The sequence below is a fragment of the Hydra viridissima genome, unplaced genomic scaffold (assembly GCF_058129835.1).
Source record: "Hydra viridissima isolate aposymbiotic clone 2 unplaced genomic scaffold, HvirCarnegie_v1 scaffold_7, whole genome shotgun sequence".
Lineage (NCBI taxonomy): Eukaryota > Metazoa > Cnidaria > Hydrozoa > Anthoathecata > Hydridae > Hydra > Hydra viridissima.
This window is the reverse complement of record NW_028324306.1, coordinates 7,428,702-7,572,880: the sequence shown is the minus strand read 5'-3', so window position 1 is coordinate 7,572,880 and position 144,179 is coordinate 7,428,702. Positions and strand designations below refer to the sequence as shown.

Below are 144,179 nucleotides of genomic sequence, written 5' to 3'. Positions count from 1 at the left end.
TTTCATATGGAATAAGCTTTTTGAAACCAAGTTTCAATTTTAACGATTTTGCAATTAGAAGGACCTGTAGTTTTAACCCACCAAAGTGCTTTTTGGGAAAGCTCTTGACACTCTTTGTGTTTCATCGGAATTAAAAATAAAGGCTTAAAATGTCACTAAGTTCAATATTTTTAAGGTCTCATAAAACGTTCTTACTGTTCGAGATTGAATTATGCTGAACTTTCCCTCTAACAAATTCTTACTTCAGTTTGGTTCTTGAAACATGTGCTTTCAAGGCGCGCATATCTTAAGCTTAAGCTTGCATAAACAGTTTGATAAGGCCAACCATACATAAGATTATACCAATCAGTATTCAAATACTGATGGATTACTATTAGAAGTTTAATCAGTTAATATGAAAAATCATTTGGTAATTGTTGGCCATCAATTTATTAATGACATGAGTTGCTTCCCGCTTTTTACAGATTTTTACAAACATAAGATCTTTAAGATTTTTACAAACATAAGATCTTTAAGGCAGTTGATTGCACGCTCTACACACATATTTATTCTAGAATTTTCCAGTCTCGATGTAAGAACTATGTTTCTTAAAGATCTTATGGTTAAAACCTTTTTACAGAGTTTTTTCTTTGCATAAAAGCTATGGCACAACATCTAATAATCATCTACACTGTGGATTTGTCGATTAAACAATGGTTAATCAACAAATCGATTGTCAATTAATGGCAAATTGACAAATCCACAGTGTAGATGATTATTAGATGTTGTGCCATAGCATAACATCTCTTCTCCCTGGTTTAAGGTAAAATGCAAAAAGAGTTAGTACTGCTTTGGAATTTAACCTTGCACTACTTAAGTTGTATACTTTCTGATACATCACTTTAGGAAATCTTCTAGTTTATTTAAAAAAGTGGTGAACTTGAGTTTAGTGAAAAAAAATGTCAATATCATCACGCAATCCTATTACTGGTTTTAATTTAAGGTTTGTTGAAAATTTAGGCTGGTCTCGTTTTCATAAAAACTTTCATTTATGAGCAGATCCAGGTTTTGTGTTTTTATTCAAGCTGATGTTTAGGGTTGGGGCTAATCGTTTCTTTCATTTCATGGTCTTTTGTTTGATAGGTTGGTTTAGAATCTTTTAATGTAAAGCACCAATTAACTGTGGTAATAAATATTATCGTATCTAACAACAATTTTTTTTAAGTTTATTTTACCTTTATTAATGGAAACCTTCCGTAGTTATAGAAAAAAAGCAACAAATAACTTTGCGCACAATGTTTCAAAAATATTCTCTGGATACTAAGGAAATGTAAGGGAAGGGGGGAAGGGGATTGTTTGGCCATTTACCCTCTATGTGGGCGCCAATAGCCTCAGATGTTGTTAGTGAACTATGTTTAACCATAAATAACTTATAAAGCATCAAATGTCGTCTGCGAATATCTTCAAACACTTTTAAACATTTTATAAAACTTTTTATTAAGCGATGAAATTAAGCGCTTAAATTAAGTGGCATATGAAACGGTAAACAAAACTGGTAACACATTGTTTGAGCAGTATACAAATAGTAATGATATTTAACAATATAAATACTAGTAAGATGATGAAAAATGAATAGAAAAAACCTCACAGTTAAAAGCCACTAAGTTTATGTTGACTAAAAGCACAAGCAGCTTTATACAATCCTGTTTTTTAATGAAGCGAAATATTGTCAATTCAAACAAAGACAACTGGTGGTGTGTGTTATGTAATTTGCTTTATCCAGAAATGATCTAACTATATTGATTGTATAAAATCAAATCACCAACCAAGTAATAATATAACACAGTGTTTGAAGCGTTGTGACGAAATAAAAAAGTATACTAATATAAAACCAAACAGAAATTGCGAAAGAGACGGAAACCGATGTAAAATAAACGCTTAGTTAACATGAGTAAAAGATTTCCCAATTTTATGTATTTTCAAAACAAAAAATTTATGTATATACTCAAATTATATATGTATTTGATAAAAAGGTTTGCGGCGTTTACTGCTTTCTACATCTCACATTGCTGTGTCTGCTGTATCAAAATATGTTATAAAATAGCGTATAGATAATAATTTACTTTCAAACAAACGAATTACCTTATCATTTGGACACTAGTGTTCAGATAACACTCTTTCGAGTCATTTTATGGAAGCAGAAATAAAACATAATCACACGTCCCTAGCTCTATAAATCAAGCCATACCCTTATGCACCTAATAAAATATGTCTACGCCCGAAACGCTGAAACAAAACAGTGAAATAGTTAAGATTGTGTGCTAATGATATCCACGCTATTGAGGATTATTAACATAACTGTAGAAAGCACATATAGGCTATTAGACCGGTGTTCGTTTGCAAATACTAGCATGTTATTTGGATACTCCTATGTTCAAATCACATTTAGTGTGTTTGTTAATTGGACACTGTCCAAATTAAAATCATGTATAGGTATCCAAATTACATGCAATTTTGTAAGTTACTAAACAAGACTATTATCAATTTAGCTAAAATTTCTTGCACATTATCGTTCACTATTAAAGCTAAGGGTTATTACTGAAAAAATCCATCTTGATATGCGATGCAATAAAAAACATGGTATGAGCAAAACGTTTAAACAAATAAATAGGAGTTTGAAACCTTTTAATAAACTTGAAATGCACAAAACATTTTGTATGAAGGTAGAGGTTCTTGCTTCGTGTTCTTCACCATGTTTTTGCTTTTCTTATAAATTTGTAAATCTAGGCTGTCAGTAAAAAGTTAGTAAAAAGTTAGTAAAAAGTTACTGTAACTTGAAAGACTCTGATATTCTTGATTTTTGGGCTGGAATATTTGTTTGGTAGGAAGTTTATACACCAAAAGTATAAAGTGGATTCAATCACCGGTAAATCAACGTTTACGCTTTGCTTTCAATCTCGATATGGATTTTCATTCAACTAAAAATTAATCATTTTTCAAACTTAAATGTATTTTTTTTTTTTTTTTTGGTGTGCAAGTTATCAAATTAAAGAGCTTCTGTTGAACTTTAGAAGAATTTTAGGCTTGTCAAGAAGCCATTATAGGTTCATTTCGGTAACCAGCAATGATATATAAATATGGGCAATTCCACGCAAGTGACGGTCGTAACATTTGACGCTTTTTTAGCCATTAAAAATTAACCAAGAATGGTATTTACATGAAAATTTCCAGAAATGTTAAATACTATTATATAATTTAGTATGCAAAAGTTAAATCATTCAAGTGTTCAACTTATTTGATAAATCAACTTAACGTAGCGTGACGGTCGTAACGCTTACTTTTTGACAAATCTAAACAAATAAACTTTGTCAATCTTTATGCAGCCATCTACTCAGTGAAAGAAAAAATCCTTTGCTGTGTTCTTTAACTACACATTGAACTTACTATATGGTGAGTTTCATAGATTTTGCTTGAAGTTTTCCGAGAATTTTATTAAGTTTTTTGCCGTGACGGTCGTAACTGTGACGGTCGTAACGAAAAAGCCAAAAATGAAAAACAACAAATAACGCAATGAATGACATAGTAAAAGCTGAATGATTATAAAAACCAATTAAATTATGTTAAAAAATATGAATTTTATAACATTATCAAGGTTATCCATGATGTTTCTTCAATACTGGGATCGTTTTATTTGGAGTAGGCAACAAACGCTTAATGCTATTTATGCTCCCTGTTTTTTTTTGTTTTATTAACTCTATTTAAATACAACTCAATATCTAGGAGTATGTACTTTCTTATGCCTCGCAAATGTTTTAAGGAGCCGGGAATCCAATATAGGAAAAAATATCTTAGAATAGTAAATTTTTTTACTAATATATAAGTTTTAAAATTGTTCCGCAACCCCATCACAAAATATAAGAGAATTTTGAAACCAAAAACTTTCTACTTTTTACTTGCCAGAAATGCATTTTGGTAATATTTGTAACGACTTTCACTCAGTGGCGGATCAAGGGGGGCTAGGGGGGGCTATAGCCCCGGGCCTCACAATTTTAGGGGCCCCGATTCAAAGTAAATAATTTTTTATTAACTCTGAAAATTAAATCTTTTATTAACTTAAAAGAGCCAAAGTTAAATTTACTAAACTGTCTGAAAACAAAAGCACAAAAATAAAATAACTGTCAACAAAAACGCTGCATTATATATTTTTTTCCGGTCTTTGACAACGAAGGAGCGCAACTACTTCTACAAAAAAAAACTTAGCTCGTTTATTGAAAAAGACTATTCGGATAAGAACAAAAGAAAGGTAATTAAAAAATTGAGCAACGGAGAAAACCAAGTTGATTCTTTAAGCGTATCCGACAAGTTTCGAGTGAATACATTTTTTGTCATTATTGACAAACCTGTGACACAATTAACTATAAGAAGTGATGGTTACAACCACGTAAATAAGTTATTTGGATTTCTATCGAAGCTGTTAACTATTAGTACCATGGAATTGCAAGTTAGCGCGAAAAAAATTGTAGACGTGTACTCAAATGATTTAGAAGATAGTTTCATATTTGAAATAGAACAATTTGTAACATTATTAAAGTTGCAGCCTACAGGGTTTTTTTTCGCATAAAAAAGATAAATCTGAGACTGAAAACACATTGATTCCTCTGCATGTTTTAAATGGATTGTTGAAACCGATATTATTGATGTATTTTCAAATGTTTATATAGCATATCGCTTGTTTCTAACTATTCCCATAACAAATTGCGAGGCTGAGAGATCATTCTCTACTCCTAAAAGAGTTAAGAACATGCACCGATCAACAATGGTCCATAGTCGTTTAAGTAATATAGCAAGATGAACTATTGAGTCAAAATTATTAGAAACTTTGGATTTCAGCGATGTGATTGCAGATTTTGCGGGGAAGAAAAGCAGAAAAAAATCACTCAACTTAGTTCAATAAAATAAATATAAAATTTGTACATAAATAAATATCCGTGATAGCGTTTTTAAGAAAGTCTTAGTTTTACACATTTTTGTCGTTGTTAGTGGAACGGGGCCTCCTACTTTTAAATAGCCCCGGGCCCCGAAAAGTCTTAATCCGCCACTGCTTTCACTTCTTCTATTTTATCAGTTATTAAGGCCCAGCTTAGATTAATATCGTCTGTGTTGATAAAATCTAACATACGTTTTGCACCCATTTGATGCTAAGAGAAAGTCTTTAGCGTTTAAGACGACCACTTCACGAGATTTTACGCTGTTCCAAACAAATCGCTTTAATGACCCTCCTACTCCATCAACTACTCCTTTATCGTGAGAGGTAGCAAAAAAGTTCCATTCTATACTTTGAAAATGATATATCACAGTGCAATGTTGTATGAATTTGGCCATCTACGTATTTTTGAATTGAGTGCATGGACCACCCAGTGAGCACAAGAACGTTTTGCAAACGTTTTTTAAAGGTCCCGTGAAACGTTTTTTAATGGTTTTTTGAACGTTCATATGAAACGGTGGCCGGACGTTTTCCTAAAAACGTTTTTTGAACGTTTTCTAAGGGTCTCACAAAAACGTTTTTTAATGGTTTTTTGAACGTTCATATTAAACGGTGACCGGACGTTTTCCTAAAAACGTTTTTTGAACGTTTTTTAAGGGTCTCACGAAAACGTTTTTTTGATGGGTTTTTATTGTGTAAATGAAACGTTTTAATCTTTTCAAGAATTATCCTAAATGGATTTATTTAAGTATAAGTTATTTCAGTAAATAACTGATGTTATGCAGAAAAAAAATCTTTTACAAACGAAAATTTAGGAGCAACAGCCTTGATCCCGATAATTTAATAAATTTCTTAAAGTTGAATTTTCTGTTTATTTATAATATAAGCATACAAAAAAAGCATACATTTATAAATAAGCCTACAAAAACGTAATAAAATAATTGTTACACTGTTCTGTCAAGAGCTCTCTTGACAGAACAGTGTAACAATTATATAACTTCTGTTATTATTTGATCAAACTATCTCTTTCACAAATCAACTTCTATGACTGTGGCGAGATGCAGAACGCATCGGAGTGTGGTGCCAGTTAACAGTTTCTTTACTATACTCGATTTTAAAAAGCTGTATTAAGACTCTACAATGATATCTTTCTTTGTAGGTAGTCATTTTTAAATACTTAAAATGAAATCTTAAAAAAAAATTACATGCAATATATATATATATATTTATATATATAAATATATATACACACACACACACATATATCACTTACAAATTTACCAAAAAGTTATAGCTCTGGGACAAACAGATTATTTGGGACATTTTTGTGTGCACATAAAATTTTTGTCTCTTTAAGTAAATTTTTTTGTAAAAAAAACAGTCGTGGTAAAGAACTTGTAAAATAATAAACTAATTGAGAAAAAAATTACAATTAAAACGTTTATTAACGTGTTTAAACATAAATCTTGCTCAAGCGACCATTAATTGTTTACTAAACATTTGCAAAACATTCTCGTGCCCACTGAGTAAAAACATTTTGTATCTATAAGTTAAATAACTTATGTTATCCAAAAAAAAAGTCCTTAACAAAAAGAAACTTAGGTGTAACACTAAGACTTTTAAAGTTTATTTATTTTGTATTCATTTATAATGTGAACATAAAAATACTAAATAAACTATTTGTTATTCTATTCGATCTGGAGCTCTTTTCAAATGGTCACCTATTAACTTATCAACCAAAACAGATTTTGTTGAATGTGACACTAATGTTTCTAAAATATAAAATAAATTTATGCATTTTAAAGCACATACAAAAGCGGTTTCATAAACACACACTTCCACAAGAAAAAAAATTTTATATCAATATTTAAAAATTACCAATAATAGCTTTATACAATAATGTTTTTCTAAATGATCTTTTGCCATGTCTCCCTGCTTTGTTAAATAGCGATTGAACACTTTTAGACATAGTTTCATCTAAAACTTTATTAACTGAGGCTGAAATCGAACTACCACCTATTTGTTTAAGTTGACGGACCTACAAAAGTTATAGAATATCATTATCAATATCACTACTATTTTTTTAATTGACAAAAAAAATTATAAAATTAACAATACCATTCAATTAGATTTATTTAGAAAAGCACCATATATTATATATATTATTATATACAAAAACCATACCAACAAATGAAACTTTTCTTTATCATTTAAAAATGTTTCTCTTTCATCAAACTCTCTTATATCATTTGATTTACAAATATAAAATAAGGTTTCTTCAGGCTCAGTTCTTCTTCCCAGCTTTTCCATTGAACATAAAGATTTTTGTATTTCAGATTTTAAACTTTCTAACTCCATAAATATTGCATATTGAAAACCTAATATAAATAAGTTAGAACTAATTTAATAAAAATTTTATATAAACTCAATAGAATCATAGTTTCAATACAAGGTTCAATAAATATTAACATACGCCTTTCATCCATTGCTTTAAAGCTAGCTGGTGGTTCATCATAAAAAAAAGTACCACCAATCCCTCTTGGAATGGTTTTTTGAACTGGTTCCAAAAACAAATCATGTTGACAAACAGAGGACAAACTAGATTGACTTTTATTGATTTGATATGATTTTGAATTCAAAGCGTTCTCTTCTTGATATTTCTGAGTAGATACTATCTTAGGATGTTTTCTAGGAGATTTACAAAATGATGTTGAAGAAAATAATGGCGATTCAGCAACCTTTTCAACTGTAATGTCAGGACTACTTTCTCTAACCCAAAGACGATTGCAATATGTTTCACTATTGCATTCTAAAATTGATATTAAAAAATGAATACACAAGACTGTGATAATAGCTGATCGTTATGAAACTTTATTATTACGTTTATAAAATTCTTGTCATTAAAGTTAATTGATGTAAGTTATGAGTCAAGTCATACGCTATTTTTGTAGTTGTCGTATTTACATTTTATGACTTGACTAATAACTTAGTCAAGTCATACGCTATTTTTGTACATAATTACGCCCTCAAGAATTTTTTGTTTCTGTATAAAAGTTGTAAAAGAATTGAATAAAAAACAGTAGAAGATAAAAGTAAACAAAGTTGTTGTATTTACAAAGACTGTATTATTTTAATAAGGTACTTGCAATAAAGTACCTAAATAAAGAAAACTGACAAAACTAATTTTAAAAAAACATTTTAAAGTTTAAAAGCATGTGTGTTAAATTTACAAAATACCTGCTTCTTGAAAATCAGAATTTGAAGACTCAGAGTCAAACTTCATGCAAATATCACACATCTCCTTTGTTCCCTTGTCAAGATTTATTTTTAACAATATATATTCTCCCCACCCTTTATCAGGTGAAACCCAATTACTAATATAGTAGTTTATTTGTTTTTTGTCTTTCGGAGGCCAATATACAATACTTTTGAGTTCATCTACCCAATGCACAGGTACAGTCATTTTCTTTTGTTTTTCATCTTCAATGATAGTCACTACAGAATAAAGTCTTTTTATTGGGCTAAAATCAAAAACAAAAAAATGAAAAAATGATCCATAGATTTTCTGATGTCAACATATAAGATTGTTTATTATTACAGTTAATATAAATAAACAGACTTTATATAATAAAATATAAAAAAAATTTATAAGCAACATTTATAATGAAGAATTTATTTTAAAACTGTTCTCTCATCAAACTTACCTTGTATTGGGTTGTGATCGCTTCCTTTGGGCTGTTCTTGCTTCTTTAATATTCATAATTGAGAGCAGCTCCTTAACTTTCGAAGTAAATTGTGAAAGATTCATATATATATATATATATCTGTGTGTGTGTGTGTGTGTGTGTGTGTGTGTGTGTGTGTGTGTGTGTGTGTGTGTGTGTGTGTGTGTGTGTGTGTGTGTGTGTGTGTGGGGGGGGGCCACCAAAGATATAAGAAAATACTTATATGGCTATAGTAAAGAGTAAAAAAAGTAAAAGCAATTATACTAATAATAATACTAATAATAATAATACTAATAAAAATAATAATAATGATAATACTAATAATAATAATACTAATAAAAATAATAATAATAATACTAATACTACTACTACTACTACTACTACTACTAATAATAATAATAATAATAATAATAATAATGATAATAATAATAATAATAATAATAATAATAATAATAATAATAATGATAATAATAATAATAATAATAACAATACTACTACTACTAATAATAATATATATGTATATATAAAATATATACATATATATATAAATTCCTTTAGTTAACTAACACAACTCTAGTGTATAGCATGTATTGAACATTAAAAGTAGATATAGATAATTACAAAGTTTAGCTTAGCATATGTTGTGCAACAGTTTACTAATAACAAAGCCATCTTTTATTGGTAAACAAACACATTTGTTAACCAAAGTATCTTTATGTTTAACTCTGACAACATGTCGAACATTACTTCTTAAGAAATATACATCTATATCCTTTGAGTTTAAAAAGTGTGTAAAATAATTATCCATACAATCTTTTCTATAATAGAAGCACGAGTATTGATCATTCCCTAAATTAACTTTTATGAAAACCACACCATGTTTGGTTAAGAAGCAACCATCTTTTAAGTTGGTATTAATTTTGGTTTTTTTTTGCTCAAACCTATTAAAAATATTGATTTCATCAAGCCTTTTACATATTTGTGATATAGGATTATGTTTAGATCGAACTAATCTTTTAATCTGCTGTAAGAAATTTTCAAACGGAAAAGCAGATAAACTGTCAAGCGGAGCATTGTAAAACGCAACATCATCACATATATGCAGAAGACTATGTATGTTATAAACACAAAATAGTTGACCAAATATTTCGGTTGAGTTTATAACAAAGTATTTAATCAACCGACGAGCATTCTCTAAATTTGATTTTTGAAACTCAGCATTACTATCACATAAAATCCGTATTGATATTGATTAACTTAAAAAATGTTTATATGTATGCAAATCAATGATGTCTTTTAACACTATCATGCCGTAATATAGTAAAAAAGAACGTAATTCTGTTGCTTTCCATCTATCTAAATCAGAGAGAGACCTAGGCTGTCTAGCAAAATCACTGGGCAATTTTCCATTTAGCTGCAATAAACTGTTTGAAATTTGGTCTAACATGTTTAAAGAAATTTTTCCATGATTAGTTCCTTTAATCCCACCCTTAAAAAAATATAGAATTCTCCGAGTAGCTCCTAAACAAACAAGGTGCATATAGTCCAAAGTAAACATGTTTATAAAATCAAGGGAATTTATTTCACTGAATATAGACTTTTCATGTTGGTAACATCTTCCATTGTGATCTCTGTTAGCATAAGTATAATCAAGAAATTCAATATTTGTACGCAAATCTACATTTACTTCTATATGAGAAAAAACAATTCGATTTAATATACATCTTCCAACAATAGTACATCGTTCACAAGAATGATAACCGGTATGATTAACTATACCTTTTAATAAGGAGCGAGCAGGGGCATCACAAATAAAAGCATAAATTTGAACCATGTAACTTTTGTCATTAACTACAAATGGAGAGATTGTTAGTATTTTTAATTCATCTGAAAAATCTTTTAAAAATAAATGTGGCGGAAGCCATATTGAATACTGGCAAAACATCGTAAATCAGCGATGAAGCTCTGCATTAGTTTTACAAGAAATTATAAACATTAAATAATAGGTCTGACCTGTTTAGATTTATTTATTAAAAATGGCACAATATAATCTTGTTAGTATAGTTAATGTTGCGCTTTTGTAGAAGAAGTTGATTATAATTACTTAATCTGGATGTTATTTTTATAATAGTAAACTTAAAGTAGTTGATGTTACTTTAAAGTTATAGTTATAAAAATAAGTTAATTACCTTGAAAAGAAGCTATTATTTATGATATGCTTTGAAAAAACTGGACATAGCCTGGATTAAGGAGGTATTTAGTAAATACTCTATTACCAGTATACAATAAATTAACTATTAACAACAGTATTCCCATACTATTATATATATTATATCATATATATACACACACACACACACACACACACACACACACACACACACACACACACACACACACACACACACACACACACACACACACACACAAATATATTTATATATATACACAGAACCCGGTTTTGGAGATATTTAAAAAAAAATTATTATATGTTAAAATATAAAATTTTAACATATAATAAATTTTTTTTCATAAAAATAGAATATATTAGAAAACGAAACTATTTGCATTATCTCCAAAACAATTTTACTCCCTTTTTAAATTTAACAAATATTTATATGCCTTTAAATAAAATTATTTTATTAAACTGCTGACGTAAGCCAATTTTATTTTTATGGAGAATATCTTTAGTATACTGTTTTCCATAACGAAATAGACAAATTGAGAGATATTTATTAACTATCTTTTTCAAAAGTTGAGAGGAGTGCATATCTTCAGTTAAAATCTCGTGATCTAAATCATGCTCATTTAGTTCCGGAAACAACTTTTCACATGCAAGCTCTTGATTAATTTTATAAACCATTAAGGGTTTCAAGTTTTTTCGTGAAGAAGTGGTTAACATTGTTGAATTCAGGCCTATAATAAAAACTCTGAAAATTTGCTCACATTTTTCAATAATTTTAATGACACTAATAGATGGTATATTTAATCCACCAAGATTTTTTAAATTTATAAAAGATAACCACGATGATTTGTAAAATACTGTGTAGTCATGATCACAAACAAAATTATCTGGTTTGTTAAGTGCTTCAGCACATATGCAACAAGTTATTTTCTTTTTAAGATTTCTAACAATGTAACCAGCTATATAACCAAGTATTGCTTCTTTGTATATTGATGTCGAAATCTCTTCTAGGCTATTTGATAAATTTTCAATTATATTTTTATCTTCATCTTTTAATTCTGTTTCTATGATTGGAGATCTGGTTTTACTCCATTTCAATGAAAATATTGAACCAGCTGAATTTTTTTCAAAAGTGAGACAATTTGCATGCTTTTTGATGCTCGCCTTTAATTGAATAATATTTGGATTATTATTAAAACCATTTTTTCCTCTAATACAAGCAAACAGCAATTCCAGGTGATCTTGAGACATTTTGTAGGTCAACACATATTTGAATGAATTTTCTGATCTTGATAGTAAATTATTAGACAAATCTCGGATGCTTGTTGCAGAGACAATGAAACCAACAACAAAGGTTTTTCTTCTATGATTAAGAATTTTAGTCCCATATTTATCAGTTAGGTTAGCGAGATATTTAACTGACTTTTCAATAACATTAAACCAATGGATTTTGTCATTAAGAAATAAGGGTTTTTTTAAATCTTTGCCAAATGGACTTCTTGAATTAAGTAAATCAAAAAGTTGATTAATTGGTCTTATAAAATCTAATGTTCCTTGAGCATCATGAAAAGAGGGATGGCCAGATAGCATTAGAATTTCAATAGCATCTGCTACAGAATTACTAAGTGTTTGGACAGCTATTTTTACATTCATTTTCTGTCTATGAAAATTAATATGGCTGTTGCCTAACTTATTGGCAAACTTTAATCCAATGTCCTCTTGCAAATTTTGCAGAACAGTGATGTGCTCCCACTTTACAAATCTTTTTTGACTATCAATAAATAAACCAAGATCACATAATGCTTTTCGTGCAAGTTTTAGCATATGGCAAGGATCAGGAATAAAATAAATAACTTTATCATAAGATTCAATTATAAAATAATTTTTCATATTTTCAACTTTATCAAATGAACAACCAAGACTTTTCATTGCACTAAAATTAGAAAAAACACCATCACAAGTTACGCTGTGAACATCTATACCATGTTGAATACACAAATTAATTGCTTTAGTTAGAAGACAAACCAAGTTTGTTGTTGAAATCTTTTCACATAGAACATAACCGATAGGACATTTCCAATGACCTCTAAGTCCAACAAGCATAAAGACAAGAGCCTCAGTAGCTATAATATTTGGATCAAAAGCAGATATATTGTTTCCATAATCTGAAAAGCCTTCATAGTTACCATTACTTGGATTATAAACAAGACCTGATTTAATATGCATAGAATCAAAGATTAATGCACAATCTTTATATGTATTATCTTTAATCCTTTTTGTTGTATGTAAGAAAAAACATCTTTAAAAACCCAGGTGAACAGTCGATAGATGAAGACCAATTTGATAAAGAACTTATACAAGGCAAAGCAAACAATGATCTGACAAAAGTATAGGCATGAGGTGAATAGAAATGAAGTGTCAAAGCAAATTTCTTCACTTCTTCTGAATATCTGTGACCTCTAGGATCATTGCATTTATTCACTAGTTCAGATTTAAATAAATCACAAACAAGACCAGAAAAACTATTATCAAGAAATTGAGCTGTATCAGCAGATATAAGCTTATCATTCTCAAGTTTTTTAATAATTTCAGCCATTGTATTGATTTTCAATTCTTTTCTTCTTAGTTTTTGCTTAAGAGTCTTAATTTTTCTTTTAAGCTTTACTTTAGATGGAGAGTCAACTTTATTATTTAGATTATCAATAGTAAAATCAACACTAGTTAAAATATGATTTTGAGAAGAAGATGGCAACGAAAGAGATATCTTTTTTTGATTGTATGTCTTGGTTACATTCCTGGAAACATGTTTTCTTTTGATTGGCATTTTACAATGCATTTTCGCCGGGAAATCAAATATAGATGGTACAACATTAGCCTTTAAACGAGGTTTAAATAGATGGTAATGTTGTACCATCTATATTTGATTTCCCGAGCACGTTTTGTTGCCACAACCCATTTTTGACAGAGCTCGCTATTTTTTAAAGGGAATTTAGGAAAAGATATCGCAACACCTTTAGTAAATCGGTTGACACAACCATAAGCAGAGCAAGATATAACCATTTCTTTAGTAAAAAAAAGTAAAATGAGATGTTTTTTAAAAATATTATGAAATCTTTTTTGCGTTTTTTGCCAGTATTCAATATGGCTTCCAATAAACAAATTTGCCTCACAACCGCGGCTCGAGTTAGATATCTTTGTAATATATATCATTGGTAACCAGTTATTAAATCATATTTTATTTCTAACTTAACACTCAGAAGAAATCCCGTTCATTTGGATGGATGAAAATACACAAATATTAAAGTGAAAAGTTTAAAACAAAAAGTCAGAAGTAAAAAAGTTTTCAAAGTTAAGATTTTTTAGTCAGTGATTAAACGTGAGAATATTAAACGTGATAATATTAAACGTGATAATATTAAACGTGATAATATTAAACGTGATAGTATTAAACGTGAGAATATTAAACGTTAGAATATTAAACGTGATAATATTAAACGTGATAATATTAAACGTGAGAATATTAAACATGATAATATTAAACGTGATAATATTAAACGTGAGAATATTAAACGTGAGAATATTAAACGTGAGAATATTAAACGTGAGAATATTAAACGTGAGAATATTAAACGTGAGAATATTAAACGTGAGAATATTAAACATGATAATATTAAACGTGAGAATACTAAACGTGAGAATATTAAACGTGAGAATATTAAACGTCAGAATATTAAACGTCAGAATATTAAACGTGAGAATATTAAACGTGAGAATATTAAACGTTAGAATATTAAACGTGAGAATATTAAACGTGAGAATATTAAACGTGATAATATTAAACGTGAGAATATTAAACGTGATAATATTAAACGTGAGAATATTAAAAGTGATAATATTAAACGTGATAATATTTTGCAAGGAAGAGCAAAATTTTATGTAAAAATCAAAAAACTTTATGTTAAAAACAAGTTTTCGTTGAATTATTTTGTATTAGACAAACATTTAGATAAACAAAAATCATTTCATTATTACACGAGGTTTTTCAAAGTTTTCTCATAACATTTTTGTCGCACCGGTGTTCAAAATCGATTTAAAAAACGGTAAAAACGGTAATGCTCATAACTTTTCAACGGAATCAGAGAGTTCGGACGAATGGGAGGCTTATTCAAAAATGTATATATTTCATATCGTTAAATGTGAATCATAAAAAAATAATTTAACTTGACGATAATTTTAACTTGAATTTTTTAAAAATTAAAATTACGCTATCATTCTTAGGTTTTTTTCATCGTCACAATTCAAAATGGTCTTCTAGTTATAAGGAAATATATACTTGTAAAGCAGCTTGATTTTTAAGTTTCAATTTATTTATTAGTGATGATCGTCGAAAAGAGGAAATTGATTTAAAGGAGAAAGAAGCAGATTTAAAAGGATTTAAAAGTTCTCTAGCTGCATTGGGATTTCTCAAATATAACACCTTCCCCCCCCCCCCCCTCCGATATTGATTCAGCTGTTTGTTTCCAGTCTCCTGAACTTCCTCAGTTGGGAAATTTTTCAACACTTAAAAAGCTTGCGTAAATTTCAAAGGAATCTGTAAATTGATTATAGCTACTTTTCGAGAACTCAGTTTTTATCGAATCATCTTTCATGGCAGTTGCTAAATTTTCTGCTTTAAATCCTGAAAAAAATATCATCATTAAAACACGAATTTTTGATAAAGCTGAACCACGCAAGGTAAATCATGGACAGTTTAACTCCGGGGGTTAGCTGACAATGATTAAACTCCGTGAGTTAGCCGACAATGATTGGATCAATTTGTGCGACTTTAAACTCCTATAAATTTTAAGGGTGTAATTGATATAAGCAGCCCCTTTTTTTTTTTTTTTTTTTTTTATTGAAGATTGTGAAAGATTGTGGTTTAAAATTAAGTAAACGCATAAGAATAATTTATTTTGACCAACTTAAAATACTCTGAACTCAATATGAAAAATTAAAAATTCACGCGAAAACTCTTAGATTCAGTTATTATTTAAAGACCTGGTTTTTATGACTTAGTTGCTATTTAATTATTTCCGCTTCAATAAGCATTGGAAATAACTGAAATATTTGATGTTGTTTTTTCATAAAACTACAAAAAATTTAAAACTTGAACTTCTAATAAAACTTTTTTCATAAAATTTTAAATGGCAATAACTTCAATTATAGAGCTTGATAGTATTTACAATAACTAAAATTGGCTAAAGATTTATAAACAGTACTACCCATTGTTATGTAATAGATTCGCTCTGGAACAGGTTTAGAAGCGAAAGATTTACGGCACGGTAAAGTAAATCATACTTTGATTTTCGTGAATCCAGCTACAAGGCATGTCTGTTCGAAGACAGAGATGATAATGCCTCCCTGCTGTAATGTAACATTATGGCGAAAAGCCAGTTTTTTTGGGAGGCTGAGACTGTCTCCGTCCGCCTCCCAAGTATTTTTTGGCTACAAAATTTCTTCTGGGGTCTGTTTTAAATGGCGGCCGCTACCAAAATGTTTTGCTGGCCATCCCCAATAGGAATGCGGAAAACGCCTCCTAAATGGCGGTGAACAACAAACTGGAGGTGGAACTCATGCCTTCCGTCACCAACTATTAAAAAACGCAGGATTTAATATTTGATTCTTCAAAACATTTTTACACATAAATCTCTATTATATCTATTATATTCTTCGGTTAATTGAAATTCAAAACATTTATTTTAAGATTTTCCTAAGATGGGGTTTTTCACACTAAAATCTAGACGAATACAAACTTCAAACTACAAACTTTCTCTAGAAAAGGCAAAAATTCCGCCTCTAGTTCGGCGGATACCGCCATTTGGGAAGCGGAAGCTACTTTGGCCTCCGATTTTTCTTGCCTCAAAAATTTTTTCTAGCGGCGGCTGCTAGTGGTCAACAATTAGCGGTGGCCTCCAAACTATACCTTCTCCAAAAAAAGATTGTAACGGCAGTCGCTAATTGGGAGGTGGAAGCCACTAAATGCAGAATCTAAAACATTCAGCCGCCAAAATGTTTTTGGGTGGCGGCTATCAATGGCTGTGGAAGGTAAGTGAAAAAGAAAATTTTTTCGTTGTTTATCAACTCTAATCAAAGCAATATGGGAACAAAGTAAATAAAAATTCAAAACTGTATTTGGGCCCACAAACCATTACAATTATTAGATTGTTAGAGTTCATGTAGTTTTTAAGAACACGGTTTTTAAGAACAAGTTACAAAATTGTTGCTAACAGCAAAAAGATTTTAAATTTCGATGCTTTTAAATGTAATACATGTTAAAAAAAAAAATTGTTATTTTTGTTAAATTTGTTAATAGATTTAAAGAAAATTATGGAAAAACAATCAACTTCATATGGTTTTTTTTTCCACTTGTTTTAATTGTCTTAAATCTCTAAATTGACAACCGTTTTCGACGTTTGAAATTTAAATAGTTGTAAAAACCACGTTCAACTCATAAAAAATGACTTCACTTTTAAAATTAATTTTGTTGAAAAAATGAAGAATAAATTTTTAATTTTTTCAGATTGAATTTAGAGTACTTGAGTTAGTCAAAAATTGTTTTTTTATACTTTTTCCTAATTTTAAACGAGATCTTTCAAAATCTACAAAAAAAAAAAAAAAAAAAAAGGTTGGCGTGGGGGGTTGCTAAAATAAAATAGTTTCATTTAAAGTTAAAACATTTTCTTTTTAATTCTCTTGGTTTCGTGCGGTTCTCTTAAGAGTAAGTTACTTTATATTAATAATTCATTTAATTAACTACGTACCTAATTATGTCGCGTGATTTTCGGTCTTCAGGTTAACTATCAAGAAAACTTAAGAAAACCGCAATAAATTTTACTCCTTTTACAGCAATCTTTTTTTTTCTTTTGGTATCGAACACTATGTTGGCGTAACTTGATTTTTTCGTTCTTTTGAAAATCTTTCTTTTGAACAAGTTACCGTGGTGTGACCTAACAAAGTCCCTGTGCTTTAAGAAAGCCCTTATTTAATAAATAACAAATTTCGTATATAAATATTTAGAGAAAAAAATTTAGTTATTTTAACTAACTAGATATCTAGTAAATTAATTAAGTTATTTTCCCCAAATGTTTATATTGTATAAACAAAATTTGTCATTTCTTAAATTAGAACTTTCTTAAAGCAGAGGACTTTGTTAGGTCACACCACGAAATCGTTGTTTTGTAAAAGTTCTGGTTGAAAATAGTACAAAGGTACTTCATGCAGATCGGTTTTCCAAAGTTCTTTTTAAAAATGACGAGAAAATTGCTGAATTTTATTATTAATAATTTGAGAAGAGTTAAAACTCAGCAAAAGTATTTTTCAAAAGTGCTTTTCGTGCTCGTGAAACATTTTCTTGCAAAATTCAACCGGTTTCATAATAAAAACCGGTTTCATAATAAAAACAGCACAATTAAAACAAAATAGTAATAAAACCCTAATAACAGTAAAAACACAAATACAGTTAAAACAAAAACAATACCCCGTAGTAGAAAAACTGGTTTATAAAGATCCAATAAATTATTTTAAAAGATCAAATTAATTTGTTTATTTTTGGTTCAAGTCAAAAACCAATAGATATATCTCTTATATAATGAATCTAAGGTTTATTATATATCGTTGCTATTGTTGCTATAGTTGCTATTGTTGCCACAGCAATTAATTTTGTCGCAGTTGTTTTTATTGTTGTTAGTAACGTCGCAGTTGTTGTTTTTGTTAGAATCACCATTCTAATTTTTTAGGTTAATATAATAAATGTTATATAGTTAATACTTTAAAAAAAGAGGACCTTTATTCGAATGCATTTTTTTGTGGTAAAATATTTCATTATGTGAAGATATTCACTTTTAATTCTTTTTCTTTTTTATTTTTCTTTTCGTATCATTTTTCTGAAGCACATTTTGAACATTTTTGCTGACGTAAAATTGACTTAAGTATTTTGTGACTTTCTGGTCGGTTTTTTTTCTTTATTATTATTATTATTATCATCATTATTATTATCATTATTATTATTATTATTATTATTATTATTATTATTATTATTATTATTATTATTATTATTATTATTATTATTATTATCATTATTATTAGTATTATTATTATTATTAGTATTAGTATTGTTTTTCGAAAGAATAAGTTTTATATTATATTAGTAAAAAGGTTATTATAATATTTGTAAAAAGGTTATTATAGTATCAAATATTTATAATATTGAGAATAATTAAAAAACTACCGAGGGTATTACTCACTTTAATGCATAAAAGAGAGGAAGTTTAACGGACAAATTTGGTGGAGGGAAATTTTTAAATTGCTATTTAACTAAAATATTACAGAGTTTTTCTACAAAGTTATGAAAGTTGGTACTTTATACTTCATCAATTGCTCTTCACGTAATTAAACGATATTTCGATATTCTCGAATTTTTAATTAAAATCTCATCTCGCTCCCCATTAATTGTCTGGGAACTGCAGCCAATTGTTTTCTAATTGTCTTTCAAGTACAACCCAAAGATTTTAAATCAAGTTTAAATCTGGATTTACAGCTGGTTTTTCCATTGTAATAATAGTCTTATTAAAAAGTAAAGTCAGATCAAATTGATTCTTCTCTAAGATTAACTAATACAGATTCTCCGAGAGATTTGTGCAGTTTTCTGATTTTGAGCAATTTAAATTGAGCTAACAAATTAGACTCAAAAACTACTCGAAACCACCGAACCATGATGGTCCACCAAAGTTCCTTCTCACTTGACTTTTAGGATTCATTCGGAAATCATCCCAATAAAAATTGCGGACCATTGAGAGACAAAAAAAATTCTTCAATCATTGATTATTTTACTGACTTCTGATTTCTCGGTAAAAGTACTCTTTCGAAAAATAGTAATTGAATAATCTACTTTAGTTTTTTCGCTCGTTTTTCACATGCTGTACTTCCATAAAAATTTGTGACCTTTCAAAAGCCAAAAAAAATCACATATCTCCTACTGGACAAATTACTATTCTTTTTCAGCTACAAAGGATTTTCAACCAGATTTTTGATGGTTCCATACTTTTCTTTTAATCTTAAAAAATAATCACTTGAGCCTTCGATCAATTTTTTTTTTGGAGTTTTAGTAATAATCTAGGAATGTCCATGCAATTTTCATGTTTGGATTTTAGGGAAACCTTCCTATGTCGAAGATAAAATTGAAAGATCAAAAAAGGTGAGAGGATACAGACTTACTCTATCATCGTATAATTAACATTTACTTTTGAAGTTTAACCACGTGGGTTTATAATTATTTCCGACTGATTTGCACAACAACTCAATTAAAATATTTTTTTATTCAATAAAACGCAGCCTTAGTAATTGTTTGCATATTACCTTGTGACGTTTAAATCTGTTTAAATACATCGATAGATAACTATTGTGTATAGTTAAAAAGAAATGATAAAATATTAGGGTGGTTTTAAGGATATTCCAGCACTGTAGGACTGTGGCAAAATAATTTAAAATCTTATTTGTAGTCTTAAAGATTATTTTTGCAAAAATTTTGAGAAGAAAAAAAGCTATTGAGATGCTCTTCAACTACTTAAGTGGTGTAATGTGGTAAAAAAAACGAGTTGTTGATAAAGCTAAGGAAACTGAACGCTTGAGGAACTGATCTCCGTATTTTGCATACTTGATTGAATCATCGAGTTTTTTAAAGGTCAACTTTTGTTATGTTGGCACCGTGGTGAGAATTGAAGTGTTTAAATGATAATATTAATGATAAGATCCTTTTAAACATTTTTATTATTGGAAGCTATTTCAAGTCCTTAGAGACATAATCTTTTAAAACGGCTTGTGAAGAACTACAAATCATCAAGTCGCCATATTTTTTAAAGTCCAAATCCGCAACTATCTGTCTTATTTTATTCAATAATATCTTTCTATTTAAACTTTTAAAAGACTTCTTGCAGATTTTTTTTGCTGAATAAAAGTTTTGTGTTTGTGCTATCCAATAAGTTTACTAAAAAAAATTATGTTCATAAGAAGATAACAGTTTGTCGACATTAAAGATCAATCAATACCTTCGCTTCCTCCTAAATTAATAATTTATTGCACTTGATTGTGACTGATTATCTTTAATTTATATCTTCTGTGATGCTTCAATTCATATATATCTTCTGCAATGTTTTTCGTTAAATTTTCTGAATCGTTCAATAAAATCCGTGGGATGAAAATTAGTTTTTACGATTGATCTTTTCGTTTACTTTATTTTTTTGTTTTGATTTTTTTTTTTCTAATGAGAAAAGACTTTTGTTTTATTGTCTAGAGTTAATGTTTTTAATTGAAACAGAAAATTGAATAAAAACGTAGAAGAATCACACTTCTGCTTTTTATATATGATACTTGTGCTATTTAAAGCGCTGTTAGATAAAACAAAGCTACGTGCAATAAAAGCATAACTTTCAAAAGATGTTTTTGTTTTGTTTTTTGTTGTTGCTGTTTTTTAACTTTGTTCACTTTTGACGATTCATACACACCTCGCAAATTTTAATGGACAAGAATGTGAAAGCTATTTCATTTAAACAAAGCTACTATACCAAAATTTTGTTAACTATACATATTGTCTTTTTTTATAAACCATGTACATTCAGTTTTAACTGTCTTTAGTTATTGTAAATTCATAATGAAGATGTCATACTGATTTACATCAATAGATATAGTTTTTAAATATATTTACAAATTAGAAAAGATTCTTGAATGAAATAAATAGCAATATGAAAAAAGAGACATATTCTTATTATCAGAAATACTTTGTGAATTAACAATTTTGAGTTTGATTGACTTATTTGTTTTATATATCTTCCTTCCTGAAATCATTTGACCCAATTTTTAAAAATGTTCTTTGATTTGTTCTATTATAAATTTCTTCCTTCCTCTCTTTCATACTGAGCACCATTCGAGCGCTTAAGTTTTTGATTGTATCCAACAGTATTTATTTGATATTTCAGTTCTTATTTGATATTTCGGACATTTTTAAAAAATATTAATCGGAAGGTGATTTTTCAAGATCGCATTTGAAAAATCGCAAATAATTTAAGACCACATATTTCCTTATTTTTCTTGTTTTAAAAGGAGCTGAGTGAGCAGTCAAATAACAGTTTATCTCGGGGTGATTCCCAGTCATTAATAGAAATTGGTCTGTAAATCGATGTATCCCTTCACCTGGAGCGAAAAAATTTTGAAACATTCTGAATGTACTTTGTTGATCAAATAAAAAGGAATTCGTTTAACGAATTCAAAAGTTTAAATTATTTAAAGTGCATTAAATTTTAACTATAAATCTTGGCACAACAAGTTGTATTTTCAAGAGCTTAGTTTCAAGGTTTTTCACGATCCTAATTGCGATGTTATTTAGTTTAATAATTCATGCAATAATAAAGGATTTCACTTAGTATAGCTTCACGTTTTTGTTTGGAGCTTTCAATATATTTTTTTTTTGCTTTTACATGCAAACTTCTGCTTTTGAAGTTTGTGGTATTGTATGTAGTGAATTTTTAATTTCAGTGGAGAATTTCATGCACTTCAAGGAGGATCAAAATGATAAAGAATGAAAATATTTAACTAGCTATATAAAAAAAAGATATAGCTGTATATTCTCTACTAAAACTGTGTTCTATTATTTTTGTGCATCTATATACGGTATATGTATTCATATCATTTATTTATTTACTGTGTGTATGTATGTGTGTATATATATATGTGGATTATCTTTGTATCTGTTAATGGATTAAAATTTATAATAGATTTTTAAAGCTGACATTTACAATTATTTATTATGTTTAGTTAAAGAATTTAATTAAAATTGTGTACTCATTACAAATGTGAATAATGAGTTTAATGAAGTATTTGAGTTTGCTGATGTTGCTTAATAATGTTGAGACCAAAAAAACTGCAACTTATGAAGAAGGATTTCTGGATATTTACAACATTCCCAAAGAAAAATGGAACAAAAGTGATATTGTTTTTGCATTAAATTTACCATTCCAACTCTGTGAAACATGTAAAAACTTACATTCAGGTAGTGGCTACAATACAGCAAAATACTATGCTGCCGCTGCTGCTGTTGCAGTTGAAGACATAAATAATAGCCCATTGTACTTACCTAACCATAAACTTCGATATGTTTGGGATTTTAATGAAACAGACACTCACTGCTATGAACCTGATGCTATAAAAATACAGTTTAAACAGATTACTATTGGTGTTCATGGATTTATTGGTTTTGCATGTAATTGTATGACTGTTGCAAAAAATGCTGCTGCAATGAATTTACCTCTAATATCAATGGTTAAGTGTTTTTTGTAGGTAGATATGCACATACATACATACATACATACATACATACATACATACATACATACATACATACATACATACATACATACATACATACATACATACATACATACATACATACATACATACATACATACATACATACATACATATATACATACATATATACATACATATATCATTTTAATCAAAATACGTTTTAGGTTTAAAAACAATATTTTACTCTCCTGAATAAATTAAATCAAGATAATGATAATCAAAATAATGCCATAACAGCGCCATTATTCTAATTGAAGTTAACAAGAAAAATTCATAAACAAAATTGTTCTGGGGAAGGGGATTTGTAATAATCCTAATTAAAGTATAAGTATATAAAAATAAATCTCCATATAATCTCCATTTCTTTTACTTTAATGCGTTTATGTTTCTTTTTTTAAAACAATAATCACGCTGATATGCACAATAGATTTTTTTCTTAAATTTTAATTTATTTTATATTCTAAAAAAATCTTTTATTGAAATCACTTTTGTGAATTGTTCTATTGAATAATTAATATATATAATTTGAACACCTTTCAGGAAATGAAATTGATATTTAAAAAAATGAGTTTCTATTAAAAAAGTTTTTTTATATACACAAAAGAATTATGAATAGTCATTGGTTAAAAAGATATTTTAGATGAATTTCTGTTCAACTCTAATTTGTATTAAATTTTAAAAGATTGTTTAAATACTTTAGTTGAAAATTTAAGCTTTGATATTAGTTTCCTTTAACATAAGCTTATTTGGTATTCATGTAAATGAAAATGTTCAATAAGCTAAATAGTATCTTGTTATTATTAAATAGTACCTTAATTTGATTTTTTGGAATTATTTTTTTATTCATCTCATGTTATTTTTTCAATTTAATTTTTTTATTGAATAAAGTATCAAATTTATGTGTAAAAAGTCAGTGCTAAATTGAAAAGGAAAAAAAAATCATATGTAATAAATTAGTATGAAATTAAATAGAAAAACCAAATAATGAATTTATGAATTTATTATATTAAGTATTTACTGTTAATAATAGTAATATAATCTTTTATTTACTGATTGTATTTTAGAGATGTGCTGAACCCAGTTTATCTGAGAAAAATGATTATCCTACATTTGCTCGCACTTCATCTCTAAATCTAGATTCTGTTTTAATGGTGGAGGCGCTATTAAAAAAGTTTAACTGGAAAAAAATTGCTGTAATTTATGAGAAAAATACTTTATGGGAACCATTGTTTAAGGAATTACAGCGTATAAGTAAATCAAATGGCAAGTTTTCTATTGAGCATGAGTCAAGTTACACAAAAGAAGACGCTTATGAAAAAGAAAAAGAGAGTATTGACCACATAATTCTACCATTTCTTAAAGTCTTGCCTAAAAAAGCAAGAAGTAAGAATGATGTTTTCATTTTGGGTTAAAAATATTTACCAGGGTAATGGATAATTTTAGAGTTAACCTGGGTTGCCCAAGTAACTTTTCAATTATTTATACACAAAATTTTAACATTAAACTTAAGGTATTAAATAAGCTGTGGGTTGTGAGTTTAGTCTTTTATGATCTATAACAAGTTTTTAACAGGTTGTAGTAATTTGGACTTTTTTCTTTAAATTACATGTTCCTAATCTATTTTTTATAAAATTTATGCAATAAAATCAAATCATCAAGGGTATAATCATCTATTCTCTGTCTTATATTTCTGGAAAAAATCCCATGTTGGATTGATTGTTAGTAGAGCCTTGAAAAGTTTTTCAGGGCTTCTTCCAAGTAACTTTAGATAAGTTTTATATCCTATCTCATACTTGGGGTTAGCTAGATCCATTAAAATAAATGAAGCAATTTTTTTTGACAGAAACTTTTTCTTTTTCAAAGTTTGGTCTGCCGCAAGTGAATCTTCTAGTTGAATTTTTTTTTCTTTCCATCAATATTCAACATTTCAATTGGAGCAAGAGCATTACATAGTTCTTTGATGTTCTCCAGTTCCTTATCAGAAACCTCAAAGTTTCACTCAAGCTCAGTCATTGCTATTTTAAAATCATTAAAACATTTAAGAGGCTATTCCATTGAGTTTTACAATCCAAAAGCAGGTTTTTTTCCTTCCCAAAGGAAAGCATGTTTTGAGGTTTAAGATTGTCATTATTCTTGACAAGGGACATCATGAATCCTTTGATGATTTTAGCTTAAATTACAATTCAGGAAGCAGTTACAAAAATTTAGCTAAAATTAAATTTTTACAATTTTAGAAGTTTTATAACAAAGGAATCAGTTGTAATTTTCATTTTTGTAATTTTCACTTTTTTTTTTTTTTTTTTTTTTTTTTTTTTTCTGTTAGCAAGTTTTCATTTTTCACAATAAATCTCTCAAAAAAAAAAAATCTCTCAAAAATCCTTGTTTGTTTATGTTATTTTCATACTAACAATATTAAAGAATTTAATTTACATGAGTAAGTTTTACCAAAATTTAAATTACCCGAAATTCCCAGATAGCAGTTGAGAAAATTACCCCAAGTTCCTTAATTAAAAAGTAATGAATTACCTGAATAAGAATAACTAAGTAAGAATGGTTTGAAAATATCTGCAGCTGCCTTATTATTGTTAATAAATATTGTTGTAAGAAAACCTTTGTTAGGTTTTTGAATAATTAGAGGACATTTTTTGAATGATAATTTTTGTGTTTGTTTTTAGTCGTAATTTTAATGATTGACAAAGGATATATTCGCTCATTTTTATTATCTGCTTTCACTGAGAACCTGATCAATGGAAAGTATGTTTTCATAGCTGTTCATCCCTTCGTTGGCTCAGAGACATTATTTCAATCTCACTCTTTTTCCTCTGTTCATGCTTGGTTTCTGCCTTGGAAAGGCGTAGAAACGAAACATTTGTTTGATCCAAAAATATTAAAAACTTTGATGATAGCTTATCAATCAGTACTTATTCTGCAACCTGAGGTGCCATTTTTTTTTACCTGTTTCTAGTTTTGTAGTTGTCTATTTTAATTTTGTAAGGTTTGTTAGGTTATATTATACTATTTTTTATTTTATTTCTTTTTTTTATTTCTTTTTATTTCCAGCAGAAGTAACAATTAATTATTACTATGAAGTTAAACAACACTGCGTATAATTTAAAATATAATTTAAAATTCAAGTTAATAAAAATTTGTTTAGTGGTAGTTCCATAAACTTAAATGCCTTTTTTATATAATCATACTAAGTAAAATATAAAAATAAATTAAATGAGTAAAAATTGAACTAAGAACACAAATGCCAATTTAAAATGTTATATTAAAATAGCATAAACAAAATGCAGTTGTTAAATTGTATCTATTTTGCTGTAGTAAAAAGAAAAAAGATTTTTGATGAAGTTATTGATTGAAACAATAAGAGGAATTGGTTATGAAGTTATTGATTGAAACAATAAGAGGAATTGGTTATGAAGTTATTGATTGAAACAATAAGAGGAATTGGTTATGAAGTTATTGATTGAAACAATAAGAGGAATTGGTTATGAAGTTATTGATTGAAACAATAAGAGGAATTGGTTATGAAGTTATTGATAATCTTAAAGTTTTTTTTGTTTAGATTCCTTTAGTGAATCAAGAGGGCCATGAAAAATTTAAAAAGTTTCAAGAACGAGTTGTCATAGCAATGAAGAAACCTCCATTCTATATCAATTCAACAGATGCAACAAATGAAAATTTAGTATACAATTTTAAAATTTGTTTTAGATTGAATAAACACTACCAAAAATCTAAAGTGTAAATTTGGTTTTAGCGTAGCATTTTTTAGGGATTGATTTCATTTAATTTCAGACTTCTAAACCTCCAGAAGAAGCTCAGAGATTGTATGATGCTGTAAAACTCTATGCTTTTGGTCTTACTAAAGCTATTGAAAACAATGAAGGAACACGAAATGGAGTTGCTATCATTAATCATCTTAAAGGAAAAACATTTCACAGTAAATGTTTTTTATTTTTAATTTGTTTTTAAAAATTTTAATTGGTTTATAAATATTTTAACTTGTTTACAAAAATTGTGAGTTATATTAATACTATAGGTGTGACTGGTTCAAGATTTGTAGTAAATTCAAATGCTGATACTCAAGTGTATTTTAATGTTCTGCAGTTTCAGTACACTGATTTTGAGGCAATGATTCCCAAAGATGAAGGGAATAAAAAAGAAAAAGATGATATGTTAAGTATGTTTTTTTACATAGCTTACCCGTTAGTTTTTTTATTTGGTGGTGTTTTAGTCTGGAAGAGAAAAATAATGGCATAAAAGTGCTATTTAAGGGAGTTTTGATACAGAAAGAAAATATTTAAAGAACACTTCACTTATTGCTGAGTTTAAATCATAGGATGTTTGTGATACTAAGATTTGTATCTTTTTTTAAGATTTGTATTCATTTATTCTGCCGATAAAATTGTTTTTAGTTGATCAAGCTTTTGTCATAGCTTTTTTGTGTGTAACAAATGGATATTGATCTTTAAATATAATACATCTTAAGGGTCACTACAAAAACTTTTGCAAAAATATTAAAAACAAGGCAAATCTTTAGAAATAGCCACTGTAACAAAATAAAACTTTAAGTATTTGAGAAAAAATGAATTCAGTATTCTTAAATAAAGAAAAAAAATTTTGTGGCTATCATTTGAAGTGTTATAATTTGTAAAATATACATATTTTAACACTTCAAATGATAGCCACATTTTTTTCTTCAGATACTGTACTCTTGAACTGCACATGGGAATAAGAAATGTTTTAATCTCTAAAAGCTTGAAATCATGCGAATGAGAATTATGCTAATAGGGAAAGCAATATTTTTAATTATGTTTTTTATATTGTATTGTTTAAAAAGTATAACTTTAATTATAATATTTCTTCTGCTGGTTTCATCATTGAAATCATTTCTTCAAGTATACATTAGTGGTATTGGTTGGTAATGTAATTTAATAATAGTAAAATATAATAAATTAGTAATATTAAAATATTAAAATATTAATAATATAAAAAAATATTGGAATGGGAAGAACAGGGAATAGGAATAGAAATTAGTATAAAAAAGGAAAAAAACTTAACATTACAACTATTATGAAAATTGGAAACACTGATCCGGAAAGAGAATAGGACAAAAAGTATTATTCTTGTTCAGCTCTATTATATTTACCTTGTTTGTACAGATATTTATATTTATCTTGTTTGTACAGATGTTTATGCATCTTGTTTAATTAACTTTTCAGTAAAATAGAGAAAAAAATTAAGTAAGATGACAGTTAGAAATTTGGCGATTTGAATTTTTTAAATGGAAAATCTCAGCTCTAATTGTTAGTGATTTTTCCTGGGAAAAATTTTATTCCAATTTCCGGGAATCCCATGAAATTATTTCCGGGATCCCGGAAATTTATTTACATTTTTGTTTGTTTTTACATACATGGAAACAATTTTTTTGTCAAAAGAGATGACAAAAGTTATTAGAGATGACAAAAGTTATTAGAGATGACAAAAGTTATTAGAGATGACAAAAAAGATGAAAAGATGAAAATGATTCAAAAGATAAAATTGTTATTTCATCAGTTATCTCTGGTAAATGCTTTAATTGAAAGAATATGTCAAAGAAGAAAAAAAGATCTTGTTGGTTTACTAAGATTTTTAGATAATCCACAATCTTTAAAAAGTGGTATGGATGATGACTTATTTAGCATACCATCTAAAGCAGTGATGATAAATTTAGTGATTGAAATAGCTGGTCACCTTTTTCCCATAATTGAAAATATAGCAAAAGAAGAAGATAGCTTATAGAAAACAATATTGTTATTAATATAAATCAATTATCTGAATCTATGGCTGCCAGATAAGAAAAATTTGTTAAAAAAAAAAAAGATGTTTTTGAAGTCAAATGCAATAAATCAACTATGCATCAAGAATTCAATCTGTTTGAAGTTACTAATAAAAGATCGCATAACTTAGATATGCTTTATAATGCGCTATTAACAATTCGTCTTTCCAGTGTAGAGTCTGAAAGGGTGTTTAGTTCAACTTGATTTTTTTTTCCAGCTATAGAACTAGATTGACAGACAGCCATCTCTATGCACTGGTTTTTCTCAGAAGTCACTTTAAAATCTTAAACAGTTACAAAAAATAATTGGAAAAATAGAAAAGTGTAGTTAGCTATTTATATTTTCCCTGATGAAGATTTTCCCAGGATCCCAGAAACAATGTAAATAATTCCCGCTATCCTGGGAATGGAAAAAGTCCGGGAAATCGCAATCCCTACTAATTGTATAAATTTAGCAACTAATGTTATATGACTGACTTCTAGTTATAGTAATAAATTTTTATTTCTAGCTAGTAACATTTATGATACAACTTTTAGAATGGCATCCAAAAACAATTTACTCAATTTATGCTAATTGCAGCAATCGTATTTGCTCTTCATTTACTTTGGAGAGAAATCCATCGAATCCAGAACCCAAGTGGATTAGTGGTTATGTACCAAAAGATGAACCTGAATGTGGTTTCCACAATGAAAAATGTCCAACAAATGATACAAAAAGTAGGTAGATTTCTTATTCTGGTAGTAATCAAAGTCATGATCATCATGATCATCAACATCAACATAATAATAATAATAATACTAATAATAATACTAATAATAATACTAATAATAATACTAATAGAAATAATAATAATAATAATAATAATAATAATAATAATAATAATAATAATAATAATAATAATAATAATAATAATAATAATAATAATAATAATAATAATAATAATAATAATAATAATAATAATAATAATAATAATAATAATAATAATAATAATGATAATAATAATAATAATAATAATAATGATATTAATAATAATAATAATAATAATAATAATAATAATAATAATAATAGTAATAATAATAATAATAATAATAATAATAATAATAATAATAATAATAATAATAATAATAATAATAATAATAATAATAATAATAATAATAATAATAATAATAATCATGATAATGGTGGTAATAATTATAATAATGATAATTTATTAGGTAGTACCCTGCTTGGCGTTGCTGTTTCGTTAACAGTATTAAGTGTGATCTTTTTGGTGGTGCCTATCTTTGTTTTCAGGTAATTATTATAAATGTTATTTACTATATTTAAATTTAGTTGTTAAAATATGATTTTCTTAAATTGTATATATTAGAAGGGTTTTATTTGAACATTTTCTTCCTTGGAGCAAATTGTTTTATTAAATGTTTTAAAATGGTGTCAACAGCAAAAAGAAATATCTACTAAAACTTTATTTATAAAAAAAAAACTCTTTTCATTGCCTCAAATTTTATTTTCTTTAGGCACATTCAGCTAAAAAAAAAGATATACAGCAAGCTTTGGAAAATAGGTCCTGAAGAATTATTCTTTCATGATTGGAGAGCTGCTTCTTACTCTTCTCTCGGAACTCTGGTGAGAATAATTTATTATCTTTCTAACACAAACTATTTTTATCACCATTTTTTCAAAAAATTGTGCTTTGTGGTATTTTTTACATACTCTAACTTTGTTTTTGGTGCTTTTTGGGACTTGCATTTATTTTTGAAGCTAACATTAACTTCATTGTCAGTAAAAATTTATATATCTTAAAAGAATTGTGTTATAAACATAATTTTTTGAAGATATATTACTTTTACTGACAATTTTAAATATTGCATATCAAAATGTTGCCTAGCTTGTTTTTAAAAACAAGATATGCATTTTTTTTAACCTTTATTTTAATGTCAAAACATCATAAAATTAACAACTTCAATCAATAAATAACACAAACAAACAACAAATTTAATAAACAACAACAAATAGCAAATAACACAAGAATTAAAAACCTCATTTTGTCTGATGATGGTCAATTGAATAAGATAATCTCAAGTTTAATATAACAACCAAATGTATGTGGCATTCCCCCTCCCCTCCCCCCATCCTAAAGATTTTCATCAACATTAATGTGTATTTTGTTTTTAATCAACTAGCAATTTTTGTTATGAAAAATAATTTCATGCATTAAATATGCAAATTACTTTCAATTTTGACATAATGATTTCAGAAACTACTTGCATAGTGTAAGAACTAATGAATATTGTTGGTAATTTTTACTCTTTTTTTTTTTAATCATAATTGGCTTAAATTGTATTAAGTATTTTCATTTTATCAGCTGATTTTTTTTTAGTATTTTCATTTAGTTTGCTTTTTTTTTAGATCTTCTAAATTTTTTTTTATGAAATTTACCTTTAGCTTTTTTACTTTTATCTTTTTTTCTTTTAAACTTTTTTTTTTCTTGAAAAATTTTGTTTGTTGATAATCTTACCTCTATCACATCATTACCACGTAACTATATCTCATGAATTATCATAACTCATAAATACCCATTTCTGGAATGTTTGCCCTCTGCAATCGTATATTAGTCCTATAACTATTTATTATAAATCGGAAATATAGACTTTTTATCACTCATCTAAACAAATTGTAACTTTTATTGATTATGTTATCTTTTTGTACGGTATATTTCAATATTTCTTAGACAAATCATGAGTTAGAAGCACCAAATCATTTTACTCCCTGCGCCTTTTACAAAGGAAGTTTAGTTGCTGTGAAAAAAATTGAGAAAAAAAATGTTGAGTTAAATAAAGTTGTTCTAATGGAGTTACAGCAAGTAAAAATTGTTTTTAAACATATATTTAAATGGTTTTTTTTTTAAATATAACTTTAAAAAGTAATAGTGCAAACACTAAATTTTTAATAAATTTTCCTAGATTCGTGATATCCGTCATAATAATCTGAATCAGTTCATAGGTGCATGTGTAACATCAGACAATATATTTATTGTAACACAGTATACTTCAAAAGGAAGTTTGCAGGTGAATCTTTCTTAAAAATAAAAAAAAAGCATATGCTGAATAAAACACATTTCTGGAATGAAATTTTGTTTTGCAAATTTTTTATTTACTCTTGATACATTTTCATGGTTTGATTTTTATGTGCTTTAGAAATATTTATGTGCTTTAGAAATATTTATGTGCTTTAGAAATAAAATTTGACAATAGAAAAGTTAATTAAATATAATTATTTGATCTAATCAGCAGAAATAACAAAAAAAACAACACATTTTTAAGGATGTTCTTGAAAATCATGAAATCAAATTGGATACTCTATTTATTTTATCACTTATCAATGATATTATCAAGGTAAATGTTTTGTTTTTGTTTTGTGATAAATTTGATTTTAGTAGACCTGACTTCATATTAGGAACAAATTCATATTTGTCTATTATAGGGTATGTGCTATCTGCACTCTTCAGATATCAAATCTCATGGCAATTTAAAATCCTCAAACTGTGTCATTGATAGTCGATGGGTACTCAAGATAACTGATTTTGGTTTAAATGCATTCCGTGGAATCCATGGAAACACATTATCTTCTGAACCAGCCAGTAGTGAGTGTCAATTTCATTTGCGTCATGTCATCCATAAAACTATAAAAAGATGTATAGCTTTTATGTAAATATGAATACTGTTTTGATCAATAGGACCAATTCATGCAAATTTTGTTTTCTAAAAATGAATGTCACACAAGGCCATACCAGCCAAAACTTGCATATAAATATTTATTATTGACAAAATCTTATTTGTAATTAATTTGTTAAAAGGTTAATTACTTTTATTAAGTATGAGACTTATTTTTAAAGGTTTGCTTTGGAAAGCTCCTGAACTTCTTTGTTCAAATGTCCCATCGACCTCTCGTGGAACACAAAAAGGAGATGTGTATAGCTTTGGCATTATTCTGCAAGAATGTCATACAAGAGAAGGAGCTTGGGGAGATTTTGCAGGGGATCCTAGGAGTATGTGTTTCTGTTTAATAGCCAGTAAAAACTCTGTCAAGAAAAAGTTTTACGATTTTACATAGAATATCACTTTCTGTGTTTTCATGTAGCAGTGAGAACAATCATGCAGCTCTACTATGATTTAGTTCCATTATATAAATACACTCTAGATTACCATTTTTATGTTAGTAACTTTCTAGTGTCACCAGCAATATTCTACTGTAAGAAGTTATATGTGTAATTTATGTTTTTAAATTTCAAAAGTCCTTAAAAATTTAAAAGAATTTCAACTACAAGCACTTTTTTTTAGTTATTATTGAAACAGTTATGCAGCGAAGAAAACCTCCTTTTCGTCCACTTGTTCAAAATCTACTGGATGGGGCAGAGGGGCTTCGTGATGTCATGAAAAGATGTTGGAGTGAAGTGCCAGAAGAAAGGCCAAATTTTACAGATCTGCGAAGGGAGGTTGAAACAATGATGAAGAATAATGGGTTGTAAGTTTAATGGATTTGACTCTATTGTATTTTAAAAGTCACTGTTTTAATAAAATGAGGGAGATCATAGAATAGTGAAATGAAGTTTTTTTTTTTTTTTTGCTTTGTAAACTTACCAAGTTTTAAAAATTTTTTTTTAATTTTTAGAAAAACCAATATTTTTGATAATATGATCTACATGATGGGTAAATATTCAGATGGATTAGAGGAGCTAGTAGAAGAACGAACAGAGAGCTTGCGAGAAGAGAAGCAGAAAGTTGAAGCTCTGTTAGAACGCATGTTGCCTAGAAGTGTAGCTCTACAATTAATGAAAGGAAAAGAAGTGGAAGCAGAGGCTTTTGAAAATGTTACAATTTACTTTAGTGATATAGTAGGTTTTACCAAACTATGTTCCTCTATAACACCAATGGAAGTTGTTGCACTTTTAAACAGTTTGTATACAATGTTTGATCAAGTTACAAAAGCTTATGATGTTTATAAGGTGAGCTACTAATAATCATTTTATTTTTAATTGCAACCTGATTAAATTATATTTTAGTTACTAAGTTTATTTTTTATATGTTAGGTTGAGACAATTGGGGATGCTTACATGGTTGTAAGTGGCTTACCCATTCGGAATGGTAACCATCATGTAAAAGAGATAGCACTATTTGCTCTCAATATACTTGAAAAAGTAAAAACATTTAAAATTCAACCAAGTCAAGAACCTTTACTAGTGAGAATAGGAATTCATACAGGTAAAAACATTTAATGCTACTTGTCTTTTTATTTAGCACAAGTTTGATGAGCATTTTCAGTACACTGTTGAGTATCTTTAGGTCCGGTAGTTGCTGGTGTTGTAGGAACATCAATGCCTCGATACTGTTTGTTTGGTAATACTGTAAATATGGCTTCCAGAATGGAAAGTACTGGAGAAGGTAAAGATCTAAAATATCAGTACTTGGTTACTAATTCATCTCTTAAGATCATAATGTGAAATGGTGTTGTAATTTTAGAATGTTGCAAGGGCAAAATTCAATTATCTTTTTACTTGATATTTCTTTCTTCAGCACTACGTATTCATATCAGTAGTCATACAAATGAGTTTCTTTCTTCGACTGGAGAGTTTGATACTAGGCCAAGAGGTCTTACTGAAGTAAAGGTGAGTTCAATTAATGCCTTTTTTTTTCTTTCCAAATTCCAAACAATTTGCAAATATTCTTAAAAATTTATAAGATGTTAAAATGATCTTATTATTTAAATCCCTTTCAACTTTATTAGTTTTGTTTCTCAGGGTAAAATTATTAATTTTGTTTCTTAGGGCAAAGGGCAAGTTGAAACTTATTGGTTAATCGGTGTAAATGAAGTCATAAATAGTAATCGAAATTCTTTTAAAAGGGGAAATACGGAAAATGTATATATTCAATCAGACGAAAGAACTTTTCACAAACTTTTAAGGGAATCACCTAAATTTCGTCACAGAGTTCACCTGACGCCGGAATATTTACCAAGAACTCCGTCATTTTCGAGTAAATCTAGAAAAAATAACTCGGATAAACGTGCAAGTTATTCCGTTGAACTAGGTAATATATCCCCAGAACAAGTGAACTTAATTAGACCTCGTGTCTCTACATTTCACTCTCCTTTACATAGCTCTGTAACAAATAGTCCTGTGATTAATAACAGCTTGCCTACCAGTCCTACATACATCTTTTGAAAACCTGGTGATGCGCATGTTAACATCAATTAAGCTTAACCGATCGATTGTAAACACGTGTATTTAAGTGAATGAAAATGTTGGAAACAGCGACGGTGTTTTAAAAAATTGTCATTAATATTTAAATTTTTTGGTGTACAAAGGTATAATCCCAAAGTGAAAAATGTGCCACAGATGGAAAAGATGCCACAGATGATGTTTTAAAAACAAAGCAGAGTCATTTGTTTTATTATTATAGGATTCAGAATAGATTTAAAAATCACTGAATGTGTTTTTATAGTTTGCAATCATTCACTTTTTAATTTTAAACTTGTACACAAACACGTTTTTTAAACATTTTATTGTAAATATACAAATGTAATATAAGCATTAATATTTTTCGCAAGCTTTACATATGAATATATATATGTATATATATATATATATATATATATATATATATATATATATATATATATATATATATATATATATATATATATATATATATATATATGTGTGTGTGTGTGTGTGTGTGTGTGTGTGATTGTGTGTGTATATATATTGTTTGTATGTATGTATGTATGTATGTATGTATGTATGTATGTATGTATGTATGTATGTATGTATGTATGTATGTATTTTTTATATATTTATATATATGTATGTATACATATATATTTATTTGTGTGTGTGCGTTTTTGTGGATCTCTCTCAATTATGTGTTCTTTATAGAAACTATTAACTCAGAGTGTATAACAAATAATGTAAATAGATATAGAATCCTTGTCAAAAAAAAGTTTTAACAGAAAAAGTATTCTACTTCGTGCAAATGTTATATTTATGTTTAATAGATCTTAAAACTGATTAAGCTCAAGAGCAAATATTATCGTCAGAGTGTAACTTCAACAACAAGATTGGTAAAAAAGCAGTCATGCTTAAACTTCATAATATTTTTCCATCATTAACTAAAATCCTTAATCAGTTTTAAAGATCAGGCTTTTAATGCTACTTGGTACTAGTGACAAATAGAAATGCTACAAGCGACAATAGCGATTAGGTTCGTAGGTGTCGTTCTTTTTTTTATGATTGACTTTATTGATGTTGAAATATCAATTAATAAAATGGTGAAAAAATTTGGAATTTTAAGTGTCAAATTTTTTTTTAAAAAAATGTTCTCCTCTGGAAGTTTCTTATTGGATCAGAAAATTGAAGTTTTCTTAAAAATAAAATTGTTATAATATGATTGAGGTTTTCTTTCTTTTTTTTTTTAATTAGATTTAAAGTGGCGTGGAATGGAGTCATCGCAACAGTCCACACAAAAAAATAAATTGTTTTTATCAGTTCTGAAATTAATTTTCAAATAAGGAGCGGACCTGCCCACTTAAATAAAATCTAAAGAATAAATCTAGGTGTCTTCTCGGATATATAATTACGGCCTAAATCATCAGCAATCCTAGGTCTAGCACTGTTTAGACGAACCAAAATTATGAGGCAGTACTTAAGTTGAGAAAATATTCAAAACATTAAGAAATGAGTTTTAGTGATTAGTTAATCATAAGGAAAAATTATTTTGGATTTACAAACTAAAAAACACAAGTGAATTAAAACATTTACTCCTCATCAAGATTAATGCACCCAAATTATTTGTGCAATCTCTTTTGTTCCTTTGTATCTGCTTCACTAGAAGCTTAAAATTCATAGCGACAGTTTCTTTTGTTACCTGAGAAAGTAACAGGATCATTAACTTTCAATTGCTTCGTGTGAGAATTCAGACCGGAGGTTTTTGCAATTTCAATCTTTGATGTTCCATTCATAAATAAAACATCTTTTGAAATCTTAAAGGCTGTTTGTTTTTTTTCTGCTTGAGGTTACAGTTAGACACAAACGTATTAGCTAATGCATTCTGAATTGGTGAGAAGAATTCGTACAAATCAAGACTTGAAATAAATAGCTAAGTTATGATTTTGGTCAATCAACTCGAAGCCACAATAATGCTTAAAATAAATTACTTTCCTTGCTGAATAGCTAAGCCCCAGTGCCCTTATCTGGAAATAGGCATCAATAATCCACTTTATCGAAAATTTGAGGTGCATCTTTCTCCCAGATACTGCTATTAACCTTTAAAAGATCTTTGCCCTTCCCAAAGACTATCATTTTAAAATTAGGAAGAGTAGGCATTAGCTAAGAGCTTAATAGAACAATCAAAATTTTTTTGAAAGTTTAATGTATTCAGAAAAGGGTTACAATCTTTACTTTAGTGAGATGTGCCAAGTATCAGTTTATAAGGAGGATCTCCCTGGATGTAGTGAGAACAACCCCATTGTGAAATAATATGCCAAAAATAGCAAACTTGCAAGCAAGTCGGTACCACTCAAATCCGATTGTTTTACAAACAACAGGATCATACTGTACATCTGTCTGCATTTTTGCTGCGTTGGAATTTTTTAATGGTTTATTTGTTATTCTCATTAAATTATTCAAGTATTCCTCATTCTGAAAATCATTTCTAATGTGTAGTGTAGTTACAACTATAGTTACTGAAACATGCTTAACAAAATTGAGACATTGAGCAAAATTGAGACATTGAGCATTCGGAAGAAAAAACAATTTTATATTTTGAATACAGATCATTTGAAGAAAATTAAAAGGTCACGTCATCACGATTGTTAGTTTTGTTTAGTTAAAACTCGAAACTTTAACTAAAAAATAAATCAGAAATTTATTATTCGAAATTTGCCGATGTTTTAATGAAACTTAACAAAATCTGAGGACATTGAATCAGAAGTTGAAATGCTTAACGATAAATAACTGGATAAAAGCTACAAAGAAAAAATCATCGAAAAATCGGCTCCACAGCGTAAAAAAATGAATAACTTCGGGATTTAGAACTTCGAAGACTTGTCGAAGTTTGCAGCATATTTTTGATGGATCGCAAATAAAAAAGCTCATAAAAGCTTAAGGATACCATATTTTTTCTCTCTGTGAATAAAATTGAAGCAACAGCATGGAATGTGTTCCGTGGAAACATCCACTACAAACGTGACATATTTTTACATTTAAAACTTAATGTAAAATGTAAAAATTAAAATGAATGCAAAGTGTTAAAACATAAAAACTGCTAACACATTTTTTGAAAACCCAAAAATTTTTTCCAGATTTATGATCATGTTAAAGTTTGGTTTAAAAACGTCGAAGGTTCATTGCATGTTGACTCTAGTTATGCTATATTATTCTGAATTATGGTGAGGATAGCAACAAAACTTATCAAAAAAAATTATCGGTGAAATTTTTATTTGAACTACTTAAGGCCTCCGAATCCACTATCTTGTTTTAAAAAATTTTCTGCTAATTTTAAAAGCGCTCAGAATCAAAAATATTTCTCGTTTGTGTAAAAGTGCAAAAAGTGAAAGGTGATTCTTTAATGGAAATTTTTCTTTTTCTAGAAAAATATAAACAGAGGACTGGAATTGAGCATTTAAGTATGGATTTTACTTTTATTTAACCCAACATTCTTTTTACATCGAGAAAGTCATAACTCCGCTAAATATTCTATGTGTATTGAAATAATTTGCAATGCAATACAGTAACCACTTGGTCACAGAGTGATAGGTTTTGTCACTAAATATCAAAAATATAAAAATCTGCGAAAACTTCCTTTAAATAGTAAATGCATAAATGCGAGCTGCACCGAGTGTAGCAGACAAAATGCGAGCTGCACTGAGCCTAGCAGATGAAAAAAATCACATTAATGCGTGATTGTTTTTAGCGCATTACCAAAAAGCTAGAAATATTCATTCTTAATCCTCGAAACTTGTCGTGTTGATGACAACTTATTTAAAAAAAAATTGTTTACCAGGCGTTGGCTCCACGCCTTTGTACACCTGAACTTTGACTCAACTCACAATCTAATTGCACAACTTAAGCAAACTTTTAATAGTAAAGAAGCAATGAGTTGCGTTAAACTTTTGTTGAACAAAGCATCAAAATGTCTCATAAATTCTAAGCATGAAAAGCTAAAATAATTTTTCGAACGTCACATTATTTTATTGATAAATTAGAAAATAAACTTTCACATGCAATTAGAATACATGTTCACATGAAATTAGAAATGCAACTTGGATAGTTCAGATAAACTCAAAAGGTACAAAAGTAACGCAGTTGCATTCTCTGTCAAAAGTATCAGTGTACCAATTCAAGAGTTAGAGGGATAAAATGTAAGCATCGACGCACAGTGGAGTATTTATACGAAAAAGTTGATCAAAAGTCAATTTTCAAAATTTTGTCGAAATCTGTTTTTATTGGTGCATTGTTAAAGCTTAATAAAGGTTACATCCCTAAATGGTCATTTTGGTTGCCCATCTCCCTCCCACCTTATTGGGGCAGCTTTAATAATCGAGTAATTGTGGTAATGAATTCAATTGTTTTTCAACGTTCCTGTTGACGAGCATTATTACAAATCGTTTTTTTGAGTTTGTGGTTAGTGACAAATTTTAAAAATCATAATGGATATTGAAAAAGAAGGTAAGCTCAATTTTTTGGTATATTTATTTTCTTTATTTTATATGTTACTGTCACATTTCTCATCAATTATATTTGATGTAAAAAATTTAACGTTTTTTTTTTTATATACACGATATTAAAAAGTGTTTTTGAATATCAATTAAGCCTTATCAAGCTACGAGCTTGTGCTTCACGTAAACCTTAGATATTCTATTTACCATTAAAAAAAAAAAAGAAAAAAAGTTGCGCATGTACGCGCCCTAAGTTTTTTTAAATTTTTTTAGTCAATAAGGCAAATACATTTTTTTTTGTGACTAAAACTTTTAATTCAATTTAATTCATATTTTTATTGTAGAATCTCAAGCTATTACAATAGAGATGACTAGACGATCACTTAATGAAATCTTGGAGCAAAGTTCCGAGAAAAAAAATTGACGACAAATTCGTGTTTTTATTAGAACACCTTAAAAACATAACTAAATGCCCTGCAAATGAAGAAAGTGCACTAAAAACCATTTTTTCACCTTTTAAGTTCCAACTTAAACAAAAATGGGAAAACGCTAGCCGTAAAAGAGAGCGTTTTTTAAAAAATAACAAACAATGGCTCAATACCATAGCTCTACCAATTTGGACGGTAGTAAAACCCGGCCGACCGTCAAAAGAATTTTGTGAATCGAGTTCACCAACGAAAAGGCGAAAAACAAGGGTTTTAAGGGAACATATACCTTGTGAGTAGTTGATGTATGCTGCTCAAATGAGTCAACGTGCTGCAGGGAACAGTGACGCGTCTAACGTTAGAAAGGAAATTTTATTTACACCAACAAAAGCCAAACAATATAGAAAAAGTGACACATCTACTGAAGATATCATTTAAAAGCACACACCATCAGAAGCGTTGTCAATTTTTGTGGAAGCTGATATGACTAAAAAACAATATGAAATTATTCATGCAGCCAACAAGAATATCTATCCATGTTATTCACTTATAAAAAAATCCAAAGAGGAATGTTATCCACCAGAAGAATCGATAACAGTTACAGAAACTTGTTCAGAAATTAAATTACAAGATCTTCTGGATCACACGTCTAAGCGATTATGTTGTTATATTAATGAAATTATTGAAACTTTAAATGAAAAAGAAAGAAATAATTTAGAATTGATTTGGAAATGGGGTTGTGATGGCTCGCAACAACAAACGTTTAAACAAAAATTTCAAAGCAGCGATGATAGCGACGCTAACATATTTCAAAGTTCTTTTGTGCCCCTACGGCTCATATGCCATATTGGTAACACTACTAGAAAAGGAGAGTTCTGGCTCATTTTGCTTTTCGCTCTCCGTTGTGTTTTTTTTGGTGATTGAGGGGTGTGAAAATGTTTTTGGTGTCTGTAAAAGGTTTTTTCATGAGAAAAGGATCCATGAAAAAATTAATGGGTGTAAAGGTGTTGAAATCGTTCGCGAAAAATTTCTTTTTTTCTTTGTTCATGCTCTTGTTCTTGTTTTTCTTCGAGAATTGATCTGCAAATTTCAATTTCGCGCCATCCAACTCCTTTGCTCCTTAAGTGTTCAATGGGGTCAAGTGTTTTTATGCTTCTGATTTTTCCGTCGTCATGTCTCAAGATTCTCGTTTTTCCGTTCATTTTATTATGTCAAGAAAAAAAAATTTTTTTTGAATGATTTTTGAGAATGGGTCTGAGAAGAAATTAAGACAAGATGGGCACATATTTTCTGTCTCTTTTGAAGTATAATCCATCTTTGATTGAGCTTCCTGTGACCCAGGGTGTTAAAAACAGTCCGTCTCCTTTGTATGTGGCAATTTTCATTCCTCTTCCATTGCTTTTGAGGTAACCAATACCATTTCCGACATTTTTTTCGATCAAAGTGGGCGCAAGAGCTCCCAATAAAGGTAAAAGAAAAGGAAGAAACCCTCCTTCTGATTTTATTCCACTTTTGTCGATCATATTGGAACCGAGAGAAGAGGCGACACCGCCCAAAGCGGCCTTTCCAAAAACTGGGACGGCTTTGGCTGCAACCCTTCCCAATAAAGGCAAAAGAGCACCAAGAAATCCTCCTTCAACTTTTGCGTTGTGTCTCTTTTGCTTTTCCCAATATTCCATGACAAATCGGTCACTTCCATTTTTTTTTTTGTTTGAAAAAAAAAAATGTATTGTGTCAAATGCAAATAGAAAACAGAAACGATCCATTTGAGAAACGAGGTCTCAAAAAACAACAGAAACATGATCAAAGGAACATGTGATTCTTGTGGAACGACCAAATGCCAGTTTGTTTCTTCGACGGCAAAAGGGGGTGACTTGGTCGAATCGATCAACAATTTTTCAAAAAAAATAAAGCTTCCGTGGGCAAAATTTCCAGGAGAGATGCATGTTCCAGGAATGAGTTTTGCAGGGCCTGGCACAAACCTGGACAAAAGGCTCACATCCACCGACATGTATCAGGAGTGGAGCAAACCGGTGGACAGAGTGGACAATGCGGCATATCATCACGATTTGGCATATAAATATTTAAACGACGTTCAAAGCAGAAATTTGGCAGATCAAATGATGCTTGAAGAAATGAACTCCATTCCAAACCCCACTTAAAAAGAAATAAACGAAAGAAAGCTTATCACGCCCATCATCAAAGCCAAAGCCAAATTCGGATTGGGTGTCTCTGCAAAAAAAAAAAAATTCCACTGAAATGGACGGACCAGCTTGCAGAGGAGCTTCACAAACCGGTCATTCGTCATTTTAAAAAAAGAAAAGTGTTTGTGAACGACATCGACGAAATATGGGCTGCTGATTTGGTTGACATGCAATCGTTTTCAAAGTTCAACAATGGTGTCAAATATTTGCTCATGGTGATCGACGTGTTTTCAAAGTATGGATGGATCGTTCCGTTGAAAAGCAAAACCGGACTTGAAGTGGCTGAAGCGTTGAAAAAGATTTTTGGTGAGAGAAAATGTGTCAAAATGTGGGTGGACAAAGGAAAAGAATTTCACAACAAGCACGTGAGATTGCTGGGTGTTCGATTATATTCCACTGAAAACGAGGAAAAAAGCTGTGTCGTCGAGCGATGGAACAGAACGATGAAAGAAAAAATGTTCAAATATTTTTCAGCCAACAGCACCAACCGATACATTGACGTTTTGGACGAAATGGTGAAAAATTACAACAGCACAAAGCACTCGTCCATCAAAATGACACCAATTGAAGCCAGCGAGGAAAAGAACAAAAATATTGTATGGGCGAACCTGAATGGAAAGATGCCAAAAGAAAGACCAGAGCCGAAATTTTCAATAGGTGATCATCAAGTGAGGATCACAAAAAAGAAGCCTCATTTTGAAAAAGGATACACGCCGAGATGGACCGAGGAGGTTTTCACAGTGTCCAAAGTTCAGCGAACGGATCCACCCACGTACAAAATCACTGACGCCAGCGGTGAAGACATTCAAGGAACTTTTTACGAGCAGGAGATGCAAAAGACGCATCAAGAAATATTCAGGATTGAAAAAATCGTTCGCCGAACAAAAAGCAAATCACTGGTCAAATGGAAAGGATATCCAGACTCGTTCAACTCATGGGTTGAAAATGACGAATTGATCCGTTTGAAAAAAACGAGTTAAGAAAAATTTTCTTTTCTTATTAAAATGACGAATTTCGTGACGGTCGGAAATTTTGATGAGAGCAAATTGTCGGTTGGAGAGGTTTATTCCGCAACCAAACCCATTCAGCACCAAAAGATTCCGCTCTTTTATGAGTACCCCTCTGGGAAAGGGCCTTTCATTTTGAGAACGCCCGTTTTGTTTTCTCTTGGCATGTTTGAGAACTGCAACTTTGGAACGAAAGAGCTGGAGGGATATTCGATGTCCTTTCTCGGTTTCAACGAGAAAAAAGGAATGAGCGAAAAAGAAAAAAAGTTTATCGAGGTGACCGAAAAGGTATCAAAATTTCTTCGCGAAAAAGTCAAGGAAATGACTCCCACTTTGAAAAAGGGAGGGAGAACAAAGAAAATAATGACAGAGGACTTGTCCATTTTGAAAAAGAAATCCGATAATCCGAATGCCTCGCCCATTTTTTTCGGAAAGTTGTTCACAAAGAAAAGCGAGAAAGGCATTGAAGTGTCTTCTTTGTTTTTAAAAAAGAAAGCGAAAGAGCTAGTGAAGGTGTGCCCTTTGGAATATGTTCGGCAAAAGTGCAACGTCGTCGCCTCTTTGAAAATTGAAGGTGTTTTTGTTGGAGCTCAGATCGAGTCCATTCAGGTTAGAGTTCCAGAAGTAATCATTGCGAAAAAGGTGTCTTCAGTTCAAAGCATCATGGGTGACGATTTGGATTTGGGGGAAATGGAGTCTGACGAAGAGATGTGAAAACACGAAAAAAAAAAGAAAAAAAAATGAGTTAAAAACATTTTCTTTTCATATTAAAAATGCATGCCCCTCACAAGATGTACAAGAATGTCTCCTCAGCAGAGAAGCTCGTTGACTCGAACCTGGACATCTCGAAAATGTATTTGGAGCACATGGATGGCAGGATCAAAGAGTTGGAAAAATTCAAAGAGTCGGACCGGACCAAAAATTTGGAAAATTTGGTGGACAGGATCAAAGAGCTTGAAAACCTGGTGGAGACAATCAAAAACCTGCAAAAAAAGACATCGCAAAATATTGTTGTTGTAAAAAAAGAGTTGGATCATCCAAACTGTTTTAACATAAACGGTCACCATGAGATTTTTGCCCAGAAGGACATTAAATTTGTTGCTCTTTCTCAAACTCCGATATCGTTGTCCGTTGGACTGCAATTTGAAAAAGGGATTGCTGTCATCACTCTGATGAACAAAATCAGCATCAGATTGAACTTTTACAAAAACGATGCCATTTTTTCAGAGTCTGTGGATGACGTCACTTTGGATGTGACCAACAACAGCATCAATGACGTCATTGTCAAAAAAGGTGAAATGCTTTGCAAAATAAATCACATCGATTCGAATTAAAAAAAAATCCGTCTTTGTTAAAAAGATGGAGATAATCAAAAACACTGAAAAAATTTATCCGACTCTTCCAACAGCTCCGACGGATGGAGGTCATGTTTACCGGCTTCAAAAAATAAGCGAGATCCAAAAAGAAATGGAGGATGAAAAAGTGAAGAGAATGGCTTTGAGCAAAAAGTACCATCGAGTGTCGAAAATTATTCGTTTCGCTGACGATGGGTTGCAAACGGTGTGCATTGCTTTGGGGATTACAGGGGTTGCCCTTTTGTCAACCGTCGTTGCCACTCCAGTTTCGATTGCATGCGAGGGGGTTGCAATTGGATTGGGGGCTTTGTCCATTTTCGGAAACCATCAAAACAAAAAAATGATGTTGAAGGCTGAAAAGCACGAAAAATTAAAGGTTCTTTCCGAGTCAAAATTGAACACGATTGGCGACCACATTTCAAAATCGCTCATGGACGGGTTTGTGAGCGATTCTGAATATGAATTAGTTCTCAGCGAGCTTCAAAAATTTAAGGTCATGGCTGAAGAAATCCGGACAAATACAAAAAGCACCATTGACGAATTGACAAAAGAGTCGTTGATCCAAAAAGGAAGAGAAGAAGCCATTCAAGCGTTTAACAGCATTTTCAAAAAGGGAAAATGAACGCAAACGCAAACGCAAAACGCAAACGCAAACGCAAAACGCAAACGCAAACTCGTCTGTGTTTAAGTTTTTTTTCTGCGCATTTCAAAAATGGAATTCTTCAAAATTCAAGACCCGAAAAAGAGAGATGAGATTGTGAAAAATTACATGGCCAACAGGGAGAAGCTTTACAATGAGAGCCTCAACCGGAACGTTTCAGATGCGAATTATCAGACTGATCTGTCCAAGTTTTTTCAACCGTTGATCGAGAGCAACGAAAAAGTGAAAAACGAGATGAAAAGCATCGCATACAAAGAGTTTGACAGAAGTCCACTGGCTTTGACTTTTCCAGAAAGCGAGAGGTCTTTTGAAAGTTCGAATAGTGCCGAAAAAACGTTTGGAAAAATGAATGTTGGAAACACAGCATTGGAATATTTGTCAAAATACGCCGCCAAAAAATTTTCTGCAGACAGAGTTTTTGGAATTCACGCAAAAGAACGAGGAAAAATGTTTATTGGGAACAAAGAAATCACCATCGATGAAAACGACGTCGTTATTGATGGTGAAAAGTTTGAGGGGACTTTAGGTTTTTGGGAGTTGATCACAAGATCAAGACCTGATATGACAAAGGTGACAGACGAGGACTTGAAAAATTATGAAAAAATACTGGTTGAAACGCATGCAATGGAGAGAGAAGGGAGACCGACCGCACCAAAATCTTCGAGAAGCGAAAAGTGGGAAAAGAATGTTTCAAAAATTTGGGAAAAAAATTACACAAAAACGAGGGGAAAAAAAGGTTATGGAGTGATCATTCTTCCGAGCGATCCAAATGCTCTTGTTCAACGACTCAGTTTGAGCATCGCCGCTGGTCATGCTGGAAATATCGCATCGAGAAACGAAGCTGTTGCCATTTGTGATGAGCTTTTGAGGCAGGGGGAAATCAACAAAGAGGAATATCGATCGATCCAAAAATACATTTCGTCGTGAAACACGAAAAAAAAAATTTCTTTAAAAAAAAATGCTCATTGTGAACAACAGAAGATATTTAAAAAAGAACGTCATCGGAGGAGGGATGGTTGACACGTTTAAAAATTTTTTGAGGAGAATGATCGCTTCAAACGCATCAAAGTCGTCTCTTCATTTATTGAGGAAAGCAGCAGCAAGCGAAATTGGAAGAGAAGCGATCACAGCCGCCAGATCTGCCGGAAAAGAATTAGCCTCTTCGGCCATATCCACCGCCAGAGACGTTGCCATTGACAAAGGAAAAAAAGCGATTGAAAAAGTTTACGCCAAGACAGGAACGCCAAATCCATTAGTCAACACGATTTTGAACGAGGCGGCAAAGCAATATGAGTCTGTTAATCCGATGGAAGAGCTGCACAAAAAAATGTTTGGTTCGTCCATTAAAAATAAAATGACAAAAAAGAACGCAGTAAGAATCCAAGATCTTGTCAAAATGGGGAGCGGTCTTTTGATTGCGTGATTTTTTTTTTTTCTCATTTTAAAAAAATGATCAACACCGACAGATTAATAATTGACGAAAAGCCTGTCTACGACACAGGCATTGAAAAAGTCGATTTTTTCGAGTACCTTCCAACGAATCTCGATTTGAATTCTTCAGGATCAATCGTTTTTTAGCTTGATTGCCAGTCTGTGCAGACACTTCCGTCTGAGGCTTACATCCTCGTCGAAGGGGTTCTGAAAAAAGCAGACGGAACCGCTTACGCAGCAGCAGACAACATTGCTCTGGTGAACAACGCCATCATGTATTTGTTCAGTGACGTCACTTACGACTTATCAGGACAGCAAGTGGAAAGAGTCATGTATCCAGGTCAGGGAACAACCATTCTTGGATTGTTGAAATATCCTTTCGGTTTTCAGCTTGCCGATGGTTTGAAGCAAATGTGGTACAAAGACACATCAAACGCAACTGGAACCACTGGGTTCAACGTCAGGAGAGACCACTTGTTTGCAGACACCACATCCATTGGCGCATTTTCGTTCAGGATCCCTTTAAAGCACATTTTTGGTTTTTGCGAAACTTACGACAAAGTCGTTTACGGATTCAGACACACGATCACCTTTACAAAAAAAGAATACGACGACGCCATTTACAGAGCCGGAACTGTTGCTGCAGGAATGATCGACATCAAAAAATTCCGACTTTTCATGCCAAGGATTGAGCTTGATGTTTTGAAAAAATCCGAATTTTTAAAATGATGACAAATAAAATCTCCGTTCCAGTGGCTTACAAAGCAAACAAAGTCGAAAGGCAAGCCATTCCAGCGGGTCTCACAGAATTCACTTGGACCCTTGGAAGGATCACAGACAAAAGCGTTCCGAGATTTATCGTGTTTGGTCTTCAGACAAACAGAGGTTCCAGTCAAACCGCAAATCCAGCCGTGTTCGATCATTGTGACGTCAACAATTTTTTCGTGACCGTCAATGGGATCAAATATCCGAACTACAATTACGACTTGAATTTTGGAGAAAAGAAAATGGTTATGGCTCATTCCGATGCGTTCACTTTTGACGAAAAATATTATGGCACAAACGAGCTTGTTTGTCAATCAGGTTTGACTCTGCTTGAATACAAAAATTTGTTTCCGTTGTTTTTTGTCGACATCAGCAAGCAAAAGGAAAGAGTTGTTTCTGAAACGGCTGAATTGGTTGTCAACCTGAAATTCAGAACGGCTGTGCCAGACAACACCGTTATTTTCGCAGTGATCATTTCCGACAAATTGATCCAATTTTCTTCAGACGGAAACAACATGAATGCTGTTTATTAAGCGTCATGAGATTCTTGACAAAAAATTGATTTAAAAAAAAAATTTTCTTTTCAAAAAAAAACATGAGGATCACAAAAAATTATCTGAAAAATTTGCTGAGAGAAAATGGTGTCTCAAAAACCTCAAACAATTTGTTGACTTTGCTGATGATTGCGGTTGAGAACAATCTTGTGAGCAAAGATTTGCTTTTGGAAGGTGTTAAAGAGTTCAGACCGGTGGGTCGACCAAAAAAAGAAAATGCGACAACGGAAAATGCGAAAAAACCGATCGATCCAAAATACGAGAGGCTTGGCTCAATTTGAAAAAAACCTGTGTCTGTGAAAACGACCAACGTCGAAACAGGTGAGGTGGTTGAATACAGATCCCTTTACGAAGCAATGAAAAAGACTGGACATGGCTGGGGATATTTGGAGCGTCGAGATGGAAAAGTGGAGGATGGGATCAAAATTGAGATTTTAAATTCAGAAAAGCTCGAAAACAGAAAAAAAACTCCAAGTCCAAAAAAATGAAAAAAAAACTCCAAGTCCAAAAAATGAAAAAAAAATTTTTCAATTCTCGGAAAAAAGAATTGAAAAAATTGATTTTGAAAAAAAAATTTCTTGATGTAATAAAAATGGAAAACAAAATGCGAAAAATCGGCGAGTCCGAAAAAATCGGAAAAACCAAAAAAATCAGCAAGAACGAAAAAATTGAATTTGAGCTAAACAGTTTTCTTGAGAATAAAAAAATGGAAAGCAAAACTGTCAAAGAGAAAATCGTCAAAGAGAAAATCGTCAAAGAGAAAAAAGTCAAAGAGAAATCTCTGACAAAATTGCGAAGTGAAGCCAAGGAACGAGCGATAAAAGGTTACACAAAAATGACCAGGGAACAGCTCGTTGAGGCAATAAAAACAACAAGACCTGTCATTGGCCCTCATCCTGTTGCTCGTAGACGGACGATAGATGCGAGGTCAATTGCTCTAAGCCCGGTTCCTGCTCCGCGTCCTGCGATTGCTTCGAGTCAAACTGTTCAAAAGCCTGTCATCGCTCCGAAACCATCAACAATTCCACCAAGACCAGCTCTTCTTCAAAAGCCTGTCATCGCTCCGAAACCATCAACAATTCCACCAAGACCAGCTCTTCCTCCAAAACCACAATCACAATATATGCTTGACGCTCCTGTTCCAGATTCGTCTCCTGTGATGGTTCCTGGAGTTTTTTCAAGGCTTACAACGTCTGTGACAAATGCAGTCGTCGACAGTTTCAACAGCTTGCTTGTGCTTGTCGATCCTTACGTTCCAGAGGCGGTGAAAAGAACATTGAGCAATGTGGGGAACGAAGTGAAAAAAAAAGTCGACTCTCTCAAAACAACAGTCCTCAAATCAATTGTGCGCAATGCAGTTTACAAACCCCTCATTCATTTTCAATTGACCGATCACGCGCTGAGTCGTGTTGCCAAACAATTTTCGCATCAGGTCAAAGGAAACCAAAAGGATGCTTCTGCCTTTTTGAATTTGGCGAAAGACGGAGCGATCAAGATTCTTCAAGAGAATAAAAACAAAAAAGCGAGCCTCGTTTTGACAATCGATATGGAGAGCGTCAACCTTACAACTGGAGAGGAGGAGCATCGAATCGTTCCTTTTTTGTCAAAAGCGGAAATCATTTTGGAGTCGACGGATTTGGGAGAGTTTTATGAAAAAGCAAAAGAGGAGATCCTGTAAAACATGGAAAAATACAACAAAATGGGATCGAATTGCACAGTGTCCGCCATCTTGAAAATGGACATCAATTTAATTGACTACAGACCCATCGGTGGTCGGTCGTACATCCCTCTCGACGATTTTCTGTCGAGCAAAAAAGCAATCATCAACATGGTGAACGAAGACAATGAATGCTTCAAGTGGAGCGTCACCAGGGCGTTGAACATGAAAGAAAAAAACGGAGAAAGGATTGACAAAGACTTGATCGAAAAATCAAAAAAAATAAATTGGGAAGGGATTGAATTTCCTGTCAAACTCGATCAAATCAAAAAATTTGAGACAAATAATCCAGACATCAGCGTCAACGTTTTTGGTTACGAAAAAAAATCCATTCACCCTTTGCGAATATCGAAATGCTTGAACAGAAAAAATGAAATCGATTTGCTGCTTATTTCAGACGAAAAAACAAATCATTATTGTCTGATCAAAAATCTGAGTCGACTCATTTCATCACAAGCATCCAACAGAAACGGAAAAAAATATTTTTGCAGAAATTGCTTGCAGGGGATGAAAAGCGAGGAGGATCTTTCAAAACATTCGACCTATTGCAGAGAGCACAGCGCGACACGAATGGATCTTCCTCCAGAAAATTCGTTCATGAAATTTCAACACATGGAAAGGTTGATGAGGGTTCCATTCATCGTTTACGCGGATTTTGAAAGCTTTGTCAAACCGATGTACTCATGTGAACAAAACCCAGACCAGTCCTACACCAAAAAGTTTCAAAGTCACATTCCGAGCTCCTTTGCCTTTCACATCAAATGTTTTGACGAAACCGTTTATGATGGTGAACCATCCATTTCCGAATCGTCAAACGAAAACCAAGACGTGGCTCAATTTTTTGTCGAAAGTTTGGAAAAAGAAATAAAAGAAATTTTCGGAAAAAACTTGAAAAAAAATATGGTCTTCACAAAGGAGGATAAAATGATTTCAAATCAGCGACGGTTTGTCACATTTGCGAAGAAAAACTTCTCGATGCAGAAAAGGTGCGCGATCACTGTCATTTTACTGGAAAATATCGGGGAGCGGCACACAACGAATGCAATTTAAAATGCAAAGTCCCAAAATTCATTCCTGTCGTTTTTCACAATCTGTCAGGTTACGACAGCCATTTGTTCATCAAAAAATTGGGTGGAGAAATAACCTGCATCCCATGCAACGAGGAAAAATACATCAGCTTCTCGAAAAAAATAAAAGTGGGAGAGTACACTGGGAAAGACGGAAAACCCAAAGAAAAAAAAATTGAATTGAGGTTCATCAACAGTTTTAAATTCATGGCCTCCAGTTTGGACACTTTGTCGAAAAATTTAAAGCCGGAAGAGTTCAAAAACCTCTCAAAATATTTTGAAGGAGAAAAATTCGATTTGCTTCGAAAAAAAGGCGTTTACCCTTACGGTTGGGTGGATGGATTCAAAAAATTTCAAGAAACGCAATTGCCTCCAAAAGAAGCGTTTTTCTCAGAACTCAACCACAATGAAATAAGCGACGAAGATTACGCGCATGCGCAAACGGTTTGGAACGTGTTTCAATGCGAAACGTTCAGAGATTATCACGATTTGTACAACGTGTCGGACGTTTTGATTCTGGCCGACGTCTTCGAAAATTTCAGGGACGTTTGCATGAAACATTACAGGCTCGATCCCGCTTGGTATTTCACATCTCCCGGGTTGGCATGGGACGCTTGTTTGAAACTGACAAAAATAAAATTGGAATTGTTGAGCGACCCTGACATGCTTCGAATGATCCAAAAAGGAACCCGCGGAGGGATCAGCATGATCTCCAATCGACATGGAAAATCAAACAACAAATACATGGGCGACTCGTTCGATCCAAGCCAACCATCAAAATTCATTCAATATTTGGACGCCAACAACCTGTACGGATGGGCCATGTGCAAACCTCTTCCCGTTGGAGGATTCGAATGGATGACAGAAGACGAACTGTCCGATTGGAGAACGATTCCGTGCGTTTTGGAGGTTGATTTGGATTATCCGGAAAGCCTTCACGATGAACACAACGATTATCCGTTGGCCCCCGAGAGAATGAAAATCGGAAAAGTGGATAAGCTCGTTCCCAATTTAAACGACAAAAAAAATATGTCCTTCACTGTGAAAACCTGACATTGTATGAACGATTGGGAATGAAAATTTCAAAGGTGCATCGAGGAATAAAATTTGAGCAACGGGATTGGTTGAAACCTTACATTGACCTCAACACAGAATTGAGAACAAAAGCAACCAGCGAATTTGAGAAGGAATTTTTCAAGCTGATGAACAATTCGGTGTTTGGAAAAACAATGGAGAACATTGAAAAGCGAGTGGAATTGAGACTGGTGACAGAAAAGGAAAAGGCAATCAAGTTGTCGGCCAAACCAAATTATGACCGGCACACGATTTTCGACGAAAACTTGATTGCCGTTCACATGAAAAGGACATCAATTCTTTACAACAAACCTGTTTACTTGGGAATGAGCATCCTCGATTTGAGCAAAACCTTGATGTTCGAGTTCCATTATGATTTCATCAAAAAAAAATATCCTGGTGACGCAAAGCTGTTGATGACAGACACGGACTCACTGGTTTATGAAATAAAAACGGACGATTTTTACAGGGACATTGCCGACGATGTGGAAAAAAAATTCGACACGAGCGATTTCGTCAAAAGCCATCCAGCCATTCAAAGCGTCGGGTTCAAAGTGGGTTTAAACAAAAAGGTCATTGGGATGTTCAAAGACGAAACCGGAGGAAAACAGATTGAAGAGTTTGTCGGTCTCAGGTCAAAATTGTACTCTTACAAAATACATCAAGAAGAGCACAAAAAATGCAAAGGAGTCAAAAAATATGTCGTCCAAAAATACATCACACACGACGATTACAAAAAATGTCTCGAAACCAAAAAAGAAAAAATAAACAAAATGAATGTCATCCGATCCCATTTGCATGACGTTTACACGGAGGAAATCAACAAAACCTCTCTCAGCTCCGACGACAACAAAAGAATCATTTTGGATGATGGGATTCACACGTTGGCTTATGGACATTACAAAAAAAGACCCGAGGAAGAACACGAGGCAGAACATGAGGCAGAACATGAGGAAGAACACGATGCAGAGGAAGAATACGATGCATAGGCAAAACGGTTGATCGAAGAGTGCAGAAAGATAATCGAGTAAAACAAAGAAATTTCAGGTAAGTCAAAAAGGTTGATCGAAGAGTGCAGAGGGATAATCGCGGAGACAAAAAGGTAAGTGACAAAAAAAATGCGGGAAAAAAGACAAAAAAATTTAACAAAATAAAAAAATGAACAAAATGATCAATGTGGAAGGAGTCATTTTGCCGAACAAGGCTTTGTCCGACTTTCAACTGATGGAAGCAGCAAAAAAACTGAAAATAAAAAGCTTTCGGGGAGTTTTTGTCAGAGACATATTGCCGAAAAAACCGAGAAAAAAAGAATGCGGGATCATCAACACTGGGGATTCGAGCACCGGAGGGTTTCATTGGGTGTGTTGGTTCAAAGACGGTGATAAGAAATGCAGTTTTGATTCTTACGGTTAACCTCCTCTTGTTGAACTGGTTTAATATTTGAAGAGCCCCGTTCATTATAACAGCGAAAGGGTCCAATTTGGAAACACGTCTTATTGTGATCACTTGTGTCTTTACGTCTTGAAAAAATTGGATGAAGGAAACAGCTTTCAAGACATTTTCAACAGCTATCAAGACATTGTCAACACCCTTTGGTGATCACGGATCCGAAGGATCTGAAAAAAATTTTTTCACCCTTTTAAAAAAATGATAGACAAATTCAACACAAACGAGTTCAGCGTTTATCTCGACAATCTTGCAACAGACTCAGCAAGCAACGTTTATATCAAAACGGACGGATCCAGCACCATCACTGCAGATATGGATTTCAATTCAAACAAAATCATCAACCTGGCAGAACCAACCAACTCGCACGACGCCGCCACAAAAAATTACGTCGACACGCATTCGACAGGAGGAGGAGGAACGGTGATTGGAGCTGCAGACTTGGATTTGAATTTTCACAAAGCGATCAACTTGAACGAACCGACCAATCTTCACGACGCCGCCACAAAAAATTACATCGACGTCAGCTCGAGCATGCTCATCAAAACGGACGGATCCAGCACCATCACTGGAAGCTTGGATTTAAATTCTCACAAGTTGATCAACGTCTCTGAGCCAACCGCTTTAAAAGACGCAGCAACAAAAGGATATGTGGACACCAAAGTCGCTTACAACAATATTTCATACACCGACATCAACATGACGTCACACAAATTGACCAATCTGTCGGAACCCGTTTCATCCTCAGATTCAGCCACAAAAAATTACGTGGACACGCACGTCGGTGGAACATCAGTGGGCACTGCGGACTTGGATTTGAATTCTCACAAACTGATCAATGTGCTCGATCCTTCAAACGCGCAAGACGCTGCGACAAAAAGTTACGTCAACTTGTTGTTGCAAAAATCGAGCTTGACCAGTGTCGTTCCAGGATCCAGTTTCACCAGTTTGGGGTTTAAGTCTCAGACGGTTGCAGCGTTAACCACTTCTCCTGTGTTTGCGTTTTCCGGAAAATCCGGTGTGCTGAGAAGACTGTGGCTGGCTTTATACAGCACCTCTGGCACAAATATTCCTGGTCAAGTTTTTATTCGAATCTTCACTGACGGTGAAATCAATGTGGGGAATTATGCAGAAACAACGGAAGGAATCGGAGTGGACACTACCGGTCTTGCCACCGATTTGCTTTTTTCACCATTGGGAGGAGCTTTTTACGCCAACTCTTTGCAGGGATGCAACATGTTTAACACCACTTCCTTGGGAGGATACTTTACGTTGGACATGCCTTTCAGAAACGACGTCTCCATTCAACTGGTCAACAGAAATGCCACAGCCATCACTTACTGGATTCAACCATTCATTTCCACTCTTGCTTCCATTCCTGCTTCCATCCCTCTTTTCAAACTTTACTGCAAATCGTTCCGATATATGAGCACAACATATGGCAGCGAATACGTTTTGATGAACACCAACGGGAAAGGAAACGGAGTCTTTCTCAAATACATCAGAGCGCACATCATCGGCGCTTCTGGAAACTGGTGGGAATCCAGAGTCAGAATGTATGATGGAAATTTAGCTCCCGGAAACGGCACCGTTCTCACTCCTTGGACTCCATACAACACCAACAATTACACCTACTTTCCTGGTTACGACGGTGACAGCACATGCATCTTCTCCTCTTCAGGACTGGAAGATTTTTACTTGTCCTCGTGGAACGGATCAAACTTAACCTCGTTCAACAACAAATCGACGGGACTTCTTTACCAATCCACTGCATCCATCGGTTCCACCACCACCATTTCCTTTTACAGAAATTTCGGAGAAGCAGACTCCATGCCCAGCGTCACATCCGGCAGAAGACTCGTCGTCACTCTCAACTCCGGCGACGCTCAAGTCGGTCAATCCGGAAGCTTTTTCCTTCTTCTCGGACAAGTGTTTTATTACGCATAATTTCGCGAACGATTTCAACACCTTTACACCCATTAATTTTTTCATGGATCCTTTTCTCATGAAAAAACCTTTTACAGACACCAAAAACATTTTCACACCCCTCAATCACCAAAAAAAACACAACGGAGAGCGAAAAGCAAAATGAGCCAGAACTCTCCTTTTCTAGTAGTGGTAACCAAAAGAAGGTGCTTTGGCAAAACCCAGCACCATCATCTACAAGGTATTGCCGACCAATAAGAATACGTTTTATTCGGGAGAGCAAAGACGTAACGAACGATGAAATCGAATGCGTAGAGAACCAAATAAAAAGCTTGAGAAAAAGTGAAATAATAAACGCTTTTGGTGGTAGTTTGCAAATAAAGTATGTATTTCTTTTTACTATGATTGATGGAAAAGTTTGCAATGCTGCTACAAATACGACATTAACAATGAGATGCTATATATGTGGGCAAACTTCAAAAGATTTTAATGACTTGAATAAAAAAACGACAGAAAGCCGTGAAACACTGAATTTGGGCTATCAATACTGCACGCAAGAATCAGATTTTTTGAATCCTTGCTGCATATGTCGTATGAAATACCAATAAAAAAATGGCAAGCAAGAACAGAAGAAGATAAAAAAATAGTGGCGGAAACAAAATAAAAAATTCAAAATGCCTTTAAAGATGAATTAGGGTTGTTGGTTGATATTCCTAAGGCTGGATTTGGGAACAGTAATGATGGGAATACATCAAGAAGATTTTTCGCCGATCCCTTAACCGCTTCCCGCATCACAGGGGTTGATATAACTCTTATAAAAAAATGTCATTTTGGAGGCAATTTCGAGTAGGCATCAAAATAATGTAAAAGAATTTGAAAGCTTTGCAAATGAGACGGCTAAACCTTATGTTGATTTATATGCATAACACCCAATGACGCCGACTATGCATAAAGTTTTAAGACATGGCACCACAATAATTGAACAGGCTATACTGCCTATTAGCCAGCTATCAGAAGAAGCAGCCGAAGCCAGAAACAAACGTTTCCATCTTTATCGGCAGAATTATGCGAGGAAGTCTTCGCGAGAAAACTGTAATAGAGATATTTTAAACAGACTTCCACTAACTTCGGATCCTTTGCTAAGCAGTATGAGAAAAAGACCCCAGAAAAAAAGAAAACCGTTCTCCAGTGAGACAATAGGACTCTTGATGCCGGAAACATTAGAAGACTCACAAGCAATTACGATTGATGATATATCAGATATTGATTCTGATTGAAAATGATTGCATTGACATGTACAAAAAAATTTTATTTTATTTTGGATTAAATATAGGACTATAATAATAAATTTAAATTGTTAATTTCAAATTGTTTAGTTGTCAAATCATTAGCCCCTTGTAGCGGATTAACCATAGGATTTAATCCTTTAACGAAAAATAATTCATGACAACAGTTATAACCTACGGACTAAGTTCAGTGATTGAGAAACCCAATATAGGTTTAGATGCATCTTTCAAGTGTGATTATCCTCTTTAATATTATAAATTTAGTTATTTGTCATTATGTTAAATAGTTGTAAAGTTGTAGATATTTGTAAAGTATGTAAGATGTATAAAAATATGTCTTTTTTGTTTTAATATATAAATTTTTTACATTTCATGTGTGACCAATCGTTTTTAATACAGTATAATGACCCTAAACTTCTTTTTACTACACATCACATCGATAATAAACATAAAATAATTTTGTTCAACTTTTCAAGTGAAATACTCCACTGTGCGACGTTTTGTTTTTCTATCAATAACAAATAAAATAGAAACTTCAATGTAAGTCATTTAAAATAATCAAGTTTAAAAATATTTTTATACATAGACATACAAAGTTGTAAGATTCCAGAAAAAAAATGCCTTGCATACCTTATATTATTTTGTTAGAACCCTTGAAGATACAGTGCCGAATTGCAATTCGATTAAAGCCTTTAAACTTATTTTTCAAAAATAACAAGCTATGGTTGAATATAACCTTGTCGCACAATAAACTTTCGTTATTTAAAACGCATAAAAAGTTCTATTTTAATAAACTTTAGAAAGATCTTTTTATCTCAAAAGACTTATATTGAAGTTCCTCCTTTATTAGTTAATATTCGTAATTGAAAGAAAAACCAAACGCCGATCCGAGTAAAATGCAAGATTTTTGTGTTGCGATTGGCATATTTCATAGATGACATTGTAGTAAAAAAAAACTTCAGTACAGCGTACAATGAGCTAATTTTCAAAAACCTGATTTAAAATCAAAAAATCAAAGTCGTTATTTTGAACTTATCATTTTTAAATAACGCAAACAAAGGTCTAGTGGATTTAATTCCTTATGAGAAAGGTTCATAAATTTTATAAGTATCTACGCAGTTAAACATCTGTTATTGAAAATATGTGTTTTGTGGCTTTATAAACAACGAAAATATGTGCAAAAAAAGTGTTGTTTGTAAAGACGTTAACAATAATAAAAGAAAATTTACAGACAATACTCTTCAAAGCATGTATGCAATTTTTTAGAAAAATTTTTTATAGAAAAAATTGGACGAATCTAAATCGAATTACGGTTTATCAGCGCTGTATGAGTGGAATTGTTTTTTCGAATGTTTTTTTCCATCTTGGGGGGGGGGGGGGGGGGTAAAACGCGGAATAAAAAAATGACAAGTGCGTTTGTTGAGAAAATATATATATTTGTAAAAAAGTTAATCATTCAAAATATTTTTCAGGGACAGTTCGTCTTAATAGTCGATTGACATAAACCAGGGTTTGATAATACAATGACGGGAATACAGTTCGCAGGTTTTGTATAAATTTAAAAGTTTCATACTCATAATCTAGGAGTGGATGGAGTAATGACAAATCACTTTCACTTCATTTTACAGGTATTGTCCAGTGGCTTTCCTGTAAATGCAGACAAATTTGATATTCTACAGAAACTGAATGTTGTTTGTTGAAAAGTATCCTTATTACAATATGCGTATAACACACTCCACAAAGTACTTATTCGTGGAGCCTTAATTATAAAAACAGCTTAGCCATCGGAAAACTATTTGAGGATACTCAGGAATCTAGAAACAAAACCTTAAAAAAATATCGCGAAGATTTCTCCACAAAAAGCTTAAGAAAAAATAGCATGCAAGACATTTTTTGTAGACTTCTGGTTTTTGTCGGATGCTACAATATCTTTACTTGTAAAATCTCCTTCAAAAGTCAGCAGGTCTTTTTAAGCTTTATGATATATTGAACAACTGTGAGTATTTACATAGATAATTACATATATCAAATGATTATGATGTCATTGTAAATAAAACTTTTTATTCTTTATTAGTTTTATCTTTTAATTCAAACTGGTAATTACGGGTAAAAAAAAAAGTATCAGCATTTTGGATCTGCATTATTGAATTTTTTTTTTCTTACGTCAAATTCGGATTCAGCAAAACAAAAAAAAAATAATATATTTACATTTTTATGTAATTCCACTGATTTCTTAATTTTCGGCCAGGATTTTCAAGATTCGTCCCACTGTGCAGCGGTTGAATTTTCTTTTTAATTTCTCAAAATATCTAAGAAATAAATTTGATCTAGATGAACAAACTCATGTTGCCAAAATTTAAAGACAATTGAAAAAGATTACCTTATTAACCAGTTGTAGCATCACCAAAGCTGGTTGAAAGACAAAGTGCTTCCACTAAAGATGTTCTGTGATGAAGCTATAATAGTGCCAATGATCCTATCATTGACTAAAAATTGGTATAGGGAATAATTCCATTTTTGCAAGTACCAATTTTCAATCTTAAAGTTTGACTATTTGGAAACTTGCAAAATGGACTGTGCCGCCTGTTTCAATTGCCCACTTTTAAGCTTAATGCAAGTTTTTGATGATGATGAATTTTTATCTTTGATTGAACTTAGCTGAAATATCTGAGAAAATAAAATAAATGTATGAATTAAACAGTTGTCAGAGTTTTATCTTCACCTTTGATAAAAGTGGAGTTATACTCCCGAGTAAAAATTAAGTTAAGCATCGCAAATTTTTTAAAAAAATCAAAAATTATACAAAGCAATAAAAAGTTATGTACGATGTTTGAACTTTTAATATACTTTTCAGAGTATATTAAAACAAAATTTTAAATATTTGATAGTTGTTTGCTGCATATATGAAAACAAAGTTTTAAATACTTGATAGTTGTTTAGTGCATTAATAAAATTTTCTTCTTTTTTTAAGATTTCAGGAATTTGAAGATTTTTTCCATGATTTGTACTTTATAACGCTTATTATGCACTCAGATTAAGTTGTTAGGGAAACGGTTACTTCCTAAAAGTTTTATTTTGATAATTTTGTTGAAAGTTTGCATGAATGTTTATGAAAACAAACTCACAGTACATTATAAAAACATTATTTTTTTATTCTGAAGGAAAAATTCGGAAACAGTATTAGGAAGACAACTCGCAACAAATTGGAGGAATATATGAGAATGGAGAACCGGTTTACATTGAAAGTATCGTGTCTGTGACATTTGGTTTTTAGCGCTATAAAACGAAATTCACGACGTTGTTTTCTCTTTGAATTTAATTATTAAAATGCTTGATAGGCGCTAACTTTTAAGACGATATAGGCGATAACTTATAGACGATAGAGACGATAACTGTTAACAATGATAAAATGCTTGATAGGCGCTAACTTTTAAGACGATATAGGCGATAACTTATAGACGATAGAGACGATAACTGTTAACAATGATAAAATGCTGCGAAGAACTTTTATGGAATAATATAATAGAACTAAAAATATAATAGAAATAAAATTATATTATGGAATAATATAATACAATAACACAACGCTGGATTTTGCCAGATAGTAATATTATCTTAGATGTGTGGATATCAAATCTTGAAATAGTTCTTTTTGAGGATAGGATTTGTGTGTATGTTGCTAAAGTACACCAGAGCAACTTTGTAGATCCAAGTGATCAAATTATCTACACTCAGCTTATTAAAGATAAGTTGCATTGTAAATATAGGGCCAATGATCAATGTTTGAATCATAAATTGTTGGTGAAAAACAGTTGTTGGTGAAAAACAGTTTGGGAAATCATACATTTAATGTAAAATATAATATGCAATATAACTAGCTTGATTAAAATTTATTTAGCAGCAGTAAAACATTCAGACAAGAAAAATTAATTACCTCTATTTTGTTTTTATCTTATTACTTGTAGGAGAGCACTGCCTCCTTAATCAATCTGTATATATTTAAAAGAGTTCAGTGAAACTCAGAATTTTTGAAATTTTCTCGGAATATTTTTTTTTTAAAGAGTAATAACAATCATATTGCTTTTATTTGCTATTATACTACTATTATAGATAAAGGATTTTGAAGACTATTATTCAACAACCGTTGTTGAACAGCGGTTATATATAAAACGTTATATTGCTCGTTGTTCAACAACGAGCAATATAACGTTTTATATATTTTTTCTATATTTTTCCATATGTACATTCAATATATTCAAAACGTTTTATTAAAAAAAGGCGCTTGAATTTCTTTTTAATTAGAATTTTTCGATACACTTAATTTGTTTGTTTTAAAAAACACCCTGTTTTTTTCATTCGATTCTTATAGTAGCATAAACTTATTTCCAATGATATATTATATATACTAGATGTCTAACTTCGATCCGAAAAGTGAAGCCGTGGAAGCCATTTTTAATTCGGGCAAAAACATGCATTTTTAACTTTTATTTCGCACGTCGCACGTAGGAGTATTTGATGATTTTAGCTGGCCAAATTTATTTCTCTCATTTTAACAGCTGAAAACTTTACCATATGACAAGAAATTTTAAATAAAATGTTTTTTGTACAAATCCAAGCCAGTGGCGTTCAATATAGGGGAAAGATGGGTACTTTAGGGATTACATTTTATTCTATTCAATAGGATTTGAGGAACTAAAAGATATATTATTTTTCAAACTTTATTATGGTAAATAACAATATATTATGATATTTAATTAGATTCCACTTTGTCATTGTCAGAATATTCTTCATTTTCGTTGTTTTCAGTGTCGGAATCTTGGACTTCTCCAGGAAGAAGCAATTCCACAGCTTCTTTTGAAAAAGGCTTTGTAAGTTTGTGTTACTTTTTCCCAATGCTGGACAACAGAGGGTCGGATGTTAACAATAACCTATTGATGATATCTTGGTTACAATTTTTTCTTGAAAATTTTCTAGCATAGCTAAGTCTGTACTCCCGGAAATGTTTGTTTCTGGCTTCGGCAGCCTCTTCCGACAATTGTCCAATTGGCAAAAGCGCATTCTCTACTATATCAGGACCATGTACTAAAACTTTATGCAGAGTTGGAGTCATTGGACACCAGGGGTATAGTTCAACATAAAGGTTTGCAGTATCCAAAGTATACTGTCTGAACTTTTCTACACCAATCTTGTGGCCACTGGAAATTACTTCTAGGATAATTTTCATTCTGGAAATTAAACGGAAGTCTACTCCAATGATATCTGCAGATGTTTCCGGGTCGTTGAAGAATCTCCTGCTTGTGTTGCCGTTATTGGTATTCCCAAATCCAACCTTAGGTATGTCGACAACAATGCCCATTTTGCTCTTGAATTCATCTTGGATTTTGTTTTTCCTATCTGAGATGAGTCTCTTCTCATCTTCATTCAGCCTTTTCTGCCATTTTTTTACAGGCAATTTATATGATAGGGGAAGGAGACTTTCAAAACACCGTATTCTAGCATGCAGAATGGATAGTCCAAATTTGTAGCTGCTTTGATTGTCAACACATGTTCTGTCCAAATCATTAAATTGACTTGATGTTGCTCCACAAATATAACATCGCATGGTCAATTTAGTGGTGGTTGCTGCGTTACAGACTTTTTCGTCATTCATAGTTAACATCATCACATGTTCTACTGCTATGTCTTGAAGTTGAGTTGGTTTCAAACCTGCAATTTTGTTTTCCATGTAAGCAATTTCTTCAGCTATTATATCAGCTGTTTCTTTTATGAACCGAATTCGAATTGGTCTGCAAAACCTTGGAGACGATGGTGTAGGGTTTTGCCAGATAACCTTTTTATTTACTCCACAAGTTAGCTGTTATGGAACCATTGAGCATTGAAATATACTGGCATCAGAATTAGAGTCATCCTCAAACTTTTGATTAAACTGTGTCTGCTGGGAGCCATCACAACCCCATTTCGTAGATAATTTCATGTGTTTACGCCCACTTTCCGTTAGAGCCTTGATAACTTCTTCTAAATACAACACCAATCTTTCGGCAGTATGGTTTAACAGACTTTGTAAGTCTACTTCAGCTAAACTTTCTGTGACTGTGAACGAATCAGGATCAGGATAGCATGTTTTTTTTTCTTCGACCAAAATACTGTAGCAGGGCCATTGCTTCTTGTCACTTGTACGTACGATTTCATATTGAGATTTTGTTAGGCCTGCGTCAGTAAATATTAAAAGAGCCTCTAACGGTGTCAATGATTTTTTTGTAGGTTCAAGACTGCTGCGATAGGCTTTTTTATACTTTCCCGCTCGTTTGGGAGATGTTTTAAGATCTTTGAGGACGGTTGCAGCACTTCTTTTGCCACTTGTTGTCAAACAAGTTTCAGCTGCAAAAACAATAGCTTCTGGTTCCACATCTTTCCTGAGCTGTTCTGTTTTTCTCCTCTTTGAACGTTCACTAGAATTGACAAAACTTTTTCTTGGTTGTCCTGCTGATGATGGAGTGGATGGGGTACCCGGTATTTGGAAACTCCCTTGCAGCCAAGGGCCATGCTTCTTAATAAATATTTCATGAGTTCTGGATGAAGACGACCACATTTTTCTAAAAATAGCTTTCAACCTCGACATTTGACGCTTGTATACTGTTTTTAGTTCTTCGGTATATTGATTTCTTGATAACAAATTTTGATCAGCTAAGTCCATTTTTTCATTGAAATTTGGAGCCTCCTGCTGCTGAATACTGTTGTAGAAATCCAAACGAGAGATTGTTTGCATTCCTGATGACCCATCTAGAAAAAAAGATTAAGTTGAAAATTCATCTTGGACCTTGATGTGCTTAGAACATGATTAAAATTTAGATGGCATCAACAGGCAGTTGAAATTAAGATTTTTAAATAGCTAGTGGTATAAACTCATAGAAGAACGAAAAAAACTAAGAGGGTTTCAATGCGCACTACAACTTTTTCACTTTTAAAGTCAAAATTTACTTTAAAATTCGTTAAAAAAATGCTAAGTTTCATGGTACATAATTTTTGTGGTAATTAATATTTCAAAACGGTAGTAAGAGTAAATAATGTACATACCTGTCATAGATTCATCCATGATATAACACTGTAAAACTTCTGTTGTAAACACTTGTACACAGCTTCAATAAACACCACTAAAATCGCTCGTAAATAAAATGAACCACGCAGTTATAGATTGGATATTTAACTAGACTGTGTAGTTCCAATTACTACTTTTATAACCAAACCATTAACTGCTCATTAAGCGACCATTATCGAGAGATAATAAGGGTAGATTATTAAGTGGGTACGGCCACTTTTAATAATTCCAATTTTGGCCAGCTAAAATCGTCAAATACTCCTACGTTCGTCGGATATAGCTTTTGCCCTTATTACAAATGGCGGATTCAACTTCTAAACAAAAAAGCGGCTTCACTTTTCGTCTAATAAAATCCCGCAAGTTAGACATCTAGTATATATAATATATAATTGCTTATTTCTAAGACAAACTTAATACGACGCGAAAGAAAGCACAGTCGAAAACATGGCGAAACATCATCCCGATCTAATTTTTTGTCGGAAACAACCTGGTGTTGGTATAATCAATTTAATAGTATTACTTGGATGATATTTTGAGTTGCTAAATTCAAAAATAAAGAATTTGATAATAAATTAGAATATATAAATCTTTGATTTGATAGTTACGTTTTAAATAAATTTATTTTACTTAAGGAGATACTTTTACAAAAAGAATAATCCAAATGCGTTGTTAATTAGCAGAAAGCAGAAATGTTAGTCACGCATTTTGATATCTAAATCAGCAAACAGAGAATCAAAAGTTGTTATCATATACATAGTGAGCTTATAAAAGAATGTTAAGCAATTAATGTATACAGGTGCTTAAGTGCAATCTATTTAAAGAAAAAAGACTTTGTTTTTGTTTAAATATAAGCATAATTTTCAGTAAGAACTTATAAATCTCTCACTCAAACTTGTAACTCTCTTTTTTTTTTTTTTTTTTTTTTCTTCATCTCACAGGCATTTTATCTTTCTTTTCTACTAAAAGCCAATCAGGTTCCAACTTGTTTTTCTTAAACTTAAAAATTCTCATTTCTTTTTTCAGTATAATTTGCAACAAACATCTTTTTATCTTCATGACCTTTCTATGTCTCTATGTAAATTTTATGGCTAAAAAAAAAAACTACTAAACAATAAAACATGATAAATAAGTATAAGAATAAGTTTGTTTTTGAATGCTGAGCAGTACTGAAATTTTACAACAATACAAAGCTCTGTACAAGAAACAGATTTCACTGTAAAAGCAATGTTTTATAAGTTTAGTTTTTTAAAAAAAAATGTGTAGTGTGATATAGATTTAAAATTTTGCTTTATTCTATATTTATTTATAGCTTAAAAGACCTGCTGCTAGCTAAATTTTCATTTTCTTTTTGTTTTTACTTAAGTTTAAAGAAATTTTTTCTTGTTAAATTAGCAATAGAATTAATTTATTAAATTTCCACTATTAAATAACTAAAAATACAAAGTTCTAAATTTAAATCTTTTTAAAAGTATTATATCATTAATAGAATGCCATTAATGTCTCTTATCTTACCACACAGTTTTGTTCATTAGCTTTAGATTTTACTATCACACTAAAAAGAACCACATTTTTTTAAAAATATAAAGTTACTTTTATACCTGATATTGATAGAAGAAATACCAGGTGCAGTTATATAATCAATAACTAAAATTCACTGCTTTTTTCAGTTTTACCTGCTATTTCAGGACATGGTGTAAAACTTGTTCACTAAATAGTTTTTTATTCATGGGCATTTGAGTTTCACCACCCAACAAAATATGAAAATAATAAAAACACTTGGATTGTTCATAGAACAAATATATGCAACATTATCAAGACAACATTTTACAAAAAAAAAAAGATTTCTTTTTTTTAAATTTATTTATTTTATTATTATATTTTTTTGTTTAAAGTTTTGAATTTCTCCTTTTTTTTCTTTTTATTTTAGCCATTGGAAGACTCTGTGAAAAAGGTAAAGTTTTTACAAGCTTCGGTTATTAGCCTCAGTTATGAGCTTCTGTGTTTTTATGATTTCTTTTTGAAATCGTTTTTCTCAATATTTAAATTACTCAATAAAATGCCTAGATGATGGCAAATGTGTAATATGTGACTCATATGTACGACCATGTACTCTTGTGCGAATATGTGATGAGTGTAATTATGGCTCCTATCAAGGCCGTTGTGTAATATGTGGGGGACCTGGTGTATCTGATGCATACTACTGTAAAGAATGTACTATGCAGGAGAAAGATGTGAGTAATTGTTGAGTCCAGTTCTGATTTTTGTAATAAATTTATTAGGCCTTTCAGAAATTTAAATTTCTGATCCTACTAAAGACTTTTCATCATCAATTTCTATAAATCATTCTCATTTGTTATATTACTTATTTATAAACAGTGTTTTCAACAAAGTAGGTGGATTTTTAAAATGTAGCAAACAATCTGTGCCAATTATTTTGAGACCACTGTATAACATTTTTGTCTTTAAAAACATGTACAATGTAAAATTATCAAAGTTCTTATGCTTAGGAAATAAAGCTTCGTTTTGTTCAAAATATAGTTATCTTAAAATCATAAGAAAGCTTCAAACATCCATGAACTAAAAAATGAAGTAAAAAAGTTATAGAGAAATATAAAGTAAAAGCAGGTGAAATTGAGCAACTTTTGTATTTTTAGTTTTTATGAAAAGGGAAAAATATTTTGAAGTTTTTTTTTTCCGTTATTGTATAGAACTTTTCTCTATGATACAGTATAAAACTATTTGGTTTTCAATTTAAAAATTTTAACACGAGTTAAAAAGAGTTACTATGATTAAATTATTCTCTATTTAATTATCTGACTTCACAGTTTCATAAATAAAAACTTTCAGCACCAATTATAAAATGTTGTTTTGTAGTAAAAATTCTGCTGAAGATGATTCCTTTTTCGGAATTGAATTTGCTAACTTCAGAAGAAAGTTATGAAGATTAAACTGAAATAAAAACATTTCCTATTTAACTGAACATGCTATTTTTATATATTTTATATATTTATACAATTATTTCACAATTATTTATAAATTAGATTTAATTAAACATCTAGTCCTTATATAAGTATGGGAATAATTTTACATATATTACTACATAAAAATATTAGTACATAAAAAGATTTGCTTTTATATGAAAGTTTTAAAAACAAACTATGGTTAAAACAGCTTTTTATTATTTTTAAAATGAAATATATTTATACTCTTTTAAACATGAGTTTAATTTTTTCAAAAAATAATTTGATTACTTTATGTAAAATAATTACTAACTAACAAAGCAAAAAACATTTACTTTATCTCAATCAATAAAGAAAGATGCACAATGGCAAATCAAAAAGCAAGGAATTACACTGACAGAATTCAATGCTGCAATTGTACAAATAAAATATGGCAACTTATCATTATATAAAGCATCATTTATTTATGGCAACTTTATCGTCCAGGATAACAAACCCTGCAAGCTTTATTTGTACTGGCACAGTCACCACTTTAAGTACTTTTACTGAATTAACATTAGTTAGAATGCTTATTAAACTTGCTGATTGGGTTTCGGTAAAACCTGCAAAGAAGTACTTGAACTTGTTGCAAGTTATTTACGACATACAAGACAAATTACTTTATCTATGAGTAGTAAACCAGGCAAATCTTGGTACTATGCTTTCATCACACTTTGGAAACATAATTTAAGTGAGAGAACTGCAGGTAAAGTTGTTACACTCAAAGAAGCTACTAAAAATAATATAAATAAATATTTCAGTACAATGCAAGACCTAATTTATTGAAGCAAATATCAATGAATACTGTGTCAAATGTCTGGAATTTTTGACAAAGTTGACTTCAATGATGACAAGGATAATCAAGCAATTTTCTGCAAATGTTGCTCCAAGCATCCTCTTAAAGTAATCAGAAATAATGAAAAAATAAACTACGTAGCAGGCAACTGTATTAATGCTGCTGAATTTTTATAGCCAACACCTTGTGGTAAATTGGTATATAGATGGCCTAAAAAATACCAAATATACAACTTCACTATCGAGTTGGCTGGAAGACAAACATTTCATCCAATGGCTGACCAAAATATTTATTTCAGCATCCAAAAATAATTCCTGGTACCCATGTGTTAGTACTTAATGGCCACAGCATACACATTAGATACGATGTTGCTCAGCTTTGTATTGAGAACATTGTGAAGCTCATATGCCTACTGGCTCATTTATTGCACATTCTTCAATCTTTAGATTTTAAAATCTACAGCCATGTTAAAAAGGTTTGGCACCAAATATTAGATGAATATTTCACCAGTTTACTATGCAGCAATTTATCTGAAAATGTTTTCATTCAGCTCCAATCAAAATCCTTCTGGTAGATGTTTCACAGGTTTTCCAGTTATTGTGGGATTTCAAAACACTTCTCTGCTCGACATGAACAAAGTTGAAAAATCTAAATTGCTAATTGCCAAAATATTTCAATGACTAAAACCTGCTCAATCTGTTCACAACTGTTCATACTTCTCTTCAATTTGTTCACAACTTCCACCAGCTCTCAACTCAACAACATGAATCTACCAAATCAATAACAGTAACTAATCCAATCAGTAATTGTGATATATCTGAAAGCAAATGTTGATTTAATTCAAAATGCTAATTAAGAAAACTGAATTGCTCTAGAAAGTGCTTTACATGAGCAATTACGAGTTGATCAAGTCAACACTATGAAGCAAAAAAATGCCAGAGCAAGAACTGAAAGAGAATGCCTCAATTTAACCAAGATGCTAGACATACTCAGACAGGTTGAAGACCAGAAGAAATTGATGTAAACTAAACTTTATTTGTGTTTCTTTGATGAAATAAAAGTTTTTTCCTTTATCTTCTGTCAACAATACTTTTTGCTTTACCTCCTCATTTTTGTAGTTGTATTAACTAATTTATTTAATTTCTTTATTTCTATTAATTGTATAACATGTTTGTAACTTTTGATAAAATTCCAAAATAAAATTTATATCTTTTTGTAGAGCAAATGTTTCTTAACAAATCTATATAAAAATGGATAATGATAAAAAAAGTAAAATGTATTTATTGCTAAACAAACTGTAATTTAAAATTTAATAGAGAGATGGATGTCCTAAAATTGTCAACTTGGGCAGTTCAAAAACAGATTTGTTTTATGAAAGGAAGAAGTATGGTTTCAAAAAGCGTTAGAAGTGTATTCTTTCTCAAACGTTGGAGTCCTCTCCAAGTGCTGTGAAGTTTAAAAGAGATTGGTTTGAACATGAATTTCACTTAAGAAGATTATACTTAAGAACTTTTTGAGTATTTTTTTATGAACTACTTTGCTTCTCTTTTTTATTTATAAAAGAGTTAATTGATGTTAGCAATTTTTTCTTAAAGTGTGAAACCATATGTGAAGTTAATAATCTGTAAATAGGCAGATAAGTTAGATTGTTACAACATCTCATTTATGTCAAAGTTTTCTTTGTTTATTTAGTAATCAAAAAAAATCCTCAGTGCAGTAAGAACGCTGTTTGCTTTAAACTTTAATAATTTTGAATATCTGAATTCTTTGGGTATTCTTTCGGTATTTGATGTTTAAATATAGCTGCAAAATTACTAATTACTACCTTGAATTTTTTTCATTTTGTGGGATTTGTTCAGTCAAACAAAGTAAATCTAAATGCAGTCTTTTAATGTGTCCATGTTTTTAAAGCATGTTTATCTTTATGTCCATTAATTCAAGAGATACAAACTTTCGTTTATTCTTTAACTTTTGTTTCCCAATTCTTAACTTAGTTAAAGTTTAACAAGTATTTATATGTTTCTGGTAAGCATGTCTGCTAAAATTTAACAGTCATGAATGTTGATTCAAGCCAAGAAAATGAACTCATTTATGCAGGCTTCAACCAAGACCAAGGTGGGTTTTAAGTTTCTATGTGTATATGTATGTATCTGTATACATACATACATACATACATACATACATACATACATACATACATACATACATACATACATACATACATACATACATACATACATACATACATACATACATACATACATACACACACAAATGTAAAATGAAAATAGTTACTTTTTTTCTTTTTTGGTCTTGTATTTGAGCTTTTACATCTTGCTACTTATAAGGTTGTTTTGCTTGTGGTATGCAGAATGGGTTTCGTATTTACAATTGTGATCCTGTAAAAGAGAAAGAACGTCAAGGTAATTAAGGAATAAAATTCTTATTAATCAACTGCACTGTTTCATAAATTTCATTTTAAAAATGTTTTATCTTGCAGATTTTGAAAATGGTGGAATAGCATATGTTGAAATGCTTTTCCGCTGTAATTATTTGGCTCTTGTTGGAGGAGGCCGTAACCCAAAGTTTCCTACCAATGAAGGTATCTTGTTTAGAATGAGTGTTTATTAGTTTTTACATTTTTTCTCCTGATATCGTCTATTGTCAACCGACGATATGGTGATGCAAGTAAAGTTGGATTATTTTATTGATTTTTCATCCTACAAATCTTAAAGGAATGCAATTATTAAAAAATTTGTTTTTATTGGTTATTTGTACAAATGATTGAAAAACATTTTGAAGTTTTTTTAGATTCTTCTGCTAGTTTCTGGTTTTAATTTTCTTATTCTGTGAATTCTCACTTAATTTTACAGATAATTTTACAGATTTCTTAATTTTATATCTCTCTTTAGAATTTTATAGTTTCCCAAATATTTCTAAAAGTTAAGTTTTCATTTTCATACATTTTCAGTAAAAATCTGGGATGATCTAAAAAAAAAGAGTGTTATTTCACTAGATTTCTCTAGTGATGTAAAAGCTGTTAAACTTAGAAGAGATAGGTATGTCTTACTATTTTCTTTTAAATCATTTCAGGCATAGTTTAATTTAAGAACACTTTTATTCTTTTTCTTATGGTGAATTGATTTGTTTTAAATAAGTATAACATTCTTTCAAAGGATTGTTGTTGTACTAGACACAATGATTAAAGTGTACACTTTTACCCAAAATCCTCAACAGCTTCATGTATTTGAAACATGTCCAAACCCTAAAGGTAACAGCTTCATGTATTTGAAACCCTAAAGGTAACAGGTTTAACATTGGTTTAAAGAAATCATGTAAGAACTTTATGTTGCTCTCATTTTAATTTTCTTAACTATCTTAATGTTTTTCAAAATTACTTTTATTTATAAATTATTGTTATTTATAATAATATATTATTAATAATCAAAGTTAATAATATTTATGGTTTTAGGTTTATGTGTATTATGCCCAAGTAGCACTAATTCTTTGCTTGCTTTCCCTGGAAGAAAACCAGGTCATGTTAGTATAGTTGATCTTGCTAATACTGATAAACCACCAAATGAAATAGAGGCCCATGAAGCCACACTAAGTTGTATCTCACTCAATTTACAAGGAACAAGGCTTGCTACTGCTTCAGAGAAAGTATATTTGTTTTTAAATATATTTCCTTGTTTTTACTGATTTTTAATTTTTGAATTAAGTTTATTGTTTTAATATATTTATTAATTTTAAAAATTTACTGATTTTTAATTCATTTAATGAAAAGTTTAGTAAGTACCATATGTGTGTTAAATGTTGGCACTCAACTTTGATGAAGTTTTGTTATTGTACCAAGCAATTTTCAGAAAAAATATTTTTAACAAAAGATTTCAATAATTTCAATATAAAAAGTATAAGTTAACCCTTAAAATAATTTTGCTGAAAGAATGTTGAATAAGAAATTGTGGAAATGGGAATGTCAGTTCCTGAGGTTGTTTATGATATCATGATCCCCTTCTGGGGATCATGAGGTCTTATCCAATTAAGAAGAGGCTAGAGGTTTGTGGGATCACAGAAAGAAAGCCTGAGAGTGGTAGACCTATTTCAGTTGTTAACCAGGACTTTGTCAACAAGATCAAAAGGAGGATCCAGACCAACCCAGCTAAGTTAATTAAAAATATAGCCCAAGATCTTGGGTTATATGATTTCTGTCCAAAAAGCTGTGAAGGAAGCTGGGGCATGGTCTTTAGCTAGGATAAAGATTTATGCTCACTGAAAAACTATAGGCCTCCAGATTTGAAAAATATAACAAGATCAGATCTATCATTAAGAAAAAGATATTGATTATCTTCTTCTTAGATGGAAAATATTTCACAGTGAATTTGGTCTCAAATTCCTGTCATAATTGATTGATCTCATCTTTGAAAGTCTCAGATATTCCAGACAAGGTCAAGTTTGTATCTTCTGTGCTGAAAATAATTGCCCAAGACACGTTAAAAGAGTTCTGTAGCTTCACATTCATCCTTGGGTTTAAGCTAATTATCCTGAACCTGGAATTTATATTTTCATGCAAAATGAAGCTCCGTGTCACAAGACGAATGTTACCCAGCAGTGGCTTGCTAATCACCAGAAGTTTTAGTCCAAAAATACCTGGCCATCTCGCTCTCCTGAGCTTAATCCTTCAGATTTCAATATCTAGACTAAAGTTCAAGCACAAACTTGTAAGCAACAGACCCTAATACTGACCAACTCATCAGTATCTCAAACATTGACAGGGTGAACAGACAAATACATCAAGAAGACCTGTTCAAATTTCTGATCTTAGATTGAAGCAGTGATCACAACTGAAGGCGGTTAAATTGATGTAAACTAAACTTTATTTGTGTTTCTTTGATGAAATAAAAGTTTTTTCCTTTATCTTTTGTCAACAGAATATCTTTTGGCTAGAAAGTATTGTCAAAGAAAAGTGTCAAATTTGAACACACATGGTATACCTGAACATTGAAGGATTTTTTCTCTATTATTCAGTTTTATTCCATTACCAAAAAACCTTTTTCTGGTGCTCAAAATGACCTTTTTTTTTTGTGGATTTTCAAACAATAACTTAAAATTAGATTTATGAAAATTAAATTTTTGCCTGAACATTAGAATCAATTTATTGTTTGAAAATTTCATTCTCATTTTTAAAGTTCTCATATTTCAAAAATAGTTCGTTTTCTTTTTAATTAAACTCAGCCAGCATAATCTATCATTAGTAATAAAATCTATCATTAATAATAAAAAGGTCCTGTTAATTTTAATAATTAAATACCCACAAGAAATTACAAGGGAATGATATTGTGTCAAGTGAATGATATTGTGTCAATAAAATGAGTCAGATGAAAAATATTAAAATGTATTAAATATAATTCACTTGACACTTATACTGTGTCTATATATATTTACTCACTGTAATTGGGTATTTTTACTAAGGGTACTTTGATTCGTGTTTTTGATACAGTAACTAATCAACAGTTACATGAATTGAGAAGGGGAGCTGGAAATGCCACTATATATTGGTAAGTGTTAGTATCAAAGCTTTAACATTATCATTGTTGACTATCTTTTTGTAATTTATTTTAAAAACTTGAATTTTAATTTTTGATTAAATTTTTTTACTTTTATTTGTTAGCATAAATTTCAACAGTGACTCTTCACTCTTGTGTGTCTCAAGCGATCACGGGACAGTTCATATATTTGCTGTTGAAGATCCAAGAAAAAATAAAACTTCAAGGTTTATTTACTGTCAATTTATTCTATTAATTTATATATTTAATGTCAATTTACTTTATTAATTTATATATTAACTTTTGTAACTTAAAACAAAATATTATTATTATTTTGTTTTAAGTTACAAAAGTTCAATCCTTTACTAAATTAAATCTTGATAACTTATCAATTGTAATTTCTTTCAATGTAAGAAGTCATGGAGCTATGCATTCATCATTACATCTACATCACTTCAATTTTGTTTAATAAAAGAATGCATTACCAACTTTAGTCAAAATTTTTAATTTTGTAATACGCAACACTAAAGGTAACATTAAAATTAAAATCAAAGTTGTAGTTGATGTATAAAAAAAGTTGTTCCACATTTTTAAGATTGTTTAGATATTTTTTCAATGATGATGAATTTCAAAAGGTTTTAAATGTGAATTTAATTTGGGTATTCTGAGTTTATAAATGATATTAGCCTTAGTTGGTATTTCAATTTTTTACTTCATGTAATTAATCCCTACACACTGGGCCATGACTGCAGGTTCAAAATTGAAGCAGTCAAGTTAAACCCAACTGTATCAGAAATTTTAAATAAATTTAAAACAGTCTGCAGATATATAACAAATTTTTTTCATTTGTTTTATTCCAATCTTAGAAAAGGCTGCAATTACTCTTCATGTTCTGGAAGGTGTTTTCTGTTTCTTAAATATGGCTCTGGTTTTTGCATGAATATTGCTCACCATATTATGCTAATTAATTTAAATATATAAAAGGTATATTATATAAAAGAAAAATGTTATATTTTATGTTAAAAAAAGTTATCTTTATAAGTTGCCAAATGTATGATGTATCTCATGTCAGATAACTTTCTGAGTGAATATGATCCTTTCTTAGTGATAACTATCCTGAGTGAATTTATATTTTCTTATCTTGAATATTTATAAATACCAAAGCATTTACACTAAATAACCTAAATAAGGAGAAAAAAGATATTGTAAATAATCCAGCATGTTTCTTGTTCATCTGGGTTTTGTGAGTAATCAGTATATTCCATAATAAGGATGAATTTTTTTTTAAAGAATTTTATACATTTCTTAAGCAAAAAAAATTTTTTTTTTTGTTTTGTATGATTTTATTCAGTGGTATTTTCTAAACTTTTGGTGTAAAATTTTGATGAAAAAACCATTGATGTTAAAATTTTACAACTTTTACATAAATCTATGGCTCCCAATCGGAAAAGTGCTGATGTAAGTAGAGTCACATATATAGATGTATATTGTAATAGATATTGATTGTAGTAGTTAGTATGAATGACTTTCCAATTACCGTAATAAGGACCATAGATTTATATTACAAAAATTTGTTTTGGTCAAATAGGATTTAAAAAATCTTTTGATACCAAGTTGCAGACCAACTTTCTGTTCCAGTTTTAACCAGTTTTAAGTATTGTAGCAACAAAATCTTCTTTAAATGATACCTTTAAAATATATTATAGTAAGTGCAAAAAAGTATCCATAGTGTACCTGTTACCTGCAATATTAAACACAGTTGGTATATCTATATATCTTGGCAATGACACTTTATAAGATTAATGAATAGCACCAAAAGTCAAATCATATTTAGGAATCATTGGTATTTATGAGATTCCTTCGAGGCTAGACATAACAAAATTATTATAAAGAAAATCTGGAATGATAATGAGCTTTGGAATTTTAGAACCACTAATCTATTTTGATTTTTTTTTTTTTTTTTTTTTTTTTTTTTGTTTTTTATTTAAAAGCAAACTTATCTCCAGTAGATACAGTAAAGCTTTTAGAAAACATCTTCCAGCTTTTCTCAATATATTGCCGACCTCGCATACGCTTTTGGACAACATTTTTTGTAAAATTTCGTGATCCTGCATTCCAGATTTGGCAAAATTGATTGTCTGGTGCAATTTCGACCTTCATCATGCTTTTGGATCATAGGCATAAGACTCTTTTTTAAACATTTTTTCTTGCCAAACTTTTCGGCCTTGATTGCATTTAGCAAAATGTCAGGTTTCTTTCCTTTCGGGATTGTAAATAGTTACTGCCAACTCCACTGTTCAACGTTGGCCTTGGATGTTGAACAGTTGGCTGAAGGTTTTATCATCCAAAGCATTTTTTTGTAAGCTCGTAAATAAAGCATTTCAAAATATCTAAACCACTTTTTACGAGCCGTTTAAGGTGTATTTTCTCTGTTTTTTTTTGTTTTGTTTTTTTTTAAAAAAAGAAAAACTTACGCTCATAAATAACTGCTAAATATTTTTATGCTGATTGTTATCTTTAACTAAATATGTCATAATTAACTTATAAATAAAAAAAACTCAATTATTTTTTAGCCTATCATCGTCATTGCTTCCAAAGTACTTCAGCTCAAAATGGAGTTTCTCTCGATTCCAAGTGCCAAATGGTGCTCAATGCATATGTGCGTTTGGTTCAGATAAAAATTCAGTAGTGGGTAAGCAGAAAGAATATTATTTTAACTGATGTTGTAAATTTTATTTTTAAAGTTAATACCTACATGTGAAACGATTTTCTTATTAACAAATTATGAAACAGTGTATTTATATACCAGTTTTAAATAATTTACTATAATGATTTAGGGTAAAGTAGGGTAATTTCGGCAGGAAGATAATTTCGACACTCCTTCAAAAGACACCTAAAAACATTTATTTATTGGAGTATTAAAATCATAGTTGGGTATTGTAGCAAGATAATCAATTTTCCTAAAAATATTGCTTTAAACTTTTATTTTTACATTACAGGTGCGTTAATTTTTATTGTTAGCTTTGTCTTAACATTTTTACCTATTTGAAAATGTAGGATAAATGATTTTTTCTCAGAAATTTTTACCAAAAGTTGTTATTTATTTTATTCAAAAATATAAACTGAATAAAATGTGAGCAACAATAAGATGAAACTCAAAGTATGTTACAAGATATAAAAGTTTCCCCAAGGACAGCTCTAAGGAGATAATTTCGGCTTATAAATAGTTTTTAATTTTGGCAGTGCCAAATTTGCCAACCTGTGCTTTCTCTGAAACCAAAATGGAAATAAGCATTTGAAATATTATGTATAGAAGCTGATTTTAGTAATTCAGATAGTAATAAGATAATAACAAGTTAGGAAAAAATTGAATTCGTTAGTGTCTCTGTGAAACTTAATAAAATAATAGTTCCGCACAATATAAATTACATTTATGTCATATATGATAATATGTATATAGTAAATTAATAATTTATTATATACAATAATACATATATATATGTGTGTGTGTGTGTGTGTGTATATATATATATATATATATATATATATATATATATATATATATATATATATATATATATATATATATATATATATATATATATATATATATATATGTATTATTGTGTGTTGGCATCATATAATGGGTTCAAAATGTATAAAATATGGTAATTGGTCAAATGAATCATTAAAACTAGCAGTAAATGCAGTTTTAGTTGATGGTTGCTTGAAATATTCTGCTGCTAAACAATATAAAATACCAAGGCAAACACTACATGACTATATAAAACGATTGTCTGTTGTTAATTGTTTTAAAAAGTTAAGTGCAGGACACCCAACAACACTCTCAGCTTTTTAAGAAAAAGAACTTGTTGAAGTTCTTCTGACAATGTCACAGAGATTAATTGGTCTGTCTCCAAAAGATGTAAAACAACAGCAAAAATGGGTGGATAACAACTGATTTGGTTGAAAAATGGTTTGAGCATTTTTTACAAGCAGTCCAGCCACAGTCAAGAGACCAACCAGTTCTTCTAATTTTAGATGGACATTCATGTCATAAAAAAAATCATAGTGTTATTATAAAAGCTCGCAAGACAAATGTTATTATATTATCACTTCCATCTCACTGCACGCACAAACTGCAACCACTTGATGTTTCATTTGTTAAAAGCCTCAAAATGTTCTATGATCAAGAAGTTGGTACTTGGCTTTGTCACCATCCAGGTCGTCCTTTAACTGAATAAGAGGTTAGTGAATTATTTGGAATAGCTTATGGGAAAACTGCAACTGTTCAAAATTGTCAGTCAGGGTTTAAAAAATGTGGAATATATCCATTTGATAGAAATGTGTTTACTGAAGAAGAGTTTGCTGCAGCTAAGGCTACTGATCACTCGTATATTGTATCAAAAATTTCAAAACCAAATATTACCTCTGAAATGCACCCTACTCTCGACAATGGGTTAGACTCTGCTAAAGATTTAGATCATATTGATTTTGTCACAGAATGTGTAATTGCTTCTCAGAAAGGTAAATCATTTCAAAAGATGTATTATTTTTACTATCTTCCACCATTTATTTAAAACACAAATGTAATTTTTTTTAAATCAAGCAAAATAATAACTTCTCTGTTGTTTTATTAACCTAAAAAAAAGTTTCTTAAAAAAATAGTTCAAATTTTTTATAATTTACATGTTGCCTAATTTTAGTCACCTTTTTTAGTTAAATATTTTTATTTAGAATCTGCTTCATCAAACTCATCATTTACACTTTAGAAGTCATTAAAATTAGCCACCTCTAATGAAACCTCACAACCTCATGGTGTTATATTCGGATCACTAGCGGGACTTGACATTAAAAATACAAACCGAACAGGTATAAAAAGGTAAATCATGCTGAAAAAATTACTGGATCACCATATAAATCTCAGCTAGAGGAATCTTTACCTTTGAAATATAAGAACAGGCAGCCACATAAAAAGTGTGTTAAAGAAAATATATCTACACATCAAAAGACGTGTTTGAATAACCTTGATGCTAAAAGTGCGATTAATAAACAGCTTTGTGCAATGTGTCAATACAGCTATGGGGATCCTGTCGATCCATACTGAAAGGAAAATTAAGATAAATGCCATAAATGCTGTAGATGGTGGCATGAAACATGTGCTGCTACATGTGGTGTTTATGCTAAAAAAGTATTTACTTGTGATGACTGTATGAAACACTAATTCTTTAAAAAAAAGTTATGTCATATATTGATAAACTTTTTTTTAACTTTCTTAAATCTCTTTATAAAGTCTTCTTTGAGTTTTGTATTTTATTTTTTTATGTTTAACTATTGTAGTTATGTAAAATATTATTTTATGAACTACTTATGAGCTTATAAACATGAATTCTTATTTAAACAGAATTTAGAAATAATCATCGAAATCATAGAAATTAGTAATCATTTTATTTACAATTTTACTTTGGAAGCACATTTTTCTAATAAGGTTTCTGTTTTGGGTGATGTATTCATACTTTACTAAAATAGGTGGTTCAAAAAATATGAATCTTTGCAATTGCAACGCTCTTAATTAAATGCCAATTAGGTGTAACAAATTCCATTTAAGAGCTAATTACTTTATACAATGCAGATTTACAGCTGTTTATAATACTTTAATTATATTAATCCGTTTTCAACTACCATCTTAATTTTCTTAAGTATGCCGATTTTGTCGTATCATTGTGCCGAAATTACCATACTAGGTCGCTAATTTCGTCATTTTTGAGTATTTTGTAAAACAAATTTTAAATAAAACTTTGTAAGTTTGAAACAATTTTTTAACTATTATTTAACAGGTATATTTGCAGGACATCGATATGCATGATTTTTTAACGTTATTAAAGCAACCATTGTCTATAAACGACAAAATAGCTTAATACACCGAAATTACCCTACTTTACCCTAATGTAAAAAAATACACCGAAATTACCCTACTTTACCCTAATGTAAAATTACCCTTCTTTACCCTAATGTAAAAAAAAAGAGTTCCAAAATATTGTTTTTAGAAGAAAAAAAATTATTTTTAGCAATCTGTGCTGACGGTAGCTATTACAAATTTGTTTTTAACAACCGAGGTGAGTGCTCACGAGATGCATATCATCAGTTTTTACAGATGTCCGACAATGACTAACCCTCAAATGCAGATATTTACTCACAAAATTGCTAAATCCCAGCTCTTTACATGCAATGAGCAAAACGTTCAAGAAAAACTGATTTTGAGGAACTGACGAGAATTCGATAGTTTCATTTAGTAGGGGACACATTTTACTTTGATTCGTGCAGAATTTGAAATATCCAATAATGAGAATGTTTTAAATAGATATGTTAAAACAAATAATTTTCAAAAGTAAAAAATTGAAGTACAAGATATGATACAAAATGATTTCTCAGCAATAATTACAAAAAATGTTCTCTTTGATAGTTGTAAGTTACTTTATATTTAACTTATAAAAATATTTTTAAGGAGTTTATATTTGTGTAACATATTTTTTGTAAGTTTTCCTTTTTATGTGAAAAGAAAAAAATATTTTATTGAACAGTCTTTTTGTTAAAATATTGTTTTTGCAAATTCTTGTAAGAGCTAGGTACTTTCTTTGGAATTCTAAATAAAAATTTCCAAGTTTAAATTTATTATCAAATTTCTTTTTGTCAGATCTTAATTTTAGTAAAGAATGTCTGCAAAACTAGTTTTAAAAAGTCTACAGTTTTCGATGGGTACTAAAGTACTTGAGAAAAAGAAATTGGTGAAACTAAAAAAGCGGAAAAACTACAGAAATAAAAAACTTGTATCAGGTAATTAATTCTGGTGCTGTTTTTTCTTTCCTTTTTTTTTTCTCAAATCTCCCTTTCAAAAAAAAAAACTAATTTTTCTCAAACTTCCAACAAATGAGGTTAAGTTTTACTTTTTAAAATGTATCTTTTTTAATGTCATCTAAAGATATAATTTTTTAACAGCATCTGAAGATATATACTTTTTTAATAGCATCTGAAGATATATACTTTTTTAATAGCTTCTGAAGATATACTTTTTTAATAGCATCTGAAGATATAATTTTTTAACAGCATCTGAAGATATACTTTTTTTTATAGCATCTGAAGATATTCTAAAAAGAAACCTTAAGTTGTTGTTAAATGAACAAGAAAGAAGGGCGAAGAAACTCAAAGAAATTAACTACGAAACAGTAAGATAAATGGTTAAGTTTATCACTCATAAATAATTGTCAGTCTCTAAATTGATGTTTTAGCATTGGGTTAAGCGTTTTTTATCTGTTTAGATGCTATCACACATAAATCGAGCCGAAAGAAAGTCAGTCGAGAATAAAGAAAAAACAGACTTTGATGAAGAAGACTTTGAATTCGAAGATTTAACGGATAAACACACCGATAATGAAAAGGCAATAAAAAAAGAAAATTTATTTACGCGAAAAAAATAAAGTTAAGGTTTTTTCGATCCACGAGATTTAAAAACAAATTGATCCAATCTATTTCCTCAAATAAACGACGAAAAACTCACAGTTTCTACAAACTTATAAAAAGTGAATTATATTACATAAATGACATTAGGCGGAAAAAATCTCCTCAAGCATCTTTGTAACAGACGTCTTTCCGTTGTTTCTGACTACAAGCCGCTGGCTTTGTACCTTGGTAAGCATTGCATACATAGGCTAACATGTTCGAGCTCAACCCATCCTGAATGCTGTCGTCATGTTGCCCATTCATAGTGAACCATGGTACATATTGGTGAGGAGGGCTCAGGGAGTTGGTTTTCACTGCCATTTCGTGCTCTACTTCGTCACCTTGATTTCCAAGAACACATTGCATAATAGTATTGTAATCCATCTGATTCACTCCAGCACAGTAGTTGGCATTTGTATCGGTTGCGCCATAATATTCGAGGCACTGTATGAACGGTATTAACTTGGCTTGATCTGGGTAAAAGTGAATTGCACATGATTCAATCTTGTTGCCTGTAAGAAACCAGCTTGAACAATTATATGACAAGATAACTCACAATTTTCTCACACCTCAAACCCCCTTCGTCCCCCTCTTTTCTTCGAACTAAAAATGCTTTATTACAGTAGTTACATTATATTTAGAAAAAATTGTGCAGAAAATTTGCCCAGAAAGTTTTTTTTATGAGGGCGTCATAGTTTAGTTCTTACCAACGCATTCATCTGGTCCGTGTTGACAGTAAAAAATGTACTTTCCGCCAGAAGAAGTTTCTTGTGCGTTTCCGAAAGGAACAAAGTTAACTTTAAGTATTCCGCTCGATGCCAACTGCTGATAGGTTGGATAAATTTGGTCTAAAATAGCTTCTCTGCACGCAGGACAATATGATTCAAAGTACAAGGTTACTTCTACTGGATCAGCATCTGGTTTCTGGAGGGCCGTCCTTTTTGTATGAAAAAGATCTTTGGTCTTCTTATTCAAGAACGCGGTGTTGAACCCAGAGAAAAAAGCAAAACAAACCAATGAGATAAATGCTAACATTTTAAAATGAAAACCTCTAATAACTTTTAGCAAGTGATTTTCCTTCTACTTTATATTGTTATTTCAGGCGTGCGTCACGAGAATGCTTTTTCAATATCAAATGACCTATACCACTGCTTTGAAAAACACTAGAAAAAAAATCTTTTGTTTAAATGTTTGAAACAGATTAAAATCGCAGCAATCGACTTCATAAAGAAAATATGAAATGTTTCAGATTAATGGTAAGGTTTCTTAAAACGGACGGCTTGCACTGACAAGAAAGTTGTTTGCTACTAAAACAATCAAATAAATGAAAAAAGGACGCGTTTTTTCTCTAATTTTTGCGACATTTTTCTATATCAAGCATGAGTTAAAAATTTTCTCTAAAAGTTATCAGCATTTTTTTTTTTAAATTCGCATTGTTTAAACTAATCGACTTTTATAGAATTTTGAATAACGTGTTTCAATTTGGATTCTACTAAATCATTTGTTGTCAGTTCTAAGTTATTTGTTTCATGCGTTCAAACAAAGTTTTCAAAAAATTTTAAAAAATATGAAACAAAATCAAAACATGCAAAATCATGGCGCTGTGTACATAGCTGATTAGGAGTATTAGTAAACTTTTTTAAATTCCAGTTTTTTAATAAAAAAAGTGAAGAAAATAGGAATTTTTATTTAACAAACTTATTTAATCTGTTTGGATTATAATGAGCAAAGAATTTATATGTGCATACCATGGTTTAGGTAAGCTTAAGCGCAAGTAAAAAAGACTGCTTCAGTTACACTTAAATTAGAATTTAAGTCAGAGTTAATAAGAAATATGGCCCCCTTTGTTTTCGAAAGAAAGTTCAGCCCTTTCTTCTAATAGCCTTTTCTAAGAGATTTAGCTATTACAGGAACTGTGGTTGCTTTTTGGCCCAGTATTGTTCTCATATTTTGATTGGGTTCAAATCAGACGATTGAGCTGGCAACTGGAGTACCAAATAAAGCGCTATCTTGCTGGACATCCATTCAAGTTTCTTCCAAAAAAAATATCTTTAAATGGAGTCAAATTGTTCTCAAGCGTATAAATAAGTGGAATAATGGTCGCTCAAGGTTTTGATGCAACCCTAGATACCTACCAAACCACTTTCTTGCGGTGAAAAAAAATCAAGAAACTTTTTGTTACCATATCTTCAGGACTTATTTTAAGCGTTATTCAATGATTTGTCACGAACTCACTATTCTTTTTAGTTCGTATGTAGTCATCTGTGCAAAATGTTATTCGGTCGGATGGTTTTAGAAAGGGTTTTCTGAAAGAAACGTAGCATTATAGCTTTCGGTTGAGTTACCTTCTGTTAACAATCTGTCTTGTTTCATCTTCTACAAAAAGTTAAAAAATGTTAAGTTTCTGCTCAATTTCTTTTGCTGAGAGCTTGGGATTATTTTTACGATTCTGTACTGATGATGATGATGATGATGATGATGATGATGATGATGATGATGATGATGATGATGATGATGATGATGATGATGATGATGATGATTCTGTATTATCATCAGTGATACTGAAGCACCCAAAAAGCTTTTTGTCCTCAGTACTGAATGGCTTTCAACGCATATGGCGGGGTAGAGACTCTCGATTTAGAGTTATTTCACTATAATTTAAACTACCGAGGTGTAGACCGTTGTTTAATTTCAGCTGAAATTATTTAGAACTTTACATAAAAAATCTTTTTAATAAACTTTGTAACAAACGGGATAAGTAAACTTACATGATGGTCAAAAATTGCAACAAAAAAATGTAAACTTATGAACAGTTTTAAGCTTTTTTTCATCATCAGCGATTACTCTTTGTTTTAAAAAAAATAGCATGTTTATTCTTTTTCATTACTTCATTTTTCTATTCGGTATGTTTCAATTGATATAAAACAAAAAAAACTAAAGGAGAAAAATTTATTTGATCACCTGGAAATTATATTTAAAGAAAAATATTGCAAATTAACTTAAATTGTATTTAATTTATGATCGACATGTTTTTGTCCCCAAAAAATGCATATAAAGATTCTAAGGAAATTATTTCATAGAGATTTATAATTTATTTCGTAAAAATTTTATAAAGAACAAAATTTCGAAATTAGTTCGTCATGTAAAGGATGGCTTCGAGACTAAAAACAAACATAAAAGGATAAAAAATCTGGTTGAAGAAATACGGTGGATCTCACACGTCACAGGTTAAAATGATATACACTTAATCACTAAATTAACGCACCATATAAATTCCGACTTATTTTGAAAAATATTATGTATTTCCCGGATTTATCAATGACAAAGATGTTTATTGTTACGCCTTTTGTAGGTTTTATTCCGTTTTCCTTATTTAATTTCCAAATTATAGCAGCTTTTCATAAGTAGCATGTTTTGCTGTAATAAAACCTCACTTCTAAAACAAAAGTATGTATTGGTTTTAAATTGTTTAAACAGTAGAAAAAATAAACGTCATTTGAGCACTACATCTGTTTGAAATGCAGCGTTCTAGACGAAATTTAAATCGTGATGAATATGTTGCAGTTGTTACTTTGTCCAATGATTCTATTGTACCAATGCCGTGGAGGACCAATTTTTAATGCTTCGAACACTGAGAGAACGGTTCACTACTGCACGAAGTCTCCAAATACAACTTGCTGAGGTTCATGGAACTGCTGTTCTATGAACCTCAGCAAGTTGTATTTGGAGTCAAGATACCATAAGAAGAAAACTTCGTGCTTTAAATTTACCACCTCAGGCAGCAGCTACTGGTCCCAGATTGTCTGTAGACCACCGAAGAAACAGACTGGCTTTTGCAAGGAGGCTTATGAATTAAGAAATACATGATTGGAGACAGGTCTTATTTACAGACGAGTCAAGGTTTTGCCTTGTATGTTCTGCACGGTCGTTCAGAAGCGACAAGTTATTATACGCAAGCGCAGTAGTAACTTTAAAAAAGTCAAATTTTAATAATGGCTACGGTCCGTAGCAACGAATTTTTTTATTTAGTTGACTGATTATTTATATATGTTTCCATAAAAATCAATATTTTAAACTCTTTCTAAAATTGAAATCATAATAAGCATAAGAAAATGATTCAAATAAGATAAAGACTATATCAAAAAGTTTAAAGTTGCGCTTTTCTAAGTAAATTAAGATTCTTGAATATGCTGATTTGTTTACACTTTAATTTTTTTTTTTTTTAATTCAGATGAGTTTTTATAGTATTTAACACTTTTATCAGATCTTAGCACTCAATTTTTTCTTCTTGTAAATAAACATACAACACACACACACACACACACACACACACACACACACACACACACACACACACACACACACACACACACACACACACACACACACACACACACACACACACACACACACACACACACACACACACACACACACACACACACACACACACACACACATGTAATATTCAGGAGCAAAATATCATATAAAAAATTTTAGTAACCATAATAAAAGTTTTAAAAAAGTAAAGATTAGTCTTTCTTCTTTCCAAAAAGTATCTATGTGTATATATGTTTCTAAAAAGAAACTCCACAAAACTACGTCTGCCTCACGCTGCCTCAAAAAGAGTTAAAAAAACGAGAGCCAAAATTTTAGCATAAAAATCGGTTCTGTAATTCGTTATTTCCGCGTACCTAATATATATATATATATATATATATATATATATATATATATATATATATATATATATATATATATATATATATATATATATATATATATATATATATATATATATATATATATATACAGTACTGTGAATAAGTTTTAACCCACCATAAGTTTATAATTATTTTTGATTTTATCGTAAAAATATAAAGGACTTATGAAGTAAAATAAAATCAGGTTTATAGACACATATATTATAAACAAAAATATCTAGAAATAATTTGATAAAATATGATACAAAAAGAAAGAACAATTAATACTTCGTATGTCCGCCTTTTGCGTTGATCACAGAAGCGAATCTCCTGGGAATTGATTCATATAAATTTGTAATGAAATTTTGTGGAATATTGTCCCACTCTCTTTTTAATATTCGAAAACATTCTTCGACATTTTTGGGGTTATATTCAGCCTTTTTTATCCAAATAATCCCAAATATGTTCAATAATGTTCAACTCTGGACTTTGAGGAGGCCAGTTCATTACTTCGAGAACTCCCTCCTCACACATGTCCTGTAAATATTTTTTGGCCACTCGTGAACAATGTTTGGGATCATTGTCTTGCTGTAGAATGAAATTATTACAAATTAGTCTCATTCCAGATGGTATTGCATAATGTCTTAAAATTTCTTTATACTGTTCTCCTGTCAGTTTGCCATCAATTCTGATTAAATCACCTACTCCAGATGATGAAATACAACCCCAAACTAAAACAGAACCTCCCCCATGCTTTATTGTTGGATGTAGACAATCAGGACGATAAGCCTCTCCTACCCTTCTTCTTACATACTGTCGTCTTCTGCTACCGAACAATTCAAAGTTTGATTCATCTGTGTATAGTACACGGTTTAACATTCCTTGCGTCCAATTATTATGCTGTTTTGCATATTTAAGTCTTTTTTCTTTATTGCCACAACCTAGTAAAGGCTTTCGAACTGCAACACACCCTCTTAACCCAGCTTTTAGCAAATGTCGTCGAATGCAAGATGAGGAAACATTTGTCCAAGTCGCAGCCTAAATATCTTGGGCTAGTTCACTGGAGATTTTTTTCCGATTTTGCAGAGACACATTTTTAAAATACTTTATGTCATGTTTTGTAAGCTTTGGAGGTCTTCCACTTTGAGTTTTATCCTCAAGAGATCCCGTGTTTTTAAATTTTTTTATAATTTCTCTAATGGCGGTCCTTGAATATTTTGTTTTTTGGACAATTTCTCGATGAGAATAACCTTCTTCATGAAGCACGATAATTTTTTTACGTTCCAGTAGTGGAATTTTACCCCTTTAATTACTTAAATAACAATAAAAATAATAATGCAAAAGAAAAAAAAAACAAAAAAACAAAAAAAAACAACGTAAATTAGGAGAAGTTTCGCTCTTAAAAAAACAAAAAAATAAGATTAAACACACAGTATCTATGAAATATCTTTGTAAACTGTACTATCATCTAATATGAAGCCTTCACAGCAATAAATAAACAAAAATGCAAGAGCAAACTAAAACAAACGAGCTGAAACGAATTGGGTTTAGGTCAGCATACAATAAAAATAAACACGTTAGATATCTAAATATAATAATCTAATTAAAATTTTGAAAAATATTGCTTTTGTTTGTTAAAATAGTGTTTAGTATTGTTTGAAGTTAGACATTATTTTATATAAAAAAATAATCGGAAGCTATTATTCAAAATCTGTTAAAAAAACACGAGTTTTAATAAGTGGGCTAAAACTTATTCACAGTACTGTGTATATATACACACAGTACTGTGTGTGTATATATATACACAGTACTGTGTGTGTGTGTATATATATATATATATATATATATATATATATATATATATATATATATATATATATATATATATATATATATATATATATATATATATATATATATATATATATATATATATATATATATATATATATATATATATAGTGGACGAATGAAAAGTTGCCAAAAAGCAGATTGCAAAAAAACCTGGAAGAGTAAGGGGTTTCCTGCTGTTGGTTTGTTTAAGCCTCTGCTTAAGCTAACAAACTACCATTTCATCAAAATATATACTAACATTAATGGCAATGAGAAAATAAATGATATCAAACTGCGACAAAAAACTTTTTTTCATTAAATGGTTTTGACAAGGCTATGTGGGTGTTTTCCCTCATCATAGTTATGCCTTTGCCACAGTAATCTTGGTTTTCTAGTTTGGTAATGTAGAGACAGTTATTGAGAATATAACTACATCTAATTAGATAATACAGCTGTTTTATTGACAAAAAAATGCTTATTAAAAGCCTTAATTTAAATTAGAAATGTTGTTAAATAAATAAATGATGATGATGATGATGATGATGATGATGATGATGATGATGATGATGATGATGATGATGATGATGATGATGATGATGATGATGAAACACTGGCAAATGAGAATATTGATGATGATAATGATGGGGCTGATTGTGCTATTAATGATTTATCAAGGCAGATGCACTTATGATTAATATCTAAATCATATTCTTTGATTGAATTAAGCTTTTTTTTACATATACATGCAACTGCCAACATAATTAAAAGAGAATTTGTTTTAATACTGGAAATCAAATCTTCAGGTAAAATAAGCTGTTTATATTTTGGACATAAAGTTTCATTGAGTTGGTTAACCTTTATATTTTCCACAAGACAGAAAAAACAAAATAAGTGTTCACATTTTTTTAGAGTTTCTGGTTGTTTTGGTATTTTACCATAAAAATGACACTGGTATAGCTGTAAATGAGGATTGATTTCTTTTTTTAGTTCTTCAATATCTATTTCGAAGTCATGTGCTGTCACAATGCTTTTTTTAATGGTAGCAATCATGGAAGATGACCACACTTTTTTACCAATGCCAGGGCAGCCAATAAGCTTTTTATTTTTGTTTTAGTGATTTAGTAACATTTAAACTTTTACTGAGTTTTTCTATCTGCTGACAACAACAGCATTCATCACAATAAGCTTTCCAGTTCATATTTAAAGGAAGTGTTGTTAATTTCATTCTTTTGATCATATTCTTTATGGTATCATAACGTTTTGAAAATTTTTAGATGAGTGTACATTCTCTAAATCTGACAACATGACATGGAATACATATTTCAATGTTATTTTTTTGGTTTATTCCAATAGGATACTCTTTTTCCCAACAAAATATCCACAGACTCTGTAAATAAGATTCAAATTTTTATAATGGATTTTCATCTAAAAATAATAAAACTTTTTGGATAGTTCTTGTGAATAACCATCAAACTTAACCACATGCATTATGTAGTGTTTATATTCATGAAGTAAATTAAGCTAATAAATCAATAAAAAACTACATATAAAATAAAAGATTCATTTAAAATTGTTAAAAACATTTAGCCAAGTTTTTTACATAAGGACAATTTTTATTTCACAAACGATATAAATAAAATGTTATCAATTTAGGACAATGGTTAGATGTAAATTTTGAACAAGAAAAAAAATTGAGTGCTAATATTTTTTATAAGTAATAAAAAGTTAAAAGATTCATATAAGTAAAAGTAGAAAAAATTTTAAGTTTTACCGCTCAAAAAAAATGTAAAAAGACTTCCAAATTTGTAAACAATTCAAAGAAAAAGTTTTATTTATGTAGATCCTCTTCAATCATAAAATAATATTCCCCTTTCATTTCACTTACTTCTTAATAATTTTAAGTTACTTAGACATTACTAACGACCAAAACGCTGGTTATCAACGTAGACGATTTTAAAAAACGCGATAAGTAATGAAAAGCTGGTCGCTAAGTAAAAATTCATTCTGTAACGAGGGTCCGTAGCCATTTTGAAAGTTCTAAAATTTTCATAATCCAACTGCGCTTGCGCACAATAACCTGTCGCTTATTGACAGAGGCTGAACTACCGTGTCTGATCGTCGCCTAAGAGTGTTCAGAAGATCAAATGAAAGATATTTTGCTTGTAACATTCGAGAAACCACTTCATACGGAGGCGGCTCATTGATGGTATGATGCGGAATATGTTTAACAACTCGCACAGAGCTTTTTTTTTTTGTTGTTGATAATGGACATCTGACTTCTCAACGATACATAGCAGACATTTTAAAACCTTTTGTGATATCTTTTGCTACGTACATTGGAGATGGATTCCTTCTTATGTATGCAAGACCACATACGGCACATATTTTTATTGAAGACTTAAATGATCTTAATATTCAAGTTTTGGAGTGGCCAGCTTGCAGTCCGAATATGAACCCAATTGAGCATGTTTGGGACATAATGCGACGCCGTGTTAGAAGCCGACACCCACCACCTAACAGCCTAGACAAGCTGCGAAAAAGTCTTATCAGGGTGTGGGAAGATATCCCTCAATAAACGATTAGATCTCTAATTGAAAGTATACCACGGTGCTGTCAGACTGTAATAACATCAAGAAGTGGTAACACCAGTTATTTATAGGTCAAAAATGTTTCAATTTAAGCTGTATTAGTGTGCATAACAATAATAATGATTTTGCTTTGTTTTGTTAAACGCACCATATTTTTGGTTTTAGTTGTTTTTTTCACCATCCTCAAAGTCAATTTTACAATTATCATCGAAGTAATTGTATTCATGTGTTCCATTCTTAATATATTTGTCAAAATATACAGTAATATTGACGGCAATTGCAATAAATCGAAATGTAAGTGGTGCGTTAATTTTGCGGTTAAGTGTACATGTTAAATTTGCGGTTAAGTGTAGAATTTAAAAGTTGGGATTTTCTCGTTGTATTTTAGCTTATTAACATAAATTTCAAGCTGCTAGTTCAAAAGTTAAAAAATTGTATATTAGAACCTATAACTAATTGCTGATAAGTAATATTGGCATATTTAAAAAAAAATAAAATAATAGCAAAATTATTATCTTTATTCTCATTTACAAGAAACTTGTGTTTTTTACGACTAACTAGAGACTAATGTCTAGACTAGAGTCAAAACTTTTAAATAATGGATTTTTCGCCCAACAATAAAAGAATGGTCAGACGTGGAAAAGTGATTTATTATTAAGACTTTTAAGTTTATAGCATCGAAAGTAAAGTTGACCATAATCAAATCGATATTCAAAATGGCGTCAAATGGTTGCACCTCGAAATCTTGGGTAAAACTTAATGTTGGTGGAAAAGTATTTCTTACTACGAAAACTACTCTTTTGAAAGAACCAGATTGTTTTTTGGGTAGATTAGCAATTGAAGATCCGGATCTTCCGTCCGATAAAGTACAGTTTTTTGCATTACATAGCTATTGATATGAAACATAATTAAGCATATTCGATCTAAAATGTTAGGGATTAATTTAGCTAATAAAACATTGAGGTATTATATTTCATTTGCATAACATAAAAGTGTAAGATTTTAATTGTAGATGTTTGTATACATTTCTAAAACATCGATGACAACATGACAAAAAGAAATATAACTTCTAATATATTTTTAAAACCTTACTAGACATATCTTTTTGGTCTGGTCATATCTTTTTTATTTTTACACATCCTCTACACTTATTCATTATTTTTTTATGAATATTGGAATAATAGTAACTAGCATGATGTTTATAAAATGATTTAACGATAAAAGTGCTGAAAAAACTTATTACATTATACTTTTTGGTATTATTTAATATTTAACAAATTACATTTTTCTGTATACTGTATATTATGGACATAACAATCTCTATATTTATATATATTGTTTTTGGTAATACTGTTTTTATCATTATTATTATTATTTTTATTATTGTTATTATTATTATTATTATTATTATTATTATTATTATTATTATTATTATTATTATTATTATTATTATTATTATTACTATTGTTATTATTATTATTATTATTATTATTATTATTATTATTATTATTATTATTATTATTAATATTAATATTAATGTTATGTTATTATTTAAGTTTGTTTCAGTTTGTTTAAACAATTAGAAGTTTAATGATGATAATAATAGTAACAATTACAAATAAAACAGTATTCACAAACATATATAATAATAGTAATAGCATTAAAAAAAATTAATTATCACTAATATTTTTAGGATGAAACTGGCGCATATATGATTGATAGAGATCCAAAATACTTTTCTCCAATATTAAATTACTTACGGCATGGAAAAGTCATAATTGATGAAGGTATTTCAACAGAAGGTATGTTGGTCTATATTTATCTTCATTTATTGTCTATTTTATAAGGCTGTGTATCCATTATGGGCCTATTTAAGTTTATTTTTTTGTTTAATTATATAAGTTTTAAGAAGACATCATTTTTACCATATTTGATTGAAGTATATAGAATCGTTTAATTACTGGGTTTTATGCTCTTACTAGATCAATTACTCATGGTACATATGCACTGAAATTCACTTTAAACTAATAAAAAAAATATTTATTGGGAAATAAAAAAAATTTAAACCACAATAAAAAAATTTATGCAAAATAATGAGTTCTTCATTTGTTTTTTTAAACTTTAGTATAGGGTCTTTTTTTTTATTATTTTTTTATTTTTTTATTTTTCAGGTGTCTTAGAAGAGGCATGTTTTTACAGCATCAAATCATTAATATCAATACTGAAGGATGCCATCAATACAAAGCCATCCACAGTTAGTATTTTGTTAATCTACAATAAAGATTGTTGTTTGTTATTAGCATCAAGGTTTTATTTTTAACAAAAAATGTTATGCAGAATATTGCATGCTTTTTTTCAGGCTTCCTTTTAAATTGTTTTGTAATATAAAAAAACTCTATAATCGAAGGGCAATCGAAGGCATGTGTACAGAGTGTTACAATGTCAAGAAGAGGAATTAGCTCACACTATATCTAATATGTCAGATGGTTGGAAATTTGAACAAGTATTTATTATTTATTATAAATTTTCATAAATTTTTTTTTCTGCATGTATATGGACATAAGACTTATATTTTTATTGCTGATGAAAGTTTTATTGAAACGTTTTTTTTTTTTAGCTGCTAAATATAGGCAGTAATTATAATTATGGACCAGATGAACAAGGAGAGTATTTATATATTGTTTCCAAAGATATTCTTGACTCACAAGTGTCAGATGAGTTGCAGCCTGTTAATCTCCACCCAAAAGTGTGTTGGTTGTTTACTATTTTTGTTTAATATATATGTATTTAATACAATATAATAAATGGGTGCATATAATGCCCCTCTTTTTTAAAATATTTTTTCAGGTTTTTGTACCTATCTTAATTTTTGTTCCTATTTTAATTTTTGTTCCATATGATAAAATAACATTTCAACAAAATTTGACATCAACATTGTGGTCCACCAATCAAATCATTGTTGATAATATACTGAAATAATGGCCATAAAAAAAAAAAATCATAACTTTTTAAAATTATATTATGTAGAATTTAGACAGTTTATGCTTATTTTTACTATAGTCACAATTAACTACAAAGTAGAATAAAAATCAACACTAAGTATATATGCATTATGTATTCTTTAACAGTCCTCATCATTGGCTTGATCCGTTACTTTCTTGCATTTGTTAATGTTTGTCTGTCCCTGTTGGTCAACTTGTAAGATGTTCTAGTAATGTTCTTTACTCTTGGTGAACATTACTAGAACATCTTACAAGTTGACCAGCATGGACAGACAAACTACCAATGACGTCACTTTAGTTCTGCAATTTCACTCTTTGAAATTTGAGGATAGACATCTGCATACATCAGCTGAAAGTGTAATATTATCATTTCATTCTGAGAAGTAACTGATATGGAACTGCATTACATCCACCAGATATTGCATGATATCCATATGGGACATTACAAATGTTCCTCAAACAGACAGATTTAGTTTGGCACTTGTAAGAAACATTTGAAAGTTTTGGGAATATGGATAAGGCAATTTTTTTAACTTAGGGCATTGGAAGTACAATAATGATAATTTTATATATACACACATACATATACATATATACATATGTATGTATGTAATTTAATGTATGTATGTATGTATGTATGTATGTATGTATGTATGTATGTATGTATGTATGTATGTATGTATGTATGTATGTATGTATGTGAGTATGGACAGATGGATGGATGCATGCATATACGTGTATATCCATAGACATTTATTTTCTTCTTTAGGTGTTTCAACTACGCGGAACATAGTAAATCTTCTATATAGATTGTGATGTCGTTCATTAGCTAACTTTCAGCTGGCGGCTAAATTTTCGACTCCTATGTCTGAGTCTACGCCAAATTTGTGCTGAATAGTTTATGCGCGGTTTTTTGCGACCGTATTGGATTCAGTTAAGCACACTGAGTTACCAGTGATGCGTGAGTTTTTATTGAAGTGTTGCCATTCATCGTTAGAAAAATATTTTTCCTTAAACCTCAATGTTTTTTTGTTTGTTTTTTTTTAGAATTTTTTTCTCAGAAATGCGACTGTCAAATTGAAAAATTTGCGTTAGATTTTATAGATTTTTTTTTGAAAAAAAGATATTTTTTAGTTTCAAGAGATGTCTTGAATAATTTCTTTTTCCATTTTGGCTTTAGTATTTCGATTAATGTTATTTATAGGAATAGTGTTTTCGTTTTTTTTCCGATATCTACTTCTTTCAGAACGCGCTTGCTCCAGTATTAATAGTATTAGCCCTAGTGGTTATTAGTAAGAAGCATTTACTCAAGTCATAACTAAAACTTACATAAACTTGCATCACTTGTTCCGCGATTCACGTTTAATGGCCTTAATGAGTTAATGTTCAGAACTTAGGTTTCGACTTTCGGAGAACTTTATTATAGCCTTACGAGAATTTCTAAAATGTTACTTTATTTTTAGTTGTATTTAATTATATAAGAGTTATCTTGAATGTATATCTTTATTTAAAAGTCTTTCGTTTTCTAATTACGAATAGTTAGGTTTTATACCTGTATAAGAAATGCTTACATTAAGATCCTATCTCGCTGTTGCATTAAAGGTTTTCCTACTAACGTTCTCTTATTCTCTAACGTAACTTTCCCCACTCAATCTGTCAGTTACAATTGATTGATTTGTTTGAAAGATAGTTTTTCGGTAGTAAACAGCTGAGATAAGTCAAGTTTTTAAACGGTTAATCGAAGCGTATGTTTGCGAAAGCTAAAAAGCTAATACAATTTTTTTTTTCGTACGAAAAATATTTTTTCAGTAAATTTATTTGCAATATTCAAGGGATATGCGCGTGTTTCTTACTTAAATTCGGATGTTTGTTTTATCTTAATACTTGTAATATCTCTATATCATTTTTAAAAAATTGAAGTTTCCATCTTTAGATTATAAAGACCATTTTAATTTTTAATAAAGTTTTTTTTAGCTGAGAAAATAAAATTCCCTTGGAAAACTATGAATTTTATTGTTGGCATCATTTGTAGTTAAGAATACTAAGTGGAAACGTAACGATTTAACAAGTTGACTCTTGTAATTTATGTGTGAAGACATAAATTAGTCATAAATTACAAGTTTTCTTTATCGTTTGTTATAGTTAGATTTTATATCAATCATTGCATCACACTTTCTGATCAGTGTTCTACTCTTTAGATTTAACGAAATAATCTCCCAATCGAAATTTAAGTTCTGCAAATGGGAACCACAAGAGCCGATCAGTCGTTAAAGTATTGTATGAAGATTATCGAGAAGCAAGGGCAAGATAAGTGCCAAGTAATTGAACTAGAACGCAAAATTGCGGACCGGAATTATCGTCTTCAGATTTTAAAGATGTTTGGAGAAAGTAATAAAGTTCGCTCTGATTTAAAGACTAGCACTTGCAGTAATGAAAGCAAACCTTTATCATGGGGAGATTCACTTTTCAAAACTGTAAACTTATTGAAGTACAAAGAAGATTGTAAATCCAAACATCTTGGAAGATGCAAGTCGATGCCTACATTGCATGTGTGCATTACATCAGAAAGTGAAGATCATCTTCCGGTTATTGAGGTCCGTACGAAGCAACAACCTCTTATGCACTGTAAAGATGGAAACTCTCGTAAACCTTTAAAAACAACACCGATAAAATATGAGCGTCATTCTGGTGTTAGAAGGGGGTTACTTTACAATGAAAACGAGTCTGAAACCACTAAAGGTTTATCAAAAAGTCTTGATAAGCTTGAAGAAAGTCATATAAAACATACACATATTTGTCTAACTAAAAGCTCAATTAGAAACGATTCTGATGATAAATTTAAAGAACGGTTTTCTTCCCAAGGTTTGTTAGAGAACATGCATGTCAAAGAGTTACGAAGACAACTAAGCGATCATGGGGCATGTGATGAAAGTAAAGAGAAAGATGAAACAAAAGATCAACAAGTTTCTAAAGGTTACAAAAAAAAACTCATTAACGCAGGTTGGGTTGATAACACTATCTACATCAATCAAAAATCAAATCGTAAAATTCGTAAATCGAAAGCAGTAGATGGGGAGCGACTAGCTCTCCCGTCAATCGTTTAGGCAATCACAAAATATTTGAAAAAAACTATCCGAAAAAAGTTCAACCACTTCCTTTAGTTTTTGTTTAATTGTGAAAAGTTTTGAATCACAAACAACAGGAATGCGTGTAGTTTTTTTTTTATGTATTATCTTATGCCCAAGGTTTCTTAATTTTATGACATTTTACATATGAGAAGCGATAATTTTCACTTCTTTAAGACTATAGTTCCCGATTCACTGATAAAAGGTAATATGGTTCTTTTTTTAATAGACCTTATTCTTTTTTTCTTTTTCTTGTTTTTTGAAACAATTTTATGCCAATTTCTTTAGTTAGTCGTTTATCTACAAATAAAAAAACGTTTTAGTGATATAATACAATACAAATATATATAGTAATAATTGTAAAATGAATTAAACTTAACTTCATTAATTCGGAAGGCTGATGTTAATAATTGGACGACATGTCTTAACTCCTTTTTTTTTTTTTTTTTTTTTTTTACCAAAAAGAAAATAATATTGGGAAAGAGATTTTCTTTATTATAGTAAAACCTTAGTGTTTTTTTAATGTTATTTCTGATTTTTTAACTCAATACAATGTATTGGAAAGCCATTTTACATGGTTAAGTTCGACTCTCTGAGGGCGTATTTCTATTTCACTAAATATGTTATCTTCTAGAGGGTGAGTGAGGCCCGGCCCAACTTATATTGGTTGTCCCTGGGCTACAGAAGCCCACCAGAGTAAGTTGAGCCGGGCCTCACTCATCCTCTAGAAGGATCTGCTTTCGAATAGAAGGTAGATGCGATGTTTACCAAAGTGAAATGCGACTCATTATCGAGGATGCACAACTTTCCATAAGGCTATGATAATGTAATATAAATAATGTAATAAATTTAATAATGTACTAAGTTTAATAATGTAATAAATTTAATGAATTTAAAAGTTAAAATTGTAATAATAAATTTAAGGCTGTAATACACTTATAGTAACTTCATGAAGTTTGATTTTTTAAATATTTCTAATAAAATTTTTTATGATTAAGGGTCCTTCCATAATACTCATAAGCTTATATTGGATGGCAATTATTTAAAACTAAAATTTCTAAGTATAAAAATGCTTGTGGTAAATGGATGAGTAGCCATCTTAGCAAGAGAGTTACCCTTTTTCAAGTATGTCAACTATTTGGTGAAGCTTATCAAAAAAATGGTTGTATGGAAATTTCTGTAAATAGTGCAATTGGTGTTAATCTCTTCAATATAAATGTATAAGATTTATTTTGATTTTGAGAAGTCTTATTTTCTGGTAGACAAGTGGCGTTTTAGAAAAGAAATCTTTAAATAGGAAAGGGGATCATCATTAGAATGATTCTAAAAACCTTTTGGTTGTTAACTTTGAGACATTTAAGAATTTAAAACAATCATGAAATCATGTTAAAAAAAAGTACTGGAATAGAAAGACTCATTTGAAGTATGGCATTGCCGAGATAAAATTAATTCAATAAGTAAAAAGATAAATTTACTGAAAAATCCAAGTTATTGTTTATAAAATCAACCAACTTTTGACTATTCAAATTCACCTGTTAGGATAGTTTTCGAAAAATACTAATTATAAATATTCCGTTAAGTACATCGACTTGTAAAATGCCTAAAAAGTTCTTTTGCAAGAAAAAATTTCAAAAAGACACTTATTCTTCATGCTGCTTTAAACGTTCTTAATTTCTGGAATTCTTAGCCATTCCGTTCATAAAAAATATAGTTTCACGTCACTTCAGAGTTTGACTTTTTTAAAAAAAATTTTGAAATGAAACTAATAAGATAACTTAACTTACTACTGAAAACTTTTAACTTTAAAAAGTTTTTCCTAACTTAGCTTACAAATTTTATTAATTTAACAAATTTAACTATTTTGTTTCTTTTTTAAAAAGATTTTACTGTAATAAAGCCACTGCTGAAGTAATAAAACCATGAATTCCTGATTACAAATTTAGAAAATCAATCTATAAAGCATGTAACCAATTATACTTAACTATGAATGCAAGTTAAAAAAAAACAACAACAAAGAATCAATACGGAGATATTTAGTGGATGGCTTTTAATGAATAACTTTCAATGAATATCATACTAAAAATCGATCCATTAAAAGTAATCCTTTAAAAGCTATCCAATAAATATATTTCTAAATTGACTTAAAGAGGATCCTAGCGCTATTTCAAAAACAAGTTCCGATATTATCTAAAAAATTGATAAGAAAAGTGGGGTAAATGTTAAAATTTGAAAGAAGAAACTAAAACTTTTTATCAATTAATTTGTACTCGTAGTGTATATGATAGTATATTTAATATTTTAATATGAATCTCATAATTGACAAACATACTGCAAACATTGCTGCATTAGTTTTCAAACTCACCACTTAGAGATAATTTCATATAATTTATTATGGAAAAAACTCTACGCCACAACGCAAGAACAAACAAAAAAGCACAATAAAAATAACCCACAACTACAATATGTATTGAACAAAGCCAGTAAGAAATTTCAAACACATTCTTTTCGATGCTAGCCAATCGCATTGCAAGTTACTTAGTTATTTATTTCTATACGCATGCGCAATGGTTTATATGCCGCTTTCTTAAACTTGCTGTTCGACGTTAACTTGAGTTTAAGTTTTTTTTTTTTTTTTGCAACGACGTTAAATTTGTCTTTATTCATGTTCTATGAAAAAAAATAGTCATTTAAAGATTTTAGCATACGTTTACTTAGTAAAGTGTAAGTACATCATGTGATTGTATATTTATTTTGGAAATATATTTTGTATATAAGTTCTCATGATAAGAAGATTTTGTTTATCAAGTTAAACCACGAGGTCTGAGGCGAGCTAATACATGAGGTTTCTCAAATAGAGGAAACTTGTCTTAAAATGTGAAAAAAAAAAACAAAAAAAAAACACAATCTTAAATATGTTAGGTTAAATAATGTGTTTATTTCAATTTTTGGGAAAGAAATTTTAAGAATTTTTAAATCCAAATTGGTTTGAAGTATTTTTAACACACTTAAAGTAAAAGTTAATGAAAAACAGTTTTAGTAACTTAAAACCCTAAAGCGTAAAGATTATTTTGCTTCGCAAAATATTGTAACTGACTTTTGTTGTTTATTTAAAAAAAAACTTTTTGCTTCTAACTCAATAAACAACATTTTCTCATCTTTATTGGATTTTTTTGATAGACAAATTTCATTTTTTGGTTTCAAATGTTTGCAATTATATGCCTATTAAGTTTCTTCCTTTTTCTACAACATTGATTTATCGCGGGAGATGGCAGTCGATGTGCCGATGACTAAAGTAATAATCTAACAAATCAATGACGCGAAACTATTTTCCTTTATGCTGTGGTTCTCCTACATATCTTTATAAATAAACAAATTGTAAACAGATCGAAGAAAAACAATTAGGCTTAAATTTACTTAAAGCCTAATATTTAATTTTTCTGACGTCGACAACAATGGCATTTAATTAGATTTACATAAAATAATTCCTACCTGGCTGATGTAGGACCAGAATCTGTTTGAATTAACACAATAAAGTATGCAAGTTTACTAAAGTATCTACAACAATTCAATTCAGCCTTTTGTCTATATTCAGAATATCAATAGCAAACCCTGCAGTATTGGCTTTCTATAATCAACTAGCTTTCTTCTAAAAAAACATCCCTTGTATCAGCTTGGATGAAAGAGACGTCCTATACTGTGTCTGCAAGCTATTCATATAGTAAATAGATTTTCATAAAAGAGATACTTACAAATAAAGCCAAAGATACAAATCAATTAATGACATATGGTCTTAGTTAAGCTTATTTTAGTTTATTTATCAGATAAAGTTAATTTAAAATTAGGAATAAGAGTACTTTGCCTATATATATTTAGTTGTTTGTTTTTTTCATATAGATAAACAATTAAACTACTTTTTTTCAGTAATTTTTTAAAATTTCTAGTATTTATTTTATTTACATAAATGTCTTCATTATAACTAGGTTTAATATTCATATTCAGTTTATCTATATATTAATATAGATCATGCAGAAAGAACAAGAAAAATATTTGTCTCAACTGCCAGAGGTATTTTTGTTTTACTCTTGTCTTTTTTATTTATATTCATAAATATTTAAACAATATAATGTTATCTTTCAAAATTATGACATAGTCATAGATTTTAAAATTCATTATAGATTATATCACCCACACAGTCTGAAGAAGGGGTAGTTACTGATAATGAGGATAAAGAGTTGAAGTATTCTAATTGTGCATTTTGTCAAGGAATTATACCAAAATACTATGGAAGGAGAAATGGAATTGTTACACATTGTTCAAAAATATGTTCAGAAATGACAAAAATGGTATCTTTTTTATATAATTAATTTTTTGTGAGGGGATATATTTTAGATACACATTTAGATTTGCACATTTGTGATTCCAACTTAAAACTATGGTTCAAGTATGAACAGGCTAAAATTTAAAAAAATGTTTTTCTAGATGAGAAATGATCCTCATGGATTGCGAGTTAGTAACAGTGATACTCTAAACAAAGGTCTCTTTTTTTGGTTTTAGTTATTTTAAATTTTTAACCATGTTTTAAAAATATATATATTATAGAAAAATATATATTCCAAAATATTTTTATATATATTTTATAGAAAAGATTTCTCAAAAGCATTGGAGTTTTTACAAAGAAGTATTAAGAGAAAGAGCTGCACCTGCATTTGCTTTCTCACAGGTAAGATACATTGTTAACCCATCTAATTTTTTGATAAAGAAAAAGAATTTTAAAATTCACTATTTTATATCCACTATTTTTTCTTGTACTTTAACATATTTAATAATTGATTGATGGCACAAATATACTAGTAATTGATTTAAGAGAAAAATTTTGATCTTTATTGAGTTATTACTTCAATCAACTTCCTTTTTTTACTAATGAAATTTGTCTTTCAGTTAACTGAACCAGTTGCTAGTCTTGAACCTGGTATGAAACTTGAATCTTTGGATATAAATAACCCAGTAAACTACTGTGTAGCCACAGTTATTCAAGTACTAGGTCATCGACTTAAAATTCGTTATGATGGTTTTGGAGAAGAGTCAAGTTGTGATGTCTGGTTTAATTTTCAGGCAGATGAATTGTATCCAATAGGATGGTGTGCAAGTCATGGATATCCTTTACAACCACCAACAGGTATTTTGCTATATCAATTGTTATGTTTTTTATGTTGGGATTTACTTCTATACATGCCTTGTTACTTAGCTACAAAAATCTTTCTCAAAATGTTTTAAATATTACTTTTTATTTAAATTAAAGTTTTTGATTTCTTTTCTGTGATTAATTTTAAAAACATTTTTTCATTTGTAATTAGGCATATCAAGTACATTAAGTGAGTGGAAGTCATTTCTTACAAGAACATTAACTGGTGCATTAGCTGCACCAAATGATTTGTTTAAAAAGGTTATCCTAATTTCTTTGAATTTTATCTTTAGGTGTATTTTTTTTTTTTAAATATAGAGGCTAATTATTTTATAAGTTTAAAAAATTTATATTCAAACTGTTTCTTTAAGTTTTTTAACAACTAAGATTTTATAAATATATATCAATATTAAGGTTAAATTCTTAGATTGAAAATCGTAGACCATTAAGATGTCATTCTTATTTGATTGGAGATAAAGTGGAGGTGATTCATCCAAAAAAAACTAGTGCTATTGTACCTGCTACTGTAACAAAATCATTGGGACCTCACTATTTTCTTGTAACTACTGATGCTTTGCCTGGTATGCCTTGCTATACATTTTATGGGTATGCTGATTGTCCTGGTGTGTTTCCAAAAGGTTGGTGCGAGTCAAAAGGTTTAGAACTTGTTTTACCTACAGGTAAGATAGTTTTTGAAACAAACTGCTTATTTTAGGCATGTGTTTTTATCATAAATTTAAAAAAAAAAATTTATGCAGAAGGAAATGGTGATGTACATATGATATGCAAACCTGAAGCAAATACTGACCATGGGGGAAAGGTATGGGCCTTTTTTTAAAAAAATTCTTATAAGGGGTAGAAATGAGAAGAATAAGTGAGAAAATTTTCTTAGAAAAATATTTTAACTCCACTTTATAATTATGCTACTTAATTGTTTTTATATGAATCTTTTTGTAAACAAATTTCAATTAGTTCATTTTATACTTTGTTTCTTAAAAAACAAAAGTGCTATTATTTATTCATATAAATTTAATTAATTTTATTCTAGCGGAGTCGTATTTGCTCATTCAAACCTGGAGCAAAATTAGAAGCACTTTATGGTGAGTATGTGCGTGTTGCTACAGTTGCTGATGTTTTTGGTGGGCGAGTTGTATTACTCGCATTTGATGGATCTTCAGATGTTCATTTCATTGACAAAAATTGCACAGATATATATCCGATTGGATGGTCTGAAAACACAGATAGTGTGCTATTTACTCCTCATGGGCCAGGTAAACAAATATTAATTTTCTCCCTTATTTGTTGGCTTCTTACTTAAAAAACAAGTTTTAGTTTTCTCCCTGATTGTTGCCTTCTTACTTAAAATGTAATTCACTATGTAAAATTTTTTTTGGGTATTTTATAGTAACATTTGTAAAGACTGTGAAGCCTGTTAAAGGGTAAATTATGCTTGTAAATTATCAGTGGTTTAAACTTGCTGCAAAAAAATTTTTATTTACATTACAAAATGTTTAGAAATTTTTAAAAGCATAAATAATGATATAATTGTATGATATATTTTTTTTCTTTGTTTACTGTTTATTTAGCAAAGTACAATCTGCATCATTTGCAACTTTTAAAGATCTTTCTGAATTAAGTATGATTTTAATAGCCTTTAAAACCTTTAAAAAGAAACTTTTTCTGTGGTATTTTAATATATTTATGGGTAACAGGTTAATATTTTCTAAGTAAATGCCTGGTTTTTAGCATTTTTTTAAGGATCTTTTTTATCTTTTTATGCTCAAGAAAGTTTTGAAATTCATTATATCATATGGTATACATTTCTTTTTAGATTTAGCAAAGTCGTTTGAACATTTACAGCCTGTGGATCATGTTGACAAAATGTATGTCTTTTTTTCAACAAAAGTTTTTTTTGGTAGAAGATTTTTATATATATATATATATATATATATATATATATATATATATATATATATATATATATATATATATATATATACTGCAGGTCAAAAGTTTCCGGACACTTGATATTTTTTATATAAAAAGCTAAAATCTATTCTGTATCATTAAATTAATCAATAATATTAATTTATAATACTTAAACTTACTAATTTTAAGTGTTTATGTAAGTTTGAGGTCAGTAAATAGGTATTACTGGCCTCAAACTTACATAAATAAGTTTGTTTTTTTAATTGCTTATTTTAACTTGATATACATTAGATACGTTATACGATATATATACAATATACGTTACATAACTCTTAAGAGTTTGGTCTTGTTAAAGTTATTTATTTGTTGAAACATGAAGGAAATATTTATAATGTAATGATAGCCGACTTAAATGATTAAGAATATTTAGTTTTGTTTAGTTTTCATTTGGTATTAATGACGGTTGCATTAAAAAATCTTCAAAAAAATTTTAAAATTTTATAATTCGGCTAATTAATTAAAAATATGGGTAAAAAACCTTCTTTAACGGTTGCAAAACATACTGAAATAATAACATTACATAAAGAAAGATATTCAGTTCGAAAAATTTGCAAAAAATTACAAGTTGCCAAAAGTACTCTACAAGATACCATCAAACGATGGAAAGAAACAGGCATTTTTGAAGACAAAAAAAGATCTGATAGACCACGAAAGACAACAAAAGCTGAAGATAATAGTATAATATTGATGAGTAAAAGAAATCGAAGACTTACGGCCCCGGAAATAACTTCAGGCTTTAATAGGAGTCATTCAAAATCTATTTCATTAACCACTACGAAACAATGTCTTAGACAAGCAGGACTTTCTGGCCGTATAGTGGTCAGGAAATCGTTGCTACGGATTGGAAATAAAAAGAAAAGGTTACAATGGGCTATAGACCACCAAAATTGGACAGAAGAAGACTGGGGAAAAGTACTATGGACCGACGAGTCCAAATTTGAACTGTTTGGGCAAAGACGTAGAATTTATATCAGAAGAACAAAGGAAAAAATGATCCCAGAGTGTTTAGTGCCAACAATCAAGCATGGTGGTGGGTCAGTTATGGTATGGGGATGTTTTTCTTTAGCTGGTGTAGGTGACCTAGTTAAAATTGAGGGTATTTTGAAAAAAGAACAATATAAAACAATTCTAGAAAACAATGCTATACCTTCTGGCTTAAAAACTATTGGTCGTGGTTTTGTTTTTATGCAGGACAATGACCCTAAACGCACCTCAAAATTATGTAAGAATTATATAAAGGAAGAAGAGGATAATGGTGTCCTCAAAAACATGACCTGGCCAGCCCAATCACCAGGTTTGAACCCAATAGAGTTACTGTGGGAAGAATTGGACAGAAAGGTCAGTCAAAAATGCCCAACATCCAAAGAGCACCTGTGGCAAATATTAGAAGAATCCTGGTTATCAATTACACCCGAAATAATAAATAAATTAATAAATAGGATGCCATGGATCGCAAAAAAAGTGTTAAAAACTCGTGGGTTATTTTTTGACGGAAAGACAGTTTAATAATAATAGTGTTGTTAGTATATTTTTTATTTCATTATTTGTCTTTTTTTTTTCTTAAATAGTAGCTATATGTATCTTTTAAAAAGTAAATATGATATTTGAATTTTATTGAAATAATTATGGGAGTTTGAATTAAAAAATTAAACAAAATCCAAGTGTCCGGAAACTTTTGGCCTGCAGTGTGTGTATATATATATATATATATATATATATTGATGAACAGTATCATCAATATACTTTCAAATGAGCAACAGTATCTCTCTTTGTTTCAACATCTACTGTCAAAGTAAAAAATCAATAGCACCTATTCTTTATTTAAGTGCCATAAATGATGAATTTTTGATTTCAATCCAGATCTGGATAATTTTACAGCAATATTAAGATAATTGAAAGGAGATTCAGAATTATTTTGTCATGTCAATCCTGTACTGGTAGCTATTGTATCAAATGATATAGCTTCTATTTTAATCTGAAGTTCCCAATCTAATGTTAAAGAAAGGCAGAAATATCCTTTCCTGTTACACTAACAACCTTTAGAACTCCTAAAAGCTTTTCCCTTTTTGAAAAAGAAACAAGAACAGCTACGCTTTCATTTTTGTGCTCTATCAGGATCAGTAAGTTTCTTTTTCAGTATGAGAAAGTAAACAACTAATACTCAAACAGAAATTTTTCATATACAGAAATTTCAGATTGATATTTCTGTCTTGCCCTCCTAATGCTACTAACAGAAGTAAAAAATGTTATGGTGAAGCATAACAGTAATTTTTTGTTCAGTTATTTGTTAGTATTTTGAGTAAAAAGATCTTTTTTAAAACTTTTATCTTTTGCTTTTTAAGTTTAAGTAAAAAAATGGAATGTAAAATTGTTGATGTTGCAACTTCTTTATCATCAAAAAAAAATGTAAATACGCAGAAGTTTGTTGTATGGTAAGATGTTTTCTTCATGATGTATTTTCTTTACTGAATACCTTATTAATTCTTCTGAATTTGCTGCAGTTTAAAGTGGCTAAAAAAAAAGATGATTTTTAAAAGAAATAAATGTAGCCTACCTTAAAGTAAAAATCTATAGTATATTTCTAAAACTTTAAAACAGAATAAAATTTATATAAAAGAAAACTTTCAATAATCTACTTTTTTTTTAAGGTTGCTAAACAATTATGAATACAACACAGGAAGTGAAGTTGTTGTTTCTCAATTGCTTGAGGAATATGCACGGCAAATGAAAGCTCCTTGTTCAGCTATGGGGCTTCCTGTAATTTTAAAATTGTTCCCTGGGACATCATCCATGCGAAAAATTGTTAACAAGAATTCTGTGTATCTTTTCTAAAAATAGTTAGATTGGTTTTTATTTTTAACAAATTAAAAATCTGTTGTGCAGATTAATGATACTTTTGCTTTGAAATCATCCTTAATTGAGATCAATAATGCTTCTGCTTTTTCTTTAATTTCAAAAAAATATTTTAGACAATATATCTCAAATTTAAAGTCTTCAAAGTATGATCAAAAAGGGTCTCCAATATATGTTAAAGATGCAGTAGGTTTTCTTCAAAAGTGTAATATTCCTGTTAAAATGGGAACAGAGAAAATTGTTTCATATATGGGTATAGGTGATTCTTTTATGCTACCAGATGACCAAGAATTACTTTTTACTGAATCAAAAGCAAGAGCTAACTCAAATATTCTTGTAATTTCACAGCAAATTGTTGATTTCACATTATCAAACTTTTTATTTTATTTTGGTGATAAGCCTTGCTCACCACCTTTTAAAGAGATTAACACTATTGATGAATTTCGTGCAATGATTAAGTTATGTACAATGGCAAAGCCTTGCTCAGGGATTAATTCAGAAGAAAAAAATTCTGAATTTTCTTCTTTGTTTGTCAGAAATAATGAATCTGGCATGTTATTTGCACAGACATGTAATCTACTTGTTTACCCAAATGAAGGAAATGTGTGTTCTCAGTGTTCATTATGTGAATATAAGACCAATGATTCATCTGATCATTCATCGCCATCTACAATGTAAGTAACTTTGACTGCCTTTGATTGCTTTGATTGCTATTATTCTTTTTCTTGTTTTTTCACTAGGTTTCATTTTTTCTTTCTTTTTTTTATTATTAGTTTTAACGTCTTTTAAGCTTGCAAATCAATCAAATTTAATCAAAATATAAACAAGCAAATATATTTAGATATATTTAAAGATGCAAATTGTAAATATTGTTGTTGAAACAAAAAATAAAAAATAAATGTTCTTAAAGATGGAAAAAAAAATTTTTTGTCTTGTTTTTTTGCAGTGATGAGGAGTGTCGTAATTCTAAAGGTAATTATTTTGCTTGTAATTATTCAGTTTTTAAAAATATGTTAAAGAAATTTAAAAAAAAAAAAAATTCTGCTTGCATTTTCTTTCATGTTAAATGAGTTTCTCTAAGAGTTTCAGAAAATAATTTGGATTGGGTTTGAGGATTTGAAGTGGATTTCAAGTAAACAAATGGTGTCTTTTAAATGCATTTTCAACTTTTTATGTAAGTTGTTGTATACTTGATAATCTTCTACTAAACTTTAGTTGATGATAGCAGCCTTCCTTCACCAGATATTCAAATTTTCTTTAATCAATGGTGTTACCAAGGGAGTCTCTTTGATCCAATAAAAGTATCTAAAATGGAGCCAAAGACACCTATTGAGCGACCAGCTGAGGTTCTAAAATGTTTAATTGAAATGCTTATATCAGTTGCAAACAGTAAAGAGAAGTTACTTGAAATAATTGAAGCTGGGTTTGGAACAAGAATTTTTAACAAAGCTAAAGATAAAGTGGTTAAAAAGGTAAAGTGGTTGAAAAGATAAAGTGGTTAAAAAGGTTTACAGAAAATCTCAAAAAATAAAACTTTTGATGTCTTTTTTAAAATTTGCTATCTTACCATTAAATGTTCGTTTTCAGGGTTTGTTTCGATTTAATACTCCAAAAAAAGTTGCAAGATTTTTAATTCGCTTAACAAAGAAACTTGGTTCTTGTGAGAATTTTCTTTGCCTTGAAGATAAAGATTGTAATAAAGATTGTCAAAATAGTTAGTAATTACTTTTTTGATAAGAGCTTTATCTTCTCTTCACAGTAATCTTACATATGTATTTTCTCTAAACTTTACACTTTAAGCTGATACTTTCCAAATGCAATTCTCTTTCTTTACTTTGCACATATTGCAGCAAAGAAATCTGTGTTGTTTTATACTTTTTAATTACTAGCAGCTTATTTTTTTCTTAGCTTTTTTTGGCGGTTTTGTAAAAAAGAAAAAGAAAGAGTTAGCTCCAACAAAAGCTAAATCACTTGAGGTAATAATTTATTTTTTCTTTTTAAAAAAAATTTTTTAAAGTTTAAAGTTGACTAAGTTTTTATAATGGTCTCATTGAATGTGCAATTAAGTTATAAATAATTTCAGCTTTTTAAAATTTTATTTCAATTTAGTCAACTGAAATGATTGCTGAAGTTTTATCTCCTTGCCAAGGAACAAATGGACTCACACCATCTGTAGCTGTATTTAATGGTGATACCACACAATTAGAATGTTCTTCTCATTCAAATGCTCAAATAATGAATACAAAACAGTTAGTCTTGCAACCGCAAGGTTTTAATCTTCTGCAGTTGTCTGAAGGCTCACAAGTTAAAGTTCCAGAAAATCTTCCAAATGATTCCCCAATTTGTTATGTAGTTTTGACTAAAGAAAATTTAGTGTTAAACCCAATTCAATCAAATTCAGCTCCATCTACCCCACTGCTTTCAATATCAACCTCAGCACCTTTAACTTCCTCACATCTAAGTTCTGCTAATCAAAGACAAAATATGTTATCAAACACTGCAAAAGTTACACAAATGATGGAAAATATCTCTAAAACAACACTATTAACAGATATTGATGAGCCCTCAAAACATTCTTCTACTACTATCAGCAGATGTGAAGTATCAAATGAACAATCTATAATGAAGCGTAACAATATTTCTATATCTCAACCAAACCTATCTGATCAGCACCAACTCAGACAGTTGCAAAGCTCACCACATTCCCATATGCATCAGCAGCGTAACATAATGCCTGATATGTTACCACCAACTTATCAGGATGTTGTTCAACATAATCACAGCAGGAATCAGTATTCTAATCATCAGTATATAGAGAACATATGTCATACCATGGAGCCAGCAGAGAAGCAAATGCATGTTCATAAAATACATCATGGAAATGCAAGAGTGAAATATGTAATGCCTGCACAAGACCGCCATCATGACAATCAAGAAGGAAAGCAATTTATTTCATCACATTATGTGGACAGACTTGATAAAAAGGTGTTTCAAGGTCAGGTACATTTCCCTCAAAATAATCAGCATTTAGTTTCACCATCTGGGGGAAATCTGTGCAGTCCATTACATAGTCCGCCTGCTTTACGCCCACCCCCATCTTTGCATTCTCGTTCAATGCCCTTGCATAGTCCACCAACTTTATTAGCATCTCCTGATGTTCGTCCAAGGTTTGATTTCATATCAAGCACAACCAGTAGTGCGCTCTACCAAAATATTCGCAGTTTAACTTACATGCAACCAGAAAAATCATACACAATTGCTCATACTAATGTTCATTTGCCAAAGTTTCCTCCCAATTTTGAAAGCTGTCCCCAAGGAAATCAAGGTCATGCAAGATCTGTTAAATTCCACCATGTAGAAAGGCCTTTAGCGCAAAAAGCACAGTTCAATGGAAATTTGCATTTGCAATCTCTAAAAGAACCAATCCATCAACATCAACAGCCAAATCAACTTGAAAAGCAGAGAATGTCCCCAACCAAAACAAGATCATTTTTAGTATCAGGTAAAACAAGATTGTCTTGAGTATCACATTGTTTTTAGTCTCATTGGCTAACATGAATTTATTTTACAATTAATTAATAATTAAAAAGCTAGAAGTTTAAAAATTAAGATAACTTAAAAATATTGTAAAATCTTTTTTAGATAAAAAGAACTCAGTTGCTTACATACCAATACAAACATCAAGTAAAGAAAAATTTGTTTATGTTCCTGTTAACTCAGTCAACCAAGGTCAGCCTGTTGTGCTTTACAAGCAAAGTAACCAAAACAAAATAAGTGAACAAGGCAAGCAAATAATTATTCCATTTAACAGTAAAGAAGATGGTAGATCATTAAAAGATAGAATTGGCACTCCATTTACAACAGTTTGCATCCAAGGAATTCAGCAAGCAAATTATACAGTAAAGAGTCATACCAAAACAGTAAAGAATAACCTTCAGTTTAATAATATCTCTGTTAAAATACAAGCTTCTGACACACCCTTGGAACAGGTAAAGAAATCAGAAGTGAATAGTGTATCTGAACACCCAAAGACAGAGCATCATGTAGATATGGGACCTGATAACATAAACCCTGATGATTTGCAAGAAAATGCACCACTTTCAGAAAGTTTAGTAGAATCAAATGAAAATACCTCAAATTTGAAATTAGACGAAACTGACAAAAAGAAAAAAAAGCGTGGGCGACCCCCATCAAGTGAGCTCTTTCTTTTTAAGTTCAAATAAAAAAAAAGCCATGACTTATAATCCTCTTTTGTACAAAATGGTACTTATTGGTTTAAGATGAAGTCTTGTTAATTTAAGATTTTTTATATAGCTGTCAAAACAAAAGATGATAATGGCACAAATTCAAAGCTGGAAGTGAATCAGGAGTCTCCATTAGCAGATTCTAACAATCTCTCTAATCAATTTTTAATTGAAGCTTTTAAAAGTCAGTATTTTATTTCCCTCAATGTCCTTACTATTCTGCAGTTTTTTTTGTTGTTGCAAACTTTTATTTTTGTCATGTTGTTTTATTAACTTGATGTTTAAACTAATAATACAGAGCAGCAAGAAAAAAACAATCGAATCAACTTTTTGGGTGATCCCATTTCAAAGGTGCCTGAACTGCCTACTAATCCAGAATTATGGTCACCATCTGATGTAAAAAAGTTTTTATTGGCTACAGATTGCAATGCTCATGCTGAAGTCCTATTTAATGAGGTTTGCCATTTTGAACTTATTAACATTTTTTTTTAAACATTTTATTCATGTTTGAAATTATGATTAGGTGACTAACAAGCTGATCTTTAAAAGTTAATACAAAGTTTCTCAATTTTAAACATTTTATTCATATTTGAAATTATGATTAGGTGATGAACAAGCTGATATCTTTTAACAATATAAAGTTTTTAACTATTAACAAAGTTTTAGAATTTTTTTATCATAATATTTTATGGCTCCTTGTAAAAGTAGAACAAAAAAAAAACTTAGATTTTGATAAAAATGTTGGTGTAGTTTTTACTTATATTAAAAAGTCAAAATATCACTATTACTTAGTTATGACCAGCTAAAAACTTAGAATGTTGTCCAAAATAGTTCACCAATTCCAGCCGTTTGGAAAATTAAAACTTTATAATTAAATCTTCTTAATATAAGTTTTTTGAAACTTTTATTAAAGTTTTTAAGAATTGTTCTTCAAAATTCTTAAGAGTTTTGAAGATAATAAAAGGATTTTCAAACAGGAAAAAATAGAAGATAAAATAGCACTGTACTTGCTTAAAAGGATGTGTTTACTCCATTTAACTAAATATGGTGTTTAAATTTGTGCTTAAACATGTGTTTTGGGACTATATATTCTGCTCACCAATCAAACTAAACTCCACTTCAAAATCTTCATATTCATGTTTGACCTTCAATGGTTCAGAAGCTGGCACAAGCTGATAAAAACTTCTTGTGCTTGAAACTGGTTTAAAAAACTTTCTGAAATTGTTTTCATAGAAAGAAGCAACCACAAACTTATTCCTGCAATATTTTTTCTACAAAAGTTGAGAATATCTCTTGTTAAATTTGATCAGTTAATGAGAGATGAAAATGTGCTCTAGCAATTAACTGATTGACAGTACTGCCTATTTTATCACATGGAAAAGTAGTAACAAGCATAGTCAATGAAAAAATCTTTATGTTGCTGTAAATTTACTAATGTGCAAAACCTGAAAAGTAGTTATTTTGGTTTATAAGTGCTCTATAATTCTTTTTTAATATACACAAAGCTGGTATCATTCTCAAAGTCATCTAAAAGTACTCAGATAGAACTGTGATCTGAAAATATCCACATAGAACATTCATCTGATTGGAAACATACCATAACAGGGTAACAGGAGTTTTAAGTCTTATCCACTGATAACCTTGGGTTTCATTATGAAAATTATAGTTTTTGGTTAAGTCAGACAATACAATTACTTTCTTATGTTTTCTATTACTGGGAAGGAGGAGTGATCACAATGTACATTACACTGTGAATGGTATTACTGCAAGATACTATGTTTATGATTAAAGCAAACAGTTGCAATTGCTTTAAAAATAGGCTGATATAATTATATAATCTATAATCTCACATACAGTAGTGCTCAAAGTAATGAAATCACCTCTTTTTTTAAGTTTTTTCTTTATAATTTAGTAAATTTTTTGTTAAAATTACAGATGGTTGATCCCTAAATGCCATGCAAAAATTTGGAGGGCCTAAAAGTTTTTTCTTAGGACAGATACAGATAAATGCGGTTGTTAAATCAACTCAGTAAAAACCTCCATCAAGAGCAAGAAAGCTTCCATGTTTACAGAATTCAACTCAATAAACTGATAAGTATTTATCTTGGTATTTGCAAGAGTATAGAAAAGGTGGACAACAATCAATCAATGCAGCAAGGTGGGTGGGTATAACCAAAAGTACCCTAATTGTAGAGTTTATGCATCAAGGCATGTTCAATGTATGAAGCCAGAAGAATTGTTACCTATACCAGAACCATACAAGGAACTGCTAAATAAAATTTCCCAACAAACAACACAGGTCTGCATCATATTGGAATGGCAAGTTCCAATAAACTAGGAAATATAGGTGAGCTCCATGAAAAAGTGTTATACTAATTGAATACCAGATGTTACAGTTATGCAAAAAGTCAAACCAAAGCTTGAGTCACCCCAATACATGGATCAATGAAACCAAAAAATGTGATAAATGCTGTAAAAGAAATAAAGATGAAAAAAGAAAAAAACAAAATGAAAGCAAGATACTAAAGAAAAGAAAGAAGTAAAACAAAATTTGTAAATGCAAGTATTTGCAAAAATAATCAGAATGGTGATGCAGTTGAATACAAACAATGTCCTGTCTGTCTTCAATTTATAAATTCTGTATGTAGTAAATCTACCTGTAAAGTTTATGGTTGGAAGCCTATGACAATCTTATATGCAATAAAATAAGTGAGCAATTTGATAAAGACTACAAAAGAACCAATTTTGATAGTTAAGAAATAAAAATAAAAATATTGTTAAAAGTTTCCATGTTATTAAAAACCTAAAGAGAAACAACTTTCTTTATTATTATAGTGTTTATACTGTTACTACAAAAACCACATCTAGACTTCCACATTTTGAATGGAAATAATAGGGCATGTAACAGGTTAATGATTTCCTTTAAGTAGTTGAGTTTAACTAATATAATCACTTGTATTTTCTAATTTGGAAGACTCAGGGGTCAATTTTCCATGGTATTAAAATTTTGAAATTCAAAATTTTTGTTTTTCTGAAGCTGTATTTTTTTTTTAGTAATCAAATTGTTGGTTTTTGATATTTCCTATGTTGACTAATCCCTTTTGGTTAGAAATAAACCAATAAATGTAATATAAACCAATAAATATTAACTAAGTACACACCCATTTTGACACTTTCCCTTCTTTTATTTCTACATTTTCATGTGGTTTTTGGGTACATCCAGCTGTGGTTGTTTTTTTTTTTTTTTCAATCAAATGATATTTACCTCTTATAGTGGCCATTATAAACTCCAGATTTTAATCTGACCAAACTTTGGAATTATTTTGGTTAACAATTTTAAGGAAGAAAATCAATGTGGAGGCTCATCTTTGCCTCCTTTTGTAGAAATACTCTGTTTTGGTTCTAAAGGCAGATATAACAGAAAATTTTATGAACTGGCAATTACTGCCAGCATGACACCAAATGTACATTCCATATCAAATACCAAATTCCTCACCAAATTCCATATTCCTGGTATCAAAATGTTAATGTTAGGTTTTTCATTCTATTTTTAATTTGTCTAAAAAAAAGGAAAATATATTTGTTAACTTTGGGTTGATAAATACTTTCACTTCTTTTAGCCAAATTAAAAATGAAAAGCCTAAGAAATTATTTATTAAACTTTTTTTTCATTAAGATTTTTTTTCATTAATTAATTTCATTATTACAAGGTTAATAAATGTTTTTCTTTTTATTTGTCTAAAAAGAAGGGAAAATATTTATTATCTTTGTAATAAGTCTTAATGAGATGAGAAAAAATAAAAAATCTCTTGATAAGTCCAAAAAAATCTTTTTACACAAATTTTGCCTATCTACAAAGTGTTCAATAAATATTGCACAATTTTTCTGTTACTAATTACTATTAAAAAGTATTGAGAATACAGTTATAAGCAATATTTCTATGGAAGACAGAATTTTCATCATTAAATGCTACTATGGATGTGGGGGTGAAAGAGAAACAGCAGCACTATGAAGGTTCAAACAAGCTTGTGTTTTAATAAAAGACCCATTCACTACACACAGCATCAAAAGATGATAATTTTGAAGAAACAGGCAGTTTTCTCAACAAGCAGGTTGCCCATCTTTAGAATAAGAAAAATAACAGCAGCTATGACAGAATCACTGCATCGTATTGCTCTGGAGATAGGTTGCTACTCCTCTCAACAAATTGCAGATGACAAAAACAAACATTTCAAGACAAAAATATCCATTCGTCATCATAACCTATGAATGAATTCAACCTATGCAAAAAATTTCAAATGTTTCTTTACAAGTTCACCATGCTACAAGAGTTGAAAGCAACAGCTTTACCACTTCAACTCCATTTTGCTAATTGGCTGCTTCAAAAAAAGGAACTTTTGGACTCTGTATTTTGGACTGATGAATGCTACTTCTATATTAATGGCAAAATAAATGCAAAAAACTAAAAAATATCCAAATGCTTCTTACACAATCCCACTGCAATGAGAGAAAGTCATTTTTTGGATGGGTAGATATCAAAAGAAAAAACAGCTACAGCCATCAACAATTGGGTGGACCATTTGAAATCTTTTGTGCATGAAAATGGAGGCCATTTCAAGCATTTATTACAAGCTACAAAAAATATTCCTAATTTAGTTGTGTTTTTGAAATAAAATTTACTGTAGTTGGATTATTTTTTTCCTTTTTGCTAGTTTATGTTAAAATTGCATTGTTTTTTGAACACCCTGTACTTTAAGTATGGAATGAAAAGTTACTTGTGCACCTTAAGCAAGATTATTATGATTCAACCTTAAACTACCTAAAAAACACTGATAAAATACACAAGATTCTAACTTATTGAATTAAAAACACTATAAGAATATAGGTTTTCTTGAGATTTAGATTCTGCATAAATTAGATTTTCAATTTTCAAGAACATTGATTTCTTGAAAAACTGTACCTGTCTAATTTAAATTATAAAACCTTGAAAAGATATAAGGTTTTACATTGTACACTTTTTGAAAAAAATAGGACTCTTGATCATAACTTAATAACAGTATATATTTATGACCGAAAGTGTGGCACTTTTTCTATCCTTGATTTAAATAGTAATTGAAGAAAATCTTATATGATAGGTGTTATAGCTGTCCTTATTTTCTATGGAATTTTCTTTTTAAAATTTTAAAATACTTTTTAAAGAGTCTTACTTTTCTTTATAAGTTTTATGACCTATTTTCTTATAACTTCCTTTAGGCCGATTTCAAGCATATCTTGTAGTGAAATCTTCAAATAATACGATGTACTAAAAGTTTTTTTATTTTTTAATTTACTCTAAAGTTCTCATTTACATTTATACACACTGAAAACTCTAAATATTTGAATTTTTTTCTTATACATTTTTGCTAAGTTGATAATATAATAAGATGATAATATAATAAGATGATAATATAATAAGATGATAAGTTGAATTAAGTACAACTCTAATGATGATACACTCAAACGAAATCAGCAGATCAGTTAACATATTTTCAGTTTAAAATAAACATTTAGTAACCAAAAAGAAATTATGGTATAAGGTTTACATTTTCAAATTCGCTCGAAAAAACTTTTAGAATATAGCAAATTGAAAGAAAAGTTGCATCATTAATAGTTGAAGTTTTGAAATAACACTTTTTTTTTTAGTTTTGATTTTTTTGTTTGATAGTTTTGATATACTTTAATCTTTCTTTAGGAAGTGGACGGTCGATCGTTCCTACTCATAACTCAAGAAGCCCTTGTAGAGTTTATGGGTTTACGACTTGGTCCGGCTCTAAAGATTGCTAGTTATGCTGCTCAGCTGCGTGCACAATTACGAATACAAAATATGAATTCGACAGATAGCCAAAATACACTTTTCCCTGGTCCTTCTAAAATAAAAAAAGCTCGTTTGAATGAAACTATTTCAAAATTGCAAGATAAAAATGCTATGTTATTTAAGGAAAGTTCTTCAAAGTCTTTTATAGGTAGGAATGATTTGAGGAATCAGGCTGTCGTTTCTCCCTTTAGTAAAAAACGATCTGCATTTATAGAAAAATCTGAAAGTAATGACTCAGATGACTTTTTTGAAAGTTGCTCACCTACTCCAAGCATAGATGTTTCAGAAACTTTGTTAGAAGAAAAGCCAATTAGTTTTTTAAAAAGCACGCATATATCTGCCAATAAAAATGAAAATGTTTCGAGATCAGAAGAAAATGTAGGTAAAATAGCGGTAACTGTTGATGGAAACAAGGTATCAACTCCAAGTAAGTTTGTCGAAATAGTTACTGATATCAAAGAAGAAGATAAACGAATAGTGGACTCTGATATGTCATTTATGCTCCGTAAAACAAATAATTACAAAGATTCAGAACTTCCGAATATGTTAAAATCATCGCCACCTCTTGAACATTTTTGTCAGAGTGAACATTTTACATCTACTGAAAGTTTATCATAGTTTTACTTCTGTGCAAACCTTGTTCTTAAAAGAAATAAGATTATAAATTGGTTGTATAAGTAATTTTATTTGCTATGGAAGAAAGATGTAATGCTAGTAAATTTCATGAGTTTTTATCGATTTTAGACAAAGGAAAGACATTTCTTATAATTGCAAAAACTCTAATTTTTTGTTTTTTTTGTTTTTTTTTTGTTTTGTTTTTTTTTAACGAAAGAGTGCTTACATTTTTATAAGGAAGTGCATTTCGAACAGCTTCTTGTTGTCCTTTTAACTATGAGTTTCCTAGAGAATAAAGAAAGTCTTACATTTCGCCTGTTATTTTTCTCGATTCTTCGGATAGTTGTCTCTGAGTGAAAAATAATTTTACTTTGTTTTTTTGTTGTTGTTGAAACTTATTCTGGGTAATTTTTATGAGAAAATACTCTCGTGTAGACATGATAATGAAGTTCAAGTTATACTTTCTTTTCAGATGCCATAGACTATAATTAATATTCTTGTATTGCTTTGTCCAGTATCATGCTGCAAGAAATAGTAGACTCGATATTTCAACCTGGTATTAACAAATCTGTGGTCATTTTTACCTGCTCGGTTTTTAGTCTGCTACTTATTGTACTTATTACGCTGGTGGTAGCCACCAACTTTAATATTCACGTCGTTTTTATGTTTATTTTGGCCACTTGTGTTTTTGCCTCCTTAGTTTGGTTTTTATTAGAGTTGGAGCGAGCGAAAATCATCACGCAATGCGACGAACAAAGGAATGACAATAAAAAGGATAGTTAGTTATTTTGTACATGAAGTTTTGCTTTATATTTCAATGTTCTTTTCATTGATTTATAGTATGTATTTTCTATATGAATTTTTTTTTTTTCACCACAGATAAATGAATTCAAATCTTAGATTTAAATTTAATTTTAGTTTTGGATTTAAAAATCTTAATCTTGTTTTTTGTAAGGATACTTTGTAAAAATGTTTTAAGATTTAATTTAATATTGCTATATGTGGATTGAAAAGCGGAGTAACAAGCATCGTACATGTTGACACAACTCGCCTGTTATTTTTCTATTCTACTACTATATCTGCCAGTAAATTATATAGTTAGGTACTCAGAAATTATCTTTTCTACAAATAACAGTAGTTCATAAGTTTTCTACAAATAACAGTAGTTCATGAGTTTACTACAAATAACAGTAGTTCATAAGTTCACTAATGTTTTACTGTTTTTTTTATTTATTTAACACAGTTTAAAAGGATTTGTTAAAGACTTTGAATCCAAAGTTTGCTTTTTTTATCTGATTCCAAATAACATTCCAAATTTACATATTTATCTGTGATTACTTTAGATTAGTTATCTGTGATTACTTAGTGAATGTTCTTTAGGCCAAAGTTAATTCTATGTGCATTCGACAGAAGAACACTTTTTTTTCTTCTATTCTGTTTTATGAAATGCTTCTAATAATTTTTGTGGATTTCCTACATTAGTTCTAAAAGGTGATACTCTTACCATTTGATAACGTATTCTTTAAATAGACAAATGTCTACATGATCCTAACGCATTTTGTTCGTCACACGTCCGTCAAAAACCGTCAAAATGTTGACTCTGCATGTGCCTTAATTTTGCCAAGAACCTTCCTAAAAAAGAAAAAAGAAAAGGCCTACTTTTGCAGTCCTAAGTTTGGCAAGATTCAAAAGACCACATAACTTACTGCTTATTTTTTCTTTTCCGCACTAAAAAAGGTATTGGTAAGGAGAAAAGCCAAAAAAAGTTTCGTATCACTCGGAAAAGATTTCTTTAACTTTTAAAGGTTTTTAATCCACAAAAAATGACTACAGTAGAATAAAAAGTAAATCTAATACTACAACTGAAGAAATTGTAATTCTAAACATTGAAAAGGAACTCAGTGTTTTTACCTGGTAGAACTGAATGATTTATTAGGTGATTTTGACTTAAGGTTTTGATAGTTTTGCAAAAGTTTTATACTTTAGAACGAGAGACCTTTGTTACAAGAGTTTTGTTAACTATTTTTAACAGAGACAAACTATTTGTTTACTGCCATGATAGTTCTTTTTTCACAGTTGGACATTGCCATATAAAATCCAGCAGAATGGAAGTTTGTTGAGAGTTCAAAGCGAAGCCTAAAGTGCGTCCTTTTGCTTATATGTTTTCAATTTTTTTATCTGTTTGTATGGAAAAAAATTTCTTGGGAAATCTTTTTTTTATATTTGTTCATGACCAAAAAGATCTTAAACTCTATTGATGAACATTAATAATAACTATGTTTTGCGTTTTTAAATCTTAAACTTACACCAAAAATCGCTTGTAGAAAAAATCCGATAGCAGATTTGAATTTAGCACACTTAAATTGGTTGTTTTTTTTTTATTGCTCAGCGTTATCTCTATTTTCTTTATTTACACTTTCAAAGACTCTTCATATCAAGGAGTTGCATTACGCTATTAAACAGAAATAATTAAAAAATTTTGTGCTGATCCATCACGTTGAAATCTTTTTGTGAATCTTTATCATTTCAACTTCTCTTGATGCCTAACAATTTAACAATGTTTTGACAACAAAGTGAACAAAAAATAGTTTTGATTTAAAAAAAATTGAAAATGAAAACAAAAAGAACTGATGTGTTTAAAAAAAAAAAAAAAAAAAAAAAAAAAAGATGACCCAAAAGGGTTTACTTACATCTACCTACCTATACTTTTGACAGAAACACTAAAAGATCTCAGACTGGAGTGATCAAAAAAGCTCTCAGATTGGAGCAATCAAAAAAGCTTCTAAGTTGTTTAAAGAGCTAAGACCAATGGTCAAAATCTTCTCAGATGAGAAGGTATTTACCGTTGACTGTATCATCAACAGAAGAAATGGTTGATTTATTGTTTAGAAATGTGACAGTGCCCCATCTGTGAGCTACACAAATCATCCTCAGTCAATAATGATTCTAGGTGATGTTACATGAAATGGTAAAAAATCTATATCAAAGAGAAAAAGTGAATATAGAGGTTTACACCAGTTTTTTTAAAAAGCATGTGAAAACATGCTTCAAGATGACTTTCTGGTGGGAATTATGTGTTCTAACAGTATTGAATTCCGAGTCACGGAAGACTCAACAATTAAACTAAAAGAAAATAAAGCCGAATTCACGCGATTATTCAATAAGGATGTTGTAAAGAGCAAGGCATACAAAAAGGTCCACTCAAGTCTCACGTCTCTCAAATTATCTATTACAAGAGTTTGGTACTCTATGTCAAGAGAATACCTAATCAATACTTACCAGATTTCCATCCACGTCTTATTTTGTTAGAGGCTTTCATTGAAAAAAATAGAGATCTAATCAAATAGAAAGACATTTATATCTAACTTTTCTTTTATAAATATTACTCAGAAAGTATTATATTTGACTCTAAAATATTTAAAGTATAGTTTTAAGAAAAATCGCATGAATCGCTGCCCCACGACCCTATATTAGATTGTAGATTGTTTCGCAAAAAATGACAGTTGCTTTAAAGTAAGTTTTAAAAACTATCCGGAATGAAAATGATCAATGGGATTTTTGAAATATTTTGAGAACCACTCAATTGGTTTTGATCACTTTTAAACTTTTTTAAAACAAATTTATCTCCTAGTGAAGCTTTGAAGCTATGAAGCTTTTAGAAAACATCATCTTCGAGCTGATCACAATATTTTCTCAATTTAGTGCGGACACCTCGTATGAGCTTTTGGTAAGCGTCTGCGTCTTGGAATCGTTTTCTCGAAATGAACCGGGAAAAGCGTAACGAGACGAGAAGTTTCCCGGAAAAAAAGAACGAGACAATGAAAACTATTGTCCCGGAATAAAGTTATAAATCGGGACATAAATTTTGTCTCGGAATTCAAAAACTGTGTAACATTTCGTAATTATCCAGTAATTACGAAATGTTATGAGACAGATCAATTATATTAACTAGATGTCTAACTCGCGCTTTCGCAGTGAAGAATATTTTTTGCCAACCAAGTTTGTTTTGCAAGCCAGAAATGACGCACAGTTATTTTTGCACCTTAAGCAATAATATTATGACTCAACCTTAAACTACCTAAAAACATTGATAAAATACACAAGATTGTGACTCTACCTTATTGAATAAAATGTGAAGAAATTTTTTGCCAACCAAGTTTGTTTTGCCAGCCAGAAATGACGCACAGTGACTCAAAACAGCAAAAAGTGGCAATAAAACCCTCACAACATTTTTGTAAATATAGTGCCCTTTTTTAAATAACATTAAATTAGAATGATCATTTATTTACAAAGTATAAACAGTTTTTTCATAAGACTTATATTTTATATTTTATGGTTAAAAGAAGTTAAAAGTTTTAATATCATTTTCAAAGAAATCAAAAAAATAAGAGGTTTTTATTTAATAAAAATGGAGAACTTTTAATCTAAATTAAAGCCTATATTTACTTTTAAGATAATCTTAACTTTATATATTTATTTAAGAAATACAAATGTCAATGAACCCATAAAAACCTTGTTTTTCGCCATTTTTTAACGGTGGTTTATTGTGTCAAAGTAAATGAGGGTGGCGGGCAGCGAGGTTTTTATGGACTCATTGACATTTGTATTTCTTGAATTTGATTTTTTTACTTGTATGACTTGTTTCAACATCCCGAATATGATTTCAAGAATCATATTTATGTCATCATATGCTACTTAGAAATTTGTTAAAATTGTTTTTATTTGAATAATGATTTACTATTCGAGAAGTACTACATATTTGAAATAGCATTACTTAACAACTTCAGTATTTCCTGTAATATACAAGTAACATTATTTACTTAAACATTATAGGAAACGTAATGTGATAATTGTCAAAGAAGTAATAACATAAAATGTTAAACAGAGTAAAGTGAAAAATGACATAAAGTACTCAAAAATGTTTCTGATATATATTAATGGTTTTAAAAACAACAACAACAAAAAGATCTTATCCCGAATATACGTGAATTAGGAGTGGATAAATTACGATTTTGGAAGGATTTATTTGACGAAATCAAATAAAACTGAAGAAATTAGTAAAGAGAATATAAGTTAATGCTACTTTAAATAGATTTATTTCAAAAGTGAAGAAAAAAACTAAAACAATGTGGTAGAAATTGAGATTCTTTTATAGAAAAAGAATATCCATGGCTTAAATAAAATCTTATAACCAATAAAAGTAGCCATTTTGGTTCTGGAAAACCCCATAAACAATAAGTGGTTCTTGGAGAGCAAAGGAAAAGAGAAAAAATAAAAGAAGCCAAATGTTTTATAGATTAAAAAAGTAAAAGACACTTTGGATGGCCTTTCCCTTGGGTATGGGTGTAAAGCAAACTCTTGCATTAGAAGTGAATACTGAAAGATTAGAATTGAAGACCTCAGCGATAAACAATATTAAATGATCGGAAATTTAGCCCTTGGACACATATCTATCCCCTTCTTACTTTTTCTTCTTTGAATGGAAAAAGTTAAATACTATCCCAAGGGTATTTTTTTCCCCCTGATTTCAGTTGCTGCCATTGACTTTTATAAAACTGTGTTTATATAGATGGTATAACAATATCAATAATAGCAGCTGAAATTAATAGTGGTAAATGTGCCAGATTCATTATTTGAATTTCACATTAAGGATTAACTAGTATGTCTCGTTATGTCTCGTTATGTCTCGTTATTTCCCGTTAAAGAGATGTAGATTCCGGGAAGTTGTAAAGCTCCTATTTTGTCCGGGATATCTCGTCTCGTCTCGTCTCGGTATCGTCCCGGATTTCGACTGAAAATTTAAAATTGTCTCGATATTTATCGCTAATCGGGACAAAGCTTTTAGGATCGTCTCGTCTCGAATAAAAAAAAATAATGAGACGCAGACGCTTAGCTTAGCTTTTAGACGTCAGTTTTCATAAAGTTTCGTGATGCCACGCCCCAGATTCGGGGGAATTTATTGATGCCTACCGCAATTTCAACCTTCTTAAGCAACTCATATTTTGCTCTTGCCCAAAATTTCTCAATTGAACGAAGTTGAGGCACGTTTGCTGGATTCATGCTTTTTAGGACAAAGTTGACACCATTTGTTGATACCATTCGATTACACGTCTTGAGTAACGGCAAGCTGCAAGATCAGGCCAGAAGACAGACGGATGATCATGGATCATAGGGTATAAGTCTCTTTTTTAAACATTCTCCCACCCAAACTTCAAAGTTCATGTTTCCTTTTATGAAAAATGGGTTCTGAAACAACACGAGCAGATGGCTTACTAAATCATATCTTTCTTACCAAACTTCTGGTTTTAATTCCTTTTAGTAAAACTTCAGGCTTCATTTCTTTTGAAAAAGTATCAATTGCTGTCTTAGAATGAGTGCTTATGCGTGTATATTGTATAACAAAAGAAAAAAAAAGATTTGAAGCTATTAGTTATAAAAAATGTGAAACCTTATGGGATGTATTGTATTTGAGCAAGTTGAAACCTCCCATAACATAAACTTTTTTTGTCTAAGCTAATTTTCTCAAGAAGAGGATTTAGGTAGTGATCAACTAATTCAGAAGGACACTGATGGATGGCGATATAAACAACCAACTATTAGGTTGCTATTTTTTAGAGTATATTACTTCAATAAAAATAAATTTGAGTTCATTTAGTTGGATGTTAAAGTTTAAGTTAGATTTAATATGCAAGCGCCATTTTAGCTTTAGTTGACGCGTGAACAGATAAATCAACATTAACTATAGTTTTTAACTCCATTGTTTCTAGACCACATGCCAATATTCCTCTGAAAGATGATTGCGTTTAGTTCTAAGTCATTTTATTTATTCATGGTTTTAATTATTTAGCAAGTATTGATAACTTTTCGAAACTCTACAAAAATTTTGTTGGTATTTCATGCACTTTATTCGCGTTTTTTTATTTCACGCACTTTGTTCGCGTTTTTTTAATTAACGCACTTTGTTTGCGTTTTTTTTGTTTCTTTTAGAAGAACAAATGTTCCATTTTCTTGGAGGTTCAATAGTTTGAAGTGTTGCTGAAGGCAAAAAGTTTGATACACTTACTAAATATAAATTTACTTCTTCATTTTTGTAGCTTTTCCTTTTCAAGTAGTATTATAAAATTCCTTGATATTTTGTAAGCATTTTCTTTGATAAAAGGTTCAGAGATTACCGTGTATGAATGCATAACGCTTAAATTAAACATGCTGTAAAATATAATCGATGACCAACGTCGTGTCATACGTTTGATGATATATGGCCTTGCTCTTTTTTCCATAATGTATACTCCTCCTTTTTCTAAAAAAGTCTAAAATTGTTTTTGGTTAAATTTGTAAATGGTTTTACTATTATGCATTAGCAAATATACATACATAGCAAATTAACAAGTCCCTATTTTACACAGAAAATACGGCGGTTTTTTTTCTTGCAAACCAAACAAAGTAGAACACACAACGCGGAGTTTAGGACCAGCAAAAGGTCGGGTGACTTGTAAAGTCTTTCTATATTAAATTTACAAAATTTTTTCAACATTATACGTTTTAATTTAACAGCTGAAATTTTTCTTCACTTTAATAGTTTTTATCAACCTTTGGATGAAACTTTACCATGTATTTATCGTTGCTTGAAATGGGCAAAAATGTTGCGACTTTTTAACCACTAGTTTGACTATGTATTAGTAGTTGAGCATATAATCGATTATTACATCATTTTATTAAAATATAAAAAAGGGGATGGTCAAAAAGATCTGGGGATTAGTGTTTATGCTTGGTTGCATGGCCAAAAAATAGAGTGAGCCATTCCCGTCGTTTGATACTACTCACATATTCGCATTTATCGTAACGTAAAGGCCACGATATGATAATGTCAGAATGGAAACAAATCAGAAGGATAAATAAAAGAAACGAACTTTTAACATTCTGATTTCTTATCACACTTAAGGGTACAAATTCCGTTCTGATTCTATTTTAACATTTTCCCATTTATTAGTTAATTTAAAACTTGTTGAATTTTTTTTCGGTTTTCCAGGTTTATTTCTTTAAGAACCCTTATTTCTTTAACAATCCTTATTCCCATATATTGTTGCTAAACTTTACTTTTTAAAAGAATACAAGCAAGTAAGCTGTCGCAGTGATTACAACAGCCTTGCTTGCCAAGGATTCTTTTTAAAAATATATTTAGATTGTACGACATGAAACCTTTTTTTCGCAAAAAGTATTTTATTAAGCTAGCACAGCTTCAAAGGGGCTGAAAATCTTTAGAATAGTTTTTTGTTTTTCTTGTAAAAAAAAATACGACACACGTGATTGAAATATCAAAACTATTTATAATTTGTATATAGTTAAATATAAATTGTGTATTTACAATTCCTATGAAATTAATGTTAGTTTAAACAAAAAAGAAAAAAAAAAAGAAAAAAAAAAGAAATGAATGTGGTTGAACTGTCTTTAAAACGACACAAGAAAAAAAAAGGAAACAAGAAAAATAAAGTAAAAACCACATTAAGATTTCATAAAAACAGTAATTAAAACTTAGAATTATGTAAAAAACGAATAATATTGGAAACCAAAAAAAATATATTTTTTTCTATCTTTTAAAAAATAAAAACTTTTGGTTCATAGTGCGTTAAAAAATAGAAAAATTGATTTAAAAAGTCATTAAATAAAGTATGAATAAATTATAAAGAAGTCAAACTAAATACGAACAAATGTAATAAAAATATAAATCTGAACTCGAAACTTATTAAATCCAGAGCTACTAAAATTATAAATACGCAACAGTTATTGGATGTTAGCTGATGTAAGCTATTTCTTTTTTTTTTTTTTTTTTAAAAACAAAACAAATCTTTTTAGATTATTCAATACTTTTCATTTGATTATTAAATGAATTTGATATTAAATGAAAATTTTTTATAAATATTTTGGAAAGGAAACTAAGAAGCAGTATTTAATACTTTGTTAATGGTTTCTTTGTCTGATTTACCAATCAAAAATGTTAATCGATCACCAGCTTTCTTAATAATATCCATCGCTCTATAAAGAAATATAGTAATAAGATAAGAAAATCCTGTTATATTTCGTCCCTTAAGAGCAAGAAAATTTTAAATGCCAAAATTGCTGTAGTTATGCTATTCTTCAACCTGCTTGGATCATAGAGTAGAGTGAGTATTCTCCAACCTGCTTGGATCATAGAGTAGAGTGAGTGTGCTGACGATCACATTTTCTTGACTTTATAACGAATTCAGTTGTATTTTTGAAATTTTCACTAATTATTTGTTAAGTAACAAATTATTTGTCATGCTATTAGTAACAAATTAAATTACTTTTTATTAACATTAGATGTTTATTTACAAAAGTTTTTGTATAACAGAAAATTTTTTGCATAATAGAAAAGTTCAAAAATCTAGACTTTAAGATTGCTGTTCAAGGAATTAACTTTATATCAATATATGAGCAAATTGTCTTCTCTTAACATCATCTTTTTTGGTCAACCAGAATTCTTTGCTCTGTGAACAGAAAATTCTTCAAAAGTTGTTTAACTGTTTGCTTTTTCTGACCAAATTTTATTCAAATTTCAATATAGGTCTTGCCTTGAGTTGCTGTATTAACTATCAGCAGTTTAACAGTCGGTGTCAAATTATTTTGGCTAACCATATCAGGTGTTTATGATGAAATTCAGCTGATTTCGAATTAAAACATCTTCACAACAACACACCTGACTTCATTTTGTTTTTTACCATAAATTCTTCAAAGTATTATTTTTACTTTGGTAAACAAAATTTTTAAACGAAATGTAAACAAAGGTTAATTTATGCAATGACTGGCAAATCAATTTTAACATGACAAAAAAACCTGGAAATTTATTTTAAAAATTCACTAGCTTTATAATCGACAATTGCAAAACAATTAAACATTGTGAGATCAAATGTAGGATACATTATCTGATGCTTCAAACAGTTAAAAACTATCCGAAGAAGTGGAAAAAAGATTTCAAAACAAATCAAAAGCAAGAAACATCAGAGTTTCAGTTTCATTAATCCAATGCAGTTCTTGACAGATTTAGCTTAAAAATTTAAATGTAGTTAGTCATACATCAATAAGCAAAAAAAAAAAAAAATGCAATCTGGACAAAAAGGATAAAGGTATTCATCATTCAAGAAAGTTGTAAAAATTGCTACTTCTAGAAAATCAATTCCTCATAATGGACAATGAAGCTTACATCAAAAAGGATTTCACTCAAGTTCCCAGACACCATATTTACTATAAATTCAAAGGTAAAGATGTCAAAAACAAGTTAAAATACATTCAGACTTCAAATATTTCACCTAAGTACCTCATCTGGTAAGCAATTTGCAGTTGTGATCTTCATTCTTCACTCAGCAGACTTTGAAAGTGGGTATCTACATCAAGAAGTATCTGAAAAAAGCACCCCATAGAGTCCTACTAGTCAATTTTGAAAGGACAGTTAAGAAAAAGTGGGAAACAAGTACTTGAGGATTTAAAGAAAAAATGGGTTTACGCGTCAAATGAGGTATCAAAAACACTTTTGCGAGACATGATGGCTAGCGTTAAGAAAATTGAAATTTTGAATTGAGAATCTTATAAATCATTATAATACTTTAAGTTGATGTTTTAAGTTGATACAAAAATGAAGTAAATTGAATGTTGTTGTGAAGACATTTCATTTTTAAAACTGGCTGAATTTTCTTGTGGTCACCCATTAATCAAATAATTGCAGATATTTCTTATATTATTTACTTAATCTTATCAAAAGAAATGTTTGAACAATTTTTTGATAAAAAAAAATATCATTCACATACTTTTAAACTTTGAGTTTTCTGTTATGTAAGCAAAATTTATTTCTTAAAAATCTCACATTAGTTAAAGTGATTTGATCTCTTGTTAATACCATAAATAATTGATGAAAATGTAAAGAACTTAGATTACTTGCAGAGTGATCATTAATATACTTTACATGATTAATATACTCTACATGATTAATATACTTTACATGATTAATATACTCTACATGATCATTAATATACTTTACATGATTAATATACTTTACATGATTAATATACTTTACATGATTAATGATCATGATCTCTACATGATCATTAATATACTTTACATGATTAATATACTTTACATGATTAATATACTCTACATGATCAATATACTTTACATGATTAATATACTTTACATGATTAATGATCATGATCTCTACATGATCATTAATATACTTTAGAGGAATACTGTAACTAATGTATGAAACTTTATCTTATATAAAAGTCACTAGTTTTGTGTAATTTGCATCAATAACAAATTAAATTACATTTAAGAAATAAAAAATAAGAAAATGATTTAAGACATTTTTTTTGTGTCTTAACTGTTCATTAGAAAAAACTTCAATCTCTAAACATTGGCTCTGGCACTTAGAAGAGTCTGAAACTCAATTTTATTATGGTTATGGAAATAAGTGATAATATGATATCATAGATGCAAATGTAGTTGACAACCAAAACATCTTAATATGGGTCTACTGTAAAATGTGTATTTTACATGTAAGACATTATGGCTCTCAGGCACCAATATGACACTATATCAATCAAGTGCAAACTTACTGATTGTAGTTGCATCCAACAAGAGATATTCCATTTACTGCAAGGAGACGATCACCAATTTTTAAATGTGGATCCTTTTCATAGATAAAATAAAGTAAAAATTGGTTGATAAAAATAAGTGGGTAAAAAAAAGAAAAGCTATTGGCAAAACTCAATTTATTACTTTGGAAGCTGGAGTATCAGGAACAATAGTTCGAATAAATACAGCATTAACTTGCAGAGATGTATACTGAAAAAAAACAAAAAAACTCAACCATAATAACAAACTTGCAATAAATTTTTACTGGAAAGAATATCCAAAAAACCATTTTTTAAGATAAAATTCTTTCTCACCATTGCATCAATCAGTCCCAACCCTAACCCTTTGTTTCCTCGTACCAGCTCCACTGTATACTCATTTTTATCAAAGGAAGAAATGTTTTCAGTTTTTAATAAAAGCTTAGCCTTTTGAACTAATTCATCTGTATTTTCTCCATTATGAATACCATCTGCATTAAAGTAGTCATTTTCTGAAATTTGATTTGATGAGGCTCCACTAGAAATATTGCTGCTTGTGCTTGAAAGACTAGAAGAACGACATGAAATTTTCACTGTTGTTTTTTTTGACTGAAGTTCTTCAGGTGTTCTACAGTTGTCTTCTTCAGTTGATTTCTCTTTTGCATGATTAATACTGAGAGGTTTGTTATCTGCTGAAGCATTTACCTAAATCAAAATTAAGAGTTACAAGTTTCAAATCATGAAGTTTTTCTTTTTTGCTTTGCCATAAGACTTGTAATAATTTAAATATATTTCAACTATTTCTGCATATTGTACTTATGCTTGATTAACAGAAAAAGGTTTATTGAAATAGGAAAAAATATTTCAAGTTGTTAAAAGAAAAACAACCTGGCTTTTTACAGCCTCTTTTACTTCATGAACATCAATATGGCTTCTTGTTCGCATTTTCTTGGAATCAGAGGTTGCTTTTGGTAAGGATTTCTTTTCTAACAATATAAAAACAAACTTAATTAATTCTCTTTATTTTGATAACTAAAACAAATGATTTTTAGGAAAAGTTGTTTAAAACCACTTTTAATGTATAACCTTTAGTTTTAAATCCTCTATTTCTGATAAGATCATAGAAAATGAAGAAATCTTCACTATCAGGATCTTTGCTCAGATCCATCACAAAATCTTCAGAAGGCAACATTAATGGGGGATGTGTAGCAAAGCTTTCCAGAACTTCAGCTAGAAATCAGTAATTAAAATTAACAAATAAAAAATTTATTTTGGGTTTATAATTGTCATAAGTTGTTGTTAATTACTCAGCACTCAAACTATCCATTAATAAAACAGTTTTACTACTTTTAATAAACACTTCCACAATTTTAGATTTTAATCATGTAGTTATACTTTATTTGTTATGCAATTTTTTAATCCAAAAAAGAAATTTATTTCTTGTAAACTTTAACTTGTTTAAATAAATACTGATTACTTACATGATCTTAAAGCTGGTTCTACTTGATCAGGTGGAGGATACCAAGATCTGGGTCGAGGTTTTCCACCTAACTGATACTCAGCAAGTAGTTGTTGCAGCTGGGCTGCATTAAGTGATGGATATTTTGTGCGCAAAGTTGTCCAGTCCATCTGTTTATTCAAGAAAAGATAATTCATTATTTTCAAAAGTGAAAGTTTTGAAGCTGGTATAAATTTTCTTCCGAATCAAAAAGGAAAGTTTTAGTTCAGTTTTTCTGGGATTATTTTCTGGAAACATAATATTGAGAATAAAAATATTGAGATAAGATTTAGTGAACACAAGTTTATTTATTAAATGTTGAGCAGGTCTTTAGAACTCAAAACAAAAACTAAATCTTTTTTATTTATTTTAGAAATCAAATCTTTCAGTATGAAAATCTTTTCAGCCTGTACAAGGAGGTTTTTTGGTTTAGGATGTTTGGCACAAGGAAATATTTTGACACTCAATTCTCCTCATTTTTATGAAAATATTATGGTTGTAGTGACCAGCTAATTTTGGAGCATAAAAGTTTCTGGCCAATTGCAAAACAAGTGCATTTCAGTTGGCAGTGTAAAATATTTTAAACCAAACTTTGAACATCAAAACACATTTAAAAGAAAAAAAAGATCACCTGGATAAGATCTACTTTTGAGCATGCAAGTAAGTCAACTGCATTCAATATTTTAGTCATATATTTTTCAAACTGAGCAGCTAGTTTGTTGGACTGTGCCCAAATTTCTAAAGCTTCAAGGTTAGCACGTATTTGCACACCTTTTGTCCACCGATAAAACATTCCACCAGCTCCTTTCTCCATAAGCGTATTAAATAAAGAAGCATTTGAGAAAAAAAACAGATATGCAAACAGTTGCTCTATAATTTGCGAGTGAACTTGAAATTCTTTTGCTGCTTCAAGAACTTTTGAAAAAATAACACAAATTTTTTCAACAGATGGATGAATACATGATTCACTTTTTTCATTCACAGTGTCAAAATTATCATTGGATTGAAAAGGATTTGAATCAATCACTGAAGGCAGGGCAGCATACAAAACCTGATCAAATGAAAGATAAGCAACATAAAAATAAAATAAGCAAAATAAAAATTACAACAAAATGCAAATTATCTTTTTCTTTATTTGTTTAAAATATATTTTAACAAATACTACTTTTTAAAACTGTTTATTATTACAGTTGGTTTTTAAAACAAAATAAAATTAAAAAAAAACTTTATTGCGTTTACTTATGCTTATTACTTTTGTGATTTTTATTTTGTGGAATTTTTTGTTGGCAACCTATTCAAGATTGTAAGTATTGAAATTATAATGAGAATTTAAGAGACTCTATTATAAGAATATATTATAAAAATGTTGTTTACCCTCAAGTTCATTTATTTTAAATGAAAGACAATCAAAAGAAAAAACAAAAGCTCTTCAAACATTAAAAGATTGTTTTAAAGATTGTCATTAAAAGAAAAACTGGATACAGTCAATAGTTCTGGTTTGCAATTGCATTTTGTAACGTTACAAAATGCAATTGCAATCCAAAGTTTGTAAAGTATTAGTAGAAAATCATTCACAAAGAAATTGTTTGAGGCAGAAGGAACATGTCATAGGCTTCTATAATTACTTTAAAATGGTGAAATCAACAAGTATCAAGACTAAATAACAACTCAATGATATTGATTGACAAAAAAGATCCTGATTCAATCTTTCAGTACTACTTGGAAACCAAGTTTGGAGTCCAATTGTAACATCCAGACTTTAGTTCAATATCAATATTCATGAGTTTTGGATATTAACAAATATTAACAAGATATTATCAAAAGGAATTGAAAAGTATTGAAATGAATGATTCAGTTCCTTTAAATTCCATCACTGATCTTATGATTAACACGTTGATTTCAAATTCATTCTTTTTAATAAGTTAATACACTTGATAATGAGGAAGTCAATTTTCTGATATGAGAAAAAGATTTAAAAGCATAACTTTTTCTTCAGCATTTTTTCAATTGAAAAAATTTTTAAATGTTTCTTTATCCTATTTTTAACTAATTCTGCATCAAATGCAATTTTAGATTATTTTAAACAATTAATTTGCACTAAACTCTAAAGGAAACTGACAAAATTAAAAATACCTTAGTTACATGATAAACAGTTTGCTGAAATGTAAACATTATAACTTCTTCTAATACAGTTAGTAACTCTTCATCAGCAGATAACAATGCTTCTTTACTGGTGGTCACCTTAGAACGTGGCAAAAGATAACTGCTCATTTTCCCTTGTAAAAAGTTAAGCATCTCTATTGCACTAGCCATCCAAAACAAAACAGGTTTTAATTCAGGCAGTAAATGCTTCAACATGACCAAAGGATCTTCATCCCTATTTTAAAAAACTTTTTAAATGTTTTTTCTCACAAATTCTAAACACAACCCTGACAGAATAGAAATAAATAATATTTAGAACTTACTTTACTGTAGATTTTTTTCCAATTTCTTTTGTTTTTTCCTAAAAATTAAAAATTCTTCTACTTATCTAATTACTTTTCAAAGTCAAAACAGAGGAAAATGAATTCCTTAAACAGTGAACTCCTTACATTTTCAAAATCAAAATTAAAATTTAAATCACCCATGCAATACGTTGCAAACCACTAGATATCTTGAGTAAAAGCTTTCTAGTTTGTAACTCTGTGAAGGTTGCAGCAGAATGTTCGATGACCATCATGAAGAAGTAGACTGGAGTTAACTTAAAGGCTAAAAATGAAGATATTAAAACTATTGCTGTAGCTTGCCATCTTTTACATTTTAAATGATAAACAGAAATTTGCATTTTTATTTTTAATATTAGATATGTGAATAACAAACCTCCAAGATCTGAATCAGCAATATCTATTATCATATGCAGAAGCTCATCTTCTTCCTCAATTTCGTAGTTCAATTGCAAAAAACTTTTTTCAACATGCTTTCGAGGAGCTAGGTACTGACTTGATTCATCTTCTTCATCAGAACTGCTTTCAGAGCTACTTTCACTTCCAGAAGAGTCTTTTTCATCTGAAATGTGACCCTGATGACTTGTGCTATTAGAAGGCAATCTTGATAGATTTATGGTTGCATATGTTTGATTTGATGGTTCTGCATTATGTGGCTTAAGAAATTTTATCCAAGGTAATCCAGTATCTTGCTGAGTCGGGTCTTTAAAAAGGAAAAAATAGGACTTACCAAATCCTAAAATTGAGCCAGGATTAAGTTTTGTTGTAGATTTTATAGTTTCTCCATTAACTGAAACTTCAGCACCTTTTGCAGGGTCAACAAATATGTCAAAGTTAATTTCATCTAAATTTGTTTCATCAGAACTACTACCCAAACTTACTTTTTTATATATATAGGCATGTGGCTGCAAAATATCAGATGAATATAATTCTATATGACATTTAAGGCCATCACGAGAAAATGGACCGACAGAAATTACTGGTTCATCAAGCTTATGCAAAAGCTTGTCAGAAGAATTTCTAAAGCCTTGCATCAGCAGTAAATATGGCACATACAATGGCACTGAGTAATTTTCATCCCTAACAACTTCACCCCTAACAACTTCAGATGTATTATTACTTTTTGGATGAGGTGATAAAGATACTGATGAAACTTCTTTAACATCAGTTGCTCCAGTGCTTCTACTTGATGTGTCAGAACTTTCAAACAAACTTGATTCAGATGGACTTCTTCCTAAACCTTTTGCAGTGTTTATAAAGCTTACAGCATCAACATCTACTTTGCGACGAAGTTCAAATCTTCTAAAACGGTTACCTGTTGGCTTCCAAAAAGATTGCAGAACAAGTGGCTTTTCATTTTCATTGACCACACGTATATACTCCATGTTCCATATTGGTTGCTCATTCTCAGCATCCTCACTTTTTTTAGGTTTATTTTGTTTTTTTGTAGAAGAAGGACTTTTTAAACTTGGTTGCTGAAATGTACCAACTACATCACACAAGACAAAGTCTTTGGGATCAGCATTTTCAAAGGCATACCTTTCAAGTGCCATTTGTACAACCTCTTTGGCACTTGAGATTGTTGACACACGAACTGCTTTATAGTTTGACCCTGCAGAAACATTATCACCAAAGACTTTTAGAATTCCTGGCGTTAGCTGATTTGTAGATAATTCTGTATTGCTATTTTGAAAGTAATTCTTTTTTTTATTTGTATTAAACATTTTAGAAAGAGATCTTGATTGATTCTTATCGTCTTTGGAAGTAATCTCACTATTTTGAGGGGATTTTTTTTTTCCTTTGTGAATTCTCTTTGGGTTTTGATTGTTATTCAAATCATTATCTTGATCATAAAATATTGTTGAATTTGAAAAAGACAAGGATTTGTATTTATCTTTATCATTTAAACCAACTGGATTGTCAATGAATTCTACTCTATCTTTCTTTTTTGAAGATGTATTTGAGGTTATTTCTGAAACTGCTGAAGATGATTTTAAATTTTTAATGTTATTTTCACTTACACCATGCATAGATTTTTCTGTCACAACATCTTCTTTATCCCAGTGATCAAATATTTCATCAATAGAGGTGTCTGATTTGTCAGACTTAACAGATTCAATTACTTCATCAGAGTTAATGATATCTTTGTTTTCAAGCTGAGTAACTTCAAAACTAGGAACTGTCTTATTTTTTTTCTTCTTTCTATTGATTGGATCATCCGTTTTTTTAAATTTGCTCTCAGCTTTTTCTCCACTGCGACCAAACAGTTTTTTTTTCTTTTCTAACTTTGAAGAACTATATTGGCTTATATTATTTTCACGAAGAACAAATCTTGGAACTTTTTTATTACTAATTGCACGAGCCAAAGGGGAATCATCATTATCTAACAATATTTCTTTATCTAAAATTAGATATGGAAATTATAATAAAGTATACAGTTACTTCATACTTACAATCATGCATTATAAATATATGAGATAGCTAAACATATATCAAATAATTATTACGCATTAAATACCTGATCTTTATACAAATACTTATACTGGTATCAAAAAATACATAATATGTCATTTTATGCATTCACATAATTTGCATTCAAATTTTTTGATAAATAATCAACTCAAGATAACAAAGTTACAATATCACACATAACTATCATCGAGGCTCTTATTGATGATACGCGCTTGTCAGAAAATGGTTAAAATGATATTGCGCAAACTTACATACTCTTCCGTACGTACCTGTCTCGTTTTCTATCTCGTAAAGAGAGTATTTTTTATCGTTCGATAAGCTGAACTTGCTTATGAGAATCGGTATAAGGTCTTCAACAGCAGTTCTATTTGTGAGACGCACAGTTTTGGTTAACTCACTTTTCCCATCATCATAATAGAATTTTAGTGCTCCTTCATAATCAAGCTCCTAAAAATATGACAAATAATGCTTGATTGTTCAATATGAAATGCAAACAAAGGTTTTCACTTGCAGATCATAAATAAAAAACAGCTAAACACACCTTATTCGAGCTTTATCATACAGAGGTATATTTTTTTTAAGTTTTGGTATTTACTATATGAAAGGTATTTGTTTTCAAAGATAACCTTAAAATATCATAAAAAAAAAAAAAAAGTACAGCTTCTTAAATCCAAAATATGCGCGAAAAAATTGTATTAAAAAAGTACTCTTAGAAAGGACTAGTTGAACAACGAAAGTATAAGTAGGGTTGCCAATTTCGGAAAATACGAAAACTTTGTTTAAACACAAAGTTTCAGTTCATGAATTTTACATAACTTCGCTTTACTTCGCATTTTTTACCTTGTGAAAATTCACACCAACACCATTATTAAAGTGTTGAATACTTCCTTGAATTTCTTCTTTTTCTAAAGCATATAAGTCTTCTTCTTTTTCAGAAGGTATGGTGCTTTCCTCTTTATACCTTCTTGCATTTAAAATATCGTAATCTCTGTCAATGACATTATTGAAGTCCAGATTATCACTATCCATAAACTGTCTATATATATCTTCAAGCTTTCCCGAGCAATATGTTCTTAAAAATATTTCTTCGCTGTAAGATAATTTGTTTAAACTTTTATTCGGCATCCTTGTACGATCTTGAAGAATTAATTTAAAGGTCTAAGGCTAATATTTTCTAATTTTAATTAGATTTAATAGCTTGCCCCATACATAATATTTTTTTTAAAAAAAAAAAAAATTTTTTATCTTCTTTGCCAACATGCACAAAAAATGCTGCTTGATTTAAAGTTTCTTTGCGCTAATGTTTTTAAAAAATGATCAGGCTAATTATTTCAATAGCTTGCTTAGAAAAGAATATTGTGACAGCAATTAAATTTGTTAATTGCTATTTGTAGACAATTACTTGTTGTTGGAGTTTTACCTGACATTTCACATGAAATTTATCGCTCTTAATGTATTTAACAGTTTGAGGAATTTTATTTGAAGTTTTAAAAATTAGGTTTTAACTATTTGCGTACATGAAGGGTATGTACATGAAGGGTAGGTTAACGAGGCTCTTTAAAATTTTGTTACAGAACTGTTTTAACTTGTATAATAATATTTAACTTGTTTTTCTCAAAATCTTACAACAAGAAAAAAAAAAAAAAAAAAAAACAGGGAAAAATTTTTTCATAAAATATCCTGAATTTAATCTATAAATTTTCACAAAGCGATTTGGTTGCAGTAAGATAATCGTCATATTTTGGCCAATTTTCATACAAGCAGGCGGACAAAAATATTTTTATAATTTTTTTGCGTCTTTTGGAGTTTTTTTTGTGGTTGATCAAAATATGTTGTTAAAGAACATTTATCCGACAGCTTTTCAAAAGGGTAAACTTTTTGAAAGGAATGAACATACCTGTATTTTAACACACCTACTATTGGAATCATGGTATGGGGTGATATTGCATATAATTCTAGGCCACCTCAAGTGTTGCTTTCAGGCACAATAACTGCCACCAGTTATTTATTTTTTCAGACACACACATATATGTTTTACTCTTGATCGCTTTGCTGCATGATGGGTTCGATACTTTTTTAACTGTTTACTCTGAGAAAGGAGAATCAAGTTAAAAACAACAACTGCGAAAAAAACGTAAACACGGAGACTTATTCAACCTGCCATATAAATAAATGATGAATATGTATCGCAACGGAAAACAAGCAAAAACTATAAAAGCACAAAAAAGAAAGGTGGTAGAAGGGAGAAACTTTTTTAAGAAAGTTTTAAGAAGAATTTTAAAGAGAGAGAATTTTTGTGATTGAAAAATAATTGGATAAATAAGAAGTTAAATAAGAAAAGAGAAAAAAAAGAAGTTTTTGATAATCAGAAGAAGTAAGGAGTTAAACAGAAATCAGAAGAAATATTGATCAAAGAAGATTAACCAGAAGCTTTGGTTGTTTCAAATAAAGAAGAGATACTCGTATAAAAAATAAGAAGAAAAAGAGGAATAATTGATAAAAGCATTATCGAACACTATAAGTAGAGTAAGAGAGTATTATTTGTATTTTGCAAATGTAATGAATGACATTTATTGATATATATTGTATAAAGAATACACTGAGGACGGTAAACACAACCACAACCCTTTAACAATTTAACCTTGCCCATTCCTAACCAAACTATCCCCAAACCTTGCCTTTTCCTGATCAACTAATCGCCAGACCATTAACCTCAATTCCAACCTCCACATTACCCCTTCCACGTAACCCTAGAACCAAAACCTCCCGATTATGTCAACTTTTCTGCTAATATTAAGAGGTGCTTGTGAATGAATAATTATTCCTCAGGCATGAGTAAGAACTTTAGGCACAGTTGCTGGAATTTTTTACTAATAAAATAATTTAAGATATAGTCTGTGTGTATCCTTGCAATATGCATCCATTTTTTGCAGGTTGAAATCAATGAAAGTATTCCGAATAAAATTTTTCGTCAACAACAAGTTTGACAGCCATTGATGTTTCTAGATTTATTGATGTTATTGCTTAACTTAATATATATTTTTTAATGATTATTAAATGCAAGAGCTATCAAACCTGCTAAAACTAAGTTAATGTTTTCGTCCAAATTTTTATCCTTTCAGTCCTAAGTATACCCTGTTACGATGGTGCAATTTGGTTTTATATAAATCCTTCTTCAAACTTTTCTGTATCATTTATTATGTTTGGTATTGCTCCACAGACTAGAAAATTCAACATCAATGAATTTCCAGTAATGTAGATGAGGACTTTTTCATCTATTATACTTAGTACAAAATTGAAGTTAGCAAGTATGAACTTGCTGTTCAAAAGTTCAACTTTCACTGGCGTTTATTTACTCTATTTCTTCTCTACATCATTTTTTTTACCCAGTTGAATTGCCCACACCCAGAACCAGATCTGCTTAATTCAGATTGTCAGAATCCATTTAGCTCTATATCAATCAATTCAACGTTTCGTTTCGTTTTCGTTTTTCGTTTTTGTTCTATTGTACTTTTCAATAGCGCCTGTAACATTAATCCACTATTTTCGATGAGGTTTCTACGATGAATTCATTAGGAAGGACGACTTTTTTCTTCTACCCAAATAGCACTTTAAGGCAGAAACCTTGAAGATGATTTGTATTATATCATATCAAGATCTACTCAATCCGGTTTTGAGAAAGATACTTAAATCTAATCGCCTGACATCATTCTTCGTTGATCAGTTAACTGAGCAAACATTTTTATAGAACTTTCGTAAAAGTCTCCGACAAAACGTAAAACTCTAACGAGTTTAAGGTCCCATTGATTATATTCACTAGCTATTAGTAGAGCCTTCTAAATGATGACTACTTTTGCATCAACTGCTTAGCTATCAATTGTACGACGTTTCCCCTTTTCGCTGTGTCCAACAAAGGTTTGGAAATTTGTCTATATTTTGTCGATTATGCCGAGGATTAAACAACGTTAGTAAAAGTAATTCAAATACCAGTATAAATAACAACAAAAAAACAAAAAGCAAACAAAAAAAAAATGGAGACTTTCAACAACAGTGAGGTTGGGATTGAGATTGAGGGACACATCTGTTTCCATCTTCTTTGTGGAACTTCTTTCGCAATTTTTACAGTAAATTTATTTCATCAAATATATTTACGATCATTATAAGTATAAAAAGTTCAACTAAAAATTCATCATTTTGTTTTTGTTTTGATATTTGAATTGCCGCAACTAAATTTCAAGATTAGACAGAAAATAACTTTAGATAAGTTAATATCGAGGACTAGATTGAACCATTTCACATGAGTAACTTTTCCCAGAAAAATCAGTAAATTCTAGTAAAACAGCAGGGTCTTTTCACAGTCAAAGATTGCAGCTAGTAGATTTTAGTCCCACCATAATGTTTAAAGCTTTCAAAGTACAGAATTGATTTTATGGCCAAAACTTAACATTACTTTTAAACCACTGACATAATAAAACTGTTTTGCAATTCTTTGAAATTCAATTAAGTCTTTTCCTTTTCACCTTTTTAGAAAAAACGTTCTTTTCACCTTTTTAGAAAAAACGTTCTTTTCACCTTTTTAGAAAAAACGTTCTTTTCACCTTTTTAGAAAAAACGTTCTTTTCACCTTTTTAGAAAAAACGTTCTTTTCACCTTTTTAGAAAAAACGTTTTTTCACCTTTTTAGAATAAACGTTCAAACAAAAAATTTTTTTGTTCTCTTGTGGTCGCAGCAAGAAAAAGTTGATTTGAAAGTTTGACCATTTAAAATATATTTCAATATGATCAAACCAATTGCGAACGTCAAAAAGTGAAGTAAAAACGATTATCACATTTTATAACAAAGTGAATCACAACTGATTTTAAAAGTTATTAATACTGTAAACACCCCCTCCCCCACCTTTTTCAGTTTTGAAAACCTAAAGCAAGAGTTAATTATCTATGTAGAAAATAGTCTTAAATTCAAACCTGAAAATCTCCATTATGGAACTTAATTGGCAAAAAGCCTTCCGAAAGAATCATTGGAATTTCTTCGTTTCCTTCATACTCCTTCCAAGACTTCAAACGGTCTCTTTTTATTGGCTGAAAGTCTTCATCCATTATGTTGGAAATTAAAATCTAAAAATTAAAATGTTATGAATTTATGAATATCCCCATGAAGTTTATAAAGAGAAAGAGGGTACAACATTTTTTTGACCAACACAAAGTTCTAGTTTCAATTATTATCGCTATTTTACTTTTTTGTGAGGTTACGAATCAAACTCCAAATAAGTCACCGACAATTTTTCAAGCTCTTGGATCTAAATTTTTTAAATATCGCACAAAAACGACAAAAAAAAAAAAAAAACTGCACTTCGATTGCATTTATTGTTAAGCCGGATTTTCATTCATCGAAATTTGAGTTGGAGCATTATGAAGCAAAACAGACATTTTTAGCCAAATGAACTCTTTTGTTTTTATTATTGAGCATTGAAACTCCAGCATAATTTTTAGTCAGGGAAACCAGTTACGATAAAAAAAAAAAAACATACTTTTCAACAGTCTTACTACTGTTTTCTATAAGGGCTTACCCGGGATATTAATTCTATGGAGTGTGTCTGACATTCCAAAGAGAAAAAAGTGTTGTTCTCAAAATGCTATTGAAATTTGTAGTAAATTTTAGAAAGGGGCGTTAGGATTCACAGAAACTACCACCCTTTCTCCCTGAATATTTTCAAAAAAGGGACAAAAAATGAACATGTTAGAATGCAACCAGGGAAAATTACAAGATTTTTTTGCTTTTATCAACTCAAAAGGAAAGATACAAATCAAGAATGCCAGCGAAACTATTAAAAGTGGGCTAAATTCACCTCTATCATAACCAGTGAATCCAGAAAAATTAGCATTTTCTTTCGTGGTGTTTTATATTGTAATCACTCTATTTTTTTTGTTTGTTTAAATTACTTACCTTCTGGTGAAAATTAATTTAAGCAAATCGTTTTCAGCAAAATAGAAATGATAAAAAAAAAAAGAAACAAAAACCTACTAATTTCAATTCTTTGAATAATAATTAGGAGGTTTTCATTTCTTTTTTTATACCGAGAAAATCACTCATATAGAAGTTCATTCATATAGAGATTCACTCATACAGAGGTTCACTGACATATGAAGGTTTAAATATGAAAATATTGTTTATTGTCCCTAGTTTAAATCACAACAAACAGAGAAAACGCCCCATTGATTATTTATGAATGTTGTCTGTTGAACTGTTGTTTCTGGCTCGTTTTGAAGTTTTTCTTTCTGTTTGATTTCCTTTGTGTTTCTAATAATTTTTTTAAAGATTCAAGAGCATTTGTTACTATCCCTTTAAATTAGTTCTTCTCTTTTTCCTACCGAGCATTTTTCTTCCCGTGTGTTTATCATTCCAGTTTCATGTCAATAATCAAAGTAATTTTTTTAGACATAAAAAAAATAATGCAAATAAATGATTCACCATGTGAGCTGAGAAATCGTATTTTTGAATATTGATTAATTTGTACTCAAAATAATTTGTACTCAATAATTTGAAATACCTCATAGTAAATGTTTGAACAAATTTTTAACCGCGTTTTGGAAGCCTAATTATTCTTCAAAAAGTGGAGGTTTGATACCAGACAGTCTCAGACTAAGATAATTTTTTTTCTCAGACGAGGATAATTTTTAGTCAATATTAGTTTCCTTTAATCGCATTGTAAACCAAAATGCATTTAAGTATGTAAACTGAATTTTTCTAAATATGCCGATCAAAACTTAAAAATACCTGAGAACTAAAATAGGTAGCAATAACCAACCTTTTTCCCTTGCTATTTCTTCAAATTTCCAAATAAAAAATTTCCTTTTAGTAAGAAAATGTTAAAAGTTATAAATAAGATAAGTTTAAGTAATGTTTAAACATGAACTGAGTGTTTTGAAAATGTCAGATTGTAACTTCATGGTTCTCCACCACAGATATCGCTGAGGATACATGTAATGCCTCCATTTATAGTAGCTGTTCTGTTTAATGCATTTAAAGCTACCGTCGTGTTCATTATAAATTAATCCAATGATAATAGGCTCAATAAAAAAAACAAGAAAATATTCATCTGTGATAAAAGTTTTTTTCTCTTGATCAAAGAAGGAGAGCCTTTAATAACACCATAGTTCTCTAATGTGTAAGAAGTTCACAGGGATCTTATCATTTAGTCTTTGTGAAGATGTTTGTGCGTATAATAAGCCTATTGTTTTCGTATCCGACTGTATAAAAATGAGGTGGAAACAAAACTGCTTATTTTGTTCATTGCCCCTATTTAATACCATGTATGAATATTAAGCTTTTTATTAATCATAATTCATAGGTGATCTGCAAGTATTTTTATTCATGTTGCTTATGGATATATTTTTGTATATATATATAAATATATTTAAAACGTCTTTTTTGTAAATATGATTAGAAGTTTTTATTGCTTTATTTACTGCAACGCGCAGAAGTTTGGAAACGAAAACTTGTTTTTAGTTTATCTTTGATGACTTTTTTTCCCTTTGACCAATTGAAATAAAAGTTTTACAGAGTATTATTGGTGTTGAAATTAACAACTTGCGTAAAAGGAACTTTCAACTTATAATTTATTTTTTTAAATGTTTTTATAGTAAAAAAGGTACCCGAGCAAAAGAACAACTTGTTGAAAAATTTGAAAAATAATTACTTTCTTTATTTTTATTAATGCTTTCTGTTAAAATTTACCAATAAAAACCAAACGTTTTTATAGAAAGTAAATAAATGAAAATAAATAAAAATGGCAAATAAAGATAAAATAAGAGCAAATCTCTCCCGTAAATAATTTGAAGTACTTCAGTCCAAAAAAAGCATTTCAGAAGTCTACAGTTCATCAAATAGTAAAGAATGTTCAATTGGAAGAAACTAAATATAAAAAATGTTCCGGAAGCCCAAAACTTACAACAAAAAGAGATGACAAGTCGTTAACTTGTCCAATTCGATTGTAAAAGGTACTTTTTAATTTAAAATACCCTGAAATATATAGTAGAATACAGCTTTTCATCAAAACAAAGCGTACATATTGCCAGTTTATTCAAAGGACAATCAATGAAGAGACCGTTAATTTTTATGAATATTAGAAATACAAGAATTAAGTTAATATACGATGTAAAATGGACAAAAGTAAGCAAAAATTCTCCGATGAATCAAAGTTTATTTTGTTTGATTCTATATTAGAATTAGGTATGTTCGTCGTGTCCACAGTAAGGTGGATGAAATTTAATGGTATGGAGATGAGGTTTAGTCGGTGTTCGATCGGACCAATTCCTTCTTATTGAAGATATTATAGTTCAAAATGTGTACAAAAACATAATAAAAGATATTAAGTTGCCACATTCGACAAAACAAATATCAAGAAGATAGATTTTTAGCAAAATAGTTATCCGAAATGTTAAATAGGGCAGTAAATGAACTTTAAAAAAGTGTTCTTCATTACAAAGACTAAGCTTAAAATTCTATATAACACTTATGGGATCGTCTTATGGGATTACACTTATGCAAATATCTGGTCATTTAATGGGTAAAATACCAAAGAACAAACAGGATTTCTTTAAGGGCGTTCTGAATTGTTGCACTTATCACCAATTAAATATTTGATACCACATTGGTGTTAAGCAATTCTTGTAAAGAGTAACGAACTATGTTTTAAGTAACTTACAAATTTAAGTGTCGTGAAATTTAAACCATCATTTTGATGTTATTACGTTCATCAACTATATGGACAGGTAAAATTTTCATGCATATTTTAAAAGTAAAAGGATAATTAGAGAAAAAAATTACTGACCAGAATTTAAGAATAAAGAAATTTTTATTTAAAACATAATTTAATCTGATTTTAAAGAATATAAATATTAATAACAAAGAATATACCTATAATATTTAATATAGAATATATAAAATTAGGTACCATATTTTTTTGAAATAGTAAACATTTCTTTGTAACACCGTCTTGATTTAAAATGACACAACTTGATTACGACTATTTTAATCCGACAGGATGCTGTTTTAGTTGTCAGAGAATTGATGACTCATAATTAAGCAATTGAAGATTTTAAATCTAAAAGGTTTTGTAAAAATGCCCAACAAATGCTCCAAAACTTTTGAGACTATTGAAAAAAAGCACTTTTTTTTATCTTAAAGTAGAGAGAAGAGAACTCAGAAACTGATCATAAAGTTAAAGGTTTTTAAATAACATTTGAAAATATTTTATTATAAAGTGCACAACTTTGACCTATCGCATGTTTTAAGTAAGTTAAAAATCAAACCAGAGGAAAGAGGGGTAACACCAATCCTTCCCATTCCCCTCTTTCCTTAACTAACCCATTTGATATTTCTCAAAACCTCTTTACTAATTTTTACTTTTAGATCCACATAATTATTAGTTGATCATGTTCAAAATACATACATACATACACACA

General features: G+C 30.0%; 11 protein-coding genes, 1 long non-coding RNA gene and 1 pseudogene across 21 annotated transcripts; 7 read left to right on the top strand and 6 right to left on the bottom strand.

Annotated features, from left to right (window-relative positions):
- Positions 1-6,355: 6,355 nt before the first annotated feature.
- LOC149885944 (uncharacterized) lies at positions 6,356-10,984 on the bottom strand. 3 transcript variants are annotated; one of them, XM_090093922.1, is made up of 8 exons: positions 10,468-10,984; positions 10,276-10,377; positions 8,668-8,743; positions 8,201-8,484; positions 7,437-7,772; positions 7,148-7,341; positions 6,842-7,001; positions 6,356-6,735 (listed from the first exon to the last, which is right to left on the bottom strand). In XM_090093922.1, the coding sequence occupies exons 1-8, from the start codon at positions 10,631-10,633 to the stop codon at positions 6,647-6,649; spliced, it is 1,407 nt and encodes a 468-aa protein (XP_089950048.1). In that variant the 5' UTR covers positions 10,634-10,984; the 3' UTR covers positions 6,356-6,646. The 3 variants fall into 3 exon arrangements, with proteins under 3 accessions (XP_089950048.1, XP_089950046.1, XP_089950047.1); XM_090093920.1 differs by lacking the exon at positions 10,276-10,377 and having other exon boundaries at positions 10,468-10,974; XM_090093921.1 differs by lacking the exons at positions 6,356-6,735; positions 10,276-10,377 and having other exon boundaries at positions 6,831-7,001; positions 10,468-10,486.
- Positions 10,985-21,141: 10,157 nt separating this feature from the next.
- LOC145184920 (atrial natriuretic peptide receptor 2-like) lies at positions 21,142-35,677 on the top strand. The gene is made up of 20 exons (XM_090093093.1): positions 21,142-23,221; positions 24,334-24,652; positions 25,945-26,207; positions 26,838-26,957; positions 27,068-27,212; positions 27,312-27,452; positions 29,628-29,811; positions 30,310-30,384; positions 30,609-30,717; positions 31,823-31,954; positions 32,055-32,159; positions 32,415-32,486; positions 32,575-32,734; positions 32,987-33,139; positions 33,432-33,615; positions 33,763-34,096; positions 34,181-34,352; positions 34,434-34,532; positions 34,665-34,756; positions 34,916-35,677. Exons 1-20 carry the CDS (start codon positions 22,763-22,765, stop codon positions 35,309-35,311), a joined length of 3,714 nt encoding a protein of 1,237 aa, XP_089949219.1. The 5' UTR covers positions 21,142-22,762; the 3' UTR covers positions 35,312-35,677.
- A 22,460-nt stretch (positions 35,678-58,137) lies between these two features.
- LOC149885942 (uncharacterized) lies at positions 58,138-70,009 on the bottom strand. 3 transcript variants are annotated; one of them, XR_016454318.1, is made up of 4 exons: positions 60,657-60,811; positions 59,103-59,389; positions 58,931-59,031; positions 58,138-58,536 (listed from the first exon to the last, which is right to left on the bottom strand). It is a non-coding gene; the product is annotated as an uncharacterized LOC149885942 (long non-coding RNA). The 3 variants fall into 3 exon arrangements; XR_016454319.1 differs by lacking the exon at positions 60,657-60,811 and adding an exon at positions 69,909-70,009 and having other exon boundaries at positions 58,931-59,389; XR_016454317.1 differs by having other exon boundaries at positions 58,931-59,389.
- Positions 62,580-63,986, bottom strand: LOC149885943 (uncharacterized). The gene is made up of 2 exons (XM_090093214.1): positions 63,797-63,986; positions 62,580-63,502 (listed from the first exon to the last, which is right to left on the bottom strand). The coding sequence occupies exons 1-2, from the start codon at positions 63,813-63,815 to the stop codon at positions 62,580-62,582; spliced, it is 942 nt and encodes a 313-aa protein (XP_089949340.1). The 5' UTR covers positions 63,816-63,986.
- Positions 64,133-69,191, top strand: LOC145184119 (PHD finger-like domain-containing protein 5A). The gene is made up of 4 exons (XM_090093550.1): positions 64,133-64,314; positions 65,746-65,769; positions 65,883-66,049; positions 68,930-69,191. The coding sequence occupies exons 1-4, from the start codon at positions 64,263-64,265 to the stop codon at positions 69,017-69,019; spliced, it is 333 nt and encodes a 110-aa protein (XP_089949676.1). The 5' UTR covers positions 64,133-64,262; the 3' UTR covers positions 69,020-69,191.
- Positions 69,558-79,734, top strand: LOC145184626 (WD repeat domain phosphoinositide-interacting protein 3-like). 2 transcript variants are annotated; one of them, XM_090093545.1, is made up of 10 exons: positions 69,558-69,728; positions 69,962-70,036; positions 70,114-70,215; positions 70,585-70,672; positions 70,790-70,884; positions 71,086-71,276; positions 73,086-73,171; positions 73,285-73,386; positions 75,733-75,851; positions 75,997-76,511. In XM_090093545.1, the coding sequence occupies exons 1-10, from the start codon at positions 69,668-69,670 to the stop codon at positions 75,999-76,001; spliced, it is 924 nt and encodes a 307-aa protein (XP_089949671.1). In that variant the 5' UTR covers positions 69,558-69,667; the 3' UTR covers positions 76,002-76,511. The 2 variants fall into 2 exon arrangements, with proteins under 2 accessions (XP_089949671.1, XP_089949670.1); XM_090093544.1 differs by lacking the exon at positions 75,997-76,511 and adding an exon at positions 79,228-79,734 and having other exon boundaries at positions 69,569-69,728.
- Positions 79,735-79,851: 117 nt separating this feature from the next.
- On the top strand, positions 79,852-82,386 carry LOC149885940 (uncharacterized). The gene is made up of 3 exons (XM_090093549.1): positions 79,852-79,993; positions 80,291-80,382; positions 80,476-82,386. Exons 1-3 carry the CDS (start codon positions 79,873-79,875, stop codon positions 80,632-80,634), a joined length of 372 nt encoding a protein of 123 aa, XP_089949675.1. The 5' UTR covers positions 79,852-79,872; the 3' UTR covers positions 80,635-82,386.
- LOC149885941 (gamma-interferon-inducible lysosomal thiol reductase-like) lies at positions 80,673-81,691 on the bottom strand. The gene is made up of 2 exons (XM_090093547.1): positions 81,364-81,691; positions 80,673-81,168 (listed from the first exon to the last, which is right to left on the bottom strand). The coding sequence occupies exons 1-2, from the start codon at positions 81,689-81,691 to the stop codon at positions 80,780-80,782; spliced, it is 717 nt and encodes a 238-aa protein (XP_089949673.1). The 3' UTR covers positions 80,673-80,779.
- Positions 82,387-87,328: 4,942 nt separating the features above from the next.
- LOC149885939 (uncharacterized) lies at positions 87,329-88,776 on the bottom strand (annotated as a pseudogene).
- A 1,667-nt stretch (positions 88,777-90,443) lies between these two features.
- Positions 90,444-94,380, top strand: LOC149885938 (BTB/POZ domain-containing protein KCTD5-like). Its single transcript, XM_090093548.1, has 6 exons — positions 90,444-90,646; positions 91,474-91,582; positions 91,952-92,034; positions 92,188-92,283; positions 92,398-92,526; positions 93,552-94,380. Exons 1-6 carry the CDS (start codon positions 90,497-90,499, stop codon positions 93,573-93,575), a joined length of 591 nt encoding a protein of 196 aa, XP_089949674.1. The 5' UTR covers positions 90,444-90,496; the 3' UTR covers positions 93,576-94,380.
- Positions 94,381-94,527: 147 nt separating this feature from the next.
- On the top strand, positions 94,528-96,036 carry LOC149885937 (uncharacterized). Its single transcript, XM_090093546.1, has 2 exons — positions 94,528-94,835; positions 94,981-96,036. The coding sequence occupies exon 2, from the start codon at positions 95,023-95,025 to the stop codon at positions 95,884-95,886; it is 864 nt and encodes a 287-aa protein (XP_089949672.1). The 5' UTR covers positions 94,528-94,835; positions 94,981-95,022; the 3' UTR covers positions 95,887-96,036.
- A 2,442-nt stretch (positions 96,037-98,478) lies between these two features.
- Positions 98,479-116,806, top strand: LOC145184625 (uncharacterized). 3 transcript variants are annotated; one of them, XM_090093542.1, is made up of 25 exons: positions 98,479-98,628; positions 99,928-99,972; positions 100,083-100,250; positions 100,387-100,441; positions 100,548-100,627; positions 100,846-101,083; positions 101,262-101,350; positions 101,517-101,769; positions 101,848-101,909; positions 102,138-102,360; positions 102,495-102,528; positions 102,676-102,725; positions 102,921-102,972; positions 105,421-105,510; positions 105,727-105,897; positions 106,048-106,605; positions 106,878-106,903; positions 107,147-107,403; positions 107,519-107,645; positions 107,840-107,907; positions 108,041-109,433; positions 109,574-110,125; positions 110,246-110,359; positions 110,474-110,631; positions 115,907-116,806. In XM_090093542.1, the coding sequence occupies exons 2-25, from the start codon at positions 99,931-99,933 to the stop codon at positions 116,645-116,647; spliced, it is 5,601 nt and encodes a 1,866-aa protein (XP_089949668.1). In that variant the 5' UTR covers positions 98,479-98,628; positions 99,928-99,930; the 3' UTR covers positions 116,648-116,806. The 3 variants fall into 3 exon arrangements, with proteins under 3 accessions (XP_089949668.1, XP_089949667.1, XP_089949669.1); XM_090093541.1 differs by lacking the exon at positions 98,479-98,628 and adding an exon at positions 99,006-99,700; XM_090093543.1 differs by lacking the exon at positions 98,479-98,628 and adding an exon at positions 99,148-99,625.
- Positions 116,807-125,449: 8,643 nt separating this feature from the next.
- Positions 125,450-141,893, bottom strand: LOC145183880 (ras-associating and dilute domain-containing protein-like). 3 transcript variants are annotated; one of them, XR_016454062.1, is made up of 16 exons: positions 141,521-141,893; positions 139,680-139,829; positions 134,985-135,162; positions 132,620-134,644; positions 132,384-132,508; positions 132,226-132,263; positions 131,894-132,137; positions 130,392-130,811; positions 129,744-129,891; positions 129,349-129,492; positions 129,151-129,248; positions 128,599-128,967; positions 128,429-128,494; positions 128,266-128,339; positions 126,975-127,057; positions 125,450-125,674 (listed from the first exon to the last, which is right to left on the bottom strand). XR_016454062.1 is itself a non-coding variant. In XM_090092803.1 (15 exons), exons 2-15 carry the CDS (start codon positions 139,809-139,811, stop codon positions 125,575-125,577), a joined length of 4,161 nt encoding a protein of 1,386 aa, XP_089948929.1. In that variant the 5' UTR covers positions 139,812-139,829; positions 141,521-141,893; the 3' UTR covers positions 125,450-125,574. The 3 variants fall into 3 exon arrangements, 2 of the variants coding, with proteins under 2 accessions (XP_089948929.1, XP_089948930.1); XM_090092803.1 differs by lacking the exon at positions 126,975-127,057; XM_090092804.1 differs by lacking the exon at positions 126,975-127,057 and having other exon boundaries at positions 141,490-141,660.
- Positions 141,894-144,179: the final 2,286 nt, after the last annotated feature.

What these genes read in the sequence shown, in the direction of transcription:
- LOC149885944 (XM_090093922.1), bottom strand. Translation starts at nt 10,633, where the DNA reads ATGTTTTGCCAGTATTCAATATGGCTTCCGCCACATTTATTTTTAAAA. An exon ending in TAAAGCAATGGATGAAAGGC is followed by an intron (nt 7,342 to 7,436) that starts GTATGTTAATAT and finishes TATTTATATTAG; the next exon opens with GTTTTCAATATGCAATATTT. An exon ending in ATTGTATAAAGCTATTATTG is followed by an intron (nt 6,736 to 6,841) that starts GTAATTTTTAAA and finishes TTTATATTTTAG; the next exon opens with AAACATTAGTGTCACATTCA.
- LOC145184920 (XM_090093093.1), top strand. Translation starts at nt 22,763, where the DNA reads ATGAGTTTAATGAAGTATTTGAGTTTGCTGATGTTGCTTAATAATGTT. An exon ending in TAAAGGAAAAACATTTCACA is followed by an intron (nt 27,213 to 27,311) that starts GTAAATGTTTTT and finishes TTAATACTATAG; the next exon opens with GTGTGACTGGTTCAAGATTT. An exon ending in TTTTGCAGGGGATCCTAGGA is followed by an intron (nt 33,140 to 33,431) that starts GTATGTGTTTCT and finishes ACTTTTTTTTAG; the next exon opens with TTATTATTGAAACAGTTATG.
- LOC145184119 (XM_090093550.1), top strand. Translation starts at nt 64,263, where the DNA reads ATGGCGAAACATCATCCCGATCTAATTTTTTGTCGGAAACAACCTGGT. An exon ending in TCGGAAACAACCTGGTGTTG is followed by an intron (nt 64,315 to 65,745) that starts GTATAATCAATT and finishes TTTTTATTTTAG; the next exon opens with CCATTGGAAGACTCTGTGAA. An exon ending in TGGAAGACTCTGTGAAAAAG is followed by an intron (nt 65,770 to 65,882) that starts GTAAAGTTTTTA and finishes TAAAATGCCTAG; the next exon opens with ATGATGGCAAATGTGTAATA.
- LOC145184626 (XM_090093544.1), top strand. Translation starts at nt 69,668, where the DNA reads ATGAATGTTGATTCAAGCCAAGAAAATGAACTCATTTATGCAGGCTTC. An exon ending in AACATGTCCAAACCCTAAAG is followed by an intron (nt 70,885 to 71,085) that starts GTAACAGCTTCA and finishes TTATGGTTTTAG; the next exon opens with GTTTATGTGTATTATGCCCA. An exon ending in GGAAATGCCACTATATATTG is followed by an intron (nt 73,172 to 73,284) that starts GTAAGTGTTAGT and finishes TTTATTTGTTAG; the next exon opens with CATAAATTTCAACAGTGACT.
- LOC149885940 (XM_090093549.1), top strand. Translation starts at nt 79,873, where the DNA reads ATGTCTGCAAAACTAGTTTTAAAAAGTCTACAGTTTTCGATGGGTACT. An exon ending in AAATAAAAAACTTGTATCAG is followed by an intron (nt 79,994 to 80,290) that starts GTAATTAATTCT and finishes TTTTTTTTATAG; the next exon opens with CATCTGAAGATATTCTAAAA. An exon ending in AAGAAATTAACTACGAAACA is followed by an intron (nt 80,383 to 80,475) that starts GTAAGATAAATG and finishes TTATCTGTTTAG; the next exon opens with ATGCTATCACACATAAATCG.
- LOC149885941 (XM_090093547.1), bottom strand. Translation starts at nt 81,691, where the DNA reads ATGTTAGCATTTATCTCATTGGTTTGTTTTGCTTTTTTCTCTGGGTTC. An exon ending in CGGACCAGATGAATGCGTTG is followed by an intron (nt 81,169 to 81,363) that starts GTAAGAACTAAA and finishes GGTTTCTTACAG; the next exon opens with GCAACAAGATTGAATCATGT.
- LOC149885938 (XM_090093548.1), top strand. Translation starts at nt 90,497, where the DNA reads ATGGCGTCAAATGGTTGCACCTCGAAATCTTGGGTAAAACTTAATGTT. An exon ending in TCAATACAAAGCCATCCACA is followed by an intron (nt 92,035 to 92,187) that starts GTTAGTATTTTG and finishes CTATAATCGAAG; the next exon opens with GGCAATCGAAGGCATGTGTA. An exon ending in ATGGTTGGAAATTTGAACAA is followed by an intron (nt 92,284 to 92,397) that starts GTATTTATTATT and finishes TTTTTTTTTTAG; the next exon opens with CTGCTAAATATAGGCAGTAA.
- LOC149885937 (XM_090093546.1), top strand. Translation starts at nt 95,023, where the DNA reads ATGGGAACCACAAGAGCCGATCAGTCGTTAAAGTATTGTATGAAGATT.
- LOC145184625 (XM_090093541.1), top strand. An exon ending in ATACTGACCATGGGGGAAAG is followed by an intron (nt 101,910 to 102,137) that starts GTATGGGCCTTT and finishes ATTTTATTCTAG; the next exon opens with CGGAGTCGTATTTGCTCATT. An exon ending in TAAAGATCTTTCTGAATTAA is followed by an intron (nt 102,726 to 102,920) that starts GTATGATTTTAA and finishes ATTTCTTTTTAG; the next exon opens with ATTTAGCAAAGTCGTTTGAA.
- LOC145183880 (XM_090092803.1), bottom strand. Translation starts at nt 139,811, where the DNA reads ATGGATGAAGACTTTCAGCCAATAAAAAGAGACCGTTTGAAGTCTTGG. An exon ending in AGAACCAGCTTTAAGATCAT is followed by an intron (nt 129,493 to 129,743) that starts GTAAGTAATCAG and finishes ACTGATTTCTAG; the next exon opens with CTGAAGTTCTGGAAAGCTTT. An exon ending in CTGATACTCCAGCTTCCAAA is followed by an intron (nt 128,340 to 128,428) that starts GTAATAAATTGA and finishes ATCTATGAAAAG; the next exon opens with GATCCACATTTAAAAATTGG.